Source organism: Mizuhopecten yessoensis, unplaced genomic scaffold (assembly GCF_002113885.1).
Source record: "Mizuhopecten yessoensis strain PY_sf001 unplaced genomic scaffold, ASM211388v2 scaffold2329, whole genome shotgun sequence".
NCBI classification, from domain to species: domain Eukaryota; kingdom Metazoa; phylum Mollusca; class Bivalvia; order Pectinida; family Pectinidae; genus Mizuhopecten; species Mizuhopecten yessoensis.
This window is the reverse complement of record NW_018404492.1, coordinates 7,025,284-7,149,461: the sequence shown is the minus strand read 5'-3', so window position 1 is coordinate 7,149,461 and position 124,178 is coordinate 7,025,284. Positions and strand designations below refer to the sequence as shown.

At 35.8% G+C, this 124,178-nt stretch overlaps 1 protein-coding gene across 1 annotated transcript; it reads left to right on the top strand.

Annotated features, from left to right (window-relative positions):
• Window positions 1-5,348: 5,348 nt before the first annotated feature.
• On the top strand, window positions 5,349-120,228 carry LOC110445700 (limbic system-associated membrane protein-like). Its single transcript, XM_021490474.1, has 8 exons — window positions 5,349-5,885; window positions 95,633-95,745; window positions 109,797-110,001; window positions 113,067-113,216; window positions 113,955-114,083; window positions 117,026-117,319; window positions 118,469-118,648; window positions 119,229-120,228. Exons 1-8 carry the CDS (start codon window positions 5,774-5,776, stop codon window positions 119,348-119,350), a joined length of 1,305 nt encoding a protein of 434 aa, XP_021346149.1. The 5' UTR covers window positions 5,349-5,773; the 3' UTR covers window positions 119,351-120,228.
• The last annotated feature ends 3,950 nt before the right edge of the window (window positions 120,229-124,178 follow it).

Genomic DNA, 124,178 nt, shown 5'->3' with positions numbered 1-124,178 from the left:
GGGGGGGGAGGGTTAAAATATTCCATTCTTACTTATTTTTACGTTTATTGAAAGAAATATTATGTGTATATTATAATATTATTACATCATTTAACTGATTTCTAGTTGACAAAAATAAATGATAGAAAACTCAGTGTTCTAATTATATTTTGACACGAATTAAGTACAGTCGACCTTCTGTTGTTAGTCTTATCCGAAGGTGTACCACTCTTTAAGGTGCATGTTCGGTGCTACCTGGAATTCCTTTTGCGCCAGCGCCAACTCGTAAACGGCAAAGAAATGACACCACTTTAAATCGGTTAATTGGCGTTCCTTGGCCTTTTTGAAGCTGTCTGGTCATAGACACACTCGAATAGCTAATTGTGTGTGGATAGAAAAAAGAAGAACATATCACTGGCACAACAGTGAATGTTCGTGAGGTTTAATATTGCTGTCAGTGGAAACAGAATAAGAAGAGCCAATACAGAAATCAGAACTACTTTGGAGAGCATTGTCTTAACAGCAGCCCCTTAACACATTCAAAAAATAACTAGTTGACTAAGTTTCAAGGGATAGACAGCATTAAGCAGTGTACGGAGATACATTGGGTATGTCAAAACAAACAAAAAACTTGAAACAGATTCCTCCTACGTTCACGGTTATGGCAATACAGGCTATTGATTCGTGTTGCCTTTTTGTATTTGACGTATGATACAGAGCAGTGTTCCCGATTTCTCGGAACTATGTGAGCATCCTCTACAGCTGGCCGATTATTTTACCTCTAAACACGGCATTTGCTTTTAATTCATGGTTTTGTACTAGACAGGCACAAGTATCGTGTGGTCATCCCTTTGTTGTGTGGGGTCAAAAGTCATTGTCATAGTAATTTCTGTTTCATGTAATACAATATTTGTTTCATTAGCGACTTATCCTCACCAAACAAAGGTTTTGCTTACTTCATGTATTATGTAGTGCTTAAAGTTACCATGACAATCTGTCGGGAAAAGACGCGGTTAAAACTTAAGTAATAACATTTCATTTCAAATATACGTATATTAGTACATTGTATGAAAAGATTTGAAATTACATTGCATTATATGTATATCAAATATAAGTGTGCATGGTCGAATTTTCCCGTTTGCTACTTATATCAACAGGCGCCCGGTTGAAGCTATATTATTATCATGCATTAGCGAATTCACGATATTTCACAAGAGCAGAAACTTTATGGCGATTGTTTACACAATGCTATGCGTTTGCCAGGGTCAGAAGTAAAGTTTGCACGACAAACGTGCTGTGATCTTGATTGATACAGTTCTTTTACGTCACTGGGTTTGCTAAAATACTTCATTATTATTCACTTATGTAAATGTTGACAAGTATTACTCGTAATACTCACGGAACAAACTTTTTGAGTGATGTATATAGAACGACTTCATGTAGTTAACACTATAATCTTGTAAGATAGTGTGATTGTATCAAGACGTATTGTAATGACAGGAAAAATAATAAAAACAGTTAAAAACAAAACAAAAAAAGGCAATACATGTACAAGTATTTCCATTGATGACATAAAAATACTACACGTTCACGCACAGTAAATATGTATTTGTACAGTGTTATTCATAGAATCTAGTCATACAATGCAGGTGTACGCGTAGTAACATATACGCGTGAAAGCAAGGTTGTTAAACCTCGCTAATGTACTGTAAATGCTACTAAAATAACTAAACATATTTTGTTACATGTTACTAAAAATGTATTATTACTTATAAATATTACCTAAGTACAAGCCCTAGTGTATTGTTGTGTGTTACCAAAGTAGCTAAAATGTATTGTTACTTGAAAATGTTACCGAAATACAGTTCCTAGTGTATTGTTATGCGTAACTTAAGTTACTAAAATGTATTGGTACATGTTATTCAATAAGGTAATGCCACATGTACATGCTACCAAAACGCCAAACAATTATATGAAAAGGCAAAGCCTAAAAAGAGCGTAGCTTTCAGAATTAGATATACTGCTTTCAGAATGAAATAAAATAAACTTTTTTTAAAGTCGACTAATCGAGGAATAACAATGAAACGTGAGCTCTAATGAGACTTAAGACCGACATTACAAGTATTGCGTTTACAGAAAGTTCGCATAACCAGAAGCGAGATCATGATTTTCTTTCTATACCCTCTCAAAAGTTATTTTCTCCTGCTTAGTATATCAGTACATAATAGTTTGCCTCGACAATTGTTTTCGCGTGAAAGACCAGCCAACTAAACTGCTTAGAGCCTCAAATTTGTAAATGTAAGCTAAAAAACAAAAATATCAAGGGTGGCCGAATTTGCCCCGGTCTCCCGTATGGAGACTTTTTGTGACATAGATGATTAGAAAAAATGTATTAACAATATAATCTTTGCAGTAATGACGCCGTTTTCTTCCATTCAAAGCTAAAGTAGATATTTGTTCTTGTGCGTAACGTATATGATGGGTCGGGTGGCGCAGTGGATAGCGCGCTCGTCTTCACCAAGAAGACGGATTCAATCCCGGTCATCTGCCCAGCAACGCATGTTTTCTCCGGATACTCTGGCTTCCTCATTCATTAAGAATTAAATCCTCTGCATGTTCCGTCAGGGCACAAACAAAATCATCAAGATAAGTTGGGAAAAATGTTTGGCAGTTGCTTCAGAAAACATGTGCATATTATATTTTTAACGATAAGTCTAAGTAAATGGATTGAAATGTAAGTTAAAAAATATTTTGATGTAATGTTGAGATTGTCGTTATATCGATATGCAGTCTCAATTCCTGTTCCATCCTAAAACACCGGATTGAATTTCACATTTTGTTACTGTCATCGAGGTTTGACAGGTAAGGATATGCCAAATAAAATTAAACGGTTTCTGTCTGTAACTAGTTATAAATAGGCGTGTGTTGTGAAAAAGTAATACGTTGCTAAAAAAGGGCTATGAACTTGGGGAGGTTCTTTTGAAAATTACTGTTGATTTCGACATAAATGCATTATCCATTGTTTCTTTGATGAGTGGTGGTGATGCATATAAAATGTATGTAAAGACTATAACCAGACTTTCAAAAATGTTAATTAATTCGTTGATATTCTCAACAAATGGAAATCAAAAGCTGACGGAATTTTAGACGATGAAAAAATAAATGTACACGTTGACCTATTGGTTAATGCCGGCTCTATCTCCCAGTAGAAAAATTAACAGAGCCTGGTTGATGACAAAAAGGATTTTCAGAAAATATCTGCATTTTTTACTTTTTGTGCCTGTGGCAAGAAGAGAAGTAAAAAAGTCACGAAGCACCAACAAAGAGATAAATGCAACGGACATCAGTTCCGCGATTTTCCGGTTATTTTTCATCCTTCCGGAAATAACCGATGAAGGCCGATGGAGTGTGACGTGTTTGTGACGTCATAGTATGATAATCTCTGAACGAAGTTTCATGCCTGTTTGTATCACATTGTATTTGATGGACTTTTTTCATTCAGAATGTATATTATATAGTTTTTATTTAAACAAAAAAACATGAAGATTGCTTTCACTATATGAAGATGTTCAAGTATGTGTTGATACTCTTCCTTTTTCCCCACTGGAGGTCTACTTCCGGAAGAAGTTAAAGGCAAAGTGTAGAAAGGGGAAGCAACTCTGTTTACGTACGCATGTGTTACCATTAAAGAGCTTCGCTCGGGCGCCGAAGGCTCCCGAGAGCTACGCTCTTATTACTTAATAAACATACAATGTGATGTTACAGGTTACTTAAAGGCCTACTAATGTTTTGTAACGTATTGCAAAAGTACCTTATAATTTTTTTTAAATTCTACTATAGTTATCTCTACGGCAATCTTCTTGTACATAATAACGTATTTTTACATTCTACAATAGTATCTGAATATTGTTACTTAAACGGCAATCTACGTGTACAGTTGAACAACTGGTCACATACAATGTACGTTTATTATGGTTTCAAAATATGGACCAAATCGACCCACTGAAATATTCTTTATTTTTGTAAATACATTAAATAAGGGTTAATATTTAAGTCACTCCTTTGAACATATTACATGTATAGCCTTATATGTTCAGATATTTCTGTACATGGTGCAGGTAAGACTCGTGTTAGTTTCAGTACAACACTTGCATCCAACAACGTTAACGCTTCATAGTTTCAAACTTACCGAAAATGGAGAAGGATTCTATAGCAGACACATATCTGCAACGTCTCGTGTACAACATTGGGCATTGCAAATATATTAATTTCGTAATAACTGTTAAAATTTTACTTACTGCATGCAAATGTATGCACAACATTGAAATTTGAAATGTTCTTTATTTCAACGGCAATTCCATATTATTGAATTACTGAGATAACCGTTATTCTTACTTATCGATATTCTTACGTACACGGCGATTTGTTTGTTTTGTACTCTGATAAACTATCGCATGTGGTATCTTTGTATGAAATAAACAAATTGTGTTGCATTGTAGAGTATGTGGATCATTGTAGATGATGTGGATCATCAGATTAAAGAAGTATTTCCAGACTTGGAAGATTTTGACCCATAATACCAACAAACTAGATGTTATACTTAGAAAATGAAGTATTTGATGCCCCAAGTTAAAAATTATTTCCCTGCCCTTAGCACGTAGGGATCTATGGAAATAAAAATAAATATTCGATGTTTTTAACTACTCTTCATATTGATGTGAACTTGAAAAATACCAGGAAAACAACTGCGAGGCTATTTACAGCGACGATGTATCATGTCCATTGTCCGGAAATTGATCTGCGCAGTGGTCAGCATTATCAATTGTGGAATGGCCGGAGGGGCGGGTCACTCCTATCGGGTCGGTATTACTCATGGGCAAAAGACGTTCAAACTCGCTCGATAGGGATAGTCTTATCTATATAGTGATATATTCGCACAGATGAGGACGAGGTAAATCTCAACTAATTACAGGTCCGAGTGTTTTATTTCCATTATCTATGAAATATACATCCGCCGGGCCTCCCGTCTAATTATGACCCCAGTTCCTAGACATCTTACGTACTCTTGGCACCGCCAGAAAAGTGTACCACCATACTAACACTGACGGTTAAGGCAAGTTAGGGGCGAGCTGGTGACTCGTTTACATTCACATTGATTTTACAGTAGCGAGAGAGCGGTTCTCGGGCGTGGACCCGCGCTGCTAGGTACCGATTGGTGGTAGCGTCGGTATTTGTTCCCTCCCACTTGTAGACCGACCCCTCTGTATCATCGTTCAATCACATTATTAGCAGTTGATTGGCATCCAACGTTTCTCACACACGCGTTTATTGCTAACATATGTACCGTTATACATTCTCAGCATCCATCGATCGGTCCGGCTATCACGCACCGTTTCCGACTCCAATTTTAATCTCAGTGGGAGATCTCACTCTGATTTTCAAGGAAAAAACTTGTCATTCTGTTAGAATCTGTATCAGAGAGTGTTTAACGAATTTCCTCGCACTTTCTTAGCCCTGTTGACCGAAATAACGCCTCCAATTTGTCCCGCCGACACAACAACAACTTTTTGAAATAACATAAACAAGGAGATACAAGCAAGCACATGGTGAGCAAATAGAACGAAGGAACGTTCAAATACGGAAGTAGGTGTCGTTGACGCAGACGACAAGACAACATTGTAAAGACACTCATTCGACACCTGGATTTACTTTGGTGTTTGGATTGGGATGCTTTTAACGCCGATCAACGATGGACTAAGTTAACGTCGGAACATACTGGATATACTAGTAACGGATGGACGTTTGTCAATTCTCCAGTTACAAAATGCCGATTCGGACCAGGATGACGGTACCCAGTTTTGGTATACGGATCATATTTTTATCGAGTGTAATTGTTTTTGGACAAGGTAAGTCAATATTAACCCGAGTCTATATTTATGTCACACCTTTAGCATTCTCTGATTTACGCAATCAATGCACGTGTCTGTGTCAGTGTCGCATTAAGATGTCTTGCCGCACTAACCGTCTCGTCTGCTCAATCAACGATTGTAACGTGGGGAAACGAATAGAGACGATTTAGTTCTGGGAATCAGGTAATCATCTTTGAGCTCTGAAGGTGTTAAGATTTCTTTTACGGTTTTTTTAAAACGCTTTTCACACACAGATATATAAGGTATTCGAAGAAATGATGCAGATAAAAACTACTGGGGTTGAAATCTAATATAAAATGACAAACCTGACACTGTCGACTTAATCTGCTTAAGCGACGAAAACTATATATCTCATTATCTCGTCTGGGAAATTCTGAGACATCTATTGTCTCGTTACGGGTTTTTTTTTTTGGCATAAGACTGGACCTTTTGGCTGCGTCCCTTTGACTCCGTTATGCCTGTAAGCCGTCGACAGAGTTTTAAACGTTTTATTCTCCAGCTAAATAAACGGTATATCAAAGTTTATAAGTTTATAAATAGATATAGAATCATTCAATGCAAGTTTAAAAAGTAAACTGCAAAAAAATCTAGACGTTAGGGTCACATAACACAATACCGCAATGAGGTTTTAGAAGAATGATGCCTTGCCAAAAAGCTCTGAAAGCTACGTGTGCCTTTTGGTACGTGGAAATAATTATTTATTATTGTGAACAGAGGATGGGTAGTTAGGTATAGGGCTCCACTCCGAAATGATGCTAACAAGGAATCATTTTTACTACGTAACTATTTTTGAGTAAAACTGTCATGATTAGGATTGTTGTAATAGGCGTATAAAAAGCTCTAATACGTGTATATAGAGCGCTTGTAATCAGGAAGGAGGTTTTGAAGGATAACGTGATCAAGTAAAACATTTGAACGCATTTCAAACTAATGACAAGTCCGTACATGATGTCTTGTTATATTATAGTCCTAAAGAAACATAACGGTATTATGGATTTGTTACATAGATATAGATCCATAAGCTTTCCACTTTTCTAGTCAGTATCGTACAGCGATAGATCAATCATGACAAATTTACGTACAAATTGTACCAATGATAACGCGGGCACCTGCCAAAACACTTATACACGGTCAATACAAACGGACGACACCTGACCTTATCATCAATTATCGTTATAGTCTACATCACTTTCAAGTGAACCTTCCCGACAGCAAATCGAAAAAATCAACCAAATGACATTTGACAGAATTAAGTAGCTTGATCAATACGATATAAAGGATCAATAGGCGAAATTAATTATATTTATATAAGTACAACATCTGAGACTAAAAGAATTAATTTAATTTAAAAGTTAATTAATTATCTTTAACAATTATTATAATTAACAATACATAAATGAAATGTAGTTTACACTCACAATCTTTGAAAAAAACCTTTATTTTTATCTTGAACCATTTTCTCTTTATGTAAGAACTGTATTTGTTATCTAGTGAGGCCATCTATTCGTTTTCGCGTACATGTTGAAATCTCTGACATTTAAAACCATTGCCTCTTGTTATTTCTTGACAAAAAGGAAAAGCTTTTGTATTGATTTTCCTTCCAATGGTGAGGACTTAAAGAATTCAAGTATCAATCTTGCTTCGTTTGGGTGTTTTCGTCTCTATATAGACCCACGTGTCATGAGTATACTCCTAGTGTATCCGTTTGTTTCATATACACAGTATACTGATATCTTTGCACCAAAGAACAGTACGCATTCATTTCTGTGAATCCCGATCGCATTTGGACGGCTGCGTGACATCCTCTTGCTAGATTGCTTTGAACAAATAGTGACAGTTAAAATGGCGATTTGGCAATTTGCAATTTGTCATACCTCATGCTATTTGATTATAGTCTTCTCTCGTCACGGAAATTGTCAAATCCATTCCACGGGGAGCATATTGATGATACCCTGTGTGAACAGTCGCGGTTGTGATTTCCGTGGCCCTATGGTGTTGTTTGCGTTCAGTTTAAAAAATAAATAAATAAAAAAACGAATAAAAATATTCCGCACGAGAAATATGCGTCTTAATTGAAATCTAAAAGACTTGGACTATTTTTTTTTTTAAATAATCATATAGATTAGAAACATAGAATGAAAACTGCAAAAATGTGGAAACAATGCCAATAATCAGAACCGACGGTAATTCGTCAGAGATTGCAAAATTATATTGGTTATTAAACATGAAATGAATGCGTTGAAAATAGATTGATACTCACCATATCCTTAATTTAAGGCTGCAACGTGTTCGTTGATATAAGTATAGTATTTCATCAACAATTTTCATATTCTGAAAAGCGCTGAAAATATGTTATAGTTTGAAAAACTATTGCAATATTGATGGCTAGATTGTTAACATACGGCTTAGTCCCACGTTAAAACCATGACAACATATATCAAATGTTTGCTCACAAATCCTGTACTCCAATTGACTATACCCAATGCGGGTTCCACGCAATAACATGTTCATTAAACAAATTGAAACTGAACACTTCTTATTACTATTATACAGTTAGAATAGAAACTACAACTCAAATCTGTTTAAATCAAACAATACATGACCATGTAAGAATGGAGAAGAATATCATATCAAAACGTACCACAGACTGACGAAGTGTAAATTAAGTGTTAATGAAGTGTTCGGTTGCCAGCTTCAGTTGTAACTTATATGTATGACATTGTTGTTTCGCAATGTCGTTGTTCAAGAAACTTTTAAATTAATGAATTTTGATGCAAAGTGTCAGATAAGGAAAAATCAAGGAGAAAGGATTCATGAAGTTTTTCATACATTTTCTTTTCTTAAACACTCAAATGTGAAACGTTTCTTACATTTACAAGTAATCATTTCCGTGAATGTAATCGAATTTAGTATTTTTGTGATGCTTCACCGTCCTGGGAACTGTAGTATTTACCTTATCACATTAGCTCTGACGTAAACACAGAAATGTGATATATCGATATGTAATTGAACGACATTGAAATCGTTAGGTCTATTCTTCCCTTAACGACCTAAATATATACATGTACATGGCACATGTAATACGATCTATGAATCAGAAGGAATCTTGCATAGCAACACAATGGTTACCGTTAAAATGTTGAAACATGAAACAGGGTATTTTCGTGTACAAAATCAAGATGTTGCGTAAATAGATTTATCTGACGTTTGCGCCGATAGTTACAATATAGCTCAGTATGCGTGGTGTTATGAATGGGAACTTTAATTATATCCGAATCATGTTGCTTAGATGATAGACCATACTAGCATACGTATGATAAAATACGCACTAATTTTGGAAGCATCGTATATTCTTCTCTGCTAGCTTAGGCACGGTTTTAATCCCTTGCACATTGAGGGTGTTTTCTTCCACGCAATTATCGAATGCATTCTAGTGCCGCAATACCGGTAATGACACATAAGTCGTTATCCCAGTGGCGTTTCGTACGAAGGCCAACACGGGATCCTCGAGCCATCAAAGATAATTATTGTTGTGAACTGCTGTAGTGCACACTGCTCTTTGATCACGAAACAGAAATAGCGTACAATGAATTATCCCACAGACGTTTATTTGACAAGTAATCCAAAAGAAATTGAAACTACACCTTTATAAAAAAAAAAAAAATGCGAAGTTTAAAGTAGAATAGTAGACTTGACCGCAATATTTTACAGTATACAATGTATATGATAGTGAAATTGAAACCAAGCATCGCTTTTGTTGAAAATCGCAAACGAGATTTAAAGATTAAATTATCGGTACCGTAATGGAACTATAACGGTATTGTAATAATTACTGGATGTCTTCTCTTAAAAGCGTGTCGTTCTTTAGGCTAGTGCCACAAGCACTACCTCGATCTACAGTCCTGTTATCACCATAAAACACCAATCAATATATATTAAGACGCTTCTGGAAGGTAAATAGAAGACTCCGATTATTTACGTGACGGTTGTGAAAGGCGTTTGATGTATAATTGGCCATGCCCGTCGAACATTGTATGTTTAATGTATATATGTGTCTATGTATCTCTCTGTCCAAACACATCGATTGTCTAGTTCCTGTGGGGACTCAGTTGTCGACGAGTGTCAGTTGCCCCCATGGTACACACTGATTGGCAATGTACATTAAACGTTTGTCTGAGGATGTGTCGAGCTCATGATACAAAATCTCCACAGAAACCTCATACTAAGCGCCCCTGGCTGAAGTTTCATATCAATGTAACCTATTTCAATCTCTTATTTAACCCTTAGGTAATTTCCTATTCCAAAAAACTTTCAAGCATTGGGGATATTGACATTATAGCCCTAATGGTTTACAGATTCAATGCAATAAACATAAAAAAAATGTGTATATAGACTGTGAACTATTTCCAATTATATAGAACGCACAACCAGGCACCTTAAGCTCTGTTTAAGGTCTAGCGTGGTCGAAAATTATAGACAGTATGTGATAAATCAACATATAAATAAAAATGAGACAAATTCATACATTTTCTCTTTGGGCACAATTTCCTGACCTATATAAGTGGTCTTATAGCATGAACCAAATTACTGTTTAGAAATAACAAATTAGATTTAGACGATTTAGAGAAAATACTGCATGCATATTTATTAATATATGTATGCGCTAGTCTTCCTGAGAGCCTGAATAAACAAGCTCATCCGGGGACTGCTATTTTCGAACCTCTGTATTTTGTATATATATATATGTGTGTGTATAACTGTTAGTCGACAGATGGCGATGTCTGTGCTATATTGCTCTGTGCTATAAGATAATACGCTGAGGTAAAGATTTACGACAAGTAATAATCCTGTAGAATACGCTATCCTTATGCATTGCTACTCAACCCCTCTCTTTTACTTTATGTTCCTATTTTTCTGAACATTTGCAATTGAACATGTCAATCTTAGTTCGGTCCTATTTAAACAGGAAGACACATTTGGGTGTTTTCTTGTCCGTGACATAATACAATTCTATCAGAAAAAAAGGTCATTTTCTTTTCTGGTTTCATTGACGTTTATTCTTAATTACGTGAGACCTTAATTCCTTCAAACGATTTTCTAGGAGACATTAAACTGATGTAAAATAGACACCGATCCAATATTTGAAGCTTTTGTGTCGGCTTTAGAACCATGGGAAGGGCGTATTCGTATCTTCACCTTCACATTTTATGACGTCGGAGTTATAACCTGGATCTTCCTTAGATCTTATCACCCAAGTGGAAGATTTAATGCTTGTAGAATGGCTAGAGCATTGATACCATGGTTTAAAATACTGTTGGCATTGTGCGTTCCATTTTGATGACAAAATGTGGAGACAACAAGTAATGTGGAGACAAGAGCAGCATTACTTTCATTAGAGAATTATTTCAACAAGGGAAGTGAAAATGAAATATATGCTTGTGGCGGCTTGCAACAAATCTAGGAAATTCGTGTCGGCTGAACATGCCGTGTTTTATTGGTAGCTGTGTAGATATATCGCACAGCTTAGGCAAAATGACGCATGAAATATCTTACATGACTTAGACAATGTGAAGAGTTACAAATGTAGATGTCTGAAATGGAGCATACGAAGTAAGGAGTTGAAAATCTCGCACGGCTTTGCACAATGTGACGAATTGAATATTTCAATCGTCTTAGATCAAACGAAGAGTTAAATATCCCATATTTCATCGTCAAAGTGATCACTGAATGTCACATCGCTCTCACGTCGATCTCACAAAGTGTGAAATACTCACATTTCACATGAGTTTAAATAAAAACCAAGAAATATATTCCAAACGGTGATAAGTGCATCAACAAAACACTGTATATGAGGCTAGAAATTTACCCGAAAACAATTACTATGAACCTGTTGTCGTTCTATTTCTATTGTTATCTGTTGAATGCAACATAAAACTTGACCTAAACACAAAACATTGGGAATGCTCATTAGTTACAGTTGTGCATGTTCTTCTGAGAAAAACAACGAAAATGTAGTCGATTAATTCCTGTCTCTTTTTTTTATTTGCTCCTTACTGCAAAAACATTTTATCGATAGCGGTTTAAATATATCTATATGAACAATATTTTTAGTTGAAAATAGAATCATTGTCAACAATAAAGAAAGGATATTTAAAAATATGTATACCATTTCTCGTTAATAATATGTAGCATAATATGTGTGGTTTGAAACAACATGTTCACATAAGGTTAAATCAGTTCGGCAACATTTACATCCACTTCAATTAGGTAATTTCAAAGGACGTCATATAGAAATAAAGATTTGCCTGTTATGACAAAAAAACACAGAAGAAGACATATTCTTTTAGAAATGTATACATGTAACGTGTGTTTATTTATACATCCATTATATATTATTTTTTCCCTCCCTTTATCATCAACAACGATTTTAATATCCATATACATGTGTATGTTCTGCTCCAGCTAAACGGTCTACACCAATTTGCCTTTGCACATATTTTGGTCTGTCACGATATCTCTCGTTGTCTCTCCAGGCTTTTCATAAACTTTATAGTTGTTTTCAGATTATCTCGAACGTTTGCGGTCTTACCCGTCTAGCCTTGACGTATGGTGGTCTGTCCTAGTTTGTCCTGACCTTTGACCGCCTGTCCTAGCTTGTCCTGACAAATTGTATCCTGACCGAAATCTCGTGACATATTTTGGTCTGTCCCAACCTGCTTATCCTGACCTCTAGCTGTCTGAAGCAGCTGTCCTATGGCAATCATTCTCGGCATCTCTTGACCTCTTGTGGTCATTCCTGGCTTATCCTGACCTTATGCTGTCCGTTACACCTTTTCTTTTTGCCCGTACGTAAATGTACATCACCAGGTATGTACATGTATTTGTCAATTCGTTTTGGCTTGCCATGGCCTATGTGTATGAAGGATTGTAAGAGGGTTCATGATGTATTCTCTTTTTTTGCTGTCTTATCGACTTTTCCTGTAAATGACCTACTGCATTTGACCTCGGATCTTACCTTTGTATGTTGACGCTTTAATCTGTTATTGTTTTATATATTTTTATTTCACTTGTCTTTTGCCGGTCTGGCCCGACTTTTCCTAGCTTATGGCGGTATACTCCTGCGTGTATTGACCTATGACGATATGACCCGGTTTGTCCTGAACTATGACGGCGTGTCAACACTTTCACAACCTATGGCGGCTGCCTCGATCTATAGAGACCTCCCGTGTCATTTGGTAACCTTCAAATGGAGTACCTGTCTCAAACCCAAGACAATCTTAATTTACTGTACACGTAATTTGCTGTTTCTTTAATGAACTGAGCATTTCTTCCGTAAAGAACTGGCATTTTTTTCTCTACTGTAATTACCTTACGTGCCGGGGATTATTCGATGCACTTTAGATGATTTGATAACGAAATAATCACGGCCGTGTCGCCGTTGTCGATGTTTTTAAAGGTAAACCTTCCGATGGTACGTATCATTTCAATAATTTGTCAAGAGCCCCAATCTTTGCCAGAGCTGTGACGATAACGTTTATTAATTATACCGACATCAAGCACCAGAAACACTTGGCGTTTCTAAGGAAATGTAATTACCACGGAAACGGTTAGAGGTGTTAATGTACCGGGAATTAGCCTTATGAGGAGCATCCTTGGTTGATAGCTTATGGAGAAGTAGACGAAGCGTGGATTGGTGATGGCGGCGTAATTGTTAATTATTATGGAAAGGTAGACAAAGCTTACATGGATATGGGGGATTTAATATTGAAGTTTGGAATTGAAGCCAAATGTTGACTTCCGAGAAGTCTTGCAATATTTGTTTGTTATATGAAATACCTGGGCGACTCGGTACTCTAGTGTTTGTACTCAATGATCACGGATGTGGTATGTGAAATATCTCCTAAAAATACTATGGTTATTAGGGTTATGCATTGATATTGTGTCCTTACTGTAAAAAATACATAAATATCTATATGGTTGGTTGGTCACCGCAAAAGATAACCATTTACCTTAGTAGCTGTACCAACCATATAGCAACTATACACGACTATCTCCATTAGCGTTTATGGTAAAGTTCACAACATTTACTGATATGAACCCCTTATGATTTTTTTGTTGTATGCGGTGAAGGTATGGGGGTATACTTTCTGATAGATATTTTATGTTTGTACAAATAATTGACGCACGTGATCCCTTAAAACTCGGGCTTTACCTTCTACTCTTCGCTCCAATTGAAATGAAAATTGAAAGAGGCTTTAACTGATCTACAGTCTAAGTTATAATAGCTGTATACATGTAACCATCTCTCTGACCTGCACATGTTGTTTACACTAAATGTGTTCCGATGAAATAATACCGCAAACAAATTAACAAACATGGATTGTCGTAACTTCATCAGTTACATGTGTACATACAATATTCATATTTCCTTATATGTTATGATAAAACCGGAGCAAGTTTTCATCCGACAGAAATTGACGACCCCGTCCCTTCTTTTACTTATACAATTAGTTGGCTTGCTGTTTATATCCTGTTGATTTTGTTTACCTCAGTTCCTGATTGTCTTTCCGTTTCGATTCTCAGTTCCAATTTTGTCTTTGCGTGTTAACGCTTCATTCATGGATACTATTTCTGAAATGGTATATCCTGGTAAAAGAGTAGTTCTAGCTCTATAATTGGTAACGTGTGTCAGAAAAGCTTATCAATGTTAATGGTTTATCATTATTTAAACATTATAAAATGAAATCTTAAGTGACACTGAATTACCGATCACCCTCCATCAGTTCCAGTACCAGTGTTATTGGATACATGTAGCATTTAAGATATACAAATATATAACGACAATGATCGATTATCTACTCTGTATGATGCTTAACCATTTTATCCATCACATATTGTCATTAGATACAGCAATAAAACTCGTGTTCAACATGCAAGTAATGTTTGACCGAAAGAGAATACTTTTACGAGACATTTCTGTTATCCATATTCCGGTTTTCGCTTCCTTAGTCCTAGAAGGAAACGTCGTGAAATTAATTCCCAGGTGTTACACGAGACGTTAAACCCCTATCTAATTAATTATAGACAGATGACGCGATGGGAGCATGTCTTGATCGAGTGACTTGAGTGCAACATCATGCAAGAGTACGAACTATCTCGCTATAGTATACATACTGTCGCTGTATCATAGAGTATGTACCCTGTTAATACGTTAACCTTGCCAAAGTATGACTTACCTGAACACTCGTTGCTTGCCGTATTTCGTTAACAGGATTAAAGCGACAGTAGATCATGGCAGTACTTCAACAACGTTTAGTGTCATTTAGCCGCAGCTACCAAATCCAGGTCTGTCAGTAAGCGGCCACTGTCGACCTTGGGAACATTTTGTGAGGTCTACCAGTCTCAGAAGTGCTGTATTTATTTTCGTACTGAACGTTTTAAAGACTTCATGGCTGTTTCAGACTTATTTCCCAGTTGTTTCATGATGACACTGGGTAGTAGAAATTGACGTAACCACATCATAATGGAGCGAGGTTAAGCCTTGACTAGTAAATGACAGAAACCTCTATCTAGCAAAAAGAGATGTGACGTCGCCAAGCTAACATAACCTATTAGCATCCCCTACTGTACGTACACGTATGCTCACCGAGGTACCAGTTCATTTATACCGATATGAAATGTAATAAAAACGATATGCACTTAAATTGTGAGTGTTTAAGACACAATGGAGAACATTTGATCATGTCATTATCAAAAAATTCGTTCTGTTTACCGCTTGATGTTGTAAAATGTTTGTAAAATCCGAATAGGTCATTGCTTCTATCCTATGTAGGTGCGGGATTAACGAAACTGTTCTTTTCCTTATAGGCCTTGTACGAGGAAGAGATCGTTGGCTTTCTATCCCTAGACTATTTCAATGTATAGAGTGAAGGATCTCATCGGAGCGTGAACAATTAACTTCCCTGTTCCTAGGATAGGGAATTATTTTCCTCGATTTTCCTCAACATCAAAGGAATAAAATCAAAAAGCACAAATTTATGCTTATTTTGTATGTTTTTTTAATTTTTATTTGTGAAGTATACATGGTCAGTTTCATTTTATATATACAAATGCATTCGGAATAGAAAACGTTTTTTTTTTTAAATGCCATAAACAATCATAAATATTTTATATTTGATCATAACTTTTAACCCTCGGGTTAAGATTTAACATAACTTCGTGCTATACTGCTAAGACCTTACCCTAGGTTTAAGATTTTTCTGTCTATACCGCAAAGGGGGGACTGATTCTAGTAATATACGTGTGTCTAGGCATTTGTAGAAACAATACCATTGTATACCTTGAATCCTAGAACCTCCCATGTGACTGACACAGAGACACACTATGAAGTCAATGGGTCCGATTTGATCCCTGTATGTTAGTGGAATTATGCCAGCTCTGTCCACTTTCTTTGTCTAATTGGTGATTATTGATTTATTGACCATAGGACGCGAGTGATAAGATGGTCGATAACCTTGTCCTGATTAGCCAATTCTGCCAAGGTGAGCCTGTGACCAGTCGACTGACAAATAGTCACATATACATTATTGATGCTAGTACAAATGTAGCTCAACTATAAACAATATAAGAGTTATCTTTCGCATCAATTATAATTTATCGCATATTATTGCACGTGTCGGGTCGTCCGAAGTAAGACACATACGGATATATAATAATTAAATAATACTTCCACAAGCAAACAATTATGTGTGCGAGGTCAACAATCATTCCTTTGGAGGAAAAAATATCAGTTGGTCTATGTGTTAATAGTTATAGATAGGTAAATAGTTTTTATTCCATTCAAATAAGAATTTCCATAATTTTCTTTTTTGATTTGGTGATTAGAATTCAGCAAAGCAAAATTAAAAAAAAGAATAGATATTTTATTCACAATCCCAAAAAATGGAGTTACACACATAAGTATATAAAGGCGGCATATTAAAAATGACCTGATTATCTTTTGTACGAATTAAGGATGTTGATAACATAATCGTGTTAAAAGAAATTGTTGGAATAAAAAAGGGAAGATTTCTATATAACCATGATGGCATGCAAAGGGACTGCTTGGCATATATCAACGAAAGGAGATGTGACCAATGATGTCACATTACCGATTTAGTGGAAGATTTCCACGGATGAATAATGTTCATCTACAACCTTAGAAATATGTCTTTCCAAAATGTTTGCAACGCATCCGTTTACTCTGTAGTTTAAAAAGAAAACAATTTTATTTATAAATGAAACGTTTTTTTTGATATCTGATTTATTTTTGAGTATATCAATTTATCTATATATACATGTAACCATTGATAATAATATGTGAACCGCTTTGGACCAACCTACGAACTAGGTTGTGAAAAAGCGCTATATAGGAACCTTGAGTTATTATTATTACTATTATTAATTGAATGTACATGTATTTTAAGCTTGAATGTAACTATTTTTGAATAGTTTCAGTTTAAGACATTTTAACCCTTTACCGGTACGGGTAAAAGCTTGTTTTATTCTGGAATTGTAGTGATGCTGTTAATAAAAAGTAGCAATTGTTCGAGGGATTTCCTCTATTCTTAAAATTAAATGAACGTTGATCACAATGAATTTGTCAGGTTATTTTTGAAAGTATTTATTTTTGGGCGGTTTCGTTTGTAAGCGTGTCTTATTTGAGCAGAACATGTCTAAATGTGTCTATTTTGACGCGTTTCTAATTTTGAACGAATTTATTTTTGAGCATTTCTGTTTTAGTGCTCTTTTTGCACATCTTTAAATCGATGCATTCGCAAAGTAATGCGATCGAAGTTAATGGTAAATCTGAATAATTTGGTGACGTAATGATAAAATTATTATGATATTGTAAAAAGATGAACTGAATCGCTGTAAACGTTTACATGACCATCGTGTGTAATGCTTGGGTTAAAAAATTTCGAATATTCGTTCAAACTTGCAAGTAAATAAAATTGTATAATGAAGCCTTGTTGTAAAGATTGAATTAAAATGAATTGGTTTTGGTTTTATATGGGAAGAGTAATGTATATACACACCGTAATGTTTTCTATTTGAAAGAAACCACTTCTTCTTAGATGTGTGCTTTATCGAAAGGTTCTCAGTATTAACGCGTGCGTAACTTTGGACAGCAATACTAGTCAGCAATGTTTGGGAAAGATTCGCGTTTCATCGATGGGTCGTTTATACCAGGAAATGGGTAAATTTGTAGAACAATACCATTTGTCCATTTATTATTTTGAATTATTGCAAGCAAATTACAAAAATGAACTTGTTTGGCAATAAGCTGAACATAAAGCACGGTATATGACATTAAACGTAGAAACAAATATTATGTAATATGTAACTGATACGATTTTGAAGATGAATTTCATTCTATCCAAAGAAGGCAACACTATTATGATAAAAGTATTTAATGATCTAGGCCATATCACACATAAGTAACCCCAGTATGTTTAAACTTTATTCAGTTTTGGAATGCAAGAAAGTTTGAAATTGGCAACTATGAAAATATTTATTTTCAGCGAATAAGAACGTTAAGGTCACTGCTTACATAAGTGTGGTAGCACTGTATCTGATAAGTCTGATAATTTCACGAAGTAGCGACCTTCAATTTGAATTTTCTATCATACGGTATTTATTGATACACTACAGTCAATTACTAGACATGCCTTCAGAAGAAACTGATGATAGGGCAGCTGATTTCTCTTAGACAGTTGCTTGAGTTGAAAAGTTATGAACAATACATACGCAAAATATGCCAGTCAATCTCCTCTAAAGTGCATTGAAAGTTTGAGGTTATTTTAAATCAAATTTAAACTAATCAAGATGACCATAGAACATATTATTACAAGTAATACACAAATATACAATAGAATCACTATAAAAACGACGTACCTATTCGCTGTCTATGCAGACCGCCTGATAAAGACAAGATGTAACTCAAACATTTTTCAATTTCATCCGTTTACTAATTCAATGTTTTTTTTATATGTAACACATTGCTTAACAGGTTTATGTTAAATGCCAAGCATGAAACTGCGCGACGTGTACACCATTACTATCACAGACATCAATGTAACTGGGTCGCTTTTTAAGGAAACATATGACAAATTTTATCATAACGACAATTCTTAGAAATTAATTTCTCTGAGAAGTCAGAAAAATTGAGAGGGTAAAATTTCGTGATTGTTGTGGTTTTTGTACTTTACTGAGCAGAGATGAAAACTGTAAGTATGCCTAAATGACGTTTAACACGTAGGTAAGCGGCTAAGTGCATTATTGTTAGGGTAGCTATCCTAGAGGTATTGATAGACGACTTCTGTATCAAATTAAAGATAATTTGCCGAGAAATTGTATATGAATTTCCTTCGCGCTTGCAAAAAAGATGCATTGTATAAAAATTATGTCGATGTCCAAGGTTACCGCCTTTCGCAAGTCTGCAATTTTTTTAGTCGGTTGGGAGAGGAGGATTTAACAACCAAATGTGTTATCTCTTTGAGATTTGTCTTCCGCTTTACGTCGGGGTTTTGTAGAATATTTTCCCAAAACTTTAAATCAGACATATATTGAAATGAAGTGTGACAGGACGGGGATACCGGAATGATTTGGAGGAAAGACGGAAATGCCGCTAAACCTGACCAATGCAGATGACGTGTAGATTGGAATGTTGATTGGATGTGACAGAGGCACGGGACCGCGGTCAGGGGTCATAATGTCCCCGTTGGCGAGACAGAACCGAATTACTGAGACCCACGTAACCATAAGGCAGTGGCATATACGCCCTTGGCTAGGATCGATCGGGGAACATGTCCATTTGGTGGTGTCATTCTGATGACGATTCCTGGTTTGAGGTGAGGACTTCGCCAGACACAAACGTACAGTAAGAAAACTTCGAGTTTATGTCCCCTAAGATTATTTATTACTTTGCTCGGAGATATTGAAGTGAAGTGAAATTATCGATTTCAGGTAAAATAAATATAGAGAAAACAGTTTTGCTTTCATTTCGATATTTGCATCTTCTTTAAAGTCATTTACTAACTTGATGAAGAAACCATGGATCTGACTTCGATATCACTAGTTTTATTATACACTCTAGCTCCGTGGTCTGGTGTGGCATTATACATTTAAGCTCGGCAGGGATTAGCTTGTACTTTACGGTCTTCTCCTAGTCAGGGGTAAACACAAAGTAAGAGTAACTATGACAGAACACACATTGTGGAGTAAATAATTCATATTGCTCATTACTTGCCTGGGGATCACAATTCTCTACATAAAATACAGCGATCCACACCGAGTATTACCATCGATTCTGACTCCGAACACTTGGGCGAACTAAAGTACACTGGTTCTCAAACTCCAACTGCAGGTCGTGATAAAAACCCTGTATCTGCTTAAATCTTCGAACCAAGAACAGTGAACGAGAATCCCTTGCACGGCTCCAGTAAGATAAGTCTGACAAACAATGCATTAAGGGTCCACGAGCCTCGCTGCCGTACGTTTCACGGGTGAGACAGGAAGCGGATGTATGGGTTCCGATTTATGTTTATTTGATAGCGAAGTCCCGAGAGTCGTGACTCAAGTCGAGGTTGTGAATGGCTTCCTATCATATGACTATGTTCATTTGATAGGTTCTCTTGCCAACATGGTATAGAAATACACGTGCTTCGATAAGCGGTAGACCGGGATCGCTACCGGAAGTCTCTGAGTAAATCTATGGACGGATATCCGTAATACGTTGCCATCAAGCGCAGTACAGCACATAAAATATGATCTAACATACACATTTTGTACTAAATCTGAAATCTGTTTTTCATTGAATTATTAAAAGAAAATCTAGCCAGTTTGACAGATATAAAGATGTATATTTTATGAGTTTAAATGAAGCCTTTCCAAAGCTCCTTCTGGACCGATTTGTTTGGACTAAATAATCACGTTTCCAATATTCCGAGAAATCTCGGTTCCGGATACCGTTCCTCAGCAGCATCTTTAACCTTTTCTCTGTCAAACAGCATATAGCTTTCACAAATAATCTGAGTCAGCTCACAAGATCATGCGATACAGTTCCGATCTGTTACGGAGCTCGATATGTTGGAATTATACCAATTTGAACTGTTCACCCTTTCCCATACGGCGCTGTGTGATTCAGGAGAGGGAACTATACTTGGAATAACATTCAACCTTTTCAAAGCGTAAATGTGTTTGATTAAGATGACCTTTCGACCTGATGATTTATTGGAACTTTGTCATCCGGTAGGTTTACTGACAGTCGTGATGTAAATGTCAATAATAGCAAACCATCATGTATAAGATATTGCGTTGTATTTGTACATACATAAACCGCGGGTCATTGAAAGAATACATCACCGGTAAATATTCTAAACAGGCTAGCGGAAAGATGTTTGCTTATAATCAATTGCATATGGCGACATCTAGTGGCACACAGCCTATAATCCGGTAATATTACGACTGGGTTATTTATTGTGTCTAGACGGCCTCCTTAAGTCGTGTGTATTGTGATACCTTTACAGAGAGGAACGGACATTCAAAGCTCTGTGTTTTCAATTTCAAAATATCCCGGAAGAGTCGTACAGACACGGGATCCCATTGAAGGGCAAATAAAAATGTCGTTAACGTTTGTGAACTTTAAAAGGCGCAGTGAATCAAAGAAGAACACATTTTAACTAAAAGCTTCTAATGATGCCATGGCGCCAACATTCAAGTCCCAGGTGACAATTTCTTTCCACATTTAATACAGATTTACGATAATTTACATGTTCGATGCGAAAATGTACAAATTATAATGGGCACAACAGCAGTTTATATGTTGATAATTAAAAAAATCCCCTCCTCTTGTTTCCTCCCAGTCTTTTTCACCGTATTAAACGTGTCGGGATTCCAATGTTCCTGCTCCAATTCACGTTGTAAGATTTCGCTACAAATCACGTTGTAAGATTTCGCTACAAACTTTCTTTAATTACACTGAAGTTTAATTAACACGATATAGATTGGTAAAGGATATACATAGGACCACGTCCTCCCTTATTGACCTTGGCTCGCTGTGACCTGGAGACCACTGTAAGGTAGGCATATATATCCTTTTGTGTTATAAATTACAATAAACACTTGTCTCCAACTGCCTGATCCAGACGGCCATCTTCGTCGGCATACGTTTTATTGCCGTTACAAGTCTGGCCCTACAATTGCTCTTATTAGGCAGGTTATAATGCCCTGAAAGCATGTGTGGCGGTAAACAAAAACCAAAAAACATAACATGTTGTTATTGAAAATATTTCAAAAGTTTTCGTAATATTATTGTTGTGTTCGGCAAGGTTCTTTTAATCCACATCGGCTTGCATATGTTTCAAAGTTGATCTTGTGCAATTATTCTAGTTATCCATGTACATATATGCACAATACACCATATCAGTCATGTCTCTACTGATCAAAGATACTTTCTGCACCGATTGTTCTATGATGTTCCCGCGGGCTAGACATTTAGGGCTGTATTTGATTAACCTTCTCTGTATAATTGACTGTAGTATGATCTCCCTTGTGATACAGTGACTGTTTTAACATAGTTTTATTCTAGCCTTAGGACACGTTTTCAAATTCCAAAGGTGTTAGAAGATCATGTAACGCTACGATGACTTTATTTCTCTCGGCATTTTGGACAGGATGTGAGTTTTGAGATAATAATAGACTTTGTCATCTATCCCTTGTGCATGCTCAAAAATTAGTCCTGTCTCCAGGTTCTAGTCTTTCTAATGATAAAAAATTATATTCGCAGGAAAAATGTTCTGCGCTGTCTCTCATGGCAGGTTTAATCTGTTCCGTGTCATTTTGTTCCATGCTTCTTGTCTTTAAGTTGATTGCATCCCCACATTGTCAATTTGGCTGGCGGGTGTTGTAAGAAAGATGGACGATCGATACTCCCTTATCCCTAATGAACTTTTGGCATAAAAGGAATGTTTCCAAAATCACTGTATATTTTGTTTTTAAATATCATTATGTGATCAAGACGATGTTCTCAAAAGATGTAAATACAATCACGTAAACCCGTGTGCAGGTCGGGGATACGTACAACGTCATCTTCGCTGACGCTCATGCTCTCATCAACTAATTTTCTGAAGTAAAATAGAAAAAAAAGTATTATATCGACACACGGCAAGCATGTCCGAACACAAAGCCGATAAAATGGACACCAAGGAGATACATGATTGAGCCCCACGTAAAACCGGAGGCGAAACATGAGGAGTCCTACAATACTAGAGGCGAGAAATGAAGGAGCCCCATAAACACTTTGGGCAAAAAATAACGATGCCCTACATAAACCGGGGCGAAGCCATGCCCTAGATAATCACTGTTTTGTTCACGGTAAACGACATTCTATTTTTTTTTAAATTTAATTATTGTTTTCCGAGACTGCAGCTTTAGGTACCCAAAACATGGTCCATAGACAAGAAGTACGAAAAAAAAATGAAAGAAGAAATGATAAAAAAAATACTTTTCAAAAATGTGTGTTAATCTTGTACTTACTTCCAATGTATACAAAATGCAGTATAACCGACATGATTCTGCTGTATTTTACCATAGAAATCCATCTTCAGTTGTGTTTAAAAGACCTGCACATGAAAAGTCATCTGATGAATATTTGGTGCTAAAATTAATCTGTAGGGAAATACTTAAGTATTAAGCAAATCAGTAATGGTTAAGATGCAAATGTAAGATTACTAGTTTCCAGGGCTAAGTGAACACCAAGGGTGCTATCCGTTTGCATTTGACGGTATCAATGTTTCCGCTTCATTAACAGCCTTCTCTGTTGTGGCTTAAGCTTTTAATTTTCTACCTGAAACAGCCATAACATTCTTGTAAATAGTATGAAAGTAGGGCCGGAGAAGCATTATGTATTGCAAATTGTATCGTTAAGGGAACAAATTCGTCACAAATAAATCGACACATCTCGTCAATCGTAAACCCACACATCACAAATGCCATTGTGTATACAGATACAGCACGTATGACACATTGCCGAGATTGTGGCATGCTTACTGTTTTTGTTTTCCTTGAGCTAAATTAACTTTAAAAGCTTTTACAATGCTTTAGATGTGTTTTGTTGTACAAAATGTAATCACGTGATCGTTAAAACAACGTTGTTAAATAAGGCTTGTTGCCTTGTAATCAAAACCGTATCCTAGCAACAACGACGGCGATGCAATTTTTGTGTTGCTATACGATTTTGAAATTATAAATTCTGCAAATATTGAATTTGGTTTAAATAAGAACTTAGGACATTTTTAGCTAGATCAGAGAATAATCCTCTGAAAGTTTGACTTATTGAACTTCTCTTATATGACACAAGTTAAACGTTAACGTTAATATCCCTTACATTGAACAATTCTAACTCGTTTCAACGCCTGATATTATAACACACCTGTTGTAGTAAAAAAATAAACATTTAAATGAAATATTGAATCTGATCCCAGCAGTGTCAATCAGAACTAGGACGGAAAATTCTATAAAGCAACAGCGGCTGATTGATGAAGGCTTTCATTTTCAGTATCTGTATCCCAATCCCGAATTCTCATTTTGTGTTAAAGTTTCACCAGGTTTCACTGGTACATATGTACTTTGCAATTGCTCCTAACAAAAACTGAATAAAAACACAAGCTTTTCAGCATCACTGAACAACCAGTGCGACAAAGAAAATGACAGATATCCTTCTTGTAAAGAGTGCGTTGACGATCTCAACGTAAAAGAGTGTTGTCGCTATTGCTGGAGTCTTAACACAACAAATCGTTTTAAACATTAAGCGTAATGTTTCCGTGTGCGTATTATGAATGGGCTTTTACGTGTACAGGCTACTCGAGAGTCTAGGAATAAGACGGATGATAATCACTAAATACATATATATATATATACATCGTACAAATTAATGGCTCTCTGTCTGATCAACGATCGTATACCCAACAGATTGATCTATTCGCTTTTTATTTTGGTACGCAAGGAATAAGGAATATAAAAGGATGTTGTCAAACATTTGCTTCATTTCTTGGAATTATAACAATTTACTATCATTTTCTCTAAACGCGCGTTGTTCTGACGACAAAATTAATTCCTTACGATTAGAGCTAGCAAGCACTGGAGCTTGACATTTTTGATTGACTGCAAAAAGTAATAAAATATTTAATTCGGTCATAACGTTAGCTTGAATTCAACTACAAAACGGATGAAAATTGTATTAAAAATGAAATTTCAATCAGTGCTGCATAATAAATATTGGAGTTAATTTACATATCTGTACAGGAATCTGAAAGCCTGTCAGCGCGCCGACGACATGAGGTTTCCAATGACTTCATGCTTTAGACAAAATGCCCCGATATAGGCCGGTCGCTGAAAGCCTAATACTCTCTCGTTATAGAAAACATGCATTATTTAAACATGCCGCAGTGATGTTACATAATGTTAATCATTTCGTAGTGTTCGTTTTGTAATTAAGGCTTAGAAAACCATGTTTTACATTGGTGCATATCGGATATTTTAGCACAATGACACATATGATAAATAGAGCAGTGTTCATTATCGTGTGCCAATGACGAAGTACTCATGTTGCGTGTGTGTCAATGACGAAGTACTCATGTTGCGTGTGCTTTATTTGATTTGTCTGAACTGGGCTTTCAAAAACGGATAGAGTCTATCTTCGTCAACAGATCTCATGAAAATTCACGTACACAAACGAATACAGTAAACACACAGATACATGTACATGCATACGAATACGTTATCGAGAAGTCAGTTGACACGCAAAAATGATACACCGCTACAACGTTAACGTCACGTGCATACTGACCGCACTGGCCGGATGCACAGGCAGTGGACTAGCAGTCGACTCATATATGTGTGTAAGCCGGTAATCTCTTCCGATGACGATACGATATTAAAGGCAACTGTGTGTTATAGAGATGTCAGCTGCATGTATCCATCACGTTTGCAGATTGCGGGTCTGACAGTCGACATTCGGGCCGTACATTGATCGATGGTGGGTGAAGTCAGAAATCCCACCTTCTGTGATCGCGATAAAGCTTCTCAAACATGCTATTAAGCGCTAACAAATTGACTACTGAATCTAAGATATTTCAATCAATCCCTGCGATATTTATCTGTTTATTTGCCAGTGTTCATGTTCTGACACTTTCGGATCTCAGTTTGGAATTGAACAGGACTCAATGCGATACGGCATGGCGACGCGTTTGTGTGACAGTAATCGGCTGGAAGTCCGGGAGCAGGAGAGGCATCACTTCCACTTAATCACTCGAAACTCTTGTAAGCTTTGGATATGTTTGTATATTGTTGAAATAATAATGAAATTAGTCGTCCAACCAGCACAGAATCTAGAGATGTAAAAAGCAAACACAAGCATCCCATTCGCTATCACTGCACCAAGAAAGTTGGTCTTCATAAATGGGTTAATCTTTTTTTCTATAGATCAAGGAAAAGTCCCTTTTGTAATGCACCAATAATAAAAGGGCAATTTATGTTTATTGTTTTGAGGGGATACAAGTTTTTTATTAACCGATATCGAGATTGTTGGTCGCGGTCGCGCTGATTTCCTTGTATTGCCTCCTTATTGTTTTACGGGATCGGCTTCAAATATCAGATTTAATTACATAACTGTGCAAGTGTGGGTGTTGTAAAATATGCGTATACATAAGACGCAGAATGGAACGCATCTGCTCTGACAATATCTTTCCTTTCCTTTCGAACTTTTAAAAAATGAATACAATATATCGTTTCCTGAAAGTCCGATTTGGAAATTGGTTTTCCTAACTAGCGGTATCGTACACTACATTAGCTAGACCGGCGGTCGTGTCCTAATTATTGCAAATTAGTTTATTGGAATGTCAACATGTGTTTCCGGTACTAATTGCACGCTCCTACTTCTAGTAATATCTTGTCATTAGGGTATTGCATAGAAAATGATGCTCTACTCCTTATCGCAGCATTCAAGATTGTCTCTCGCCTATTGGCAAACCAGCATTTACAAAATGTACACATGGATTATCTCTTGCACATAACAAACTCAGCCTGTATATGTTTACAGTAATTCAACTTCTTAATGTCCACATACTACTATACATAGATGATTTGTACACAAGGATTATTTTACTATCAACATAACATGTACACAGGGATTATTTCACTATCAACATAATATGTACATATGGATTATCTCACTATCAATATCACATGTAAACAGGGATTATTTGACTATCAATGTAACATGTACACACGGATAATCTCACTTTCAACACAACATGCATTCACAGATTATCTCACTATCAACATAACAGGTGAACAGATTATTTGACTATCAATATAGCATGTACACACGGATAATCTCACTTTCAACACAACATGCATTCACAGATTATCTCACTATCAACATAACAATTAAACATGGATTATTTGACTATCAATATAACATGTACACACGGACAATCTCACTTTCAACACAACATGCACTCGCAGATTATCTCACTATCAACATAACAGGTAAACAGGGATTACTTGACTATCAATATAACATATACACACGGATAATCTCACTGTCAACACAACATGCACTCACAGATTATCTCACTATCAACATAACAGGTAAACAGGGATTATTTGACTATCAATATAACATATACACACGGATAATCTCACTTTCAACACAACATGCACTCACAGATTATCTCACTATCAACATAACATGTAAACAGATTATTTGACTATCAATATAACATGTACACACGGATAATCTCACTTTCAACACAACATGCACTCACAAATTATCTCACTATCAACATAACAATTAAACAGGGATTATTTGACTATCAATATAACATGTACACAAGGATAATCTCACTTTCAACACAACATGCACTCACAAATTATCTCACTATCAACATAACAATTAAACAGGGATTATTTGACTATCAATATAACATGTACACACGGACAATCTCACTTTCAACACAACAAGCACTTACAGATTATCTTACTATCAATATAACATGTAAATAGGGATTATTTGACTATAAATATAGCATGCACACACGGACAATCTCACTTTCAACACAACATGCACTTACAGATTATCTCACTATCAACATAACATGTCAACAGGGATTATTTGACTATAAATATAGCATGTACACACGGATAATCTCACTTTCAACACAACATGCACTCACAGATTATCTTACTATCAATATAACATGTCCTTACGGATTATCTCACTATCAACATTAAATGTAAACACAGATTATCTCATTATCAATGTAACATGTAATATAAATTATCTCACTGTCAACGTATGGAGTATAGCTCACTTACATGGTATGCGTATTGAATATATATTAGCACGAATCATTTCGAATGGAAACACATCTCGTTACTGTAATATCTTCGTGCGGTTTAATACGCCTATAAAATGCAAGTTCGATATCAATCACACTGAATTGCAGACAGACATTCGTGCATATTATTCCGCTATTAACGCACTTCGATTTCTCGTAGCACAAATACAATGTATACATATTTTGTTCTATTGGTCGAATATAAGTATCTGTTTTCGATGCAATATTATTGAAGTAAATAACGAATCAATATTAATTTTATTAACGAAATTATCACGTACATCTTACATTGTGCATGTACCTAAATAGTGAGTAGAATAACAAGATGCATGGTTGCGATTGTATGTTAAATACATGTACTTCCAGACATAGTCATACAGAATGTAGCATCTTTTGACCGATCGCGTTTAAATAAAAAAATATACTGTTCATATACTAAATTTATTTTTGTTGTATTTTACTACTGCTTATGTACAATGTTAAATCGGTTTCCAATATTCACATTTACGTACCTCTTGTTGAACATTCGTACTAGTTGATTTCCTATTAACGTGCGCTAGTAATACATTTGTCCATATGTGCCTTCGAGTCTCTATTAACGTTCTCCCGTAACTAATCTGAGCTATAAGAACTACATTTGTATGTATATGCTCACTCCTTAATTACGTTCTGGTCCATATTTCATGAACATTCCTTTCGTAAATGGAATCTTTACCTTATAATTCAGTGTCATTTCCATTAAATTACGTTGTTGGAGTAAAGGAAAACTACTTATTTAAGGATTTTGTCCTTGACCTCATTAATTACATGTACTTTCAGTGGGAGAAGGGAATAAGTTATGTTTTTGAAATTTTGCCCGTGCCACATTCTGCGCACTTTCATTTACTACATAAAACCCGATATCTGACAAATAAATGTTGAGAAGACATCTAATGAAATCCGCAATACAAGTTGATTTTTCATCAAAATATTTATGATTATTTATTTGTAGAATATTTACTCAAACATTGAACATGTTGCAAAGTCTGTTTATGTGTCAGACGTTACCTGGATAACGTTAGTATAGGAAACTGTGTTGATATTGTCCTCTGGCGTGGTAAAACACTTATCAGTGCTTTGACATGTACACTGTCTACAGTAATTACATGTAGTTACATGTAGTATCTCAGACAGTATCTTAATGCGAATACAATGATGAGGAGCGAAAGTTAATTACACGTAGTGTCGTACTGTAGACTACACTACGCTTAATCAAATTAGTTATCCCTACAACACAATGCGCTCGTTGATACTTGTGACAGTTTCTGATATTGACTCGTTAAACCAATACTTTAGCTGTTCATTGTGAATACAGTCATGCACTAAAGATAGCCGTCACACTGCTCACCATACCAAAGTGGGCACCTTTCATTGTGAATATAGTCGTGTAATATAGAAAGCCGTCACACTGCTCATTAAACCAAAGTGGACACCCTTTCATTGTGAAAATAGCAACGGACTAAAGCATAGCCGTCACACTGCTCATTAAACCAAAGTGTACACTTTTCATTGTGAATATAGTCATGTTATATAGAAAGCCGTCACACTGCTCATTAAACCAAACCAGCGTGTACACTGTTAATTGTAAAAATAGCAATGGACTAAGACATAGGTGTGACACAAGCTCATTAAACCAATGTGTACACTATTAATTGTTATGATAGTCAGAGACTAAATGATAGCTTTCATTAGTACAAACGACTCATTAAACCAATGTGTAAACTATCAATTGTTATAATAGTTAGAGACTAAATGATAGCTTTCATTAGTACAAACGACTCATTAAAGCAATGTGTAAACTATCAATTGTTATAATAGTCAGAGACTAAATGATAGCTTTCATTAATACAAACGACTCATTAAAGCAATGTACATGTATACAATGTTCATCGTTAAGATAGTCAGAGACTCAATGACAGCTGTCACAAATACAAAGAAAAAGAAAAAGTCTTAACTGTCCAATTGCACATGTACTTACTAACGCATGCCTAANGGGGGGGGCATTTTGTTATATAAAACGTAAGAATGCAGCATATTAGATCAGCATCAAATTTGATTCAGAGTATATTACAGCAGGACATTATGTGACATGAATTGTGTAAACTGCAAGGTACAATATGTCAAAACGCCGACCCTCATGTTCATTAAAGGGTAGAACCGATCACAGAAACTCGATTAGGACTTTGAGACATTTGTTCTTCCACAAGCTTATGATGGTGCGTCTGTCAAGGGATTGGAGTTTTTCGTAAAATAGGATGTTCACATGGTTATGAAAAAGCATATTAACGAGCGGGTGTTTTACAAAGATCACATAAATACACGTCGCTAATGTCAAACCTAAAACAGTCATTCATATGTCCCGTGGCCTTCATTTTTCCTAGATGGAGATTCTCCATGAAACAGCATTTGCATCGTTAGGGAAATCACTTTTCATCTTTATCCAATCTTGATGCCTTCTGCTGCTCACAATAACGGTAATTTCTGATAATGTCATTTTAGAATAGAATAGCGAGGTTTGGATTGATTGGGTGTACTGTTGGTGTGTATTTATATACTTAACAACCATCCGTTCTGTAGTGAAATTGGACCAAAGTGGCCTCACTAGCCAGAGGCCATTATTACCGGCCGCTGTTGCACGTGATTCTGCTTCGGGGGCCAGTTGGTTCGATTCATTTGCCGTAGAAGTAAGTCAACAATTACAAGGGGGACTGCTACTGCGCTAGCTGGAGATAAACACTAATTTAGTAAACCCGTGAATTTCCAGTGTCTGTTGGGATCAATGGGCCACGCATATATAAAGCCTGTTTTAGTTTTTCAAAATAAACAGAAATTTTATCAAATCTTACAAGGAGACTCAAAAGCTTTGTTCCCATAACCGCTTAATCGAATTGAGAAAATATTCAAATACTCTCGGGGGTTGTATGACTCGTTTGGTATTAACGTGCATTATGAGTTATATGCTCAATGGGCTTCCAACTAGACGAGGGGCCTTTCACGGTTTAACAAATGTTTTAGCTTTTTCATCTTTTAAATGTATTATGCAGGTTCAGGGAGAAATCAGATTACAACAGTCTTGGCGTTGTCAGATCTTTTTTGAACGACTTCCCACGACCAATAAAGGCACCGTGTCGCTCTCAGTATGACGAGGGTGCGTGTGTAGGCCGTATACACCCCGGCTTCCGATCGATGTGGCTCATTGTGGGTATGGAGAATGAGACAGGCTAGATAACTTAGTCCTATAAATGTGGACATACTTTCTACTTTGGATTAGAATTAATTCTCGTCGATACTTTATTATCGACGTACAAAATACAGTACCGCTCTTTTTTTTATACACGTATATAGAAAGAATGAATTGAAAATTCGATTATTTCTTTTCTACTAAGTAAATGCAGCATTCTCATGTTCCACACAATAAATCCGTACTTGATAAGACGTTTGATATGGTGAAGAGAGGGTTACACTACACGCCATTTCAAGACAGAAATCATCTGCATCTTATCGTGGTAGCTTAGAGACACACTACAAGTCGACAAGTCTATTGAGTATGATCATCATCGATAGCCTGATAGAAAACGATATTCCGTAATACATCTCGCTTGCTATATCCCACTGCAGGACTGTCACAGACGTCTGATGCTAGGCACCTGAAGAAACACATAGACTCAGCTTTGGGGGTTTGTTTGAGGGATTGGAGCCATTTCGTTGCACTTATACATATTGAAATGCCTGGCAAAACCCCCAAACAAACAACTGTAGTCCACGTCAGGTCTTTCACGTCTTCCCACTTAACATATATTTGATATAATCTAAGTTTTTCTTTTTTTTAGTTTTTGTGTGAGACTAGTGACTGGAGATAATACGGGCATTAATTACAAATATGGTTATAATCCCACTGTAGATAAAGCCTTTGTCGGACTTGTAAAGGTATCTGCTTCAGTTACCACAGTTTTAATTATCGATCTTTCACAATACGGCAAAAGTGCGTTTGCCTATTTTACTTGTTACACTCAGACACATTAAAATCTGCCACGTAAGGCGGTTTCAGTATACATGGCATAGGGAGACATTGTCCATGTAATTAGGTAGGCCTACAATGAACTCCTCGTTTTCTTGTTAACAATATAAATGTCATCAGTGACATTTTTTAACAAGAAGCCATTTACACCATTGACCAAAATGTCCTACATTCTACATGTATGTAACAGATGGAATCTCACATACTAAGGGATTGGTCGGTGGGAGGGTTTTTTAGATCTACAATGATTCAATTCGGAAAGACACTGCTTTTACGACATTTTTTTTTTTTTTAATTTCAGTGACTATCAACTTGCATACTTTACATAAAACACTGACCGAACGGTACACGGATAGCATATATACAACATGTACATGTATATCAAGATTGATGAAAGCTTTACACATGATCGTGTTAGCGGCTATAGCCAGTCTTACAGGAGACGTTGTACACTCAGTGTGTCGGTGATAGCTGGATTTTTCTATATACAGTGACAGACAGTGTAATCCGGGGCGACATTTTGTTGATAAAGAAAACATTTGAGATATATGTTTAAGACTACATGTTTTTGTAGATCAGTCTACGATCTACGAGGAGTTATATGTCGAAGACAAGTTTACTGGTTTTCTCTAGTCGATAGACGCCATGTGTTTTAACACTCGTCTCTTCCTCCAAAAATTTGGGAAAGAACGTTTAAGATTTGATTTTAAGATTGATTTTTGCGTATAACAGATTGAACTCCACACTAAGAGTAGAAATGAGAATTTAACAGCTGACCGGTTGTGTGTAACAAATACATACCATTGTTTGACAAATGAAAAATGTGAGTGACGTTTAATAAAAAAACAAGTTTTATTCTTTGAAACCATTCAATCATTCGACAGAAATCGGAACAAAATTGGATACAACAAAACCCCAAAAGTCTATTTCATGAAATTTGAAACAGGATGCGGAGATATTTCTAATTGAAATAGATTTCGTGCTTGCTGACAGTGTATAATGTCGGAGGTAGTAGAGATAAAGTACCTAAGTTACTACATGATGGCGTACACTTTCACCGCTGTTAGATCCCTTCGGTAAGAGGAGTACACAAAACACCCCTTTAGGACGCTAGGGGAAAATCAATGATATCGATGAGAAGTCCGTTGGAAATGCTCGGCCTATAATGGTTCCAATTTTTCGAATTAATTGTTCCTGGCAGATTACTTGCTCTATTTGCTGCCTAGAGTACCTGTTTTATAGGCAAATGTATGATTAAAGATACGGTTGCCTCTATGTATTCGTCTGTGGGAGGGTTTTAACGTTTTACCGCTGATAATGGAAATGGTCAAACGTCCATTGTCCGGGAAAAGGCTTCCCAAACAAAAGTTGTTTTAAGGAATTAATGACCAGCTGCATCCTTTGTTGCTTGTATCGAAGTTTACACGTGTACCGATACAACACTATTGTGAACTGTGAGTAAGTACCTGCATTAGACAATTTGGCCTGTTCCGACGTGCGAATTGTGATATCGGGTATTGCTATAATTGATTAACCATCCTTTCATAAACGTAGTAATCATGAGATTGCTACTATTCGATTGACGAGTTCTAGTCCAATAAAAATCGAGAGTGGTCATATTGACCATATTGACCATATTGATCAGTAGGCGACAGGTGGTCAGGCGTGGACAGTCTGTGTCTTGACCTGTCCATAAGAGGTTATGTCGGTAATTACAAACGTTATTCGTTCCGAGGACGCTGTGGGGACATTGTATTAATGTATCATGGCTTCGTCAATAACCCGATACATTTTCATCCTTAAAACGTGGAGCGGGGCGATGCGTTTGTGCATGTATAGGGTTTGTTGCTATACAGAAACAATATATTTAGCCGTATATACAAATGTATTAAAGGGATCACTGTGTTCATATATTGATATACTTCAGTTAAAACATGTACTCGGTGATTATTTTTTTTCAATGTCTATGCCAGTATATGGCAAACAAAGCTGTTCAAGTTATAATATATAATATACCGTCGATTTACACAATTTTTAAATAGGCTTCACTGGTCATTTTTCTGATGAAGGTGGTAGGGGTAAGTACAATTGTAAATGTACTGTACTGGTCATCGAAACATCACACGTTAACACTAACTGGTTGAGATACATTTCTACAATTCTATTTAAGCGGGCTTTGGCGGGTAAAAAAATTGTGTTGGTACCCGTACATTCGTATCTTTAAAGAGAAGGGGCGGATGACGCGCTCATTTATCAAGGTATCGGTCAATACAAGATTAAATATTGAAAAGTATTGTTTGTCTCTTCATAATTATTTATCACAGATTTAGTCGATACCGTGCTAAACGAAAATTGTAGACGAAAAGTTGTGTGAATAAAATCCAAGTTTTGGTCAACAGAATTGTATACCGGTACAATGTTCATACATAAAAGTCAATTATATTCGATAAAGAAATGTGTTCATACAATTTCGATACTAATTAAAACACTTTGTTAAGATTGTTATACATTTTTAACAGACTTGTTAAGCGTACAGTTGTTTCCAAATTCTAAATGTCGTAAACGTGAGTTTCCTAAACAGAAGATATGAAAAATAAGGCAACATTGTACAGCAAGTCAGTTTTGCCAAAAAATAAAAAAATAAAGATATGAAACACAAGTTTTAACAATTTTGGCCGTAATAAACTCATTATAGGGTACTCCTAAGTACAACCATTTTAACAGTACACAAGACTTGTTGAGAAAGCTGGATGCGCACGGATATTTCAGAATCGCACGTTACACGATGTGCATTGTGCGCACGATATGCGCACGATATGTGCATGGTGTGTGTACCTTGTGCGAACGAAAAATACAGGGCAATTACAGCTTCAAAGATGATGTAAAAACAAAATGGCTGAACAATATTACGATTTCCTTTTTTTAGCTATGATCTGGTTGGTTTTAAGGTATGTTACCATGTTTTAGCTAATCAATAGGTTTACATTGTATCTTCGTATATAAATACGTGCATACTTTATTTCGAAATGGTGTTTTCAGGTGTTTTTTTAACATTCTATATCGACCCAGTACGATATCAGATATTGTGTACAAATCTCCCTTACTTTGACAGAGACATCGACAGAAGACCAAGCGCTTTGTCGTGATTTACACAAATTACCTGCATCTTTGTGTCCGTATTACCGTACCATTATTGGTGGGGTAAGCCTCACAGCATATCCTGTGTTATTACACGCTCCGTTCATCTTCATAACAGAAGGTACACAAGCTCCACATACTGCTTAACCATATCGATCGTGATCCAGCCTAATACATTTTTTTTTCATTTTTTTTTTTTTACATTTAAATAATGTCACGAAAGGGAAACACAAAATTCAGGATATTTAAAAGTGAATTACAACCCCATTGAAACGTGTTCTAGTCTATTAAACCATTTTTCCTTTTCATCGCGGTCGCCTTTCCGTGCTAGCCTTGTTCTAAAGACGTGCCTCCATGGCTGTGACTAACGGGATCGCAATTTGATAGAGCAACTCTATTGGCCATACACGTATGTCGAGAAATCGGGTTCCAATCTATAAAATACTGCGATAAAATTACATTATTGTTCTTTTCCATTTATTGAATTACTTGAATGGTTTCATTTGATTATAAAATTTCACTTTCATCTAGAAACAAGAAAAACGTATTTTTGATATTTATCATAGGGGGAAGTGCTGTTGTATTATAACAAATATTCATATCAGCGGTAGATTCGATTAGCTGCTATTTTATACGGCACTAAATCAGTTTTGTGTTCCTGGATACAATGTCAGTTTCCCCGTATCAATGACCGGTGCTTTAACCTGAAGATAGTGTCAATGTGTCTGCCATCACACACTGATTGGGATTTTACTGTAATGAACGGTAACCTGGGGTATCAACAGTTGGTGCGTTGGTGTGGCTAACTAATGCCCCGGCGTCTGTCCGGCGCGTGCGATACGTTGTCAAACGCGAATGTCGAATATAGCTAATACCAACTTGACGACTAATACCAAACCCGACAACAAACGTGCCTACAGACTTATTTTGGGAACGTAATAAAAGAGGATGACTGTACTGGACTTTTGTGCTGAGTCGAGTACATAAACCAGAACTATAAAATGCTCCTCAGGCCGTCAGCTCAGTTTTCATCACAGGATTTGTCTGGCTATTTAAAACGAAGTGTAGCACGTACCTACATATGGTCAATACTATGGGTCGACACTATTGAAAAAGAATGTTTCGATTAAATAACTGAAATAATCTATATTGAATAGAGTGTCACCAATGTAAATATCGTTTTATCAACTGACCTTTCGGAGAACTGTAAACACACCAAGGTGCATATACATGTACGTAAGGTATTTTGTTACATTTTTTTAAAATCAATATATAGAGGATATTTAATGGTGTCTTCAGTAATAACAGATATATTTCACGAGTGTGGCTAATATTTTGATATTTTCCGCGAGTACGCAGCACGAGTGAAAAATATCAAATTATTAGCGACATCGGTGAAATATATTTGTTATTACTGAAGACACCATTGAATTTTCTATTTATTACACTTCTAAAGCATAAAACATGAAAAATCTAATGCATTAAAAAGGAGCGGAAATCAGAAGCGAAATTATTAGCGCCATATTATAATGACGTCACGCTTGACAACAAGGCTGCGCCCAATTTTGAGTGGCATTCTCAACGCAATTTCGACGTTTTTTAGCTATTTTCTGATATGATTGCTTATGAAAATGTCAATACTGGTATATATATGTAAATACTTAAGTCTGTGTACCGAACATTTACCATAACAACCAATTATTTTACCGTCACTTCATGTGAATCTGTTCCCTTTGAATGCGGCGAATGGAAGATACCGCTAGGATTGGTCAATACTAAAAAGTGATATTTTCCCACTGTGAAAATATCACTTTTGATATTTGTCACAGTGTGAAAGATATCAATTATATCAAGTTGATAGAATCCGATATTTCACTGGCAAAAATGTAATAAATGAAGTCAGTTACTGACAATTCCATGGGTTTAATTGATGTAATGCATCAATAATTCATTGCTCATAAATTCCTGTATATAAAGTAGTTCATATATACGTCCTAGTTTCAATGTTTACGAAAAGAGCTCCCACCGGTAACATTTATGGTCAGATAAATTGACCAAGCGTTGTCAATGGGCGCTGTCCATATCAGAACTGGTTGTAACACACATTTCGCTCACTGACGAACGGGGTATCAAATGCGTTTTCAATTTCCGTTTGTCTTTAAAATTTCAATGTAATGGATGTGCGGGTTTTATTCAGAAAAGTTAAATGCCAAAGTCTTGGGTCTGGAGTTCTGATATAAAATTGAGTTTGAAAATGTGTTTGTCAGTATAGTTTAGCGATAGTAGGAGGACAGTCTTATATAATAAAGTCATTGTCACTAATATGAACTTTTCATATGACTATCCTATTCCCTTCGGAACCCGGTCGTCACGTTCTGCTGTTCGGAGCACATCTTTGCTGACATTCTATGAAAGGGAGTGCCACGGTTCTAGTGCCTTGACCCGTAGTTTTTAAAGACTATTGCTCATTTCATTAATGTATTAGCTATTAACAGACAGTACGATATGGACGTTAATGATATTTTCTTTAATGTTACATCTTAACAAAATTCATTAACTTGTGCTACCATCCGCCAGTGCAGCAGATAATTTGGTATAGCCATTTTATTCATTTTTTATTGGAGTTACCTCCCCTTACTGCCCTTCTGACATTATAAGCGATATCATTAAGCAGCAATGGGTATCGGAATATCCCCATATTTGAGCATTTGTTGCTATATCATTAAACAGCACCGTGGCCCTGGACTATTCCAATGATTAATACGTACATACACAATGCTGCTGCTATGTTAATATGTAGAACCAGTCTCTGATGAATATTCATGTGTATTAACCACCGGGGTTATGTGTACCATATATTACCTTTTGTACCTTTTTTACGAATTCATGAGGTTCCCTCTCGATCGTTTCACATTACTATGATGCTGTACGTGGACTTCTCTAATTATCGAAACTTTTTTATTGGAGCTTATCGGTTGTCATCCGTTGATATTCACTGATCAAATCAACGAACTGGGACAACAATTGCTTCCGACTACATCTTGACGTCATTTCACACTATGGTAACGTGACGTCATTGTTCGTACAGGGCACGGTTTAGTCCTACATTTTATCTGGGTCAAGTTCGTTTTGGAAAACGAATTAAATATTAGTAACGGATAATCATGAGCTCTTTTATTATTATTTTTTTAATAAAAAACAGAATAAACAAAAAATTAAAAAAATGCAAATTATGTACCGATTATAGGTTTTCAGTTAAAGAAATGCAAAACACTATATTTCAAGTTTATGAGCATGGAAATGTACCACTTTACGCCGTATAAGGACAATAAATCGATTTCTTATATTACAAAAATATATGTTATTGTATGTACATTTTTACGTGTACCGTATCACACAATGTAAGAGCTCCAGTTATTGTAGCAGTAATTGAACTCATAGTCGATATTTAAAGAAAAAGAATAGAAACTGAGGAGATACCTAATCAAAGGGAAACTCATGATGAACCACAAAAGAAAAAAAAGTTTACACTTTATATCAGTTATGCTGGTCACGAGAAAGACATTGGTATATAAAAAAAAAACAATGCGCGTACGTGTAAATGTATTGGCTTGTTTTTGATTCCGGATTTCAGTTAATGCCGGATTTTGGTTTTGTGATTAGTTGGACGATAATGAAAAAAAAAATAACATGGCCACCATAATCGAATGTGTTTGTTCGGTTTATTTTCCTCCTCTCATCGGCCGAGCCAACTACCCATGTTTCTGGAAGGTTAAGTATTTCCTGCAGCACATGTGGCGTCCGTCATGATAATTCCCCGTCGAATCCAGGAAAACAGGTGATTCAACTAAATTGTGTAATATTTTCTTCCACGTTGATAGAACTTTTTTCGGTAGAAACCAATATGTTTACGTCTGTAATAACTCGGGGGGACTTTAAAAGCGTCGTTATGATAAAGCATTTGTTAGCCTGTCAGACCTGAAATAACCACAGCAACCCTTAATGCTATTCTATCAAGTTGTTTTACATATATCGCCTAATTTAAAGTGACATATGATAACGGCTGGAATTACCCGGAGGAGGTAATCACAACAGCAGTTGATAACGAGGTTACTTTGATATGTAACTGCGCATCATCGAACGCCGAGATAGGCCATTTCGTTTTTCTTCCTCCGAACATCAAAAGTAATTCCCCAAACTAAACAGAGTGCATACAGGAACACTGAAGATATCTTATCTCGCCACGCAAACCTGATTATAAGTAATATTACGTTGTTATTGATTAGTCATGGAGTTGTAAAATGTTTATGAACGTTAGTATGTGTGTTAGCAGAGTGTATATGAAATGACGGGGATGTTACGCCTTAGTGACCTTCCTTTAATACATGGCTACATTTAATGCGTGTCGATTGCGCATGTACGACAATCTGATTAAAATCATCTGTTACATGTGCCGTGATCAGGGTCACGTTCAAGTGACCTTTAGATGAACCAATCAGAGGCGCGCTGGCAAAAGTTTGCCAGCGAATCGGAATATCATGGTTGATAGATAAATAGCGAGGGGTATCGAACAGATTAGTTTTCCAAAAGAAATATGACGGCGGGAACTGACGTATCTACGAAGCCAAGGAAAACGTACCCATTGGGTATTAAATGCGTAGGCAACACCGCCATACAGTCTTTCTTCTCCAATAAAGCTTCGAGAATCGTTTTCTGTTCGGGTTTCAGACGATCAATTTCAAATAACTTCAGAACTTTCGCTTCATTCTCATCATCGTCCGCCATATTTGTTACAACTCCGAGCGCCCTTTTGAAAGAGGGTCACTGATTGGTCATTTATAAATAAAAAGGTCACCTGAACGTGACCCTGACCGCAGGCGTAGTACGAAGTTAACGAAGCCATGTAACATTTGATTTTAATCAGATTGACATGTACGATTAACGCATTTCCACCACACGTGTGCTGCAGGATTTATGCATGTCCACTACTCATGTGCTGTGTACTTTCTGCTATCTTCTCTTCGTGTGTCGCTAGCTAAATGAAGATTTCCTGGAAGGACATGTTTATACAATTTTATTTAACTTTTAGTACGTGACGGATTCGTGATGTTCGATTAACGTCAAGTTTATGACACACGAACCAGGGACAGTACAGTGATGAAGGTTCTATTGGAGACACCAAGTCTCAAGTGTCCTTTACATTACGTAAATTTATTTTTGATTCTAAGGTACACTGCTTAACCAACCGTATTCCACTGATAATTTGGCAGGTGAACATCTAGCCGTATTTAGTCTTTGAAAAACTTTTTAAATATCAAATAAACGCACGATATACATTAACGTTGTATTTAAAAATAACAGTGGTGCAGTGATTATTTGTTATCTACTGGTTTGATAATTTGGTGCCGTAAACCAAGCGTCAAGGTCCGGGCAGGGCACGGTTCTAAACTGCATACATCTTCGTTATTTGTATTTCGTTGTTACATAAACTACTCATTTATTATAAACTAGCCTTAAACAGGATGTTTATAAAAACACGTTTAGGTATTGATTTAATTTTTATCGTGAAATACAAAAATACGTAACTAGAAACCCTAGAATCATTCCGGGTTCGGCAGACACATGGAGCCCTTTGGGACCTATGACCTGTCTCCGATGATTAACTCCCCGGCATCAGATTGTTATATACTTTGTCTAGAAACCCGCACCAACAACCAACACTTAGGCGGCTTTAAGAGCAGCTTGCCCTCAAATTCTCTTCACTAAAGCAGTTCGTCACAGAATAAATATCAGACTATTGTACACAATGTTGTTTATCCTCAAATCTACGGTTCCAACAGACCCATCTATCGACGTTAGGGCGTTAGTGAGTTATGCTGTGCTATAGCTGCTCCGTGCAACGGTCTCCAGCATCCAATAGTAAGCATTGCATGAACAAAGTCATTGCGTTTTCTTAGAATTGGTGGATGGTCTCGAGAGGGAAATCATGTAATAGTATCAGTGCTTTATGAACCCCACGCGTTTATCCGAGTGTTTCTCCTAGCGCCCAGTCTTCTTCTCAATTTGCTCTTTCTTCAAAGATGGATACGATAGGAAACAATCATATTATGCTATCGTTCACATCTCATATATCATGGCCAACGACGAAAAATCATCAACGGGAAATTGAGCAAGGGAAAGGCTTTATTAAGCGTTAGGTTGTATGTACAGCACGTGCCGACCTCTATGTCAGGAGTAAGAAACACTGTCCCTTTATATGACTGCCTCCCTGACGGGGAATCATATCCGCCAAGGGATCACTTTTACAATTATCGACCTTTGTTGGTAGGAGAGCATAACATGAAATCTATGACTCATTTCGTTTTATCTATTTACTCCCAATTAATTTACGTAATGTAGAAAGTTTATTAATATATATATTTTTTTTTAATCTTGACTTTCGTATTTATGATGAACATTATTTAAGTGTGGTATCCTTTAGTGAAGGATTAATTTGTTTTGTTGACAACATACACAATATCATATCGCTGTCTCCAGATCATATCCAACGTCAAACCCCGTGGATTGATTTTTATATACAGAATGTATCTTACTTCTATGGAAGAATTCCAAAGGGGTATGGCAAAGGTGATATGATAAAGAGGATGTGATAAAGGATAGAAAAGGAATGTCATGAAAGGTACGTAGTTTAGTTTCATTTTGTTTTACGTCCTATGAACAGCTATGGCCATTTAAGGACATGCGTCCATGCGTGTAGTGTATGCGTGCTTGCGTGCGTGTATGCAGGATACATGGTATGTTTGTGTGCTTGCCCTCTTGTGATAGTGCGGATCTGATGTCGACTTTATAGTGCTATCTCACTGAAATACCATGCCGAAGGCACCCATCACAGTATTCCGTCCGATCACATTATACTGACAACGGATGAACCAGTTGTTGCCATTCCCCTAAATGCTGAACGTTAACCAGGGTATAAAAAATACCATTTTTAAGGACTTTGGTATGTCCCGGCGTGGGGACAGAACCCATTGCCTTCCTCTCCAGGGCGAACGCTCAACATTCAAGACAAAAGTGAGGTGTTGCTAAGCAAGGCGCTAGGAAATAAAAAGGTTGTAGAAAGAAAGATATAGATCCCAATTATTGCAATGGGTGCAGCAGATTTACTTTGGTCGCTATTGTGTCACCAAATAGATGACACCAACGCATTTCCCCAATTCTGCCNCCCCCTGCAGGGGGTGTCATTAAAGGTAGCGCACACAAGGACAGCTGATAGAGTCAGTAAAGACATTCCGGAGGGTATGATGAATAGAAGTCAATGAAGGGTATGTGCGAGAGTACTGATAATATGTTAACAATATCCCTAGGGATGGGGGTATGAAAACCGGTTACTATAAATTGTAAAGCAATTTAGAGCAAATATGCAAACAAAATGCAATAACAAGTTAGAAAATGTTGAATGAAGCACAGGAGAATGTTCTTATGTGTTATAAGGATGCGGGAAACGCCACACTGAATGGCGATCCCTGTTCTGTCTGGAAATAACAATAATGTTGTTTCCCAAAATGTACAGCGGTGCTCTACCCACGTGATGTGTGGTTTTATCGGTACTGTACAATGTACGGTGGTGTTCTACCTACGTGATGTGTGGTTTTATCGGTATTGTACAATGTACGGCGGTGCTCAGTGGATTTATCGGTACTGTACAATGTACAGTGGTGCTCTACCCACGTGATATGTGGTTTTATCGGTACTGTACAATGTACGGTGGTGCTCTACCTGCGTGATGTGTGGTTTTATCGGTACTGTACAATGTACGGTGGTGCTCTACCTGCGTGATGTGTGGTTTTATCGGTACTGTACAATGTACGATGGTGCTCTACCTACGTGATGTGTGGTTTTATCGTTACTGTACAATGTACAGTGGTGCTCTACCTACGTGATGTGTGGATTTATCGGTACTGTACAATGTACAGTGGTGCTCTACCTCCGTGATGTGTGGTTTTATCGGTACTGTACAATGTACAGTTGTGCTCTACCTACGTGATGTGTGGTTTTATCGGTATTGTACAATGTACGGCGGTGCTCAGTGGATTTATCGGTACTGTACAATGTACAGTGGTGCTCTACCTCCGTGATGTGTGGTTTTATCGGTACTGTACAATGTACGGTTGTACTCTACCTACGTGATGTGTGGTTTTATCGGTACTGTACATTGTACGGCGGTGCTCTACCCCCGTGATGTGTGGTTTTATCGGTACTGTACAATGTACGGTGGTGCTCTACCTGCGTGATGTGTGGTTTTATCGGTACTGTACAATGTACAGTTGTGCTCTACCTACGTGATGTGTGGTTTTATCGGTATTGTACAATGTACGGCGGTGCTCAGTGGTTTTATCGGTACTGTACAATGTACAGTGGTGCTCTACCCACTTGATGTGTGGTTTTATCGGTACTGTACAATATACGGTGGTGCTCTCCCTACGTGATGTCTGGTTCTATCGGTACTGTACAATGTACGGCGGTGCTCTACCCACGAGATGTGTGGTTTTATCTGTACTGTACAATGTACAGTGGTGCTCTACCCACGTGATATGTGGTTTTATCGGTACTGTACAATGTACGGTGGCGCTCTACCCACGTGATGTGTGGTTTTATCGGTACTGTACATTGTACGGCGGTGCTCTACCCCCGTGATGTGTGGTTTTATCTGTACTGTACAATGTACAGTGGTGCTCTACCCACTTGATGTGTGGTTTTATCGGTACTGTACAATATACGGTGGTGCTCTACCTACGTGATGTGTGGTTTTATCGGGACTGTACAATGTACAGTGGTACTGTACCTACGTGATGTGTGGTTTTATCGGTACTGTACAATGTACAGTTGTGCTCTACCCACGTGATGTGTGGTTTTATCGGTACTGTGCAATGTACGGTGGTGCTCTACCTACGTGATGTGGGGTTTTATCGGTATTGTACAATGTACGGCGGTGCTCAGTGGTTTTATCGGTACTGTACAATGTACAGTGGTACTGTACCTACGTGATGTGTGGTTTTATCGGAACTGTACATTGTACGGGGGTGCTCTACCCACGTGATGTGTGGTTTTATCGGTACTGTACAATATACGGTGGTGCTCTCCCTACGTGATGTCTGGTTCTATCGGTACTGTACAATGTACGGCGGTGCTCTACCCACGCGATGTGTGGTTTTATCTGTACTGTACAATGTACAGTGGTGCTCTACCCACGTGATGTGTGGGTTTATCGGTACTGTACAATGTACGGTGGGGCTCTACCTACGTGATGTGTGGTTTTATCGGGACTGTACAATGTACAGTGGTACTGTACCTACGTGATGTGTGGTTTTATCGGTACTGTATAATGTACGGCGGTGCTCTCCCCACGTGATGTGTGGTTTTATCGGTACTGTTCAATGTACAGTGGTGCTCTACCCACGTGATGTGTGGGTTTATCGGTACTGTACAATGTACGGCGGTGCTCTCCCCGCGTGATGTGTGGTTTTATCGGTACTGTACAATGTACGGTTGTACTCTACCTACGTGATGTGTGGTTTTATCGGTACTGTACAATGTACGGCGGTGCTCTACCTCCGTGATGTGTGGTTTTATCGGTACTGTACAATGTACGGTGGTGCTCTACCTACGTGATGTGTGGTTTTATCGGTATTGTACAATGTACGGCGGTGCTCAGTGGTTTTATCGGTACTGTACAATGTACAGTGGTACTCTACCTACGTGATGGGTGGTTTTATCGGTACTGTACAATGTACGGTGGTGCTCTACCTACGTGATGTGGGGTTTTATCGGTACTGTACAATGTACGGCGGTGCTCTACCTACGTGATGTGTGGTTTTATTGGTATTGTACAATGTACGGCGGTGCTCAGTGGCTTTATCGGTACTGTACAATGTACAGTGGTACTCTACCCACGTGATGTGTGGTTTTATCGGTACTGTGCAATGTACGGTGGTGCTCTACCTACGTGATGTGGGGTTTTATCGGTATTGTACAATGTACGGCGATGCTCAGTGGTTTTATCGGTACTGTACAATGTACAGTGGTACTCTACCCACGTGATGTGTGGTTTTATCGGTACTGTAGAATGTACAGTGGTACTCTACCTACGTGATGGGTGGTTTTATCGGTACTGTACAATGTACAGTGGAACTCTACCTACGTGATGTGTGGTTTTATCGGGACTGTACAATGTACGGCGGTGCTCTACCCACGTGATGTGTGGTTTTATCGGTAGCTTAGATCTGCTAATCACAATTACTATGCTAATGAGAACGAACATGGAAATGTCGTTTTCAGGTTGATGTGCGTCGACATTTTCAAGATATGCTTGGACAAATATCACGAAATAACACGCGTTTTTATTTAATGGATTTGAAACCAGGACATTTGTATTCATACTGAAAATTAAGATAAAAAATGTCATAGTGTCAATAGATCGGAAATGAAAGTTGATATGAAAATGCAACATCTGGATCTAGGTAGGCAGGAAGTCGTTCTCCTTTAGCAGATATGGCACTCGCCAACATGTTTTCTATCAAACTCAGGAAGACATGTTGTTTACCACCAGGCTAACACAGTTTTAGAATCATGCTAGTCACTAAAATTTCATAATTAGAAACTTAACCATGCTGACGACCTAATATTTTGTCAACGTTGATTTAAGACACTGCGTGGGGAACTCTCGAGAATGAAATTATGTAACATGTTATTAATGGTCAGAAAGACGCATTTATCCATAACATGATACATTTCACGACTTTTCCTATCTTCAAAAATATGTGAAATATAATAGACGTGTACTGTGATTAGAAATACCTTTGCATCATATTCACTTTTAAGGTGAATGAAGATTTATTTTAGTTTGAATATTAAATTATTCACATAGCAAATATAATATACAATACGCAAAAGGATAAACATAAAGTAATTGGAGACAGACACAAGGGTTTGAGACGTTAACATTGATAATTAATAAGGATTGAAGGTCGAAAAGAGTTTAGGATATGCAGTGAAAATTATGGTACATGAACACAATACAAATGGAGTGTTACATGATGTCCAAATTTAGTTAAGTGAGAACATTTTCATTGGAATAATGAATGTCTTTCTTAGTTTTGAGTTTTAATAAGTGTGTGCATGTGCGATGGGATTCTAACCAGTTTTAGGTACAGTACCGTCCAATCACGTAAAAGTCGGTGACCATCACCAAACAATCGTAAGAGGGCTGCTGTTATCGTCACGTGGTGTACACCTAACTGACCGTCGACTACATGGGTAAACCATATAATGATTTATCACTGCGACTGTTAGACCGATGGACATCAGACCGCACTAACACGCAACATAAATGACAACGCTTGTTCGTAGATTGTAAATCTTCCGAATTTTGATGTAACGGAAATTGTTATAGCCTCAATCATTTTCCTTTGCCAGACAATTTTATGATTTGAATTTTCGAAATATATACATGTTCATGGATATAGTTAAGTTGACATTTAATGAAATAGAATTTTGTGTGCTCATGTTAGTTATGACTGTCTTCCATATCAAATTGTCCTGAATTTCAATATTAAAAAAATAAATCAAATTTGAAGTTACAAAGATAAACTGTGATTGGGTCATTAACCATTAACACAGTCTAATGTCATGTCCAGTCTCTCGTATCTCACAAAATCCCCGATGATCCAGGTCGATATGAGGTTTACGTACTTGCCAAATTCATCATAAGAGTTGTCATGTAAATCAAACATGCGGATGATTCAGACGGCTATCACAGAATCTTGTATGAACGTAATAGACTTTTGATGGAAAGGGAATGGCTCTGAGGAAGTCTCACTCCCACGTTTATAGATAATAGTTAAATCTGAATTACAACCAAATCTAACAACATATCTGGTCCTTTCTAGATGTTGTCAATTTGTTTTTAAATGTTGATTTTTTTTTTATATATTTTTTATAAATCACACTCTTATAAAGCGCCTATTTGAAATAATGTTACGCCGCCCCCTTACGTGTATATTATAACATAGAAAAATTAAAAGACATGTCATCATATCTGATGGTGTAAATTGTTTTACTTTGAATTGTTTGTTGAGACGCTTAAGTACACAACAGCTATATCTTCTTTGATGATCGTTAGTAAAATAAGATACAATGTATAAGCAGGCATGTTAGTACTGTTTGGTATTAACTCACATTTTCTAACTTATTGGTAATGATAACAGGGAGTGACATGTTCGGTTTAGACCTCTACTCCCTAGGCCATCTTTTAATATCATACTCTTGGGCACTACTTTTCCATTCGTTGAAATTAATTTCAAAGGTGTCAGGTTAGTTATATAGTACAGACGAAAACTTGTTTGCACTAGCTAGGTGAGCCAATGCCACCTTCATAAACGGCGCCTACGCTTGACCAATTTTACTGTTCAAAGTTAACATTAATCCTACTTTCATATTTAGCCTCCTTAGTTTTACTGAGAGCGGGACAACAAATACCAATACTTTGATAATCTGAGTGANCCCCCCCCCCCCCCCCCCCTCCCATAGACTATCCCAAACTACCATCAACACAGCCACAGCAACAAAGCAAAGACGAACAAAGACGGGGTTGGCAGAAACTCTAAACCGATCACGTGGTCCAGATATTGTCAAATATATGATCAAGAGAAGAATACCAAACAACTGTAATGTCATTGGCCTTTGATTGACGTTTTAGCTTCTGACATCATTTTATATGTTCACTGATATATTGCGTCGAATTTGACGTAATTATATACAGACGTGTTATTCTTTAATCGAAGAGATCGCTCCTTTAAAAAGGACAATGTGACAACAGAAACACACGCTATACACATATATGAATTCAGAATAAAAAGAATGCATCAAATTATCTTTAGGAGGAAACATCAAAATCAATGTAGCACTATGATATACACAGCTTCATGCATATTGTACAACTATTTTTTCGGTCTATATCTTCATACAATGCACCAAGTATTAAAATGAATAAGAATTATCTATTTAGTATTTCCTCCATCACTCTGTAGCCGAAAACATTACTCTTTACGTATACAAAGAACCTCAAGTTTTACCTTAGATAGCTCATTTTATCTATGTTGGGTTTGAACGGTTTGATAATGAAGAGATGTGAGGGGTTTATAAATCTTTACCATCCAGTAAGAAAATTCAAAAATATATCCATAGTTTCAACAAGAATTTATAAATAAATTCTGAATAACACATGTCGTCACAATTTAACAAATATAGATTTTAATTCGAATTTATGTTACATGCGATATGAAAATGCATGGTAGCATAAATGTTAGTAAAATTAATGGCCTTTATATGTATGATAGATGGCGGAAAGTGTGAAATCCTGGTTCAGTGGTGACATATATCCACCAAAATCTATTTTTGAAGGCAAAACACCATGACAAAAGGATGAATGGCTGGCTACGTAACATTTATCATGTATATATAAATCATGAGCGCATCTACAGTTCTTTAAGATTCATGTGGTGTGTCTTCTTTAAATGGAAAAACCTGAAAATGTATTACATTGTTCTTGCTTTTGCGTTCAGCCTCCAAACTGGACAGGTACGGTAACAATGTTGTTGGTTGTAATACCATCAAGTCAACTTCATATAATATGACCGAAATGATCATTAAAATTAAACTTTATTCATTTTACAGTAATTGCGAAACAAGTTCTTTTAATTTATATATTAATCACCCTTTTTGGCCCAGGCGATCATAATGTGGGAGGAAGCCTGGAGTACTAGGAGATAGTTCACGTGGTTGGACAGGTTACTCCATATCTTATCGAGTCTGATCTTGGAATCGAACCCATGATGTCTTCGTGAAAAGTGGGTGCGCTATCCAATGCGCAACCAGAACACCCAATAGGTCGTTATAGTTGAGCAATGTGTCCTACCACAAAAACGTTATTAGGTGACAAAAGTGGAGGATTACATATGAAAAGAAGGGACCGCCTCAGAACTGTCGAATGTTATGTGAGAATATGATTTATTGTGAAGCTGGTGAAAGTCAAATTATCGGCACATTCTGATGAATTGTCAAAACAATATAACAGTGTATCTCAGTTTCAGTATGGCATTAATATTTGATAGGATAGTTGACACTAAAAGAAAATTATTTTTGGAAGAATCCGTCATTTGTAGAATACACGAAATCGATTTACGAAACTTAGGTCATAATTACAACCCGGTCGTGTTACACTATTAGGGGTTCTCTTGTCGTTTTATGACATAAGTCATGTTAATGATTCATCTGAACGATCGTGTTGTGTTCTTAGGGCGGCGATTATACAGTAGATGGACTATATAAACGGCCATAAATCTGTTTAACCCAATTTATTTGAAGAGTTATTTCGAAAACATTTCATTTGTTTTATAAGGAAATATCAGGAAATGTCATTTTAATGGTAGACAGTTAGCCAGTCACACACAAGATTAAACTTTTCTCATCCGACATTTTGGTAAAAAAATTGGACACTAAAACACAAAACATGACATATCAGTGCATGTACGATAAACGTTTCGACTAGTAAAGCAGGTAAAGTTATATCTCATAATCAAACATATAACATGGCAAATCATATATACGTAATATGCAAGAGATGTGAATACGCTGTACTATAAAATCTCTGACAGTAAAAAAAGGAAAGTATACATGTAGTATCATATAACTATAAATATATAAGGGTAAATAATATACTCTTTGAGAAGTTTAATTTAGTTGTACTACAAAATATCTGACAGTAAAGATATTCTGGTATCACATAACCATACATGTATACGAATGAATCATATAATCTGTGAAAGAAGTGATTTGGTTGTACTACAAAATATCTTACAGTAAAGACATTCAAGTATCACAAAACCATACATGAAAGAAATGTGTTTTAGTAGAACTATACAATCTCTTGAGAGGAAAACAGGTGATCTGGTATCACACATAACCATACATGTACAGTGTACAAGGGTAAACCATATAATCTGTGAGGGCGATGATTTAGTTGCTAATTTATACTAGTAAGATATTCTAGTATCACATAACCATACATGTAAGAAGAGTGTTTTAATTGTACTTTAATGTATCTGAGAATAAAATAGATTTTCTAGTATCACATAACCATACATGTAAGAAAGGTGTTTTAATTGTACTTTAAAGTATCTGAGAATAAAATAGATTTTCTAGTATCACATACAATGTAACCATACATGTAAGAAAGGTGTTTTAATTGTACTTTAAAGTATCTGAGAATAAAATAGATATTCTAGTATCACATAACCATACGTGTAAGAAAGGTGTTTTAACTGTACTTTAAAGTATCTGAGAATAAAATAGATTTTCTAGTATCACTATAAGGGTTTAACATATATTCGGTACAAGAGGTGATTTGGTAGTGCTATCAACATATCTTACAGTATAACAGGTATTCCAGTAAGACCATGTAACGCTTGGCAGTGAACCGGGTACATTGTACACGTATTTAAGTTCTACCGTGGTATCTCAGACAGCAATAAATAGATTTTCTGAATGTTGCTTTTTGTGGTACATGTACATGTATGTAACATATACGCATATTCATGACCGTACTTTATTTTCTAACTACGATATTTAATTGACAGACTTCAGAATGACACAATTTACCACAAAATAGTTTGTAAAAGTAACTATTGTCTGCAACTTAACGATCGATTAATATTGTTTGAACATTAAACTGCAATGAGTATGCTTTAATGTGTTCTAACGAAAGGTTATGCCAAACCTCTTTTTTCTTGGACCATAATTACTTCCCGTCCTTCGATACCATGTACAACAGCATGGTTTAGCACTGGCATTATTCTTAAGTTAATAATACCCGTGAGATCAACACTTCAAAAAGTTTAAAGGAAGATTCGGATGAATTTTCTTATTGCCAACTGGCTGTATAAACATCGCCTGTAGATATATCCATGTGCACTGTAAGTCTATCAAAAATCACGCACGACTGTCGCAACATCATATGCACGGGACAATAATGTTTAATACATTCCCAGTGGAATTATATTCATCATACTACATTTCCTAAATCTTTCCAGAAGACTTCGGATTTGCATACTTAAACTTCAGATAAAAGTTACATTCGAGTCACCGATCGGTGTTATTTTGAAAAAAAAGAAGATTTGTAGCTTTTGAGGGTGACTTAACGTCATCATATTCACAAAGGTCACATGAACACGGTGAAATGTAGGTAATTACGTAAATAGGACGTGGTCTACTCCAATTTTTGTATTGAAGTCATATAACCTAAAGCCCGACAATATCCTAAGGTGTCATAAAATTTCCACTTACGTAAAATTCTAAAATGTATGTGGTGGAATCACATTTTCATTGCATTTTGGGGTTATTCCTTTTCCTGTATGACGATTAATTGATGGTTACTACCAGTATAAAATAATAATTTGTTGACTCCATAGCACCAAATACCATACGATGTTTCCCACACACGATATAACACTCAGAACATTTCCCTCCCACTGTACAGTCCATCAAATACACAGGCAATACCGCATGTACTTGTTCGGCGGACGTATCGGATTGCACGAGTGCATTGCGCGTATGGATATATTGCACGAGGGCTTAAACCCGAATGCAATATATCCATTTGCGCTGTAACGTGTGCAATCTGAGATGTCAGATAAACCCGAATGTGTTATGCAGATTTTATTTCATGCATTACTTTCTGCGAAATATAATTTCATAATTGTGTCGTTTAAATATTTAATTTTTTTATCCCGAAAACATGAACCGAACAGCAACGGACAAAATGACATCGGTGACAGAATCATGACACCAGATTACCGAGGTGTAAATAAGTTCTAAAAAGTTCAGAATCAATTGTTTTAGTTTCATTGCACAGGCAACATAAATGTAACACCGTTCTAAACCTGAATAAATATGAAACATTGAAGTATTTATTGCGAACCCGTAGCGTAGAGAAAGCAATATTTATCTGTAAATGGCATGATGAAATTTTAATACGTCTATATCTCTTGGACATTCAGAATTGTATATAGAGTTATTTAAATGTATTAAGAATGAAGCCTTTTTACAGATGAATCGTTAATTTGTTTGGCAAATTTGCCGTTGCATAAGGATCGGGGCAAATACAATATTGATACACAGGACACATTTTAGAAGTCAACAACTAAGGAAAGAATAACAGGACGTTTAAAAAGTAACAACAGAAATATTTGTTGGAATGTAAAATGCTTTCACAAATTACTTAATCGCTGTACTTTAAGTCCCGTACGGAGACAAAAAAAACCTGATGCGGCCATGTTTGTATCTAATGCCGATCGACGCTTGTCATTTTAATTAAGGTGGCCGACGAGGAAGGATAGCACCTTGGTTCTGCTATGGAGGCAGGTTCCAATAAAATTGTCAGTGTGTCTCTGTCGGCTAGGGATACACTGGCACGGGGGAAATATCACTGACGTGCCAACATCTCATAGTACGTCTCTCTCGGTGAAGCTTGCATGCAATTGTGAGACAAAAGCAGAGCATTTGATGCATATCCAATGATCGGCGGAAAGGTAGGCATGGACATTGAAGTTTAATCTTCCAGAGGGATATCAAGTTTCACCAAATAATATCTATGTTAAAACCCTATAAAGCAGTGAAAACGACGGTTTTCAAACGATTTAAACCAAAAAAAAAAAAAAACAGGGCCACAACACAGTTACTTTACTTTGACACGTTTTTAAAAAGTGGCTATAACTGTCAGTGTTTCACTGCGAAGTACGTAGGTCTTTGAAATACGAAAAATGTAAAGGACCAAAATACATGTACAATTCTTTCTATTTAAATTCACGTGCAAACATACACAGAAAACGGAATTGGTATTAAAGAACCTTTTCTAAAATGCCGTACTCGGCACACCTAGGAAAGAGCAGCCATAATTTCATACGTATATGTGCGCCTATTTGTGTATATTACGCCAGACCCGTTTACTAAAACTGTAAACAGAACAGCTGAGTTGGCGATGAAACACAATTACGAGGTTTTTCTGTCATGCTTGATGGCTGGGAATGCTGTTACCTTCCAGTGATCTAGTTTATTTACATTTCCCTGAACACAACCCGTATCGCTGACAAAGTTGACACACGTCGTTACAGGTGATGGAACAGCTACCCTCTTGTGTGGAAAGCTCATTAAGTAGTCTTCATTGCTTGCCTCTAGGGTGCCGTCTTCTTTAAATAGTCTCTACGGCTTTTACACACCCTAACATGTATTACCATTTATGGCATAAAATGTGAGAAATAATTATGGGATGGTATGCTAAGTCTTTTAGTGAGCTAAAGGGAGTGGGGTTTGGCCATTTTAATACGGAATGCCTGTTTCTCCATCATTCACTCTAGGTTGTTTCCACTTTCGAATCACATGATAAATCTGCCACTAGTTAGCAACTATTTTGGTTACCATCTAGTCGGTATAAAACTGGGCATTATATCATTGGTCCTTCTTTCCAAATGGTTATATCAATTTATAATGGTTTGCGACGTCGTCTTCAATTATGATACCGTAATTTATGCAAGTTGTTTCCCTCGATAGGAAACAAGAATAATGCATCCGAAAAATACGTATGGTTATCTAGACAAAGTATGAACGTCATTGGCGAAAAAAACAAAACACCTCGTGGTGGTTTGCTCATCTTATTTCTCATTCGTACGCTTGCAGACTGTAAAAGTCACTCGGTAAACCTCGTGTCTTTAAATAATTTGAACAATTACAAACACCAGTTAAATAAACATTAAAACCAGTCATCACTCATTGGGAAACCTCTATATGTTCATATACCCTAAAGGAAATGACATTTTCGGCTAATTAATCACTTGTTTCACGAAACAATTGTATTTCATATTATTGAAAGTCTGTGACAGTAAATGACTCACGTTCATTGGTTCATATGAGTATATATTCGTCTCTGTAGTAATGCCTGACATACAATGTAACGTTTAACTGGAAGTAAAGGAATACTAAAATAGCACTTTCACAATTTTAACTTAAGAAATATACTGATAACAGGTGTATGCCATACTACCTCGTTGTGAATCTTGAGCTCACTGATTTTATAAAATACATGCAACATAACGTTTTATAAAGTAATGTACTGGGAGAACTCATACGTAGCGTACTAGAATAACCCAGTCGCGTGTTCTAACAGTCATAAGCCCCTTTATTTGGACATGATTGCAGTATGAGGTTAATCAATAGTACAAAAGAAAAAGAATGTTGATAGCTGATCATATAATATATCTGCGTTTGACAGTTACTAAACATAACTTGACCTGATGTGAATTACGTTTTACAATGCTCTGATGTCGGAACAAGCTATGATTGGAAGTGTTGACGATATTCGATTCAGTGCTTAGTTTCTCCTAGAGTAATCGCCCGGACTTTTCTGCATCGCCATTCAAAGTATACTGTCTTTATCAATTTTGAATTTTCTTTCATTTATGCGGGTAACCGTTTATATCTACTTTTTATACCACCTTAGACGGATATTGTGCTTGTCCGGTTTTCATATCTCTATGAGGGTTGCATTTCAGATGTTAGGACAGCAAGTAGAAGGGTAAATGCCCAAAGAAGCACGAAGAAGGATAAATACACAAACAAAAACGCAGAAGGGTAAATGCCCAAATAAATACACAGAAAGGTAAATACACAAATAAGCACACAGAAGGGTAAATACACAAACGAGCAAGCAGAAGGGTAAATGCCCAAAGAATCACACAGAAGGGTATATGCCCAAAGAAGCACACAGACGAGTAAATACACAAACAGGCAAGCAGAAGGGTAAATGCTCAAAGAAACACACAGAAGGGTAAATGCCCAAAGAATCACACAGAAGGGTAAATACATAAACAAGAACGCAGAGGGGTAAATACACAAGCAAACACACAGAAGTGAAAATACACATAGAAGCACACAGTAGGGTAAATGCATAAACAAACACGCAGAAGGGTAAAAGCGCAAAGAAAACCACAGAAGGGTAAATGCCTAAAGAAGCACACAGAAGGGTAAATACACAAACAAGCACACAGAAGGGTAAATGCCCCAAGAAGCACACAGAAGGGAAAATGCACAAACAAACACGCAGAAGAGTAAATGCACAAGCAAACACACAGAAGGGAAAATACACATAGAAGCACACAGTAGGGTAAATGCATAAACAAACACGCAGAAGGGTAAATGCACAAAGAAAACCACAGAAGGGTAAATACACAAAGAAGCAAGCAGAAGGGTAAATGCCCAAAGAAACACACAGAAAGGTATATACACAAAGAAGAACGCAGAGGGGTAAATGCACAAATAAATCCACAAAAAAGTAAACAAACAAAGAAGAACGCAGAAGGGTAAATGCCCAAATAAGCACACAGAAGGGTAAATACACAAAGAAGAACGCAGAAGGGTAAATGCACAAATAAATATACAGAAAGGTAAATACACAAATAAGCAAGCAGAAGCGTTAATGCACAGACAAGCACACAGAAGCGTAAATGATCAAATAGGAAAACAGAAGGGTAAATGCACAAACAAACACGCAGAAGGGAAAATGCACAAAGAAGCATTGTCATTTATGAAGACGGTCATGTTTATTGGGATGCGTATGCAGAACTTTTAAGCTGGAGATCCAAATGTATATAGACATATATCCCACATAATTAATTTTAACACATTCCTTAATTTATATCAGCTACGAAAGCTCGCGCAATTCGTTTGCTCCTATCGCCCATCCGTGCACCCAGATCAACATATAGATGTGCCCACGCTATTATCGCCGGTTTTTGTTATCGTCCGCTTATCGCACATCGTGTAACATTGCTTAATACCACAGCTGGAAGATAAAGATTAAATGTTACAGAAGCAAAATGATACGGATTTAAAAGTTAATTCTTTTTGTGGCGGTTGGATTTTCAAAATTATTATATTCAATATGATAAGTGCAGTGATAAACAAGCAGTAACATAAAGACCTGTCGACATGCTCTGGCTGGTTAGGATTCTAACTCAATAAAGTGGCCTAATAAATACGATAGGACATTTAAAATATCGGTTGAACTACTGACGTATTAGATCAATATGATATGGAAAAAGGAGGATCGTTCACATTGCTCATTTCGCTCTCTTGTTTATGAATCATAGCGTCGGGTTTATTGCCAATTCGCGTAGGGTTACTTTGTCGGTCATGGTATTTATAACGATCCTATGACTCAGAAAAATGCAATACACAAAATCAAAATGTAGGTCTAGCATCGTTATTATCTTGAAGTTTGAACTATTAAGTCGAAATTTTGATTAAGTAAGTCGAAATTTGGAGTTATTAAAACGAACAAACTAATTGTTTCTGCATGGCCCATATACTCTTCCGTAAATTTCGGCGGCAAATTAATGGCATATCTTTTTTTATCTGCAAAACTTATGAAATGAACTACATGTATCATAACTCCATGTCATACGCTATATAGATATTTGCAACATGTCAGTTTTTAAAGATTTGTATAACACACGATACATAGCGTGCAGAAACTTAAGGACAGTGTATTGTCAAAATGCTTTCTTTCAAAAATATGTCAGATAAAAACACGTTAAATAATAGTAAACACGAGTATAAACGAACTGGAGTACGAACGGTGTATATGTTTACGAGAAATATGTTGTCGTCGTGTGATATAAGGGAGTAAATCATAGTACATTGTAACTGCGTTGTTATTACGTGTTCTGTTCTAATGCATTACTTTATATATTCAGTACACAGACCGATCTGTTTGGCTATCGGTTTCGACAACTATGGTTCAGATCGAATTGTTTGGCCGGCCGTCGGTTTTGACAAATTTAAATAAGACCGAATCGTTTGGCCTTTGATTTTGACAACGTTGGTTAAGACCGAATTGTTTCGCGTTCCAGTTTTGATAACTGTATGGTTAAGACCAGTTATTTGATCTTCAGATTCCACAACTTTGTGGTGCAAGACGAGTTGCTTCGTTTATTGTCTCGATATTCAACATCGTTGTGGTCGTGATGACGAGGTTCACCTTCAGTCACAACAATTGAGTGGTGCAAGACGAGTTTTATGACCTACTGTTTTAACAAGTGTGGTGCAAGACAACTTGTTTTTCCTTCAATTTCTATAACTCCCTGGTTCAAAGGAAGTGTATGACATACTGTTTGTTACAAGCAAGAAGTAGTGCCCTTGGGCTATGTTAAATTTCATACACAGTTGAGATGAAGACTATATATATATAATTTTTTTAAGTGTAAAACGTGTGTTTCTGACTTGCACCGTTATTATATTGTCATGGCTTTTGCATGGACGTCAAACCCTAACAAACAAAACATCTAACTCATAATTTTAACAAACTGTGACGTACAATACATGTTGCATGACTTTCTATCATTATGCATTTGTTCTATATATTTTTTTATCGGAGTTTAAGGCCTTCGCAACAGTCAGGATCATAGGAAGTCGGCATGTTGGTAAACGTGTTGTATATATGACTTGCAGCACCGACGCACTGTGTGGGTACAGAATGTCACTTCCGCCGCGCTCTCAGATAGGATATTACAAGTCGGCAAATGATGTATCGCCAACATAAGAACGATAGTATGTCATCTAGCTGGACGCTAGCATCCGGACCAGACGCCTGCGCCAAACATTTGCATTACATTTGGACATTGAATGGTCGAACGGGTTCGTGAGCGAGGTGACAATATCGCCGCACGACATTTTGTTATTACAGTATTCTAGTAGCCATTACCTAGCGCCAAATCGACAGTCCACGACATATTTTGTCGATTCACACGTAACGTTATTTGTATACGAGATATAAATCTGCCGGATCCGTATTTTTAGTCCGTCGTCGGTTTCAAAAATTGTGTTTGGCCGTGCTTATGAATATTGATTAAGACTGTTATTTCACGTGAAGCGTATTTTTTGTATTGTCTTTGATATCTTGTGCACTGGCACGTCGCATCTAAGTCAACAACAAATCCAGAATAATAGTTAACATATATTATGTCCCAGTACCTGGAATACAACAACGACATGAGGGCGAATATGTGGTTGTAGGATGAATCACAGTCGATGACAATGGCATCTTGTGTCTGTACTTTACCCAGGAAAAGGATTTCAATCTCACTATATTTATAAAGAACAAAGGTCTGGCGACGAAAACCCCGTGTAATCTGAGCACTTTTCCAGTTATCAGCTTTTTTTATCAAGCCATTTGTACACCAAAGACCTTAAACTAGGATTAAGGAACTTAAGCGACACATCAGATAAGAGAAAGTAGTCACAGACACATTGCACAATACGACGATCTCCCGTGAGACCAACGGATCTCTTTACTGACTGTTGTTCCATAAACTCTGTTTGCAGAGTCATCAGAGACTTGTCTCGTATTCCCAAGAAAAATGAAAAAAAAAAAAAAAAAAAAAAAAAAAAAAAAAAAAAAAAAAAAAAAAAAAAAAAAAAAAAAAAAAAAAAAAAAAAAAAAAAAAAAAAAAAAAAAAAAAAAAAAAAAAAAAAAAAAAAAAAAAAAAAAAAAAAAAAAAAAAAAAAAAAAAAAAAAAAAAAAAAAAAAAAAAAAAAAATAATATAGTTAACACGTAATCAGCTAAGCATTAATATTCTTCCTAATGATATTCATCTTATATTCTTTCATATATCACCTCACATTTTGAGAAAAAAAAACATACGCTTGTAAATATTAAAAACAAAAGGGTAATCGTTGCATTCATAATCAAAATTATTTATTTTCAAACATTGTATGGAAATAATTAGGAAATTGAATACATTCCTTGCGGGTGTTACAAAACTTGGTTACTGTGTTGACCCCTAGTGAGAGATGAATGGGGTCCGTGCAGGTACTAGACCTCGACAAATGGTTATTCGATGGGGCATAATCGTGGCTATAGGAAAGTATATTCGAATATTTTATCAATTTGTCTCGAAGTCGTTTATTACAAGAAAATGAAGACGTAACGAATGTCTTAAATATGATTAAACACCGACTAGTATTGTTCATCAAACCTGGGCATTAAGGTGTTTTTGTATTTGTCTCGGCTTGTCTTTCGGTTTTTGTTCGTATTAATTTCGTACGTTTTTGTACTGTAATTAAACCTGTTGATGTTCTTTGATTGATTAGTTTTTAATGAAGCATCACTACTTGTATTACAGTGCTCTCAGAAGCCATACTAGAGCCGTTAATACGACTGTGTAAGCAAATACGTTAATATTGACGTAAGAGTCTGTGTTCTGTCGAGAGGCAAATCCTCACGTTTAAATACATGTTCACGAAGTCAACTCCTGGAATCGATTTTGTAATCCGCCACACAAAGACACAAAGATATGACAATCCTCTCTTTGAGCGCTGTCCTTAGATCTTCTCAATGCAAAAAAATGAAGGTATTGTGGTTAATCATCTTTTCTTTCGATTTGTTCATTTTGTCTGTTGTGTGCACTTCACGCTGTGAGTAATATGACTGCTTATTAGATCTTAAAGGGCAGCTGCACAAACAATAGTTAATAAATATGCATGTTGAGTATTACAAAGCACGATAGAATACAATTTGCTCATGATTCGAAAACAGTGCACACGTATTATCAAAACAAACTGTTTTTAAAAAAACAGATTAATTTGATCCATGCTTTTTATTTTCTTATTAACTCGAGCAATGACTCGTCAGATTTGTAATTATCATTTGTTTGACATTGGTAGATTGTAAATAACAGTGTTATATTACCATCACAATTAATGTTTGATCACACGAATACACACGATTTAAAAATATAGCCGACGTATAGAGTCACCAATGATTTTTTTCTTAAATCGGAAGTTTTGAGGTCTTTTACAACGTCAACAGTTTGTCTATTAATGTTTTGGTTGAGTTAACTTCAAATTGGGCGCGAAAATCAAACGATACCACGAAACATATTGTTTAAAACTACGTAACAAAATGTTCTACGACAGTGGAACGAAAACAATAGCATTTCAGTTGCATGACACATAGGGTAGAACAAATATTATGCTAGCACCAATACATGTGTCACAGTATCACAGCTTTAAATCCCCGAAGGAACGTATTCCGAGCAGTCATTAGTCCCTAAACCACTGGCACATTTCGTTATCAAATGTGATAAGGCGTCCTTATTCAGTACTTAGTTAGATAAGGAACCAATATGTGTACCCGAAAATCCGATTCCAAAGGAGAAACACCTGAACTAGTAGGAGGAAAGTAAGACCGAGTGTTCCACAAGAGTAAGCGGTAAGCGTCTCCGTTGACGAAAACCGCTAGGAAAATCTAGGAAAATCTTTTCAGTTACGTTCGAAAACAGTGTAGTGGTAATAAAACAACAAGATGTTGTCAACGAGGAGTTCAAAATTCCATGTCATGTGTTTTCACAAGACAGTTTACAACCGTCGCTGTTCGCCTTTCTTTGCAAATGAAGGCTCTTATAACACATGTAAGAGTACGAAGGCGGTCTGTCATTTTGGTATGAACTGTGGTAGTGTAGAGAGTTGAAAACTAAGTGTTCTGATGTAAGAATGGTTTTGAGGAGAGGATAAGTTAAGAATCATGCAATAAACTATGGTTTGTAAGCGTAAAAAAAGGAAAGATTTATCAGCAGTTAACTATATTAAAAAAAGAAACTTTATTTCGATTCAATAAATTGTATCTGTACATAAATCTTTGAACATATATGAAAACATAGAATATTAATGGTACTGCTTTACTATCATAGTACAATTTTCATTCCACATTTTCATTCCTTTTTATCATACAAACCTAATGCCAGGTCTTCGCTGGCACGGTACCATACCAAGTTAGGAGATAGCATTGAATTGTTTTAAGAGGGAGCATCATTTATCAAGAGGTACAACAGAAAAGACAAATACGCGCTGATAGCATGACGTATATTTAGCTGAGAAACTATACAGCAAATGTTAATAAATATATACATTTGTATAAAAATAGAGATATCAAAACATTTTGATACTGAATAGACCAATCAATTAATGGTCATCGTCATACTGACAGATTTTCGATTATTTTATGAGTATTTTTGGTAAGTTAAACATTTTATTTCGTAGATTTATGCTGACATGATCCACTCCAAGAAGTCACACGATAGCTAAATGTCAGGAAGAGGGACATACGCACCAAGTCTCGATTCATTAGCTACGTATGGGTCAACTCCCAACTTGTAAAACTGAACCTTGTTTCTTAGCATTGATATACAAGGAGTTTACAGTTTTGTACAAATAACAAATTCAACGATCACAATATTAAAAGAAAGTGATATTGGCGGTACATTCTCTTTGTTCTGTGACAAGGGGTCGTGCCGATGTTATCAATATTGATAAACGTGATTGAGTGAGGTTTTAACCAATGATCAGCAACCAAATCAATGTAAACAAAAATAGGGCCACTTCGATCTCGTTGAGCAGTAAACAGTGTCTCCCTCTGGTTGGTTACAGTAATTTATGTAAACCACAGGGAACAATATCATTGGTTGGTAATCAGTGGCCCTGTCAGTGTGGATTATACAAATGGCGGAGTGACCTCGTTGAAATGTGATCATGGGCCGTTCCAGTGTATATTACACACATAGCAAAATAATGTTGTTGATCAGTGATCAGTGCCGTTACAGTGTGAATTATATATGTGGCGAAGTGATCCCGTTGAGCGGTGATCGGGGTCCCTGCCTGTGTGATTTATATCCAAAGTTAACACTAACGTCCATGATTCTGTTCGCGATTGTCTCGTGTAGGCAAAAAAAGATAAACTAAATTTGCATGAACGTACAAAACGCGCATTCAAATGTCTCCCTCAGTTGACGTTATCGGCCTCGAACAGTCATCAATTGACGATGTGTAATGTACATTTAAATATAGTTGAGTATCTTGAAACATCATCCTGAATTTTAATTGTCAATTTCCGTGATAGAGGTTAGTTCGGCTTGATGTGTGTGGGGGGATGTCGTGGCAGCATTGTATGTGCCGGAGTAGGAATCGGGCGCTCGTATCCGGAGATACGCCGTGCTTAACAAGCTAAGCCTACAACGGTTCCAACTTGAATTAAGACACGTTAGTTCCGTATCGTGTTCATACTGAGTTTGATTCATCAGCAGTGGTAAATGAATTGATCACTTGGTGTAGGGTTGGAACACATATAAAATCGACACATAAAGACGCACACTGGCTCATTAAATCACATTAAATTAGCATAAAATGCAAGTTAAATATTGAAGCAATTGCCAGGCTACATGAAACCTACTCATCCCGTATACATGTATACTTATGTAGCTATCCCTGTCTTACTAACTTCACCGATACATTTCATGTTGCATGCAAACGACATTGCACACAGATATATTTGTAATGGCTGTTCCTGTTTTCTGTTTAATTTTGTTACAACACACATATACACACAAGCGCACACTCACACAACAGTTACACACATATAGTGTGAACAAGCACACCGGTTGAATGACACTAGCTGGCAATACCATATATAGACATAATCAAGGGTTATATGACAATAGTTGACAATACCATAGACATACACACACAGGATATATGACAACACTAGACAATAACACAGACATACACATACCGGTTATACGACAAAAACTGACCGAAAAAAAAGGAATATGCACACAGGATATATAGCAATAGTTGACAATACCACAGACATACACACACACGTTATATAACAATAGTTGACAATACTACAGACATACACACACACGTTATATAACAATAGTTGACAATACCATAGACATACACAGACACACCTAAAATAGCAATAGTTGACAATACCACAGACATACACACACCCGTTATATAACAATAGTTGACAATAACATAGACATACACAGACACACGTTATAAAGCAATAGTTGACAATACAACAGACCCACGTTATATGACATTAGTTGACAATTACCACAGACACACACACACATGCTACATGACAACGTTGATACTTCACTATACCGCGGACACGAACGAGAAGAAATGGAATGGAACAGAGAGTAAACCAGATCAGTATCACCGGCTGGGTTAACAGGAAATAACAATCGTTAAATACAAACAAATGTTCTTCTCTTAAAGGGAAAATAGAAATAACTATGACACAGCGCGTAGGAGTTTACGAACGTTTTCATGCATAATATTTTTATTTTTATTGAAATGAAACCTAGCCTGTCTACGAGAATTCTGTTGTTGTGCGGTACAGAACGTCGGGATGCATTACACACTGAGAAATAGGTTAATATAGTTATTATGATACATTGTATGATAACTAAAACTGTTGACACAGAAACGTCACAATTCAGGCCAAGGTGGAACCTCTTTACGACTGTACATGGTGACAGCCTATTATAAATAGATCTAGGCCAAGGTCGCAAATCGAGATTGTTAACATAACCTTCTCGTGTAAAAATTGACCGATGCTCTCTCTGTCGTTTTTCATGTTACTCAAACAACATTTTTATACTGTAAATTAACATTTTTTAAGTCAATTAACTTTAATTTCTAATTTTGAGTTTTTTTTCTTGTATTTAGTTTTGCTTTTGTTAACTTATAATATCCTTAACGATGATATTGTAAGGCGCCCCTTCACATTATCGCTGTAAAAAGGAACAGTCGTTTTTCTAGCAATCCGTATGTGCTCATTTGCGTTACATTGGTAATAATAACATAAACAGGATTCGTAAACCACTTACTCTGTTTAATTATTACAAAAGGGGGAGAATGGGGAAAAACACAAGCTTCGTTTGGATGAGTTAGTCGAACATGTAAACATTTAAGCTGCTCGATAAATAAACAAAACAATAACTCTTAAATGAATTAATTCATCATACAAAGGTACAGAGTAACTTGACGAAATCTGGTTGCATTATTCACGATAAGAATCTAACTTATTTTGCAATAGAATGGATATCAGTAAATACGATGATGGAACATATCATACAAATGTCATTCATTATTATATGGAATGTAGCTGATCAGTTTGTAAAGTTTGTTTGTATAAGCGATATCACTTTTCGAGTGCCTCCGTCAGGAATCGAACCCGTTACTACAGTGCATATCACCAATGAAGCGTTCTACCGATTTAGCAGGGGGATTCCTCAGTAACTGCATGCTCACTAGATTGTAAAGCATAATACTTGTTATAATCAAGTCAACGCTCGAAATCACAGCCTAATGAAATATGCCGACAGAGGGATATGATAAAGTTTTGACTGATAAGACATAAAACAGATGGGTTTTTTTAACTACCCAATAAAAATCCAAATGCTATTTGACATTACCCACGCACACCGTGATAGGACGACGTCGTTTATTGGTACGTTTTACTGTTAATACATGTATATGTCAGGCAACTGTCAAAACTACTGATCGTTAAATTTGATTTGTTATTGCCCACAAATAGCAACCAATCTGAGTTTGCAAGGCAATAGTCAAAAGTGTTGACCGGGCGATATATTGCATGTTGGCCAGCTGGCATGTTTTCCTTGTATTTTATGTTCTGTGAAAACAGTTTAATTCGTTTGAAATATATGGAGAAATCAAGCAACAAAAAGATAGATAAGGCATATAGAACAAGAGGAAATATTGTGCATACTGCATTGCTTTCATTGTTTGTCACTAACAAAGCACTCATAGAATCAAACATTTTGAAGCCTGGAAAATGTGAATCAACGATTGAAATAGATGATGACTACAGCATGACATTCCTTTTGTTGTCCTCTGCCCCCCTTCTTAGCATTTTAAGAAACAACCCAACCTTCCTTTCTCATTGGTTGCAATCATAAAGCTACAATAATAATGTAGCTTCTAAAAAATGGGTCACAAACGACTCCATTGGTCGTCTCCGAGCTCTGTCTGTTTTCTCCCATTGTGTACTCTTAGCAACAGCTGTAATTCACAACACCTTCGGCCCGATTTCTCATGTCTGCTGCCTAGCCACGTCCGGTCTGACTGACATACAAATTTACTTACACTCACTGTCTGCCGCTTGCGTCCATTTAAAAGCCGTGATGGAGACAGTACATGCTACTAATCAAATAAAGGACTGTCTACAAATGAATTTTAGATTTACTTATAAAATGCCCGTTCCGGAGATTTCATTTCGCTTGTCGAACTCTACTGGTGAAAATGGAACAGTGATGTTGAGAGCGGGACGCGTCGATGTTCACTGTCACACAAATAAACCGCACGAGATTTAGTCGACTTCATTCGGACCACTAGCGTCCCCTGGTGTGGTGGTTGGATTGTAAGTAGGGTAGTCGACAATTTATACGGCATACTTCTATATTTGTATCAGGATTAATCCCCGAGTTATGGCCATCAAGACTCCCGGAGTTTTGCTGTTTATTGGCTGATAGACTGTAGTCCCTAGTGTAATCTGGTCATGAAAGTCTTTGGATATATCCGTTTAGCGGAAAATAGGATGAGTTATCACGGGATTATACGGGATATGTATAAATACCGCCAAATTTGGTATATTTCTTAATTATGTGTGTCTGTGTAATCATTCATTGATGAGGTTCTTTTAAAAATCCAAAGTACAATGTACTTTTTGCGAATGTAAAAATGATATATATGCATACGTATATTTCATTTGCAAATGGTAACCAGCTGTTTGATTAACAGTCTAATCTGAGAGAAGGAAGGATTTGTGTTAAGATAGATCATGTGACACTTCATACTCCTAACCTTTCCTCTTGAAGAACAACCAGGTACATGTAATACTAAATAACGCATGTCCGTGAAATATGCGGATTATCTACTCTTTTTTTTTTATTATAGCATGAGATATCCAACATTCGTAAGATATATGGTCAGTGCGTTTACACTTTGCGTGGTACATGTATATTATGCTTCGGTACTGCTGAATTATGCAAGGGTATGCATGTATTTACATATTAAGGTATGCACGTGAGCGGCACGATCCACGATACGGGTCGCTTCGGACGCTGATCCCCGTTATGACGATCAGGTGTCGGACTTGCTCATGGAGTGGTGCTGCAATGCTCTTATAATGGGGAAAGACTCCTTAATCCCAAATTGTCTCAGTTCTTATGTCTAAGACTACTATCGATCGCGTCTTCATTACAGCGTGCAGGACGTCAAATAATTCGGTAATGGGCAGTGTACAAATCGTCCGATAGATGCGTCATTGTGCGTTAGTTAGTGATATTATTGTCTGTACATGTACATGTAGCGCGGGTACAGACACGGTTGTCATAAGTTTTAACAAGAATTTATGGGTTGAAGCCACCGATTGCTACGAGTCGTTATCTTTTTAAAGTTAGATAACACAGAAATGCATATATATACCGGATTCCATCAACATACACAGACAAAGTATTCCGTCTTTTCGTATTGCAGAGTTATCTGCTTTTGTGAGCAGGTATTGATTGTTACGTCATTGGTTTGTGAGAGTAACGTCATCAATTTTTGAGAAAACGACGTAACTTTCTCACCCAAACCAATGACGTAACAATCAATACCTGCCCACAAGAGAAGATAACTCTGCAATACCCAAAGACGGAATAGGAACTCGGAGAAGACATAACGTTAACAGAGCAGATACCAAAAAAAAAAAATAACATTACTATTACAAATAAACAAATAAATAAAAACACACGCAAAATTCAACACAGGTAACAGTATACCACGTACTGATTTTAAGAACCATTCAAATGCCGGTTACCAGTTTACAGACTATTTGCTGCTTTTGTCATTCTGTAATGTTTAACTTCAGAAATCAACCAAATTTGAAATGCAGATCACTTGTCCAGCCGTATATATAGCTAAAGTGAAATTCCTTTCGGCAGCATCAGTAACCAGAAATATGTCATTCAGTCGCTGTATTCTGCACCTAGTCTGTTGTAATTGTATCCGAATAGTGTTACATTTGATCTTATACTGTCAACAATCATAAATAACAGTGTGACGCAGGTGTCTGCTCATATTACTGATGTGACAGTGTATATGTCAGGTCGATCAGAATCACTTAATTGAAACTTAGAAAATAAGAAAAAAAGTCGTGACTTATTGAAATTCAAACTTCAACGTGTGTCATATTGCGTCCTCCTCAAAGCGCCGAGACATCAACTATTTCTGGCGTCTGAAGATTTTACTGATGGTTTTGAATATGACGTTTGCCTTAACCGTCATATTTAAAAAAAAAAAAAAAAAAAAAAAACAGAAAAGTTCTTACCTTCTTTGCGAACATATGAAAACCTTTCCCGAAAGACATTTAGTGCTTGAATATTAATGCAATAACTTACAATTTACATAATAAATAATAAACTTAAATTGCTTGGCAAATGAACAATCTTTATACATGAATGCATATATATACACTCTGTTCATGTAATTTTGATTTACCAGTTGTTGTGCGCTTAATACAAACCGTCATGACATCGAGTAACTGTTACTCATAAGATTAAAGTGGGTAGCCTCTAGATTTTACATATCAAACATATCACCTATCGACATACGTTTTATATATAAATGTATCATCTGTTTACCATATCACTCTTAACCAAATCATAAACCATACATATACTATCTATCGCATCTTTACCATATCTACCACACTGCTACACTACCAATTATTTACCACTTCCAGTGTATTTATCATACCATTAACATACTACATGTACCTATCCCATTGTTACAATACTATCTATACATGTATACCACACTGCTACACTACCAACTATCTACCACTTACAGTGTATCTATCATACTATTAACATACTACATGTACCTATCCCATTGTTACAATGCTATATATACCTGTATACCACACTGCTACACTACCAACTATCTACCACTTACAGTGTGTTTCTCATACCATTAACATACTACATGTACCTATCCCATTGTTACAATGCTATATATACCTGTATACCACACTGCTACACTACCAATAATCTACCACTTACAGTGTATCTATCATACCATTAACATACTACATGTACCTTCCATTGTTACATTGCTATATATACCTGTATACCACACTGCTACACTACCAACTATCTACCACTTACAGTGTGTTTATTATACCATTAACATACTACATGTACCTATCCCATTGTTACAATGCTATATATACCTGTATACCACACTGCTACACTACCAATAATCTACCACTTACAGTGTATCTATCATACCATTAACATACTACATGTACCTTCCATTGTTACATTGCTATATATACCTGTATACCACACTGCTACACTACCAACTATCTACCACTTACAGTGTGTTTATTATACCATTAACATACTACATGTACCTATCCCATTGTTACAATGCTATATATACCTATATACCACACTGCTACACTACCAATTATCTACCACTTACAGTGTATCTATCATACTATTAACATATTACATGTACCTATCCCATTGTTACAATAATATCTATACCTATATACCACACTGCTACACTACCAATTATCTACCACTTATAGTGTATCTATCATACCATTACCATACTACATGTACCTATCCCATTGTTACAATGCTATATATACCTATATACCACACTGCTACACTACCAATTATCTACCACTTACAGTGTATTTATCATACTATTAACATATTACATGTACCTATCCCATTGTTACAATGCTATATATACCTATATAACACACTGCTACACTACCAATTATCTGCCACTTACAGTGTATTTATCATACTATTAACATACTACATGTGCCTATCCCATTGTTACAATGCTATATATACCGATATACCACACTGCTACACTACCAATAATCTACCACTTACAGTGTATCTATCTTACCATTAACATACTACATGTACCCCTACCATTGTCACACTACTATCTATCCCTATCTAAAACACCACTGCAATGCCAATGATTACATGCATCTACAACCTATATATATACACCACATTGCTACACTACCAATAATTTACCACTTACAGTGTATTGATCAAACCATTAACATCCTACATGTACCTATCCCATTGTTACACTACACTACCAATTATCTACCACTTATAGTGGATCTATCAAACCATTACCATACTACATGTACTTATCCCATTGTTACAATGCTATATATACCGATATACCACACTGCTACACTACCAATTGTCTACCACTTACAGTGTATCTATCATACTATTAACATACTTCATGTACCTATCCCATTGGTACAATGCTATATATACCTGTATACGACCCTGCTACACTACCAATTATCTACCATTTACAGTGTATTTATCATACTATTAACATACTACATGTACCTATCCTATTGTTAAAATACTATATATACCTGCATACCACACTGCTACACTACCAATTATCCACCACTTACAGTGTATCTATCATACCATTAACATACTACATGAACCCCTCCCATTGTCACACTACTATCCATCCCTATCTAAAACACCACTGCAATGCCAATGATTACATGCATCTACAACCTATATATATACACCACATTGCTACACTACCAATAATTTACCACTTACAGTGTATTGATCAAACCATTAACATACTACATGTACCTATCCTATTGTTAAAATACTATATATACCTGTATACCACACTGCTACACTACCAATTGTCTACCACTTACAGTGTATTTATCATACCATTAACATACTACATGTACCTCCCATTGTCACACTACTATCTATCCCTATCTAAAACACCACTGCAATGCCAATGATTACATGCATCTACAACCTATCTATCATATATGTACCATTAATATAGCACATATCACATCGTTATCTTAACACTTATCTACCACAATGATACAATACCATTATTTACCACTTACAGTGTATTTATCATACCGTTAACATACTACATGTACCTATCCCATTGTTACAATAATATCTAAACATATATACCTCACTGCTAAAATACCTAGTATCTACAGCCTATCTATCATATATGTATCATTAATATAGCACATATCACATCGTTATCTTAACACTTATCTACTGTTACAATAATATCTATATATACCACACTGCTACACTACCAACTATCTACCACTTACAGTGTATCTATCATACCATTAACATACTACATGTACCCCTCCCATTGTCACACTACTATCTATCCCTATCTAAAACACCACTGCAATACCAATGATTACATGCATCTACAACCTATCTATCATATATGTACCATTAATATAGCACATATCACATCGTTATCTTAACACTTATCTACCACAATGATACAATACCATTATTTACCACTTACAGTGTATTTATCATACCATTAACATACTACATGTACCTATCCCATTGTTACAATAATATCTAAACATATATACCTCACTGCTAAAATACCTAGTATCTACAGCCTATCTATCATATATGTATCATTAATATACCACCTATCACATCGTTATCTTAACACTAATTATCTACCACATGGATAAATGCACAATGCCAAATATCTACCATATCGTTACCAAACCGTCGTATCCCATTGTTACAATACTACCTATCCATTACACTGCTTCAATACCAAATATCAGCCACCTATTGATCATCACGTATCACATCGTTACCATAACAATAACATGTATCTACGTGTATCTCATTGTTACAATACCAAATGTCTTCCATATAATTACCATACCTTCTATTATTATCGTTTTACAAATTTAACACACATTCGTCCTTATGTCTGTTTGTTGTTCCTACTGTCATACTTTCTTCATGTTCTGACTTCATAAAAAATAATCAAACATTGCTATTGATCATTCATTGCGATTTTTCTCCTGATTTATATGCCAGCATATCTAACACCAAAAAACTATCAAAACTAATCACCTGCATCTGTAAACATAGAAAATAAAATAAAAAGTGTTCTAAGACATCCAACTCCATTTGTCATGACTAATTGTGCCTTCTCGTGTAGTTTCCATGTACCTATGTAGACAGAGTAAAGGATCGATGTAAGACCAAATATTAATTTGTCATCTCCCTCAGTAAGCGGGTGCAGCATCATCAATGATGCCAGCAGCCTTCTGGAATCCCGCTCATCCCTTCTGATAGTCATACGGATCTGGGATCAGAATTTATTTGTTTGCTCCAGCGACTCTCTCTATATTTCACATCCATAGACGTGCACAATGTATTTCAAAATGAAGATAAATACCCCGGTGTCTTAGACGAATCTTTAAATCTTCGTTACGGGCGAGAAGGGTATTGTGCTCGAGTAGAGCACAGAAGAATATCGATAGCGGCGATGGCAGGGGAGAATCAGAGCCCCTCCCAATGGGGTGATGGTAAATCAAAATTTAATTGATCTATTAATCGCTGAATATCATTTTTTCTTCGCCAATCATCATCACACACGCGGTTTTACTGCGAAGTAACTGAAGCCCTAAAACGGAACACAATGGATGTGATACCTCTTGAGGAATAGTGAATCCCTGCAATTACGACGTCCGGCTCGCACAATGACCAACCATAGATATCAGCCAATCACCATAGAGAAATCCAATAAGCCCGGGATACATGGCCTTCATTTCCTGACTATTGGCGTTGTCACGGTGAATACATATCAGACTCTCTCAATGAGCAGCAAGTAAGATGAGATCAGAATTGTATTGTTCGGAGTAAATTGGCTTTATTCCTCACCAATTTCTTTAATCTAGTCTGACAAGCATTGACTGTGGAATCAATTTGATATTTCTAGAAAAAGAGAACCGCAAGGTATTTAGCTTCAACAGATTGGCAAACATCGCCCAGCATTCATCCCTATACACTTGTAGCTAACTTCTGGATTTATTTGTAGTAATTTGCCCAAGGGTAGACGCAGAAATATGATTTTCCAAAGCACTTGTTGAAAATTTGGACGTCTTTGACACACATTCTTTATAACTGAAAGGAGATATAATTTGTTCCATCAAGAACAGCGTAAAAATCATTGCATGCGAACAAAATGATTAAGTTTATGATTTTATGTTCCTTGTTCACGACAACAAGCGCGTTCGAGACAGCGATCCTAGCGGACGGCATGGCAGAAATACATTCTTTTGTGTATTGTGTAGAAAACTGTGCACATGTTTTTATGGCAAATTGCCCTTACTACCTTTTTATATCTTATTTTATCAATTTGTGTAGATAATGAGAAATAGTTGTTATGTACTTCAATGACTATTTCTAATACTGATTTTCGTTGATAGTGTTGAACGTTATTAGGGTAATTCGATTTATTGATTAGGTAATTGACTTGTTACCGTAGTTCGTTAACGTGTTTCTGGACATATTATCGATTTATTGATCATTGATGCTATCATTTTCATTGATCAATTCATTTTACCATTTATTAGCCCATTCATTTTATTATTCATTGTTTTATTCATTCAACCAATCAAATAAGTATAACGGTAAACGGTGTATACACGTTTAGCTATTTGTATACTTTTTTTTTTTTTTAAATTGTGACAGTATTTGAACATGACTTTTGGACATATGGATAAATTGTGGTCGTTCCAACATTATTGTCGTGTAAGGATAATGGTACGTATACATTAATTGTATTTTTACATATGATGTTCGTGCGTACATGCAAACTTTCCGATATATGATGGTCGTGCATACATGAACTATTTTCTATATACGGTGGTCGTGCGTTCATGAAATATTTTCGATATATGATGGTCGTTTGTACATGCAATTTCGATATACGATGGCCGTACGTTCGATATATGATGACCATGCGTACATGCAATATTTTCGATATACGATGGGCGTACATTCGATATACGATGGCCGTGCATACATGCAATATTTTCGATATACGATGGCCGTACGTTCGATATACGATGACCGTGCGTACATGAACTATTTTCGATATACGATGGCCGTACGTTCGATATATGATGGTCGTGCATACATGAACTATTTTCTATATACGTTGGTCGTGCGTTAATGCAATATTTCCGATATATGATGGTCGTGCATACATGAACTATTTTCATTACATGATGGCCGTGCGCTCATGCAATATTTTCGCAATAAAATGGCCGTGTGTAAATGCAATATTATCTGTATATGATGGTCTTGCGTAGATTGCGTAAGTACATGATGTATTAAAGATGTACGACGGTCGTACTTTCGTAATGTATTTTGATGTACAGTAAGGCGGTCGTACTTTCATAACTTATTCAGATGTACGGCGGTCGTACTTTCATAACTTATTCAGATGTACGGCGATCGTACTTTCATAACTTATTCAGATGTACGGCTGTCGTACTTTCATAACTTAATCAGATGTACGGCGGTCGTACTTTCATAAATTATTCAGATGTACGGCGGTCGTACTTTCATAACTTATTCAGATGTATCGTGGTCGTACACATATGATTTATTTCACATGTATGTTCGTGAAACTTGCCTTATCAAGCATGTATGGTGGTCTTACAAAACGTTACTTATTTTTTTATTTACGGCGGTCGCACATGTTTTACTGAGATGTATATTTGTCGAACAAGCATGACTAATTGTACATGTCGTACAAACATGACTTACATGAATTTAATGCATATTTGACCTTCAACAAGTTCATAAAATATTGAAGATGTATTGCGATCGTACAAATATGATTTAATTTAGGTGTATGGTTGTCGTACAAACATGATTGATCTAACACACATGACGGTCCTAAGTGCACGACTTCCATAAGATTTATTGTACACTCACGAACATGACTTATTTGACTTCACACCACGACTTTCGGGGTAAGCTTGAAACCTATCCTTCGGAACAACATACACGTTTGTAAGTATCGAATACACGTATAAAAGAAACTGTTTAGAAAACTGCGTAGAAAATAAAGTAAGTTATTACACTTAGTATTCATATGTCACGAATGATCACCATTACGAGGATAGATTGGCGGTACTCGACACGTGCTGTGTGAGACATGCACGTGTAATTACCGTGCATCGACATATTCGAATTGACGGTCCGTTTCGACCTCGCTAACGGAGTAACGGATATAAAAGTGAGTTCTGTAGCGGAGCTCGGAGGCCGATCCCTCTGTCCAGTTACAGAACAAACAGTGATAATTTGATTTGATCTCTACTCCCTGGTCCAGACACATACGTCTGCCCGTTTAGTAGCTGTTTATTGCAAAGATTGAGTGATCGAGTTGGACGGAGCTCGGATCATTGTACCATTCGGCGGCCATTGTGGTCGGCCTGATGGATGAGGAGAGCACTCGCACTTGGCGTTTTTCATTACTAACCCCGCCTTACGAGCATATTCTTTCTGTCCCTAATAGCCATAATGATGAATTTGATACAACGTATACGACACAGTATCCATTCCTAGTCTTATTTATATTTCCAATAGATTGTGGCCAGGGAATGTCTTGGAGAGCAAAGTTACTTGACCTAAATTGATCACCCCTCCTTCATTCTTCCTCTAACTGTGTGTTATTTCCCCACAAAGACATCATTATGATGTATATAATACCGACCAAACTTCTATTCCTAGCTTGTTAGTGTATTTTTATTTGTCCAGTAGTCAATACTGTCTGACGCTGACGTTGGTATAGAGTTCTCTCCAATTTTTGTGTCTATTCCGTTTCAGATGATATATTCAAATACAAACTATTGCTTATTAATTATATATAGCGGGAAAACGTGCAGAAATTAAAAGATAAACATAAAATGTATATGGAAACATAATTTGTTCCTGTGTTGTTCGAAACAGGTTAATAGAATCGGATTTGTTGTGAAATGTTACATCGTATTTATGTAAATATTGTTCTATATCGTGGTTTCTTGTTCTTGTTCATATCTTCTTTCTTCCTACTTTTACTCACATTTCGGTAACAAGTGTAAATCTTCTCGACATGAACGGGTGTAAATTTTATTTATCAATTTATTTATTGATCTGTTGATTTTATTTCTTGAAAAAGTTTAACCTTGAAGTAACTTTTTTTCCAATTTATTCGTCATTTTTCGCAAGATGACTATTTTGACTTTTTTGCATTTCCTTAAGATTTATTAACCCAGCTTTGCGGTATACCAATTGTGATGAGTGCCTATCAATACTGCTCTTTTCTATAGTTCCTAAAAGGTCCAGTTAGGCTATAATCAATGCTTAAAGACCTATCGTCTTTTAAAGGTTAAATCTAACAGGAACATTTCAAGCAGCACATGGAACCGTTGCTGTACCACCAGGGCGATGTAATCACCGACTGTACTATACTAGCCAATATTGTTTACGCATAGGAACTTGTATGGGAAAGTATCCCGTTCCATTACAGCCCAAGAAACCGTCAACACGCTAGAACTATCTTATCAAATTACAAAGTACAGCAAGTTAATCCTGAGGGAACTTTTCTAAAAGTTTAGCTGTGAACATGCACAATGAAAAAGTGTTCCCGGCAGGTTTGGTTATATAGGAATTTTGTTATTTTTAACAACGACGATAAAAAGACATGGCGGTCATCTTTCTAGTGCCTGCATTTCTGTAGCTAACGCTGAAAACCAGCATGTTTACCCGAGTTAACTACAATAATGTGCAGTACAATCATGTAGAACACTGTGGCGGTTGTTGTAAGTTTTGGAGATCATTTCAAACTAACATTGATTTATATAAAATTCGTAAAAATTAACACCTTACATGATGGTAATATGCCCTCATGTACACTAAATGTATTCGAAGTCTGAACACAAGTATATTTATTGTGTTATTTCTTCATTGCGCAATGGTCACGAATTATCGCGATATAAATAAGAGTAGCTCATCACTTTCAATATCATGTATGTGAAAATGAAGACGGCAATAGGAGATGATATGAAAGCCCTTCATGACCACAAACGTGGTACATGTACATTGTATTTCTATGTAGTCAAGACAAAGTAAACAGAATTGATCTTCAGAAAAGTGATCAGATGTGCGTATTTTTGTTAAAAAACTGTTATTAGGTTACGGCGTTAAACTACATGCACATATTACAATACATTGTATGTACGTACGTTTGGTTTGGGTTTGGTTTGGTTTGTTTGTGTTTTACGTCCTATTAACTATTAACAGCTATGGTAATTCAAGGACCTATCGGGGGGGGGGGGGGGGGGGGGGGGGGGGATAAATCACCGACCTACGGCAAGTACCTGGCGTACGTACGTAAGCTGTATTCTACATCTGTATATGATGACAATCGGTAGTTAACTCGGTGCTGACCTACTAAGAATCCTCTCCTCTAGATAAATTGAATTTTACAACATTCAATTTTATACACTGTATGATAAAACAACGGAATCTCTCGTTTAAAGATAGTCGGCAGCTACAGTAAAGGCATGAACTGGCAGTTTTGGCTTCGGTACAATACGCGTGTTAAAATCTCGCGAGACTTGCAAATCCATGAATTGCTTTCTAGGCAGTTGATCCGTCAGTGCCACATGACAATACACCACAAACATTTAACCGTTTATCATCCATGTTCGTTGCTAAAAGTCTTGTTTTTATCATTGCTTTGGAAACCTGCCGTTGCTGCTCTGAAATGCCGATAAATGCCTTGTATTACATTATCAAACACGCTGTCAAAATCTCTCCGGTCTTATCACATCTCATTTCAACAACTCTTCTCTAAAAGGAGAGCGGATTATAAAGTGTTGATAAAGCGTTTAATACCTCTTTTTTGTCACAGAACAGTGTAAAATCAGTCTCTAGGTGTTTATAATTTTTACCATTAGCAGTCCATGTATCATGGTTCAAGTTAATGTTCCGTTTTATTGATTCGTTAGAGAAATATACATACCCTTCTAAGTCCCTGGTTACGTTCAGATTGACTTATTCCTGAGATATACAGACTCCCTCGCGTGATTTCTGGTAGCGCTTTGATTGACTGATATCGGTAGGGTCTACTGGTACTCTCAATGCTACACAGATAGTTCCTATGGATTGTGTAAACGTAGAAGTTTACGGACTGTCTGTCTTAGGTTCTACAATAGGTTGGATTGACTGCCACGCCCTTAGTATCAGGTAGATGTCTATTTGACTGGTGTATGTCTTCCCCTTAGTTCGGTATATATTATTGTTGACCTGTAAAATGTAACCATGTGGCGAAATTTCAGGAAGAGCTTTGACTGGTCGATTCCGAGTTTATGACACCGGTCGTCTTTTTTGTAGAGATATGATTAATGGTTACCTTTGCGACAAAGCACACTCCGCAAGTCTCATTTATATTTCTGATTGATTGGTTCATGCATATCAGAAGTTCACCAACAACTTTGTATCTTACGCATTAAACTTCAACACACAGCCACAATATGTGCCGGTTACACGATTTTATGCCATGTTTTGAATCCAACAAACTTGCTTAATGTCCATTGACTTGTTTATAGTTTTCATTGGGTGGTCGAGTGGCGCAGTGGTTAGCCCACTTGCCTTTTACCAAGGCGGTCGGGGTTCGATTCCCTGACCGGACGTGAAAAGGTATGGGGTCACCTGCCCGACCACCTGGGTTTTCTCCGGTACTCCTGTTTCCTCCCACATCCTTTCCTCCCTCGCGCTAACATCCGGGATAACAAGAGTGATTAATAAAAGTTGTAAAAACTTTTTTAATAATTGCTGTAAATTAAATAAGGTTTATATTAAATTTATATATAGTTTTTATTTTTTCAGTAGAATACATTTATATGTAGTGAATGAAATAGCAATCTTAGGGAGATTAACTTCACATCAGATTTACAATTTACATCAATTATGAAACACGATAATTTCAATAGATATTAATCACTCTTGTTGGCCCCGATGTTAGCACGCCTTGAGTCTCAATATTGGAAGAAACCGGAGTGCACGAAGAAAGTGATCGGACAGGTGACCTTATAAATCTCATGTCCGATTGGGGATTCGAACCCTGGTCGCTTTGGTGAAAGACAGGTGCTTTATCTAACGCTCAAACTCTACCTATGGGTAGGTTAAAGAGGGAGACGTTAATCTAACAATGTCCATTTTGAAGTTCGAGATGTTAAAATTATCAAACCTGAAATGAGTTTTATTGATAGTGTTGCTTGCGTTATCACATACTTTGGTGAATTGTAGAGTAATATATGATCTGCATGAACATGTCACAAGTATTAATAATTGGGCGTGGTAAGTGTGATATATATAGATTCATGGCTTGGATATCAGCGGAAAAGTTTTCTTGATACTGATTTGTCATACAAACATGATAATTAAAGGCAAGTGTTTTTTTTCTATATAGTTACATTTCAAAAAAGATAGCTTCGAATCGATAATACGAAACCATTATTACTTGTCCAAGTTAGGGCCAGACAAACACATCGTGTACATGGTTTAATGAGAACTAGCGAAATGAAGAAGAGAGTAGGGCAAAGATTAAGCCGATATTTAAATTTCAAATCCTCGCGCCAGGCAACGGGTTGATATGACCCTGTCATAGCCAAAGTAAATAGGGACTTCCCTATCTAGTAGAAACAGGAACCACTTTGTTGTGCTCCATACAATTATTTGAACAAATTGAGATATTTATCGAAAGTTGGAATCAGTGGTAGATGGATGAAAAGTAATCATACCAAGACCATCTACTCGATCGATGCCTTCTATTCCATGAAATAAGCCTTTACGGGCCCATTAAGTATTACCAGCTGACATATAACAGTAATCAAAAAACCCTTGAGAGAATTTTCCAAATCGCGCAACAAGATGACTCGAAAGGCCAATATACCGCCATGTTTATTTTCATTTGAACCTCCACAGGGGGAAGAGCCGCACAAAGCCCACAACATATAAAACAACTATACTTGTTACGCCTGTAGGAACATTTAAGTGTAATTTTACACACAAAATATTACGGACTATTTATTTGACATTGACTTGCCCCATTGAATCGTTTATCACCAGTGTGATGCAGTGCCAATCTTATTTTAGCAGCCGCTGACGCAAATAGGTTTAACATTAATGTCGTTAGGAGTTATACATTACAACTCTGTAACATTAAATTTGAATTTGAGCTCTATGTATACATATATACGCGAAGTACAGTAATCTTGTGTTTCTTGCTGTAACCTAGACCGGTTTGGTAGCTATATAGAAAACTGTGTAAGTCCAAATTATGTTGCAATTTTACTTAAACGGTTTGGGGCTTAATACGGTATTGAATTTGATGAATGAGTATATGTTTGTTTAAGAAAAAGTAACAGACAACTTTACTTGATTTTTTTTTTTTTTTTTCATTTCAAAATTTGTCATACTAACTAAACCACTTGAAATGCTGAGCGAAGAAGAAACGATTAAATGCTATACTTACATAAGACAAAAACGCAAAGACCTCAACGTACTCAAGATAGTACAAAGCGCCTATTCTTGATTATGTTTCTGAAACTCGGCGAGAGTTCAGGTTGTGAATGCTTGTAATCAGAATGAATTGTCAGATTATGTAGAATGCAGCTCGTGGGCGTCAAAGGGCATGAACATGAGCACTGAAATAAATGCCGATCTTGATAGATAGACATGTATGTAAGGATCATGGTGAAACTGTATATACGTGTACTGGTCAGTTGTCATGTTGTTGTTTTTGTAATTCGAGCCTGTTAAAAGCTAAAATAGTCAGGAATGTTATCAGTAATTGAAAATAAGCATAAACGGAAAATTGTATACACAAAATAACTGTTCATAGCGAGTTAAAAACACATTTTCTCCCGTACACGTTCTCATCATGTCTGAAAAGTGACTTCCCTGCATGTTATTTCATGAAATGCGTATGAAAATGTGTCGTAGTTACAATGTATAAGAGACCCATAGCGTACATATTTTACATAAATGTAACATATCTTCCGTGTGCGATACAACCAATTGATCAGAACGTAGATCTATTCCAAGTGTTTTTTTGTTTTCGTTTTATATCTGAAACATATGTGAATAATTCTTTTTTTGCCCGACATTTTGACAAATAACCAATGCAATTAACATTGTAATTTATTCATTATGCTATGATATCACATTATCAGTGCTGTGCGGCTTGTTCAAGATCAGCACTGTCAAAAGTAAGGAGAATCATCTTCGGGCTTTGTGTTGTTGAATTAATTAAGCACATGTAATACAAAACTACTTGTTTTCTGGAAAGGTTTACATATGTGATGTGGCATAGTGTATTGTTTTTGGTGTAAAAATCATTTTCATAAATACAAGTAATTAAACGTAACATTTCATGACGTTGTAATTGCTTATCTCATTTTTATTTCTACTTGATGTTTTAAACAGGTTTTTGTCTAACATTGTTCGCTCTTGTATGTAGCATACAGTGATAGTTATAACTGAAATTATCAACATTACGTGTAAAATTATTTGGCAACTGAAGTAAAGCTGTGTAGGGAAACAACTACAAAAATGTACATTGTTATTTATTTAATTATCTTTCATTTACACGTAACAGCAAATACACAAAATGAAATAATTAAAATTGTAATTCTCTCGATATGTAAAAATACCCTAAAACGGTATTCTGTTCCAGTTTTATGTTTGGAAAAGTGTTAAAATGATTTTTGTACATTTGTGCAGCTGAATAATTGCATTGTACAGCTACAGAACGACAAAAATAGTGAACTTGACGACTTTTATAAAGTTTGATTGTCAACAGGGGGATCGTTTAACAGACAAAACCATTTTATTATCATTCCATGAATACTTACATTATTTTAATTACGAAACTGATATTAACAACGTTAAAACATGTAAGAACAAGAGCTAAGAAGGTGTCGAATATACTGAAAGGTATTATGCAACTTACAAAAAACAGTTGCAAATTTAACTACTAAGCATGCTTTCGGTTTACTTCATATAATGAAAGATGATAATTGAACATTGCTATACCAATAAATTACTCTTTGATGATGTGTACGATATTCTTACATCGTGTTACACAAAATTAATTACGGCTATATCAATCCTAAACGATTCTCTTATACTTTGCTAATGTGAAAATTTACTGNGGGAAAAAAAAAAAAAAAAAAAAAAAAAAAGTATAAGATGTAGAGTCAGTAAGGATATTTGTTTTCATAACCTTGGCCTATATTCAATAAGACAAAGATAGGTTTTACACGTATGATTTTATTAATTTAGCCTTGTATCATGAATATGAAAGGGTATCAAACATCGATTTTACAAAAGGAATTGTCTCATATTTTGGTTTAATTGATCGCGGTCGTCGAATAGCACACAACGTTTGTCCCCAAATGTTAAAACTTTAATTCAATATTTGGATAAAGTTTTGCAATGTACAATTATGAAAACGAGGAGTTGGTAACCGGCATTCATATGTGTGTATTAATAACCTAGCATATGTACTAAATCCACATATATGAACCAGCAGAAATGCATTTGAGTATGAAAGCAAACACTTTCGTGACGCAAAACGTGGTTTACTTATGACATCATGAACCTTGTTCAATGAGAGTCTTGTCGCTTCGCTTCAGATAACATGGAGAAATGCCCCCTGTGTCTAAAGTTCAAATTACAAGTGTTGATTATTGGCGCCATTTTTTTAAAAATAGGGCTGTTCCGCGAATGTTGTTTAGAGGACGATTTTAGTGTCTACATGTATAAAATATAACTGCAGTACACCTCTATTACCATGTACTTGTATCCCTCTGTACAACCAAGCATGCTTATACATTAATTCTGTGTATGTTACATACATGTATCTTTGTTTATCATTGTAAGTAAAAGGTGTTAAGATAAAAAAATAAAAAAAATGAAGTTTGAAAACGTTTGAAATATTCGCAATAGTTTCTAAATAAACAAGCCTAGGGCTTTATGTTTGATATGGGCGTAATCGATTTGCGTGGCGTAAAAATCCAACGAAGGATGACTGATATCAAGGTACATTTTAATTAATTTCAACAAGTTTCAGCACGTTTTTCACGCTTGCAAACTGATCACCGGAAAGATTATAAGTTTTGACCACGAATAAGAAATACAAAATTGTATCACGTTCAATCTCACAAAACAGCGTTACGTCAAGGCGCATGAGGTCATTTCACTATGTAAAATCATCTAAAAATACGCCATGTGATGGGGGTAATGAAATATAATTTACACGTGCACCATAGTGACGAGACCTTCGGCAGTTATGGGATTGATGACAGTTCTAGCAGCATAGGGAGTGAGGACAACAACTGTATATTAGTTGAACTTTTCGGGGTTCTGTAACTGATAGCAATTGCAAGAATAATAAACGTTTTAACGATGAACTTTTACAACATTGAATTATTACACATGCAGCAGTTATGGAAGACATACGCTGTTATCTAAGTCCTTAGTTTGAACAATGTATGTAGTTGGTGATCAGTTTATATTTGGTTCGGAATCCGTGATAAGACAATATCGACGTTTCAATCTACTGCATGCGAAAATAATATCTCATCGACAGTGTTATGCTTTTACACATGTTGTTAGGTTTAATTATAGAGAGTTGCGTAGCTAGGGATAACAATTACAACCTGCCCTCAAAACAAACATATAACCTTCAACCACCGGGGTGTGTAGATAAACGCTACATCATGTTGTCTCCTCCTATTTACGTCACAGTGTGTGACCGAACCCGATGCTTCCACTCTGACAGATCAAATTGTTGCGAAACCAAATCTCATGGAGGTTTCCACTTGTTGCATGGCACAATATACAGGGAAAATATTACCTACTTCCGTGCCGGGAATGGAGTTACAGGGAACAGTTGTTTTAGGGATACATTAACTTTGATACACAAAGCCTTTCTGACATATGAATTCGCTTTGGATGTTTACTGGCACGAAGAGTATTTGAAATAAATTGTAGAATCATTTTCGGCAACTCTTTATAGACAAGTTGCTTCCTGTCACGGAATTACTGTAATGTTTTTCAATATTGCTGTCAGAATTTACTTGAAGACATATTTCATGGTCTTGTAAATATCGTGTAGAGATTAAACAGTGAGCTGATATATCTATTATACTAGTCAGCATGTATAGACTTAATGATGGATTTGTGTGACATAGTAAACTTCTCACGTCAAGAAAGCAAATTGCTGTCAGTGTCGAACGTTACAATTAAAATAGAAAGTAGTTAACCACATACAGAGATAAAATCTAAACTCAAAATTGCTGTAAAAATACAATAACAGGAACTGAGAAAACGCCAAAACAAAAGTGACATCATGACCCGCTACAAAAGGCAGGTTAGCAGAACAGGTATTCCGGAAGAGTAGTGAAATAAGCATTTCCTGCACCACATCTGCAATACAGAACGTTGTATTTCATGGCCTGAAATTGCTTGAGTTGTATTACTATAACAAGATTCAACAGGTATGTGATAAAACCTGATACATGTAAGTTTAACTGGTCAATAGGACAGATTTATCAAAAAGGTATCGATGATCACATCATGCCTAGGGCAAGAGAATAAAATATGATATATTCACTTTATAAACAGAACAGACTGAAATGGTTCTATTCAGGGAAGGAAAATTACCGATTGTTAAATTAAAGTCGCCGACTTCAATATAGAGAATGGTATCTTGTTGACTAATAAATTCATTCGATATGTTAATTTAATACATGATGCTAGAGAAGAGGAATTTATGATATTTTGAAACGCTTACAGTTATGTATCGAGCAAAAAGCTTTAATTAAAATGTTTACATATCAAAGGCATTGACAAAAAAAACTCAAATTTTATGATATTAAATTTAATTTAAATATGTACATGCAGCGTATGTTTACATGTATGATGAACAAAACTCAAATATTGGTTCCGTAATTAGCGCCTTTTGTTGATATCAATTTAAAAAGGCACCGAGAATGTATGATCAGTTTCAACTAAATGATGCATTTTTATAAGTTGAAGACGCATACCGTCGTGTAACTATTAGTACCAATGTCATACTAGTTCTCTAAGAGGTAAATGTACGGGACGAATCGATTTATTTATCTATTTACTCTTTATTTATTTATTTTTTATTCCTGTAATTATTTTGTTCTGGTGTTTGTGTTTGTTTGTATTTCAGGGGTCGCCTAAATATTAACGTATGTAGTGAATATTTTTATAAACGATCTTGATGTACCGTTTAGTTTATCGAATAACAGTCAATCCTATACATATAGTGCCAGGTTTTCAACAAACTAGTTTATTTAATATAGCTATAACTATACCGATGGCCTCGAACTTAAATTAGTCTGTGTAAATATTTCTGGCAACGTACGGTATTTTTTGAAAGAAAACCACAAGAGAATAACGAAGTATCAACAAAACCGTATTTCGTACTCAAAATCGATGATAATATGGCAAAATATGAACAACAGAACGATATTCCGTCTTTTCGTATTACAGAGTTATCTGCTCTTGATAGCAGGTAGTGATTGTAACACTTTACGTCATTTGTTTGTGAGAGTAACGTCATACTTTTTGGAGAAAACGACGCAAATTTCTCGCACAAACTAATGACGTAACAATCAATACCTGCTCACAAGAGCAGATAACTCTGCAATACGAAAAGACGGAAGACACGTACATGGTTGCTTCATTAATGAAGTAAACTTTACAGTAATGTTTATTATATGTGAAATAAGAAAGATTTATTTGCTCATTTACACATTAAATATTCATTTAAACTTTGTATCATTAATGAAGAATAGAAATATGTATTATAATAATGAGTACTATATTTAACAAAAACATTGGTTCAATTTACAAAGAAATATTTGTTAATTTACCACATGCTGCTCGTATATTTCTACTCTATAATGAAAAAAAAACCAAGAGACACGTCAAAATTTTAACGACCTTTAACTAAGAAGTGTATTTCTCGCGTATCCATGGTCATATGGGTGTTTCCAAATGGCATGCACTTTGCATTTCAATCTAACGTACGCACTTTTAGTTTAAACGCAAACGTTTGAGTAATAAATTGACCTACCAAATTATCTGAACGGAACGTTAACCTCAATGCACGTCTTTTTTGCCTTGTGTATGTAAAGGGGTAATAACGATGAAATGAAAACTATAAAATAGAACCAAACAAAACACAACATTGGATAATTGGATATATGGCAGCGCCATGTATCTACCAGCTCGTCAGAACGACCATCAATACAAAGTAGTCATATATCACGTCATTGGTACGGTTTGTATTTCGTATGATTAAATCAAAGATGATAAAATGCCGTCGTCATCCTAGTTTTAGTACAACAAGTACAAACAACGAAATTTAAATTTGTATCGGGGTTACCCTTACCCTGTAGCGTCACGTTTAAATACAGATTGGGATGTTGTGTGTTCCAGTTGAAGAATGATGCGACTGACTGCATTCGGTTTTTTTCCAATTAAAACAATAATATAGGTAAGAGTCTGTGTCGGCGTCGTATATCCCTTCAAACCTTCAGACATATATGTATCCAACAGTCAATAGGGTAGTTGGGAGACAAAGCAATTTCAATCTGATTTGCATTTCTTGTACTCTAGGTTAGTTTAAGATTAAAACAGGATAGCAATGTAGACGTGTTACCGTAGGAATACAGCAATTTAGATGTCGTGCCATCAAAGGCCGTGCACCAGCGCTGGTATTTCTCGCAGAGAAGATGCTCATCTCTTTACAATACAAAATGAAACTCTGAGAAGACGTTCAGTAAGTTAAAGCCTTGTGTTATATATTTCGACTGCTGTGGCTTTCACTTAATGATTCAGGACATGGTTTTGGGATACAAAAACAAGATAAAATGAAACCATTTGATGACATAAAACATTTTAATTGGTTATAGTGCAACAGAATTGGGTTGTATGCACAGTTGCGGGTACAATAAAGAACAATAATGCTATTTTGAGTTGCATAGCAGTGTGTATAACGATACTCACTGTACACAACTTTGGTATATGTACGACAAAGATCATTGTGCCTAGCATATTATTACATGATCATATACATTGAGTAGTTTTTCTTCCAATATACTGCGTGTACTGTTGTGTGAAAATGAACATTACTTTCACTGTTAACATTTATACGACAATGAATAATGTATACTATGTACATGTAATATTGTAAAACAATGAGCGATATGTTATATAGTAGTACAACAATGTACAAGTTGTATTGATGTACAACAATAGATATCATTTGTTTCATGTACAACAATGGTAATGTACATTTTTTATTAATGTACAGCAATGTGTGATATGTTATAATTTACAACAATGTACATTATGTAGTATTGTTCATCAATATTCCAATACTTTACAACAGTGAATAATCTGTGTTACTGTACAACAAAATACCAGTTTTACGAAAACGTATAATCTGTACTACTATACAACAAAATATCAGTTGTACAACGTTCAACCTGTACCAATGTACAACAAAATGTCAGTTGTTCAAAAACGTTCAATCTGTATTGCTATACAACAAAATGTCAGTTGTACAACAACGTAAAGTCTGTATTACTATACAACAAAATATCAGTTGTACGGTAAAGTAAAGTCTGTATTACTATACAACAAAATATCAGTTGTACGAAAACGTAAAGTCTGTATTACTATACAACAACATATCAGTTGTGCAACAACGTTCAATCTGTATTACTATACAACAAAATGTCAGTTATACAACAACGTAAAAGTCTGTATCACTATACAACACAATGTCAGTTGTACAACAACGTTCATTCTGTATTACTATACAACAAAATGTCAGTTGTACAACAGCATTTAATCTGTATTGCTATAAAACAAAATATCAGTTGTACAAGAACATAAAGTCTGTATTACTATACAACACAATGTCAGTTGTACAACGTTCAATCTGTATCAATGTACAACAAAATGTCAGTTGTAATACAACGTTCAATCTGTATTACTATACAACAAAATGTCAGTTGTACAACAACGTTCAATCTGTATTACTATACAACAAAATGTCAATTGTTCAACAACGTTCAATCTGTATTGCTATACAACAAAATATCAGTTGTACAACTTTCAATCTGTATCACTATACAACAAAATATCAGTTGTACGAAAACGTAAAGTCTGTATTACTATACAACAAAATATCAGTTGTACAACGTTCAATCTGTATCAATGTACAACAAAATGTCAGTTGTACAACAACGTTCAATCTGTATTTCTATACAACAAAATGTCAGTTGTACAACAACGTAAAGTCTGTATTACTATACTACACAATGTCAGTTGTACAACAACGTTCAATCTGTATTACTATACAACAAAATGTCAGTTGTACAACAACGTTCAATCTGTATTGCTATACAACAAAATATCAGTTGTACGAAAACGTAAAGTCTGTATTCCTATACAACAACATATCAGTTGTGCAACAACGTAAAGTCTGTATTACTATACAACAAAAATGTTAGTTGTACAACAACGTTCAATTTGTATTACTATACAACAAAATGTCAGTTATACAACAACGTTCAATCTGTATTACTATACAACAAAATATCAGTTGTACAACAACGTAAAGTCTTTATCACTATACAACAAAATGTCAGTTGTACAACAACGTTCAATCTGTATTACTATCCAACAAAATGTCAGTTATACAACAACGTTCAATCTGTACCACTATACAACAAAATACCAATTGTGCAACAACGTACAATATGTATTATTGTACAGCTGTACTACTATACAACAAAAATGTTAGTTGTACAACAACGTTCAATCTGTATCAATGTACAACAAAATGTCACTTGTACAACAACGTTCAATCTGTAGTACTATACAACAAAATGTCACTTGTACAACAACGTTCAATCGGTAATACTAAACAACAAAATGTCATTTGTACAACAACGTACAATCTGTATTACTATACCACAAAATATCAGTTGTACAACGTTCAATCTGTAGTACTATACAACAAAAATTTTAGTTTTACAACAACGTTCAATCTGTAGTACTATACAACAAAAATTTTAGTTTTACAACAACGTTCAATCTGTATTACTATACAACAAAATACCAATTGTGCAACAACGTACAATATGTATTATTGTACAGCAATTTTTATCAGATCAATTATTGTACAACAATCTACATGAACATTTTTACTGTCTTAAAATGATGGTTAAATTATTGCATTGTATTTAATAAAGTACAATGAAATATCTGTAATTTCATTGTTCAATGTATTCCAGATATATATGAAGTACGTGTATATATGTTACGTATATAGAGCGGTAAATATAACAGTACGAGGACGAAGTCTGGTCTATTAACTCTGTCAAGATATTGAAAAAATAAATGGAATAGAACTATCATCATTTATACTTTTGACATGTTGGTCTGTCACAGGCATGATAAAGGTGGTCCTGATAGAGTATGAGTACAAACTATACGCCATCTATTTTAGAGATGGTGTCAGTATTTGACAAAAACTATTTGGAGCTATATTTGAATATTTAGTTGTTGAATTCATGATGTCATTTCTCGTGATATTAGCTTAGACTATTGGCCAGGCTTATAACACGTGCTTGCTACATGTACCAGTGGTAATCACACCGCTGGTATTGTATCAGTAAGTTGTAGGAATGACTTAGAGTATTGGCCAGGCTTACAACACGTGCTTGCTACCAGTGGTGATCACACCGCTGGTGTTGTATCAGTAAGTTGTAGGAATGACTTAGACTATTGGCCAGGCTTACAACACGCGCTTGCTACCAGTGGTAATCACACCGCTGGTGTTGTATCAGTAAGTTGTAGGAATGACTTAGAGTATTAGCCAGGCTTACAACACGTGCTTACTACCAGTGGTAACCACACTGCTGGTATTGTATCCGTAAGTTGTAGGAATGACTTAGACTATTGGCCAGCCTTACAACCCGTGCTTGCTACCAGCGGTAATCACACCGCTGGTGTTGTATCAGTACGTTGTAGGAATGACTTAGACTATTGGCCAGGCTTACAACACGTGCTTGCTACCAGTAGTGATCGCACCGCTGGTGTTGTATCAGTAAGTTGTAGGAATGACTTAGAGTATTAGCCAGGCTTACAACACGTGCTTACTACCAGTGGTAACCACACTGCTGGTATTGTATCCGTAAGTTGTAGGAATGACTTAGACTATTGGCCAGGCTTACAACACGCGCTTGCTACCAGTGGTAATCACACCGCTGGTGTTGTATCAGTAAGTTGTAGGAATGACTTAGACTATTGGCGAGACTTACAACACGTGCTTGCTACCAGTGGTAATCACACCGCTGGTGTGGTATCAGTAAGTTGTAGGAATGACTTAGACTATTGGTGTACGCTCTGATCCCTTGGGTACACTTTGTGTAGATATGTTTTCACTACCAATTCCTCCGTACGTTAAAGTAACACTCAAAGTGTTTTGGGTTATTAGATTATGTTTTCATCGGAACTTTCCGAGGAGTTCTGAGATGAAGACATATTGTCAATTCGATTATTCAACGGTTTCATACGTTTTAAAGTTAGCAAAAATGAAGGTGAAAGGAGTACGAACGTTGACATTTCCACTGTTTTTGTACGGAATCATATAATTGTCATATACCAATACTGCTGAAGGCTTTCTGTCATTGTTACTCAATGACTAACCTTCAATAAAGTAATACTATCTGACTACTTAAACCTTGTGATCAATCTTCAAGACCAGAAATTGATGTTACAGAACCAATTTTCTCTCGCAGATCTAAAATTTGCAAAAGGCTAATAAATTATATAGGATTCCGTACTCAGAATGAACGAAATGACGTGGGAACAATTGATATAAATTATAGCTACTACATTTTTTTGTAGCAAAATGGACTTATTCGTGATCAATTGGCACGTTCAATATCTGCAAACTTGCACGCTGTTTTGAACACAGCTACATGGTGCAGCGGTAGGTCACGACCTTGTACGTATTTGGAAGGTTAATGGTGTGAAATCAGGAACAATCAAGTCATCGCCGCTTGCTGACATGTGTATGACATGTTTTAAAAGGAAACTTAAATCTACGTCTTTGTTCTGCTTGTCATTCCCAAGGTTCTAAGTGAGACTTAGTGGAACGGTAAACATAACAATCCGGAAGCCACTTTACTTATTCATGCAGATCATGTCATGAAACAGCACGAATGGTTACGAATTACGGCGGTCATGCAAAGCTAGGGCGTAATGTTTAGATAGGTCAGTGCAGTAATAACGGATGGTAATGTTTCTGTTGTTATCAAACCACGGAAACATGCATAATGAAGTACATGTGTCTGCCGTGATTTGATTGTCAGAGTGAAGGTTAAAATGTATATGGGTCCTCGATAATAAAAGGGAGAATTCCATACAGATGTTTAGTTGATAAAAGTGTACAAGGTGAAAACTCTTATTATAAACTTCCGGTAGGATATGATATCATAATACGTCATTCGACGGTTTCTAATTAAATATCCGTGCATTCGTCGTGTAAGCTTTTCTTATAGAAAATTCTTTCAATAATAAAAGCCATATTAAAATCGGTTTCGGTGATATTCTGATACTCAAATTTATCTATCGATTACATACAAAAAAAATGAAAATTAATTTCCGGACTTTGGTAAAATGTCACTCCAGAAGCGGTACCGTATTTTTCAATTCAGCATTTATGTGTAATCGGAAGTACATATACACGTGTTACTACATGTAGCAATAACCTACCACACACCTGACGGACTGGACGACTGTTATTAAGTTTCTTGAAATTTCCTCAGTATTCTTTCCATTCCTGAGACAAATTTGCGATTTTACGAATCTAGCTATATACAACTATATACCTTTCCGCAACTACGTTTGTTATGCCGGTTTATCCCTGTATACAACATTGTTATTTTGTACATGTATAAAGCATCGTAAGAAATCAAACACTATCATATGTATATAAGTATACCACCAGTCTAACGAGCAATTTGCTACACGTAAAAGCATCGACTCGAATTATGATTGGTATGTAAACTATTAACTCCTGTATCAATAATAACAGAAGAGTTTAGGACGAGGAGTGCCACAGGATTAGTTTGTACGAGGAGGCCTCCGAGTGAGGATTTTATCCCCTGCATTACTATAGAATTACAGGGATTCATAACAAATCCCGTCTTTGCTTACTCGCCGACTGCCGTCCGCTATATAAGGATATACTTAGCCACTCGCCTTGACCACTAACGAACATAGCTAGCAAAGTCGCTCAGGAAAAACAAACACTTCTATTATTACGGTTTATTAGAATTAATGAATTTTTCTTTTCTCTATCGTCATTCTATGACTTTTATTTGGTCTGCCGGACCCATGGTGCTGCCCTCGAACGGGAATTCTGTTAATTAGGAACGGCGGGAGACTTTGATCTTCTTGGAATAATACCATGAAGGCTCGGATACGCCAATACTGTATGATTACCATATTGAGTTAGGATCTTCACAACGAAATTCACCAACCTATTTATGGACAGACAAAATGATGTTATATCGATCGAGGGGACTCTCTTTCTCTTGTATAATTTCATCCGTTGATGTTTAATTGCTTCAAAAGGCTCTGGGTTGAGCGTGACTAGTCCTCGTTATTCGGAGGGCCCGATAGAGACAAGACGCGCAGAGCCAAAACACTGCAGCAGTGTGTGAACGGTCCGTGAAGTCTTCGACAGATCTGATGTGATTTCTCCTGGACCGCGCGGGAGGTTCCGCTACGCCTCTGTATACAAAACGTATGCAAACTTAACACAACTGAGCGAATTTATTGGATTATGTTTGCTATATCGCCTCTCAGACAATCTTTGTTGTGCTTCAATGCTAACTCTATAAACCTCCATTAACGTGTGGGAAGCATAAAGAACCAGCCACGATATGACAAGGTTGAATTGTCCATGAGTTTATCACCCATAGTATTTTGTTTTAGACAAGGTAATGAATATTACATAAAGTGTGACGTCAAGCGCCTTTATTTGTAGCGCCGTGACACCCACGCGTAATCTTTTCTTTTTGATTTACATTTTCACATTGTTTTCACGGCTAGTTATAGACGATTCACGCCTTTTTTTTCAAAAATGCTTCAATAATATTTAAATAAGTAAATGTATTATCATTAAATAGAATTATTAAAACACTGTATCTGCACTATTGATAATACTTTATCGCCATTAACAGATTTCTTTTTACTTGGGGGTGTGGGGGTGGGGGTTTACGGTTACAGACAAAATGTCCTAGCTTTGACAAGAGATATATATGGTGGGTGCCCATCTCAATAGCTCAAAATATAGAAAGATTTTAGATAAAAACTTTATATAATTTGAATAAATACAGTTCATACCAAAATGCTCTTCCCTTCTTCGGCGCACATGATTGTACCCCCTCTCCACGACATTTGTTTGTTCGGGTGTGAGGTAAGTGACCGCTATGTGGTAAATGTATTTCAACAATTCGTTTAGACATTGTCTCAGTACATGTTGACTGATTGTTATTACCCTCTTTATTGAAAAGAAATATGAGAGATCATAAGGACGATAAGAACATTATCAATGGCTTGCCTGTTTACTTGGAACCTTGTTGACAGAGGTTTGCTATGAGTTAAATAAGTAACGGCGATTTTCATAATGTTTTGGCAGATAAACCCACCTGTCTTTTTGTAGATACCCTAGTCATGGTTTATACATACAAATGTATAATAATTCGTGAACTCAGCATATATTTTTTACACAATAAAACGTGACGAATCCATAGTTAAACAATTCCTGGTGTTTCTGATGGCTAACCATTTAATAGTGGAAATCAATAAATCTTAGACGTTGGTTTGTTGGCGAGAGTTATTAACTGTGATTTTTAATTCATCGGCTCTCATTGTGAATACACTGTTAGTTAAAACACTTATGAATGTTATTAAAATGCAACAAATGCAGAAATTTCCTGCCGCAAATTTTATTCAGTTCCTTTCATATTTTTTAATGAAATACTGGGACAATCATTTATTTATGAGCCAAAAACGCAATGTGATTTATGCGATCTTTGTCCTTGATGAAAGTTTTCATAAAAGGCGAAGTAAAATGTTGCCTGATGCCATTTCTATCGTCAAATCCAATGTGTAGTAACCCTAGATGTAATTATATGTATAGGCTTGATACTACTTCTATGGTACAGCTAGTATTGTTGGAAAGGCATAGCATGTTGAGATACTATAATTTTACATGCCCTTAGAGGTTCTGGCAACATCTCCATTGTTCAGCATGAAATTGTTTACATGATTGTTCTGATTAAATTGCTCAAATAACAAGATTAATCATATTTGCCGTTTAATCTTGTGAACTCGTATGCCTATATTTTAAATAATGGCATTATTTTTCAAATACAAATTTTTGAACATGCCGATCACTTTGTTCTACCATGCAGCAATACACTGATTTCATTTCATTTTCCTTCTATAAAATTTTATTAACAAATTTAATTTCAAGCTGTAAGGCAAACTTTGTGTATTGACAATCTGTATAAGGATTATTAAAGGAAGGTACTTGGCACTATTTCCAAGGAATAATAATTATCCTACACTTTTATCTAGGACCTTATTGGGTTAGCTGATTGATTTGATTGTGAAATAAAGAGGGAAACAAATAGAAAATCAGGCAGGGATCCATTTTGAAACAAAATTTAACACATTTTTGTTTCTTTATTTTCGTAGCTGATGTTCTTTACGTTTAAAATTGGTTTGAATGTTAGTGCATTTGCATTATAAAATAAATTAAACATCGAGGGTGTTTATTTCGCAGGAAGAAATAGGATTGAACACAAGATATTATTTGTGTATCTAAAAGAATAAACATGACTTTTACTAACGCTTACCCTTAATACACTTCAAAAGGCAATCATTGCACTGTAACTGATTGTTTGTAAGACACAATACCTTGTTAAGGTTGTGTACAAATACGCTGCCAGATTGATCGGACAAATTAGTGATTATATATATCAATGCATCACTGGTGACATAAAAACAACATAATAATTACAATCATTTCACATTCAGTGAAACAAAATGGTTATTTCAAATCTGAAAAGAAGAATCTTAAATGTATTCCATCAAAGTATCGGACCAATGCCTTTTCCAGCATACATGACTTCTTTCTTTCGAAGTGCTCTCCAATGCGAAGAAATGGCCATGTAGTGGAAACACGACAACGTCGTTTTGGATTTCTCATCAACTTGAAAAGATTTAAAATAGGTTCTTCGTAATTTCGTATTTCAAGTGTTAATCATTAGTCCCAATCAAAAAGATTGGTTCTGTCGATGGAATAACTGTCCTTAATATCAGCCGAAACTTTATATCCAGATTCTTTATTTAACTGTTTACATAAATGACATTTGATGTTTTACTCCATCTTTGCTGTTATAGCCATATGTTATGATCAGCTTTTATAGTATAGACAACATCTTTAAATGACATTAACACAATAAAGTCTCCATTATTATTCAGTATTTTACATACGATCCTCTAACAGCAACTAGCTGTGCTATCCTTGGTTGGTTCAGAGATGCACTATTTTAATCTTTTAACCATTAGAAACGAATCCAGAGCAGAAGAAAAAAAGCAATCTGGTTGAAAAATGGGTACTTTGTTTAGCATTCTAAACACATTTTTAAAGATTTGTTTCTTTTCGTTGAATTTTTAGTAATTAATAGACTCATTTCATGAAACACATTTATGATCAAATATATCCGTGTTCCTATAGGGTTATTGTTATGTAAATAAATGCTCCAATAGTCTAGGAAAAACACATTAAGCTGTTTTATAGACCATGTAGACCACAGAAGTGATATGTGTTAGCGTAATGGAACATTCTGGTAGTATAAAACGGACCGTCTATCAATGACGCAATGTTTGGGGAATAGAATTACACTTAGTGCCTGTGTTAATTTGTCGATTGTCCTGAAATTGCGTGCTTACCGGTCTATATGTGTTTTCAGCGCTGTCGGATATGGGGAACGCCGTAGAGGACATCCCCGTCAACGTGACCGTGGCTGAAGGAAAGACAGCTATCCTTCCCTGTCGGGTTGACGACGATTATGACGACATAATGGTGAGTTGATCTGTGTTGTTCTTGATATTTATGACAAACAGAAAAAAAACAGATATATATTCAGGAACAAAGACGAGCATTTTGTTTCTTCGAAGATTCCTATGTGTTGGTTTCAAAATACCCAAACATATACTGTCAAATATTGTCCTACTTAATCGTCTTCCATCTTTCTGATACTTTCTTCGGACAATGCACTATAATGGTGTCATGTCGTTTTTTTTTCAACAATCAGATAAGTTTCTTGTCTGCAAATGTAGCCATTCACCCTTGAAAACAATGTATCATACATCTCATTTGATTGTCCCTGTTGTAGTTGGGATAATCCTTTTTTTAGTGAAAGTTCCGAATGATGTGTGATTTAAGATGTGCATGTATACATGACACAACTTCCGCGGACATAGTGAATCAAAATCTATATCTAACAATAACAAATTATAGCGGTAATTTGTCATAATAACACGCAAAAAAAAAAAAAAAAAAAAATATAGTGCATTTTTGCTTGAAATAAAAAATGAGTGATCCAAACATTTGCATATTCCGAATTGAATATGCAATTTAATTTTATTGGTATTGGGTTAAGACCAGATTAAATGTTATGCATGGCATGGCTAAACATAAGAAGCATTACAGTTAAACAGCAGCACTGATGTATGTGCATGTTAAACGGTTGTAATCAAATATCAGTATCGACAAATTACTTAACATGCTTTTACATTGATATGCCATCGTTAATCTGTGTATACTTTTGAAGAAAAACATGTAATGACAGAGGTGTCATAAGAAATAATCAGCAGATATGCGTATAACATCATTAAGTATAAACATAATACAACGAGCGCGACAACATTAAAGAAAGGGCCGATTAGTATGCAAACAATTGTTCATATATGATATTTTATCAAGTGGAAATAAAATGAAACGACTGTCGTGTCTTTGCTCTTGCCGAGAACACATGATTCGTCATTTTCTGGACGCTGTCGTCAGTGGTACTATTTTGTTCCTCATTTTTACTTGGATGTACGTAGAATCTCTTCGATATATCCACGCATCCGTAAACCCTCACTCGTGAAAGCAAATTTATCCAAGACTAATTACACACTGCTTACTTGTTTACTTTAGGGGGAGGGGTTTCTGGGAGAGTATTTGACGTGCATGATAAATAAAGCAAAAAAATCATGCACACGTGTTCCTATTGGTAAATTATCTTTATTTTATTACCAATTAAAAAATATCGTTGCATCTGCGAATTGGTACAGGTCTTTCTTTAGGTATTATTACGCAGACAAAATGGATATCATAATTATCTGCAGCTTTGAAATCAAAATAATTAAACTTTTCTTTCGCATTGAACTATAAACTTGTAAATCATGTTTGCACTGTTCCGTACAGCTGTTTTGACCCTGTAGGACAGGCAACATCGAAGTTCCTATGCTTACTAAGTTTACATATCACATTAGATTTCCTAATCTGGAATCTGTTCTAAGTATCGGGTTTTTATGGATAGACGTGTCTGTTGGACAATAAACTAGAAAACCATCATTACTTACTGTACCCAAGAGGGTTCAATCTGAGCTTATGACATTTACGCTCGCCATTATGACCTGCTTTCGACTTAAAAGGTTTCAATGTTCACTAGTTTTATAAGCTAAACTTATTCACTCTGTCTACGATTGTTGATGAGCTAAGCTACATGCCTTCTGCAATTTGCAGGAAATGCGTTCCTTCTCAAAGCACATAGTTTCGCTTCCAATTATATCTTTTGGTATCATCATATGTCTTTCCAATTGTTTATGGTCATTTCAGGTTTTGCCGTTGTCTTTTATCATTTCTAGGTGAAGAATGTGTTTTTTTAATAAACAATGAAGTACAACTGTTTATTGTACGTTCTACATGTGTAAACATACATGTACCACATACATTGAGTATCTAATTAAAAATAAAACTAGCATGCAGCTTAACCGAAATTAACTTTAAAATCTAAAATATGTTTCGGTTTCTGCCTTTCTTGGAAAAACCAATCTGCAATACAATGAACAATAATTGTAATTAGAAAAAATATTAATTCCCTTAAAATCATATAATTGGGGTGTAGGCACTTGCTAATTTCCCACATTCATATGGGTAATACATTGTATGACTAATTCAAACCACACATGTCAATAACGTGCCTTCAATTTGTCGTACATATTTTCAACATAATTTCTTAAGATGTCACTTTTGGCAGAGCCCAAATTGTAATCTGCAATCCCGTTCTAGGTGCCTAATAATAATACCACCAACAAAACATACCCAAGGTTACCGCTATATGAGAGACAAATAGTACACTCTAGAAACACACGACTGACGACACACAATACCCCCTTTATATTTTCTAATCAGTCGTGGTTTGTAATCGATAACTTCACCAAAATCCCCTGTGCAAAAATATTAATTGACAACAAATCTTGGATCATCTTAAGCGTTAGCATATTGATCAATCATACATAGACGCAAGTCATTGTCGACTCTAGGGAAAGATATGGTGCTCTATTGCATCATATTGACAAAGGATATTGACTTCTGATTTAGCAATTACTTCACGTAATTCTCAAAAGCAAAACATGAGCTGCGGTTTAAGCGTCTATCTGTTATGAAAACAAATGGCCAAAACGGTCTTGATTCGCCTGTCATTAGGATATGAGAATGGGCATAGAAATGTCAGGTTTTGATCCTGTTTCCACTAAAGTTAAGAACAAGTCTCAACATTGCACTAATACCCTATCAAAGAAAACGGCTCAACTGTTGTTTCTTAAGAAAACATAGCTAGAGACGGTTTTCAATAATGATTGAAATCTCCCGTGATAGCTCCCGCTCCAGTGACTAGCAGACGATAGGAATATCGACTGCTTCAAGATCTTATAGCAAGATAGTGGTTTGTTGGGTTTGACAGCTATGGCGGTCTTACCTTCTGTATTAATCAAGATTGAAGCCCCCATTGTTTGTTTTTAATATAGCCGATAAATATACAAACGTGTCTATAATCGGTTGTAAAAAGCCGATTCCAATTTAATAACAAACACAGGATGAAATCATGAATGTCGTTTCAAAATGACTTTTTAAAATCTGGGAAAATGTTAATTCCATTTTTGTCAGGACTGTCACGCAAGAAGAGTGACGGGAAACTGTTTTCATTTTTTATCGTGTTTTCTTGATAAGAAATCCTACCGAGGTTAATCGAACGTTCTGATCTCAATTTTTTTTTTTAAATGTGTACGTCATATTCTCAGACTTTCGTATGTCACATTATCAGTGTGTTCTCGTCGACGTGATGCTCCTACTTGCTTTATAGTGCTCTTTACAACAAAGACAATAAAACCTTTTTCGCGTGAAAGCAATATGAAGGAGACACGGTAGTCTAGTGGTAGGACGCCGGGCTCGTGACCGAAGGGTAGCTGGTTCGAGTCACGGCACGGCACTGTGCTGTATTCATGAGCAAGATACTTTACTTCGCTTGTTCCAGTCCACTCAGCTGTAAATGAGTACGTGGTTGTGCACTGCTAGAATTGTTGAATGCTAGATGTGAGCGCCGAAATGGCAGTAATAGCTGTATGTTCTCCAGGGATTTGAGAAGGTTACTGGCTGGTTGCAAAGGCCCTATAACCACGGATAATAATTTGTGAACCGCTTTAAGACGACCTACGAACTAGGTTGTGATAAAGCGGTATACAAGAACCTCAAATTATCATTATCATTATTAATGACTAGGTGCTCGGATGGCGCAGCGGATAGCGCGCTCGCCTTTTATCAAGACGGCCGTTGTTCGATTCCCCGATCGGACGTGAAGAGGAATTTTGTCAACTCCTCGTCCACGTGGGTTTTCTATTACACTAAATCCCCCTCTGCGCTTTCAGCCGGGCTAACAAAGATGATAAATATAATTTTTAAAAACATGCTTCATAATTGTTGTAAAACAAATAAAGTTTACATTTACGATGATTTATTTTTTCGAGGTTATCTGTACATTAATCGTAAACAATGTTACTATCAAAGGCTAAGAAAAGATTAATCAGATAAAACCATAAAAGCCCCGAAAGTAAGCACGTTAATTGTTCTAATGATATATAGATATATTGATCTGAAGCCATAGCATCATTCAAAACGTTAGTATCATGTGATGTTGTTTTTTTTATATCACGTGATGTTGATGAGGTTTTGCTTTGTATCATGTGATGTTGATGAGTTTTTGTTTTGTATCAAGTGATCTTGATGAGTTTTTCATTGGTATGTTGTGATGTTGATTAGTTTTTGTTTTGTATCAAGTGATGTTGATGAGTAATTGTTTTGTACCAAGTGATGTTTATGAGTTTTTGTTTTGTATCTTGTGATGTCGATGATTTTTCCATTTGTACAATGTACCAAGTGATGTTGATGAGTAATTGTTTTGTATCATGTGATGTTTATGAGTTTTTGTTTGTACCAAGTGATGTCGATGAGTTTTTGTTTGTACCAAGTGATGTCGAAGAGTTTTCCATTTGTACAATGTACCAAGTGATGTTGATGAGTAATTGTTTTGTATCATGTGATGTTTATGAGTTTTTGTTTGTACCAAGTGATGTCGATGAGTTTTTGTTTGTACCAAGTGATGTCGAAGAGTTTTCCATTTGTACAATGTACCAAGTGATGTTGATGAGTAATTGTTTTGTATCATGTGATGTTTATGAGTTTTTGTTTGTACCAAGTGATGTCGATGAGTTTTTGTTTGTACCAAGTGATGTCGAAGAGTTTTCCATTTGTACAATGTACCAAGTGATGTTGATGAGTAATTGTTTTGTATCATGTGATGTTTATGAGTTTTTGTTTGTACCAAGTGATGTCGATGAGTTTTTGTTTGTACCAAGTGATGTCGAAGAGTTTTCCATTTGTACAATGTACCAAGTGATGTTGATGAGTAATTGTTTTGTATCATGTGATGTTTATGAGTTTTTGTTTGTACCAAGTGATGTCGATGAGTTTTTGTTTGTACCAAGTGATGTCGAAGAGTTTTCCATTTGTACAATGTACCAAGTGATGTTGATGAGTAATTGTTTTGTATCATGTGATGTTTATGAGTTTTTGTTTGTACCAAGTGATGTCGATGAGTTTTTGTTTGTACCAAGTGATGTCGAAGAGTTTTCCATTTGTACAATGTACCAAGTGATGTTGATGAGTAATTGTTTTGTATCATGTGATGTTTATGAGTTTTTGTTTGTACCAAGTGATGTCGATGAGTTTTTGTTTGTACCAAGTGATGTCGAAGAGTTTTCCATTTGTACAATGTACCAAGTGATGTTGATGAGTAATTGTTTTGTATCATGTGATGTTTATGAGTTTTTGTTTGTACCAAGTGATGTCGATGAGTTTTTGTTTGTACCAAGTGATGTCGAAGAGTTTTCCATTTGTACAATGTACCAAGTGATGTTGATGAGTAATTGTTTTGTATCATGTGATGTTTATGAGTTTTTGTTTGTACCAAGTGATGTCGATGAGTTTTTGTTTGTACCAAGTGATGTCGAAGAGTTTTCCATTTGTACAATGTACCAAGTGATGTTGATGAGTAATTGTTTTGTATCATGTGATGTTTATGAGTTTTTGTTTGTACCAAGTGATGTCGATGAGTTTTTGTTTGTACCAAGTGATGTCGAAGAGTTTTCCATTTGTACAATGTACCAAGTGATGTTGATGAGTAATTGTTTTGTATCATGTGATGTTTATGAGTTTTTGTTTGTACCAAGTGATGTCGATGAGTTTTTGTTTGTACCAAGTGATGTCGAAGAGTTTTCCATTTGTACAATGTACCAAGTGATGTTGATGAGTAATTGTTTTGTATCATGTGATGTTTATGAGTTTTTGTTTGTACCAAGTGATGTCGATGAGTTTTTGTTTGTACCAAGTGATGTCGAAGAGTTTTCCATTTGTACAATGTACCAAGTGATGTTGATGAGTAATTGTTTTGTATCATGTGATGTTTATGAGTTTTTGTTTGTACCAAGTGATGTCGATGAGTTTTTGTTTGTACCAAGTGATGTCGAAGAGTTTTCCATTTGTACAATGTACCAAGTGATGTTGATGAGTAATTGTTTTGTATCATGTGATGTTTATGAGTTTTTGTTTGTACCAAGTGATGTCGATGAGTTTTTGTTTGTACCAAGTGATGTCGAAGAGTTTTCCATTTGTACAATGTACCAAGTGATGTTGATGAGTAATTGTTTTGTATCATGTGATGTTTATGAGTTTTTGTTTGTACCAAGTGATGTCGATGAGTTTTTGTTTGTACCAAGTGATGTCGAAGAGTTTTCCATTTGTACAATGTACCAAGTGATGTTGATGAGTAATTGTTTTGTATCATGTGATGTTTATGAGTTTTTGTTTGTACCAAGTGATGTCGATGAGTTTTTGTTTGTACCAAGTGATGTCGAAGAGTTTTCCATTTGTACAATGTACCAAGTGATGTTGATGAGTAATTGTTTTGTATCATGTGATGTTTATGAGTTTTTGTTTGTACCAAGTGATGTCGATGAGTTTTTGTTTGTACCAAGTGATGTCGAAGAGTTTTCCATTTGTACTTTGTACCAAGTGATGTTGATGAGTAATTGTTTTGTATCATGTGATGTTTATGAGTTTTTGTTTTGTATCTTGTGATGTCGATGAGTTTTTCATTTGTACAATGTACTAAGTGATGTCGATGAGTTCTTGTTTGTACCAAGTGATGTTGATGAGTAATTGTTTTGTATCATGTGATGTTTATGAGTTTTTGTTTTGTATCTTGTGACGTCGATGAGTTTTTCATTTGTACAATGTACCAAGTGATGTCGATGAGTTTTTTTGTACCAAGTGATGTTGATGAGTTATTGCTTTGTATCATGTGATGTTTATGAGTTTTTGTTTTGTATCTTGTGATGTCGATGAGTTTTTCGTTTGTACAATGTACTAAGTAGTGTCGATGAATTTTTGTTTTGTACCAAGTGATGTTGATGAGTTATTGTTTTGTATCAAATGATGTTGATGAGTTTTTGTATCACGTGACGGTTATGAGTTTACATATCAAGTGATGGAAATGCGTTGGTGTATCATCTGTAACAGTTTTGAGTTTGTGTATCACGTGGCGGTTATGAGTTCGTGTGTCATGAGACGATTATTGGCATTGTATCATGTGACGGCTATGGGTTTGTGTATCATGTGACTGCTATGGGTTTGTGTATCATGCAATGGTTATGAGCATTAGTGAATAAGTTTTTTTATATTTTGTTTCGAGTTTGTGTATCGTATAACGGTGATGAGAATGTGAATCATGTAATGGTTTTGCGTTTGTGAATGGTGTGACGGTACATGTAACTGGTTATATTATACGTGATATTGACAAGTTAATGTTTTGATGTTGATTGTGAAACCCTTGTTTTTTATTCTAATTTACAATTATATTTCATAATGTAAGTATTGAAAGTAGATGCATACAAATAACAAAGAGAAATATATCACACTATGTTTCGCACAGCTATAGATAGGTAGATTGATACATATTTAGACCTTTCCGATACTTATTATCTGATACTACTTCGGTCACGTTGATGTCCTAAATTGAAATCGTCATTGTATACATTATAACTGGTCTAATACCATCGCGAGCCTTATGAAAGGATTAATGCAATTGTACAACTACTAACGGGAACTAGCTGAGACATACTCAGATTCACGTGTTTTTATTACTGACGTTGTACATTTGTACGAGTATCTTTACTGATAGATAAAACACTATATTTTATCTGTTGTGTTTGAGTGTAAAGACTTGTCGAGTGTACTACAAACATGTAAAAATCATCGTCATCGGTATTTTGATCACAATCTCTAATGCTGATCAAAACCTTATTAAAGCAGTACAAATTTTAGCATTCGGTATGCTTCTCCAATACGTACTCATTCGTACGTCTCCGTTAATACACAATGTCGAATAATGCTTTGAAAGAACTATGTGTGACGCCTGCTAATTGTCTCGAATGAAACGATGAACTGTCCATCAAAGTAAGTTAGCCATTATGTCTTCGAAAACCACGTTTGTATTCCTGCAATATAATGACAGTTATTTCATTATTGTAGTGAACATATTTCCTTTAATTGTAGATATTTTCAAAGCTGTAATAACAGCGAGTACTTCCTACAAAATTACATTCGTGCAGACAAATTGTACTTTCCGTCAGCGAACGTTATGTAAACGAGGCAATTTTAGACTTTCGGTAATATTGATTGCCTTAAATTGACAGTTGGCATTACTTGAAAATAATCAGCAGGCTTTAAGTCAATGTTATATCATTGTTACCGAATGTTTGTGTCTCAAAAGTCCGTAATGTCGTCATTATATTGTATAACAGAAATATCAAGTAAATACACGCTCGCTCTAACGCACCCATGACAGTTTCATTTTTGTTTAAAAAGAAAGAAAGCAATCTTAGAATCAAGCATTAGAGATAAAATAACAGTTACGAAAAAGACTAAGAACGATAATAAGGTAAACCATAATCCAATAGCATTCAAATATAAGTTATCGGAGATAAGCATCTCATTTTCACAGTGTGATACAATTCAGTACATACACTGTACACACATTGAAGAAAAGATGATATTTGCGAAATAAGGTCACTTATGCAAATATCACTCACATGCACTTTGGAGGGAGGGGTCATCGGAGCTTTTATTAGATTAAATTACATCTATAGGGCTTAGGGCGATTTATATTTAAATAGAGGATGTCGATAAATCAGAATACACAAACCCTTGAAGAACACCTGCTCGTGGTCGCCATGTTAACCTTTCATGATATGAAATTTTGCTCTAGCGTTATGGATATTGAGTGTGAATTACGTTTTTGTTGACACCTGGGTATTATATTCCTGTTTTTTTTTAAGGTTACATATGTCATACAGTAATCACACACATGCACTTTTTGGGGGAGAGACAATACGAGTTTTGTGGTTGTAGTGTCCATACAGTTGTCACGTATTTACGCCTCATATGGGCAAAACAAAGTGTCCATAAAGTACACAGTCACACACGAGCAATAAAGGGAAAAGTAACAACAAGAGCTTCATAAGTGTTGTCTCCCTGTGAACCAAGAAGGTCATGTTCTCTGTCAAAATGCCAGCTTCTGCTTTTCTCTGTTTCGTGACAGATACCGGATTTGTTTACTAAAGCAGTTTTTGTTTTACATTAACATATTGCTTAAAATTAATAAAATTATTTCGTCTTGTTTAAAATATCACTAGAATGTTCAAGTTTAAGACACTGCTGTGAATTTCATTGATCTGTTTGCACTTTTCATGTTGTGAATAATGAAGCTGTTTTTAGTCTTCATGGTATCATCCAGATCATTAGGTGCCAGTACCGCTAACAAACTCGTAACTCCACTTCATGGCCTCAGTTAACTAATCTCTGGCTAATGGCTTTGTTTAATTGTTATATATGACAGACGTTTAATGCGTGGGATTTAACTAACAGGGTTAGAGAAATATTGAAGGATTTGAAATTTGAAATAATACTCTGGCAACTACTTTGTACATGAATGCCAATCATAAAACCAGTGTGCGTTATTCTGCAAACATCAGCAATACTTCATGATGGCAGTCGTAACAACAACAATAGCAGCAGGTTATAAGTTAAGGTCATAACATATTGAGTCGACAACTCGTCTTAGAAGTTGTCACGTATAGTGAAATCTGCTCACATTATAAGAATAAGCTTCAATAAATAAAGACAATCGTGAAGTGCTTATAATCTACAGTGTATACGATCGTTTGGGATTTAAAATAAAGTCTATATCAATTTGTTCGTCGATATAATCGAGGAAAATGTCCCAAATGATATTCAATAACAGGATGTTTGCTATTTTCAGATTTTCCTAATTCAATGTTTTTAGTTGACCCTTTAACACCAAGCGGCAAATACACAAATTGTCGACAAGCCTTAAATATTCTGCTTGATTGTTGCATCTCGATATTCAAATATGGGAAACATTTTATATATACCATGTAGCTAATATACCTTTTAGATTAAAGACATAACTGCTAAATACAAGCATTCAGAGGTATTGTAGAATATTTACAATCAGTACATTTAAAGTGACTAATTCTGGCAACTATTATTTCATGTCTATCAACCTGCCTCTTTCGAAAACATACGGACTTACAAAGATATATCGCGTTTACATGTAACAACTGATTTACTTTTCCAAAGCATTTTAAGTTTAACGATTTTCTATAAAGACGCAACCTGTTGATCACTAATCAACTTAGGGTTTGGTGTTCATTCCGGAGGGACCTGATAATAAATATGACATTTTCAGCAGCTACAATGACAGTTTTTTCACTATGACCTAGATAAAAGGTGACCATCATGTTTTCACTGGTACAGGAATATGTTGCCCTCCCATGATAGATGGTTTTGTGGTTGCCTTTTTGTAAAGTTCGTTATTTATTCATTGTTTTATGTGTCCTTATTTCCGACTTTTAGTTAAGTTTTGTCCCCGTGTTTGAGTTTGTGGTGCTGCAAAACCGCATTCACAACCTTGCACGTTGGCAACAATTTCCGCAATTTGAGATATATGTGTATCTATAACACAAAGGAATACATTGATTTCAAATTCAGTGGTTATAGATAACTGAATGCTTTCCGATGATAGGGAAAGTGCGCTAAAACAATACTAAAATTTGTACCATAGATGTTTTATTCAACAATGTATACTTCTTTACTACTTTTTTGAGTATTTTGTTGTCAATATATACTCATATTCATCCTGGTGATCAATAAATTCGTAATTAAACATCATCAATTCCTCCACCAGCGCGCTTTTTCCAAGCCACCCTATAGCTAGAAATAAGAGGAAGAGCAATTTTATTCTTCCATCGGAAATAATTTATCCTTCCGGAATATAGAATATTTTTAACGGAGGCTATTATATGCAAATCTGTCATAAAAATCCCGGAAGTGACATCATTCCGAGAGAGATTTATACCCAGAATTTTTGATGGATGATGCTTTTTCCATAATAACTAGGTGTGTGTAATATAGACCCAATTACAGGCGATCAAGCTTTGCAAAATGCGTCTCAAGTAGCCTAATACCTCGGTGAGGCGCATTTTAGCAATTTATTGTCCTTCCTTAATTGTATTTAGGAGTAGGCCACAACTTTGGACTGCACTTACAGCAATATGTTTTTGACATTATCTGGCATATTTATAACTGTCGATTGAATACAAATTCATAGAAAAGATACGAATCCTTTTCAATATTCGAATTAACGGCTGTACTCGGTCAAAGGTTGGATCTTTTGTTTCTTCTAAAAGGTCTGTTGCATTAGCTAGCTTTCATAAGATACAATTCAGGACTATCTGTCTATAAAGCAGAGTGAAGCATGTCCTAAGACCTAGCCACTTGTTAACTCCATGATCCGATCAGACGACAATTATCCGGTACGATGAGCTACATCATGTATATATTCTTTTGTAAAAATATAGCCAACAGTTTTACGTTATCCATTTTAGATTCAAACAATGCTTGACTGCAATATTATGTTGAAATATGCGTTGTGTGTTGTGTGCAAAATAACAAACACTAACAACATACACTACTACATAATCTGCACTGCAGAATACTTTATAGACATGCAGTTGGCAATATAAGACACTCTTAGAATTTAAAGTAAAAAAAGCACAAGAAATCGATGAAATACTAAGATATAAGGAAAGACATTAAGAAACGCCACAAAACTAATTTAGAATAAATAGCAACTCTTTTTTGCTTTATCATAGATAAAGCTACGCATATTTAATTTAACCCCAGAATCATACAATATCAAACAATAGTGAATGCTCATTAAATTAGATACTCCCTTTTTGACGAAACGGTCCGGAATATTTCAATTTAATTGATCCTTTCCACATTCGATTTTAACATTACCTTACACTGTTCACATCCGGGATAAAGCTGACCATTGTGTTCAACATTCAAAAAATGAAAGTAAATATAATCATACAAGTGAGGAGAAAACTGAAATGCTAGGTTGTCTTAAGATAAGAGTAATTGGTCAAAAGATCGCTGTGAGAGAGAAAGGTCAGGAAGGAGAGAGGGTTTCTTTTGTTGCCCTTTAATATGTACAGGTACATGTATGACCATAGCTACAAACAAGAAACCAAAATCCAAAAATGTTGGAATCTAAAAATGCTATTAGCAGACCTGTTAAATATTTGAAGGGCTGTTGAAATAATAATGCTATATTCATTGTATTGAAATGTATGGGGCTACAAGTGTGAATTTACATTAGTCGTTTTTACCATTGGCGCGATTGTGAGGGTTTATTCTCGATAAAAATGACAAAATAACTTTCATGGAGATTAATCAAGTTAATTAAATTGTCTTTGTGATGGTTTGCAAGTAATATTACAACCTTGTATTGTAGGAATTTTAGCTCATTGGAATAGTGGTATCACTATTTGCATAACGACATTATCGATTTGCTGGTCGTCTTGTTATGTGAAAAGTATAACAGATCGGTCTGGTTATTTCTTCTTAAATATGAAGTTTTACGAATAACATATTAGACCCTGGACCGACCAAAATAATGCCATGCAAATCTGATATCTGAAAACAATTACGAAGTATACAAAATTTGGTTTGCTTACTTGCCTATAAAAAGGGGTTGTCATTCTTTACGATATATTTATTTTCATTAATGCAAATGTATTGTGAAACTTATCACGGTAACTTCGATTCCGTTACTTAAACTGTTAGAAAATAATAAATGTACACGAATTACATAAAATTCCTCAATACATCTAAGCATTACAAAAATTCAAATGATGAATGTTCCCTCTGTCTTCAAAATACTTTAAGACTTAATATTCTGGAAATAAACGCTTTTCGAGACAGATATTGAAGGCAGCTTTGCCTCGGTATTAGGTAACTGCAAGCCTGTGATGAAACATTTGTTGAAGTTCCTCTTCTCTGATATATAATTTGAATAGCCATGTATTGTATAAACCTTCCTAGCCGGTTACAGGAGAGTTGTATAATTGGAACATCAAACATGGATGCTATTCAAATAAACAATTAAGGGAGGACCTTTATTCTGTTTATCGTCATTATTTAAGAAACAATTTTAGTATTTATATTTGCTCTAGATTTGATATTAGCTAATACACATTTACTTATACTTATGAGGATTTTAATGTTCATAATTTACCGATTATCACATGTTTATGTTCCCGATGGTATCAATAACATAATTCCTGAAATAATGTTTTATAAATTCATAATAATAATTCGAAGTTCTTATATACCGCTTTATCACAACCTAGTTCGTTGGTCGTCTCGAAGCGGTTCACAAATTATTATCCGTGGTTATAAGGCCTTTGCAACCAGCCAATATTTTTCTCAACTCCCTTGGGAGCACACAGCCGGAGCTGCCATTTCGGCGCTAACAGCTAACATTCAACAATTATATCACTGCCCAACCACGTACTCATCTACAGCTGAGCAGACTGGAACAACTGCTCAAAGATACAACACAGTGCCGTGCCGTGACTCGAGCCCGGCTTCCTACCACTAGACTACCGTGCCTTATATATGTTCCCGATTGTATCAGTAACATAACTACGGACATAGTGAGTTTTACATAACAATGACAGAATGGACAATGACGACAGTGTGCTTACTTCAATACCCTGAAGTGTTACTGTCTCCTTTAAACAGGTATAGCTTACTCACATGCTACAGCACTGTACAGAAAATGTAGCTGAAGTAGAAAATAAAACACGTCATGTTATAAGCACCAGATTAGCACCATCGACGAATCTATCTTATTTTACAATGTTTTTCTCTACAACCCTGATACATTCTAATGACTAACACTCATTCTGACTGTTCCACTAACGTTGCATGGTAATTTATAATGTTTATGTCAGTTTGTATACGGTATAACTTATCCTTCACAACTACATCTGCAATGTAGCCAGGTATATCTTATTTTTAAACATCTTCTTTCTTTGTAGGTTGTGTGGATGAACCCCAAGCGTATTGTTGTGAGTCAAAAGGAAAGTCGCTTTATAAACGACCCCCGTATGAGTATAGAGCGGCCATTTATGGGGGACTACAACCTCCACATACGCAGTGTAAAGTATGAGGACCGGGGTGATTACATGTGCACAATTAATACCCAGCCAGTTACCATCAAAAGGATTCGCCTCATCATACAAGGTCAGTTCTGTACCACATGCATGTACGATAGTACCTTATAGATGTTTAAGAGTCTATCACACGAAGGAGCGATGGCTATGGATATTATATCAGCGGTACTTAAACCAATATCTGCCTCAATACCTTATATTTCAGGGTAGAATGTCCGTACCCCACACTTAACGTGCTTAATATTTGATTAATTTGCCTAATATCTGTCGTAAATTATGCATTTGTTGGAATTTGTAATTGAGGCGACTTCAGTCTTTTTAGTTACGTCACAATAGCAACCACATCTACAAAATGCGTCCAGTAGCTAAATAAGGTTTGTTTCCATGCAGGTTATGCGATAATAGCTTAAAAATATCTTTGTGCAGGTCGCATGATAGATTCATGAACAAAATGCTTTGATAAATATATATAGAAAAAAATCAAACGACATTAATTCTGAAATTATTTCAATGTTGTACTGTAATCTTGTTACTTGATTAATTTAATATGTACTGCAATGACTGTATAAAACTGATATGATGTATTTTATTCCACAGAGATTTTGCTAGAATTGTTATAGTTTATTATAATTTGTCATTCAGAAAGGCATATTTCAAAGTTTGTGCTGGGCAAGGTTTAAAGTTTTGTTCAAAGTGTTACAAATTGTACATGCAGGTTTCTGGAACATCGGTACCTGGTAAACAGTTCAAGCAAATTTCCCGTTAACTTTCACGATCTAGATTTATATTGTTCCTTTACATGACACATCATAAATCCGATTATAATTGTTTTAAATGAAAGACTTATGAATATGTGATCTGTGATCGAAATGAACATTTAAGAGACGTTGTAAGTTTGAAGGAGAACGTGTGATTTAGGTGTAGTCCTAACACACAGTTGTCTGTACCTGTCACCGTTACGAATCCTTTGCATTAAGTACTGATTCCACTCAACAGCCGAGTAGGATAATGTCAGTTCAGTTACATGTCTCGGGAGAGCTGGATGACATAATTCGGAAAGAAACAATTCAAAACGACTATCGAAATTTCCATCTCGACACGATGTATTTATTTCATTCCCCTATTCAGATCTCCCGAATGATCTCTTTGATACCAAGGATATTTCTCATTAATCGTGCTTTGTACTAAATAACAAAATTATGAGCAGGGAGAAGGTCTATTCACTAGATCCATAACTTAAATTAAGTTCTCTTTTAGGAATTTGCGAAGGAGGTCATACAGTGGGTTCTTGGGTGATAATTGGCGTGGAAATCGTACGACAAGAATCTCACTGTAAATTACCAATACACAGCTAGGCAATTACGTGTCTGGTTAGACTATTTGCAGCGATATTTCAGTTGTGATGCTCACGATAACACGGGGAATAAACACAAAGGGAATACGGAGTATGTATCAGTTATATAATAATACTTGCTCTACGGATGTTAAAATTTAAACCTTGTCTCAGAAATAGATTTTAAAATAATTTAGACTGCAGTGTTAACACTCAAAGACAAGAATCTAAATCGATATTTAAACTAGATACTCCGAACGGTTAAGTATTGTCTTCATCATATGTGACACCCGTCATGATATGCTCCCGTTTCATCAAGAACAGTATGTCGCAATGTGGAATAAAATGTTTCATAATTTCTCGCATAGGTTGATGTTTTTTCTGCTTTATTCTATTTTTTTCATAGTTATTGTGACAGTCTCCTTCGTAAAACTTCGGTTGACTAACATATTGAAACAATAAATTGTATTACTTTGGTCAGTCTTCATTGTACTGTTTCAGTCTTCGGATTACACAAAACTTGATACTGACATCCTTGTTCTATAGTTTCTGATAAACTTTTCTAACTCAAAATGTTATCAACATGCAACACATTTTACAATTGGAAATGTTTTGGGTTTTTCCGTCATAGTTTTAGAGTAGTATGATATCAATCAGGTCATGACGGAAATGTCCGAATGGTTCCGATTGAATTATGTCGCCTTACGGAATAGATAGTCATATGAAAACGCCGTTATTTCCAAAAAAAAGGTGTTCGAAACGTTTCTAATAAACTTTTCTAACTCAAAATGTTATCAACATGCAACACATTTTACAATTGGAAATGTTTTGGGTTTTTCCGTCATAGTTTTAGAGTAGTATGATATCAATCAGGTCATGACGGAAATGTCCGAATGGTTCCGATTGAATTATGTCGCCTTACGGAATAGATAATCATATGAAAACGCCGTTATTTCCAAAAAAAAAGGTGTTCGAAACGTTTCTAATAAACTTTTCTAACTCAAAATGTTATCAACATGCAACACATTTTACAATTGGAAATGTTTTGGGTTTTTCCGTCATAGTTTTAGAGTAATATGATATCAATCAGGTCATGACGGAAATGTCCGAATGGTTCCGATTGAATTATGTCGCCTTACGGAATAGATAATCATATGAAAACGACGTTGTTTCCAAACAAAAGTGTTCGAAACGTTTCCTGAAAAGCAAGAAAAATGATCTGTGTAATTTTGAACGTAAATAGATATCTTTGTAACCTTCATGATAGTATACACACACCTACGATATAATGTGTGGGGAAAATGTTTGAAAGGAACCTCACTTCATTCGAGTATTTTTCATTTCATCAAAAATGTTAAATTTCTATCAAATATATATTACCTTGTTAAACAAGTTAAGTATCTGTTATATTTAAAAGTTACCTACAATTTGGAAAATGATAAATAAGATGAATAGGTCTTAGAACCTGGTTCCATCTCAAGATGTTATGATAATTATATGGCTTTTGTGTTGGGTGGTTTGTAGACTCCAAACCCTCATTTTCTATTTATTATGCTTACTCAAGATTGCTTTTCTGTCAATTCAATGCTCACGAGTTCATTCTTGTGAGAATCTTCGATAAACTATTTAAATAGTGATTGATATTTAGTTTGTCTATATAAATCCGAATAATTCACTACGAATTTACACAAACGTTGATTATCTCAAAAATTGGGCTGGAAAGCATAACATCTTCGTCTTATATGTATGTTGGTTATACAAACCATTCCATTTATTGTGCTGCCATATGTTATATGTTTCAGTTCCCTCGCGTATACTGGACTATTCTTCCTCCAATGTCGTCACAGTGCGGGAAAGGAGTGATGTAGAACTCGTGTGTAATGCCACAGGAGTTCCGCCCCCAACGATCACGTGGTACCGACGCACAGACGAAAGTCCACAGGGTCGTGACAGTATGTATTACTGTACAAATGCCGTTTCTATTATAAAGATTCATTCTGTATGTAAACAATATGAATAGCCAGACTTATTCTGCATGCAAAATAATGAAAGAACTGACAATAATACAACGGACCATTGTAATTAAATAGTACAAATAATTGACTAAATAAGTAAATCAAATTGTAAAACGGTTTTAGTTTGAGGTCTTGAAAGTCACATGAATATTATTTTGACCAATTATATTTATCACTGTGTGTTTTACCTTGATTCATTAAATAAACATCAAAGAATGTTATATATTCGCATTCCTCGAATGCACATTTGGTATTCCCTATCAATATCCATAAAATTATTTAAGTTTTGTTATACAACATTTTCCCTTTCATCGAAAAAAAAGGAGGCAAAATCCAATATCCATAAAAAGATTATCTGACGCAAATTTAAACATAAGCAGGTTGCGGATTTTCCATACTCACAGACTCCATCTTGACGACGAAATACCACTGAAGGTATATTCTCAACGAGGGACATATAGGCACTTATAAAATGGGTGAATGATGCAACGTAACTTGCATTGTTTGGTATTAGGCAATTCCTTTCTTTGTAATTTTGGTAACCGCATTACTTCTGTGACGTCACGTGGTCGGGGAAGACACGTTCTGAGCAAAACTTACAAAGCAGCCATTCGCTTCTCGGTAGGTTATTTCGTCAGCGACTTCGTATAAATTTATCAATATTTTATTTTTTAGGAGTTGGAAAAGAGGGTGAGGTTCTAGTTATCCGCAACATCAGCAGATACTGCGGAGGGATATACGAGTGCATGGCCTTTAACGGCGTGCCGCCTGCAGTCCAGAGGCAGATAGAAGTCAAAGTACATTGTACGTAAACCCGTATGTAGCATAAATCTCCTGTACAAAATATTGTAACGTTTCACTAGTTACCGTCGCTAAGGATTACAGACCCAGCGTTAGGAAAATAGTTGACCATAGATCACGTGTTATTTATCACGAGTCAAGCCGGTCTACAAAACCTTTGACCTGGCGTCTTATGCCCAGACAGCCTAACATATGACATGGAGCGAAACTTTCCTTTGTTGATTACGCAGAAGAAGAGCCGCCTCGCCCGGACTATCCTTTAACTATCATATCAAATTGAGATTAATGATTACTCGAGGAAAGCGAGAAGAAAATGTTGTTGCCCATATACTGACTGCATTTAAACTGTAGTCTATTCTAAGCCTGCATACGTAGCCACACAACCAATAATGTAATAAAGATTAACTTTAAATATTCACAAAACCTTATATTACATTTAGCTGCTGACCTAATCTAAACACAGCATCAATACACTATAAGTAATTATAATACGTTGTACCGAGGTTTTGAATGCGTTCTGTTCATAAAACATTTTGTTCGTGTAATTACATCTATCTTTAGTTGACAATATGTGATATTATGTATGACTACCTTTAATGTACAAAAAATACTCAAAGATTCCAGATTTCAAGTTTCAGTCACAAAAGCTTACGATAAAACATATTCAAACCTTTCCTGATAAAGGTATAAGAAAATTAGACCCGGTTTTGTTTGCTGTAAGAAATTTACAGATATTTCGTAATTCGTTTTCAATTTCTGATTTTAACATGTGCACGTTGATACGCTATTTGTTCATATACATGTACCTATCTATGCAACATGGCTTTCGTACATTCAGTTTGTTATTGACTTAATAGATACATGCAACCAGCAAAGGCACGTAAGACATACAACAGATGCTGGTATTCCGTCTTTGCGTATTGCAGAGTTATCTTCTCTTGTGAGCAGGTATTGATTGTTACGTCATTGGTTTGTGTGAGAAAATTACATCGCTTTCTCAAAAATTGATGACATTACTCTCACAAACCAATGTCGTAACAATCAATGCCTGCTTACAAGAGAAGATAATTCTGCAATACGCAAAGACGGAATAGACTGTTTGGTAATTGCAATCACCGTTGAAGTTTAACATTAACATAGCCGTACATATTTAGAGACCTACCACCTTTATGTATACGTAACGTTATACATCACACTCCGCTAATTTAATTACACAACCAGCTTACATCAAGTTAAATATCATTGGTTGCTTTGAATAAAGAAAAATTGTTAACTTAAATAAGGACTGTGGATTTAACAAAAATGACATTTCAAAAGGTTAAAACTATCGCAATGAGTTTAAAACGAATACAAATGAAAATTAAAAACTAAGCATCGCAACAATATATTATGATCGGTACAACATAGGATCGCTTTAATAGCCATAAGGATCGCAAGAATTGATATCGAGATCGCTACAGCAGATATTATCATCGCTATAATAAATATCAGGATCGCTACAATAGATATCAGGATCGCTACAATATATATCAGGATCGCTACAATAGATATCAGGATCGCTACAATATATATCGAGATCGCTACAACATAGGATCGCTTTAATAGCCATAAGGATCGCAAGAATTGATATCGAGATCGCTACAACAGATATCATGATCGCTATATTATATATCAGGATCGCTACAGCAGATATCAGGATCGCTACAATATATATCAGGATCGCTACAATAGATATCAGGATCGCTACAGTAGCTTCCAAGATCGCTACAAAAGCTTTCAGGATCTCTACAATAGATATCAGTAACAAAATATTTATATATAATACATTCAATCGGATTTTAAAATATATTTTGTTCTAACATGTACGAAATGTCAATGATTATGACTAAACTCTGTTCGTAGATCATTTTAAATCATATCGTGTAGCCAACATACCATGCATAGGCCATTAAAACTAACGAAGCATGGATACCCAGAGTTACACGAAGCGGGTTATGATGAGAGTACACTCCGTTTGTTTGTGTTATAGCTCCATAACATGAACAATATATTCAAGTTAATCCTTATAATTCAATCTACTATACACAATCCCTGTGGAAATCCACTTTTATTGATGGACTCTTTTCTTTTAGAAATTATTGCGATGCTGTATCAGCCAATCAAAAGCGATCTTACAAACGGCGACGTCATTGTTTTACGTTATGGGCTGATAACATAACTCTTTAAGCCAATGAAAATGCTTGTTACAAGCAAGAATAAATTATAGTTGAATGAAGACCACTATCTTGTTTATATTAACAATAACAAGCTTTGAATGCTTGCACTTTCGCTCGCATTGCATCATGAACCGTGGAGATGTCACACCACCACGCACGCTATCGGCTGGTGAACTTGATAATGCGTTAAAACCGCCAATACATAACAAAGGAGTGCAGAGCACATTAGCACTACACAATCCGCACACTGAAAGCGATATCACACAAAGTGTTTGACAGTGTTAACTGGTCGTCTGTACAATGTGTTTATCAAAAGGTTTTAAATCATCACATCAGCCTCATCAGCTATTCAACCATGTATTATTTAGTATAAACTTATCAGCAGTTTTCAATCATCGAACAATAAAGAACATCCCACAAAATTTTAATTTGTTTAGTGTAAACAGTGTGTCGCATTTGTCTGGTTGATGAGACTAAACGATCTAAGATAATATTTGTTGCTTGCTTGCAGAGTAACACTATACCTCTGTTTACTTGAGAAACATCGACAAGGGCATTATTGATTTGCTGCACCCATATTACATGTATTTGGAATATCAATTTTGTCCATACACAAGGTGATTTATTTCGCATGTCTCCCTTTACGTACATTTCTTTTACCAATTGTTTACCACATGAGATGAAAACCACAATTTTTATCCTGAATTGTGTTTTTGTTTCTTTTTTTAGTTAAACCTGAGATAAGTCTATTAAGCAAACGGATGGGACAGTACCTTGACAAGGAAACCATGCTAGAATGTATCATTACCGCGTCACCACAGGGATCCAACGTTTGGCGTTTCGGAAACGTGCAACCTGACATGAAAGAAGGATGGAAATATCACTTGGAGGTGTTCGAGGATAGTAAATATACAGTGTCATTGACGCTCAGAATAAAGACCGTTAGACCGGAGGATTTCGGAACATACACTTGTGAGGCAGCCAACCAGTTAGGACATTCTAAAAGAGATATGGTTTTATATGGTATGTGTGCTGACCTAATAAGTATATTTCTCTTAACGGCGAGTTATCTACATAATGAAAGCATCTTATTTTATTTAACTTGAAATTAACATGTACTCGTCTTGATTTTGAAATCCATACTAAATGAAGGTTGTACGCACCTCCGTTTCTGGTTCAACAGTAGTTTAGACCAATTGGATTTCCAATTTGTCGACCCCCCCCCCCCCCCCCCCCCCCCCCCCCCTAGCATCACCGTTGAGTCCTACAAGGACGAAACAGCTGTATGATGCAGTGTGATTGATTTGTGGTTTACTATTATTAAATTTTAAAGGTGTAATCACCTCTATGTGTGTGTGTGTGTGTGTGTGTGTGTGTGTGTGTGTTACATTCATCTATGCAAATTGGTGCACTGTTTATATGTTATGTATACAGTGTAATATGGGCCGTATTAACCTTATCATATACTGTACGTCACATAAAACCTGTTATATAAGTCGTATATACCTTGATATAATGGTCACACATAGTTTGTTCTGTGAGAAAAATCTACCAATGAAACAATATCACCTACCATTTGTTGCTAGTTTTGCATTGCATGCGTGATACACGTACTGCTAACTGTGCGTATGGCAGATCCTGGACCGGCCAATATCTGCCATGCACGCGCAATATCCGTTTAACTTCCGGTTCAACCATTTTATCATAAATCACGTCTCATTTATTGGACAGAGGGTAAACAAACTGGAAGTGTGCAAATGTTTACCCTGTATAATAATTTGTATTCGTTATTGAGTTCCTCAATATTTTAAGCAGAATTCGATGATATCAAACATAAAATTTAAACTTGATGTGTGTTTGTTGTATGTGTTATACTCATCATTTTAATGTTATGGAGCAGTATATGACAAAAAAGATACCATATGACACTTTCCATATCCTACTCAGTATCAGCCCTCGGGCTGATTTGGGAGTCTCGGGGACAGATAAGGAGCAGGATAGGGATAGGTCGTTTAATAACCTCTTAATATATATTTAGCAGTCATGAAACCGCAAAGTCTGTACTTTCTGGATAGGATGTTATCAAGTAAACTCTGAAGTAACGCATGAATGTTTGAAGAAGATCCAATGAAAGAAATCCAATGATCATAATAGTATTATTTTCTGTTTCAGAATATATTGTTCCTACACCTCCCCAAATACCCACTGTATCGAGTACAACATACAGAGTGGAACCAAATAACCCCTATGATGATATCAACACTATAGGTGGCAGACAGGAAGGGGTAACCATTCGTAATCAAAACAGAGAATCAGCTCAAATCCATAAATCATCAGAGACTCAAATCTTAGGTAACAGTATGCTAATAATATCGACAACAGTGTGTGCGTGTTGGATAAAGCGATACCTTTCTTGGGTTGGCGCTACATGAGTGAAATGTCTTCTCATCCAAAACTGTTTTAGACATGAGATTTTACTACGACAACACATTAGGATCTCGGAATATCACTTGTTTGACTGATAAACGATCTACAAAGTATTACAGTACCAAATAAGCTGGTCATCAAGTCAGTTTGTAACCTCGTCAGGTCAGTCATAATAACACATCAAAGTATATTTCGAGATCCTAGAACTCTACAATATGTATTAGAACTTAAGCTGATCTGTCTTTGTCCGTTTCATACGTCTGTTACATGTCATTTCATATGCGCCTTTGAGTTTAATTATGTGTCATCATTTATTCATAATGTATGTAATCATATAAGTAATCGTTGAAACATTTATGACTCGTCCTATACTGAAACAGCGCAAAGCTTGAACTTCAAGCATTTCTGCTTCAGAAAGCAGTTTTTTTCTTTTCTAGATATATCAAAATCCTACCTGTACATATATAAAAGTTGAATTTGAAATAATGTTTTACTTACTTTGCAGGTCAGTTTGGGACTGCGAACGTCCGCATTATGAACACGTGTAGCACCATTATAGCAACGAAGAGTTTGTTTATATATTGTTTGTTATCATATACTGTTTTTATTCTTTGGATTATATTATGATGTGTGCAATTTAGCAAATTTGTTTTATTTTCAAATTCTAATATGTCATCAGCTCAATAATTTCGCAAGGGTATAAAATAAGGTGAAACATTTTGATAAATCAGTTTTTCGTTTTTATAGTGGCACTTCACCGCTTTATTTCGAGTCAAAAGTAAACTACATATAATAAATCATAAGATGATACAATGATAAGATGATCGTAGAAAAACATATTTATTACTATGTTTATATGATGTTTATGATTTATATTTGTCACAATAGATCAAATTGACTTCTACAACGTACATAGAAACAATGCTTTTCATTGGAAAGTAAATTGTCCCGATTACGTTATAACTGGATCATTTATCATATTCCAGTTACCTTATTCTACATACCATGGTACTTAAAGATTTAATTTATCCAAAAACAATATCAGGCGGGTTTTTTTTGTATCTGGGTTGAATTCAATGATGATTCAAAAGCGAACAAAGTGAAGAAATCTTAACTATAAATAAACTAATGCATTGTACTGCAAAAATTCGTTACACCGATTTTAACCCCTTTTATTCCAATGATGGAAATAACAGCTAGGCAAAATATGTTATTGCCAATTGTGTGTATAAAGCGTGATGGTGCCGTGGCGGGTATCGTCATATATAGTAGAAGACGCTTATCCTTCCGGAACACCTGGTCTTATCCCCCTTGTACGTTTTCAGGGGTTTCCTTTGATCATATTTCCCCATAGTTTTATCGATTTTAAATTCGATTGATGCTTTTGTTGACATTTTGGTATTCACTTGTTTTTTATAACCTGATGCAAGGTATAGTGTCATTTTCATTCATCATGATTATGTTCTCCATATACGGTGTAAAAAAATATGCTGTACACTAAATACTCGTCAGTTGTAAGATTGCTCTATTCCTGAATGAGTTGTATTAAAGAGTTGTGAACAACACACGATACCGCTGGTTGTACAATCAAGTGGTTTGACGTTTAATGTACTTCATTGAATAGATTTTTTATGAAAGCATAATTGCTTAAATGATATGTATTACGGACGAATGCGTGTAATGTACAAATGGTATGGTGCGTGTTGGTTAATTTATGCGTGTGTGTGTGAGAGAGAGAGTGTTTAAGTGCGTACATCGGGCAAACTTTCCATATATGTATATTATCTACAGATTACAAAAGCATCAATATACCGTGTTAATACAAACGAAATGTTGATAGTGCATATATATGTTTCTCATGTCAATAGTTTTCATGTTTGTGATAGTGCCAAACCGATTAACCTGACGAAATCGTAGTCTTGGTCTACTGTAGTCCACTATAGAAAACAGTCCTGACAAACCTATGAATTAGGACCGCCAAATGGAAAACAATACCGTTTATTATAAGAAAGCGTTTGTTAAAACATGTACGCATTCGATACAAATATCATTGTTGTTTTTCCATGATTGCAGTATCACTTTGCTTAAATCTTAAGATTAAGATATATTTTCATGTCGTCAATGGAAAGATGTATTGTCCGCGCGTTGCATAATGTTAAACGTCAATACACTGTAAGAAATCCTCCATTACATACCAGGACCTTGTTAAATCATACAGATTGTCAATGCCTAGAATAAAAATGCAAGGTAAGGGGGTACTTACGGCACATGTTTTTGACAGGACTCATGATCACTTATCTACGTACAGTGACTATCATAAAATATATGTATAAGGAAATGTTGATATTCTGCATCATTTCAATTTGTAAACTTAAAGAGGAATTGGAGTTTTCCTCACATATAGATTTGACCTATTTTTTTTTTATTTTTTTTCAATTGTTTTGAGTTATTTTTCTGTGATGAATCCATCGCAGAATATACGTGATTTCGCTATTCTACTTGAAACATATTTTTTGAGATTTTGTTTGTTGATTCAAAATGACGTGGGTACGTTGACCTTGTGTGTATAATGTGAGATAATTTTAGTGCGGAACTATCCCTACACGTATGGTTCGAAGAGTAGACATTTACAACACTATGTGTGAATATATCCGTTAATGTGTGAATCTATTGCTGTTGAATTCGTTATTTTGTACATGTCAGTATGTTATCTGGAAATATTCTGTAATGCATAGGACATAAGCTGTTTAAGCATAAATGTATATAGCATAAATACTACTTTGTTTCAACTGTGTTTGTATCGCTATTCTGTGCAATTGTATAAAAGTAAAGGATCTTTGTAATTATGTACGATCATTATTTCAAGGTAAATTGATATATTTATATATATGTCTCACGTATTGGTGCAGAATCTAATGAGAATGAGAGGAAACGAATATATGCCAATGCTGTAGTACATGAGTGATGAAATTGTGTTTGCGTAAACAAAGTGTACATGATAACTGCTAAATAAAAAAATCAGAAAATATTATTATTCTTGTTCTTTTAAATAAGTTTTAATTATTATTTCGATTTAGGTGGTGGTTATTTGATTTACGTATGACTTTGTTTGTTAGTTGTTTAGCATTCGTTGTTGTAACATACGTATTAACGATTAATTTGTAACTTTAAAGCCCCGTATAAAACACTTCAGTTTTTTTTTTATTTACTACACTGTGTTATTTGTAATCTAATATAGACGAACCTGTAACTGACCGATTACAGGGTGCGATCGTTAAGTCCGATCATATGCACTAGCCTTGCTACCAGTCCTATGACATAGCAAGGGAGATAACCCCGCCTACATGATCAAACAAACCGTTTCATTTACAGAACGATGACCATTACAACATAACAATATGCATGACATGAAGGTTTACTGGATGCTGAATAAAGCGCACCTTTAACTTGTGATGCATTCAGCATGCAATGATACATAAGGGTACAAGCAGCAACATTTTAATTGAATTTCAAAACACCATTAAAATGTCCAGTTACGTTAAAAGATCTCTCATTCATCATGCATGTATTAATGGTATGATAATATTTATAATAAAAAAAATTTCAAATAACAAAGCCACGGCGGCAAATAACGGTATTTATTTGTCGAACTTAATTGTAAATAGTCAAGTGATTGAATTATGACGACATTTGTTTAGAAGTACGTTGATATATGTTAATGTGTTATTAGATAAAAATTATAGCTCAAAAAATGTAACGCTGCCATACAAGCAATAACTTCATATTGTAAAACAGTTTATATTGTCGAAACGGACATTTTTGGGGCCTCTCTGTAATTATTTTGGGGTCCAAAACGTTTTTGTTTAGTAACTATATGAGTAGTACACACCTGCAAAATGACCCGACATTTAGAAAAGACTGGCCAGTGCAATTGCAATGGGTGAAACATTGTCGAGTGGTATACGTTTTACGTAGAATCCCAAACAAATGCGATCACACAATCAAGACTCGACCATTTAAAATCAGAAACATTTTCCCAAGAGTATAATTACATATGAATATGGTTGCACGATTTCGAAACATATGAGTGATTTATAGTTTGTCGTCCTCAAATCTCTCCTGTTTGTCCAATCTCTGTCATAAAGACAACGTCGGGAGCAAGATGAAGATGAATAGTATTGCACAAATATACAACCACATTTTCCCCCATAAAACGGCATTGCAGCGACTTGGCAATAGCAAACCTCAATCAAAGAAGACAATAATTGCCGGGGATCGCCTGCAAGTTAGCTGTCTGGTTGAGATGTCGCTTAAAGACATACATGTATGTTATGTTGATAAGACTGGTATGCGCTTACGCACAAGGCTGTTGCAAAAATAGCCAGTGTCAGGACTTTGGTAAAACTGGAATGCCCACGGCCTTAAACCTTCGTCTCGATAATGCATCTCAAAAAGTGTTCATCTTGACTTATCCAAGATCTACACTGGACATCATCATGTGGAAGACAGAGTTAGGACTCGTCCGTGAAAAAAGCTTTGTTCCATGTGTAAGGGCTCGGGCCATTTTCAATCGGTTCTTGATTGTTTGGATAGGTACCTTACGCCTACCAATGTCCTTATGGTCTCACCTACAGGAACAATGCGAATTTGCAAAGGACAAAAGCCGTATCCGACGGTCGATACATGGACGATGCTTCTTCGCGGACGGTCGGAAGGTGACCAAGACAAAAGGTTTATTGTTTTTGCACTGCAACCAAATCGTCGTGCAGCTTTACGTTTTGACATCCCTGTATGGAGCATGCCGCCAGCCTTTTCCCTGCATTCAAGTTCTGTACAATCAATCGCGCAGTTCGTGATTTATTTATTTTTCGAATAAAAAAATCCTTTGACAATTGAATTTTGCTACAAAACCATTGGTTTATTTTCGCAGATATTTGTGCTGTTTTAATGGGGGAATGTGTAAGCTTTCTTTTCATTCTGAATATATACATGTACCTACCCCGCCTAAGACGTGTAGCACACGTATTCCTTATTAGAATATCATTATTCTACTTAAATGGTATTTACACATTATTCTATTGAGTCTGTATTGACAACAAGTTATCTGTATCTGCGTTTGTCTGCTTAAACGAAAAACGATTGATATCTCTCATTTCTATGGGGTATAAGAAAAGTGTTTTTCGCTTCAGCGTAACTTCACGTTAAGCAATGATAGCGAATGCGAGCATTACGCGAACAATTATTGTTACATAACGCAAGTCATTTATTTTGAGTTAAACGTGTAATGAAGTTAACAATACTTTGTATAATGGTATTTGTAAATTCATTAATATGCTTTTGTCACAAAATGTTAGAAACGGAAATCCGCATAAGTGATATTCACGATATATAACGCCCCGTAGCATGTACAATGTATATAATGCTTTTGATGGCAGTTATTTAGTGTTTTACGAAG

What these genes read in the sequence shown, in the direction of transcription:
- LOC110445700 (XM_021490474.1), top strand. Translation starts at nt 5,774, where the DNA reads ATGGACGTTTGTCAATTCTCCAGTTACAAAATGCCGATTCGGACCAGG. An exon ending in GATAGAAGTCAAAGTACATT is followed by an intron (nt 114,084 to 117,025) that starts GTACGTAAACCC and finishes TTCTTTTTTTAG; the next exon opens with TTAAACCTGAGATAAGTCTA. An exon ending in AAGAGATATGGTTTTATATG is followed by an intron (nt 117,320 to 118,468) that starts GTATGTGTGCTG and finishes TTTCTGTTTCAG; the next exon opens with AATATATTGTTCCTACACCT.